The following is a 132,489-nucleotide window of genomic DNA, read 5'->3' on the forward strand; positions in this document are numbered from 1 at the left end:
ACAGATTTAATTCTACTTTACAAACACAAGCATTCCTGCAGAATGAACAAAGCTCTCCATGCGGTGGGAGCCAAACATCTTCGAAAGCGACTCACTTTCTACCACCCTACTCGCGCGTTGCGGTCGGAATCTTTACTCCTTGCGGCTGTTCCGCGTGTGAAGAGGGCGCGCCTAGGTGGCCGCTCCTTCAGTCTTCTGACCCCACAGATGTGGAATTCCTTACCGCTCCCTTTGCGGGGGGCGTCTAGTCTTCTTGAATTTAGGAAAGGCCTCAAAACCTGGCTGTTCTCTCAGTAGGCTTGCCTGTTGCCCGGTTTCTTTTGTGGACTTTTTAACTGTTTTTATCTGTGTTGTGTTATTTTGAAACCAGTTTCACCTTACCTAAAGCGCCGGGATTCTCTTTTTGAGTAACCGTTGCGCTATATTAAATAATTAATAACATAACATAACATAACATATCCTCTGCTGATTGAAAGAATGCATCTATATCGCTTTATATATATCATTTATACCAATGGGCCAGCCTTCCGTAGTTACACAATAGCAATATTCTGCGGCATGCGCAATCGTAAAGGGGCGCATGCATGACAGAAAGTTGCGTCCTGAAAAAACACACACTCAGTCCGTAGGGGACTGTACAGCGCAGATTTCAGAACTAAAAGCTCTGATTATGGCACTACAAACTACGGATCATGGACTCCCCACACTTATAGTGTGTGATTCATTCTACTGTGTCCAGTCCTATAAATAATACCTTCACTATTGGGGCCAGAATGGATATTGAGATTCCAAAGGTTGTACTATCAAGCTCAAGCTGCTTTGGGAACAGGTCGCAATGCTGAAAGACGTCCTGCCACGGGCTAATTGTATTCACACATTGAGTCATCAATGTGCTTGGCTTTCACATTGCAGGGAATTCCATGGCTGATGAAGCTGCTAAAGCAGCAGTTTGCACTACTGCCGTTGCTGAAATCACTGGTTCGAGTATGAGAATAGACAGAGACATCTTCGTGGCTGTCAATGCTGCTCGCAATGACACTTGCCGAAAGGCTTTCCACTCAAGTACTCCTACAAGTTAGATGCACCAAACATTCTGTATATTGAAATTCTAGGACTGGGGGATAGAGTAATACCAAACATTGCTCGTATATTGGGTTTAATACTAGCTGCTCACGAGGGTCTTTGGTCAGCACACACACGGGTCGCGGATACAGTTTGTTTACTGAAGTATCGCTATTGGTGGCCTAGTCTTACAAAATAGACCAAGGACTTCATCCTCAAAAGTGACATCTGCTAGCAGATGAAAGGATCAAACATAGCACGTCCACCACAAAAACCTCTATTGATATCAGACAAGCCTTTAGCGGTTGTTTATTTGGATCACTGTGGCCCCTTATACTAGGATGGGGTTTACAAGTACATCTTTGTGGCAGTAGATCCATGATTGAGATTCCTGTAGGTTTGGCCACTGCTCTTGGCTGATGATTGATAGTTTGATAGTCTCGGTGCATGAAGTAAGCGTCCTGAGGCGGAAGCCGGGATAAATAGAACCAAATACTGCGATCTATGCATTGTTTTAAAGACTGCTTTTAATTTATAAGCGCTACTCAGCAAAGCACACTGGCATCTGCGTGTGTTTTTTAATTTCACTAATTGTATACTTTGTGTCACTGGGGACTCGAACCCTTGCCTGGAGGCGATCCGCTCCGGAGGGTACCGCCATTTTGGGTTGGGAGCCGGCAGAGCAGTGCAGTGCTCCGCCCCTCCCGCCCTTTCTCCTTTAAATGGCCCCCCTCACAAGGAAGCGCAGCGGACGAGAGCAGCGGGCGCGCCGAAGGCTCGCCGAAGGCGAGCCCGTCTGCGCCCGTCCGCGCCGGACCCGCGCCCAGGGCCTCTCCCCCTGTCTCTCCCGCACCTCACCATCTACCCAGACTTATCTATAACAGAGACACGCTCCTAGCCTTAAATATGGCACACCCCTGTGAGGATTGCGATATATGGGAACCTGGGACCAAGTACCTTCCCACATCTTCCCACTGCGCCAAGTGCTCGTCACTACTGTTGAAACCCCTCTGGCTACCGATTGCTCAGTTTAGAGACCAGACCACTTGCTCTACTATCAACACTCCCCTGATAAAGTGTCTCCTCCTCAATACGAGGTCGCTAGTTAAACATAGCTCAGAAATTGCCGAACATATCCAGGATGCAGGCATACAAATCGCATTCATCACGGAAGCCTGGACTGATGCTGCATCAGGTCCAGACATAGTTAAAGCCATCCCCCAAGACTTCATCTGCTACACCCAAAACAGGGACAAGAGGAGAGGGGCGGTCTAGCCGTCATTTACCATAAAGATATCAGAGGCTCCTTTCAACCCGGTCCCTCTGAACTTGACGAATCCCTGCTGTTCAACTTCACCCTCTCTAACCACCAGTCCTTCAAGGGTTGCCTTATTTACAGGCCCCCAGGTGAGAAAACTAGATTTCTAGCAGTCTTAAGTAAACTACTAGAAGCAGCTGTCTGCTCCCAAAGATTCACTCTGTTGGGTGATTTTAATTTCCACCTTGAATGCAAGACATCCTCAGACACCCAGGAACTTACTGACCTACTGGCTGGGATCGATATGCAGCAACTAGTTACTGATCCCACCCACAGAGCAGGACATACCCTAGACGGGATTTTTTCCAATCTGCCCAATCTGAAAGTCTCCCTGGTCCTACCAGTTTTCTGGTCCGACCATTCAGCAATCCACTTTGCAATTTCCCTCACCACTCCTGAAAAACCAGGCAACAAGAGAATCATCCCGAAACTAGTTAGGAAATGGAAAAACATCACTGGGGACTCGCTAGACAACGCCTTAAATAATTCACTGACCCCTCTTCCCAACAACGTGGAGGAAGCAGCTAAGTCCTATACTACCTGGCTGGACCAGGCTTGCCTACTATTAGCCCCCCCCAAAACCACTCACTCTACTCGGGCCAGGCCTGCCGCCCCGTGGTTCACAGATCAAATAAGGGAACTCAAAATAAGGTGCAAAAAGCTTGAAAAAATCTGGCGTTCAAACTACAGGGAATCGGACAAGAAAACCCTCAACGCGGAACAAAGACATTACAAGGGAAAAATCCTGCAAGCGAAAAAAGCCTTTCATACAAGACAGATAGAAGACGCTGCCAACACCCCTAAAGAACTGTTCCTTACGGTCGCCTCCCTTGCCAACCCCAAACCCATTGAAATTCCAGCAAGCCTTACACTTTGCGAAAGTTTGGCAACCTTCTTCCGTGAGAAGGTGGAGAACATTTTCCTCCCCCTCACCGAGTGAGACCTCTGATCCCGCCAGATCTGAGACTACGCTTCAATACTTCCTGCCCATCACGGAAAAGGAAGTGAGGAGTCGCCTACTAAAAATTAAATCAGGCACCCCTCATGATCCCTGCCCCACAGCAATAACGAAACTGGCACCAGATGCAATTGCCAGGGGCCTCACTCCTCTCCTTAACCAGATGCTGGAGATAGGTGAATATCCCTCAAGGTGGAAGCAAGCCTCCATCCTACCCTTGCTAAAAAAAACCAATCTAGACATCACTGAGATGAACAATTATCGCCCAATTGCCAGACTCCCCCTCCCGGCCAAAATAATAGAAGGTCACCTGAACGCACAACTTAGTTCCTTCTTAAAATCAGCAGATGTACTTGATTCCTCCCAACACGGATTTCGGGAGGAGCACAGCACGGAATCCGCCCTGATTAAATCCATGGAAGACATCAGGCTGGTGATGGATGCAGGGGGCAGAGCAGCCCTGATCCTACTGGACCTCTCTGCGGCCTTCGACACGGTCCACCATAAACTACTGGTGGACCGGTTGAGGGCCTGTGGAATTCAGGGAAAGGCTCTAAAAATCCTACAAGCCTTCCTATCTGATAGATCCCAGACAGTGGCACTGGGCAGCTACGAATCACGCCCCTTTGTACTTCCCTGTGGTGTCCCCCAGGGGTCCTCTTTAAGCCCAACCCTTTTCAATGTGTATGTGTCTACCCTCGCCCCGGTAATTCGATCGTTCGGCTTTCAACTCACGGCATACGCCGATGACACACAGATTGTGGTGTCCCTTCTTCCCGGCAACACAGAAAACAACGTGGACAGATTTAGAAACTGCATGTCTGAAGTAGGCCGCTGGATGGCTCAAAGCTGCCTTAAGCTAAACTCCTCAAAGACCGAGGTCCTGCTCTTTGGTGCCAAAGAAAACTTCTGGTCCCCGAGATGGTGGCTAGACGAAATGGGACCGCTCCCAGAGCCGGTGGATAAAGTGAAGAATCTCGGGATTCTGGTGGATTCCACCCTGACTTTCAAATCCCAGGTGAACGCCCTCTCCTCCTCTCTCCACTTCACACTCAAAACCATCAGAAAAATTCTACCATATCTGGAGAAGAAACATAGGAAAACAATTGTCACAGGTCTAGTGCTTTCACGCCTAGACTATTGCAACAGTCTGATGCTAAACGCCCAGCAGAGCGTACTCAACAAACTCCAACTTCTGCAAAATGCAGCCGCCCGCCTAATCACTGACACACCCAAATTTTCCTCGGTATCCCAAGATCTGGTAAAATTACACTGGCTACCCATCCGTAAAAGAATCACTTTTAAGGCGGTATGCATGGTTTTCAAAGCCCTCCACGATACAGGCCCCAGGCACCTGAAATCTCTTTTCTGCTGGCATAAACCAGCAAGAACTCTGAGGTCAGGACAACTGGCCCTGGTCACAGTCCCCAGAACTAAAAAAGCTTGCTGGGGTGGCAGGAGCTTTTCTCTTGGAGCGGCAGAGGCCTGGAATAAACTCCCACTTGTGCTCAGACAAACTCAGGACCTGATGGTCTTCAGAAGAGGACTCAAAACATGGCTCTTCACTCTGTAAGCACGCTCCTTCACACCAGCCTATCCTTCTAGCGCCAGGACACCTCCGGGTAACAGAGCGCTCTACAAATGTGTAAAATAAATAAATAAATATTTGAGTCTTCATTGGGACATACACAATTGGCACACTAGATTCTGACCAGGGCCCAGTGTTTAGCTCACTGGCTTACAAAGAAGCCATGGGAAATATGGGTGTGGCCTTGCTGTACTCCTCCCCCTACCATCCTGAGGGAAATTCTGTAGTTGAGAGGAAAAACTGTGACTTAAAGCAGTCCTTAACAGCAAAGGTATTAGGCTCAGGTGGTAGATGGCTCCATTACGTATATGGGGTCCAGAGGGCACTCAATAACATGTCCATAAAATACCTAAGGGGTTGTACTTCTTACGAACTCCTGTTCGGTGTGAGAATGTGGGTACCAGACCTCGATAACATCAGCACCGTGGTGGTGGGAACACCATTTGACATCAATGAACGTTTGGCTGTTTTACAGGAACTCAATGAATTCCAGGGTGCACAAAGCAACATCAAGAAAAATGCACCGCCAATGGAGAAGTGAAGATTGTACCAGCAAGACCAGCCTGGATCCCAAAGACTAAAGACCTAATCAGAGAGAACATGTACCTGTCCTGGCTGTTGAAGGTACTAGAACTGTACTTCTTCGTCCACTTGCCATTGCAGGGACAAAAGGTTTGTCTCATTGATCTGACCAAACAACACTATGCGGCCGATTCTCAATAATAGGCTGCATGGGCTCCTGGGTAGCCAACACACTCCTCTCAATACCATTCAGGAAGTTCACATGGAAGCTTAAATAACTTATTCCCCTCTGCAAAGAGTAGCTGTACACAAAGATAACATAATACTTCTTCCAGTTGAAACAACTGAAAATGTACAGTCGACGAGTACTGAAATCTCAATTCCCAAAATTAACGACGTCTATGTGAATATGCCACAGATTGAGTCATCTCCCAATTCTACAAAACCTGCTGAGCTTCCAAAAATTGTCAGAGCGGCATATTGCTACTTCATGCATTATGGCGAATTCTCGTCGGATTCTAGTGAACCTGAACTGCTACCACTGCCTCTCCCTTTCAAGCTACGAGTATATACTCTCTATCTGTGGCTCAAAAAGACATACTTTGTTGTTCCATGGATACATCTCTGGATAACAATCAATTTACTGTTTCTGGTCCTCTGGATTGGTTTGGTGACTGTCTTTTTCCTGCTCCTGAGCGGACACCATCTCCCAGAAAGCTCTGCAGTACAACTTGTGAACTTGGGGCCATATTTAGGAAGGCTATTACCGGTCGGTAACGGCCGAAATTAACGAATTTTGGCTGTTACCGACCGGTAATAGGGTTTTGTGATGTAGGGGCCGAAATTAAGGATTCAGTAATTTACTGAATCGGTAATTTAGGAATCGGTAAATTACCGATTTCTTAAATACCGATTCAGTAAATTACCAAATTACCAATGTAGGGAGTACCTAAATGAGTGCTTATCCCATGTTAGGATTCGTTATTTACCACCAACTACAAGTTGGTGGTAAATAACAAAATAAAACAAAAAGCAATTTTATGCAAATTGCTTCAGTGTCATGTTGCAGACATACATGCCATTAGGGCATGTAGGTCTGCAACATGTGCAGACATACACAATTGAGGGGTGCAACAGGGTGTCAAAGTGACACCCTGCCACCCTTCAATGTTTTCCCCCTTTTACCAAATCAGTATTTACCGATTCGGTAATTGACATTCATTCCTATGGGCCTCCAGACCCATAGGAATGAATGGCAATTACCGAATCGAATCGATAAATACCGATTCGGTAAATACCGAATCTTACAGATTCAGTAATTTTTACCGAATATTTGTCTACATCCCATTTACCTATTCTTAAATACCAAATCGGTAAAATTCGGTATTTAAGAATAGGTAAATTGGAATTGCCTACACCTGGCCCATGGTTCTCAAACCACATACATCATCGCACCGTGAACTAATAGACCTGTCCCTGGTGATGATTACAGCAGTTCCAAGAGGAATAGTTTGGGACAGGGTATCATATGATGTATATGGTTCGAATGAGCTTTTTAAAATTCCATATTTGTTTAAAATTTCCTTAAATTAGATCATCACCTCTATTAATTTCTCTGATGACATTGACACTGTGCATAATTTGCAGATCTAGAGAAATAGCTGAATTTTCTAATGATGAATTGTATAATGGTACATCTAATTATGGAGACATGTTCTATTTACAACATTATGGTCACCATTTCTTACATAAAGCTAGAGTCCCATGCACTGTTTATAATTACACTCAATGGGAACATTGCCCAACACCGCCAAAGGGTAGTTCAAAAACGTTTGCACAAACGTTTGCTTATTTTTCTTGGTTTTTAAAAAAAAACATGTTTTATTGAGTTTGTGAAAGTCAATACAGGGTTTCCATAGGATGATAGACATATAAATCATATATAGAAGGGAAATCTTATGTATCGTATGATCACACACATAAAACAAAAACAACTGCTTCACACAGGTCCTAACTCTGCGCCTGTTGTAAATCAATCTAGGACCCAAGTGTAATTTTCCCGATTCATGCCCTTATATAGGTATATAATATTCGATCCTTATATAGACATAGAAATCATTACCATATTTAGACTGAGCCTATGCAGACCAAATACGGCATGGCTACTTCCACTAAGTTCCAAGAATCAACAACGATTTCTTAGAAAAACCTGCCTTCAGCAACTCGGGACTTCCCCTTGCCGGTATGCTAATTTCTATAGGAAATCAAGGAGTTTTCTAGGAATTGAGTCCTTATATGACGTTGTTAAGTCCAATCACACGTCAAACTCGGCACCTTCATAGTATAAACATGCCCTGATTTGTCCAGACAAACACACGGTGGTTTGGAGCAGATCGACTTACTACTTACCTGAAGCCCAGCAGTAGCGAGTGCCGAAGGAAGCCGACCCTCCAGCTGACGCACTGAGAGACTCTTCCTTTTCTCACGCCGAGAAATTCAGCTCCAGTGTTCCCGATTTACCCTTGCGGGTTGCTGAGAGATCGAGTTCCGAGAGAGAGATACAAGACCTCCTTCATTCTAAAACCAAGGTACGGAGCTGATTAAACCCGTAGAGAATTCTTGGATAGACTCTTGGCAGAGAATTACTGAACTTAAGCTACTCCTCACTTACTTCTTCCCTCGTACTAGACTTAGGTTAGGTACATCGGGGTAGGTGTATTTTAGAAGCACCAGTTGAGTACTTTTAGCCATCTTTTATCATTGTATGTATTTTATATATTTTAAGGCAACTTATGGCTTAGAAACCATATAATGCTTTTACAGTACTACTTTATAATACTGTTCGTATTATATGCATTGTACTTCTTAACAAGTATTACGATTGTAGCAGTTCATTTCGTATGCTCGAGAGATAAGACTGTTCAATAAATACTTTTATTGAAAACGCCCGTCTTTTCATTTCTCAGCATTTCTGGTAAAACAAAGCATGCACGAATGACTGAGTAAAATAGCTATCTATTGTTTCTGCGACTCTAGAGATACGTTTCATTCTGGGGAAACAAAGTTGTCCTGTTATATGGTTGTCAGAAACTAATCCCTTCTTGTTTATTCGAGAACATTTCTAGTGACCTCTGAGCTAGCTGGCACTCACTATTAGGTTTAATAGATTCGGTAGAGACCTGCTTGACTTCAGTCCTACGTCTAAATCTACAGGATTTATTATTCCAATGCGCAGAGCCTATTGGGAATATAGAAACTACACTAGTCTAGTCTCATGCATTCTGTACTTGGTTACTCGCCTTTCTGATACAGGTGTGTGGTATTGGGATACACCCTCCATCTTTGTTGGAATGCTATAACTTCATCATTAATTGGCGATCCTCTGTGTTGTGCGTCTCCAAGGGAATGTTTCTATATGTGGCCCACCGTTTCCATATGTTGGTGTGCTTCCTTGGGCATCCACGGGCTATGAATACAGGTGGTTCTAACTCCATAGCATAATACGCGCCTCCCTTCCTTGTCGATACATGAGGAGGGGTATTGCCTTTGGCAATATCCCATTTTGCAAGGGTCAGACCCAAAATTATAAATGTCTTTTGTAATGATTACCCCGAATTTCGTCTGTGCAATTGAGGAGCGTGAGTTTGGGAGACGGGAATGTCCCAAGCTAATACTGCAGATAGGCTTTGAATCACCCCTCACAAAATCGATCGAGAGTGGGGCACGTCCAAACTGTGTGTAGGAAGGTGGCAATCTTAGAGTGACAGTGGAGCACTGAGGAGAGGCGATCAGTCCAGCCCGCCATAATCTATGTTGGGTGTAGAACACCCTATGCAGGTATTTAAATTGAATATAGCTTGGGTGGGTGGAGATTGCAGCTCCACATGGTAATTGAAGTGGCTCGGTCCAGTCGTCGTCGTCTATAGGTCCTATATCCATGTCCTATGAGGCCCGTAGGATAACAAGGGTCGTGGGGCTGTTCGTCACTATTGTTGATAGATTTTGGAGATTTAATGGTCCCTAAGGTCCCCCATCAGGAGCTTGCCCTCTAGTGGACTGAACTCGGGTAAGACTGTCAGATCCTTAATGTAAGTTTGGAAGGCATGACATAACTGTAATGATTTGTAGAATTGAGAGTGGGGCATGGGGTACTCCCTTGGGGTCATGAAAGAACCTTAGGGTGTGGCCCCTCATGACATCCCTAAGAGTTGATACTCCAATGCAATCCCACCCACTGAACCCCTGTAGGTCGGCTACCTGAGGGAGTATTCAGTTTTGCCACAGCGGGATCTCCCGCGTAAGCCGACCCCACCAACCCATGCTGTGCAACGTCTGTTGACAGAACATGATTACCAACTGTGTTATGGGGTGAGGCCCTTAGGGGCTGGTCTGCTGTACAGGAGTGGGTATAGGGATGGTTTTCCCGTAATCCACCCTTCAATCTTATATGCAGGTTCATCCCTATGCCCATACCACCATTTGTTCAAGACCTTTAGTTGTGGTGCTGCGTAGTAGGAGTTTATATATCCAGTGGCGATGCTGCCGCAGTACGTAGATTGCATACATGTGCGCAAGGCAACTCCAGCCGTGCTACCCCCCACATAAATTGTTCTAATGCTGCATTCATTTGCCGAAATAAGGTCATAGGAATCGGATAAGGATGAGATTGTAATTGATATAGTAATTCCTGCAATGAGACCATCTTGAAGATGGCCGACCTTCCATAGAGTGAGAGGGGGAGTGAGGCCCATGTTTTAATCTCAGCTTTGACTTTGGTTGTAGTTACTCCAGATTTTCCCTCCAGGAAAGTGTTTGACTATCTGATTCAAATATTCCCAAGTAGGTAAAGCCTTGTGTTACAAGCTTTAGACCATCGGCCCATCTCCCACTCCCCAGAGACCCTCTGAGTGGCTATATTTGAGACTTAATAGAGTTCACGTGTAGTCCCGAAGTCTCACCTAAGATGCGCATCACCTGGAGTATTCGGGCCCTGTCCGGTGGGTATTGATCAAGGAGAATAGGATGTTGTCTACATATAAAGCTATAGGATCCGATATGTCCGAAGTCCACTCATACCCACAATAGAGTGCATCGCATCATACACAGGCTGCTAGTGGATCGATTAAAGGGCAAATAATAGAGGTGAAAGGGGGCACCCTCTGACGGATGCCACGGTTGATAGGAAAATGGACTGATGTAGTTTCGGCCAACCGCACAGATACCGAAAGGTCTGTATATAACAATCTAATCAATGCAAAAAGACGGGGACCCATGTTTAAATGCCTGAATAAGATGAACATATAAGTCCAACTCACCAAATCGAATGCCTTGTCCATGTATACCAAGAGAGGGCAGCTGGTCTGTTTAGATGATCAATAGTAGCAATGGCATTATGGAGTCTACCGATGTTGTGTCGGGTCGATCTTTGACGCATGAATCCGGCCTGCTATGGATGGATCTATTCCGTGATGTGCAGGATCAGTATGTTTGCCAGTACTTTGGCTAAAAGCTTTGCTTCAATATTTAGCAAAGATATTGGCCTATAGGATGAATAGAGGTCTATTTTTCTTGTTTTGACACAACAGAGCCAGCCTCATATTATTATAGGGTTGCATCCACACAAGCGAAGAAAAATATGCTAACAAACACCAAGCTGATATACTCTGCCTCTGTTATTTCCCAACTGTCTGTTCAGCGTTTCGACTTTTGGAAGGACACCATAGACACAGAATCTGTCTGGGGGACAAAAGATTGGCAGGTTCGGGGAACTGAGGCTTTATTCAGAGCATGCCTCATACCACATCAAATAATTTTCCTGAATAAAATAGTGCAACAAACTTCCTGTCTTGGGCTAGCCAAGATCAAGGATTCGAACAAACCTCGTATTCCTGTATTCTTACGTTTTGAGATGGCAGCACTTAACACACAACAGTGAGGATACACGAGACACCATAATACGTAATAGTTCTTTTAATTCATCAGGTCCCAATTGGAAAGGTCGATAGGTTTGGCCTGTGGACACAAACGGGTGTCAATCTAGAATCCTGGGTAACATCGAAGGATTTAGGATCAATTGGCCTGACCAGCGATATGTACAAACAGAACAACCTGTGGTGGTGACATCATATAGTGTTGGGAAGTTGTGCCTTGATTGGCTAAAAACCTCAACACTCTCTCAGGTGAAGCAACACGTGTCCTTTCTTTCTGATTACACAGATTTCAGGGATTCTTTATTAGGTCCCCAGACCCCACATGAAAAGCGCTTCTTGTAACATCACAGAAGATAAAAATTAGAAGAAGCTAAGCATTTCAGGAACAGTGAAAACAACAGGGAAAACTTGTAACATCTTATCACAATTTGTAGCCCAAACACCCTCACTGTGCTATCTCTAGGCGCTATGCTGGTTCTAGTAGAATCATTAAATAATCTATCTATTTCTCAAAGTTTTGTGGTGATGCCCGTACCTGGAACCAGTGGCAACTGGTGCATAGGGGCGAAAGGGGCGTTGCCCCACTAGACTCGGACGAGGATCGGGGAATGGAGACAAGAGAGAGACACCACCACTAGCAATGCAGCAGCCTCAAATGAAGTGTTCACACAAATCAGATTCTATTTTGTGTGACTATTTTCCCAGGAAGGGAGGAGGTCACAGCCAGGTCAGAGACACCTCCTGCGCATGTGCTGGCCTGGGCGAGCAATAGTTTTTGCTCGCCCTCACCTGCAAGAGGAGTGATGTCATCCTGAAGTGAGGGGCCAGAAAAAGCGGAAAATGGCTGTTTTCAAATGGGGCGCCTAAGCTGCGCCCCAGGCGACTTTAGCAGCGCGCCACAGTATTGAATGGCCCCGGGTTGGGCCGGCGCCCCTCAAGACTGCGGCTGCCCGAGGCCACCCTGTGGCCATCAGGAGGGCGGGCCCTTAGTCCCAGAGGACTGCCCCCCCCCCCCATACTTGGGTCAGCCACTCCTCCCCGGGCAGGTGGTGCCCGGTTGGAGCGTGGGCGGGCTAGTGACGCACGTCCGGGACGGCAGGCAGGCGAGGGGTTTATATTTTCCCCTCGCCATTTTATCAGCCTCTTTGCCACTCTGGACGTCGCGCGTCTGGTCATGGGACACTCTTTTCTATCGAGTGCTGCAGTGCGTGGGTTGCCCGCCGCTGTTGGATCGCCAAATTGTAAGGTGGGTGTGCCTCTCTCTCGCCTACCCCCGGCCCCGTACCTGGTATGGATCCAGGTGGTACAGGCAGGGCCGGTCCTAGGATTTATGGGGCCCCGGGCAGAATAGGAACATGCGAGGCCCCTATAATTTGCATAAGATTTAACCTGACAGGAAGTGACCTCATAGGGTCAGGAAATAGGCCCAGCACAAAAATAAAAGTGCCCCCCATTAGTGAATTAGTTAGCTAGAAAAGTGTCAAAATTAGGGTAGTTTTTAACTTGTAAAGACATGCTGTTTACGTTTTTGTAAGGTATGAGAGATTGCATAATTTGATTTTGCTGCAGGCAATGTTTGTTTTAATATCATGAAAATCAACATTAAAAACATGTTCATCTGACCATAAAGCAGGCAAACAAACAGCCCAAAAAACAGGTCAAATACTAACATGGCAGATTGGACCATTACACACTGTCTAATTGCACTAATGTCGAACCCGGCCACTGTGTTTTACAATTATTGTGCCGATACAGGATCATTGTTTTTGTAGGTAAAGTAAAGGACATGAATATAGGGTCCGGTAGGGGCCTGTTTCAATGTCGATTTTAATTTACCACCAGGTAAAGACTCGAGGGACCTAGCACACTGAAAGCCCTAGTCCAGCCAATTTTACATTCTGATTGTGCTACTCTTCCTGCCCCTCTTGTCTGGCTGCTATCACACCTATCTGCTCCCCCTCCCCCCCCCCGCCCCCTCTCACTTGATTCCGTATTTCGCACCCCTTTCATTTACTCTGTGCTCCCTTTCCCTAGTCCTGGATGAGCTGAGCTGTTTTCAGTGTGAGGCGCCGTCATTCTATCTTTCCTTTAGCGCCCTGCGGGTTATCCTGCTGCTTATTCAACCAGGGGCAGGGCGCACTTCACACGTAACGGCTCTTTAATTACCTATCTAATCGCTGCTATCCTCATGCAGATGCAGCGATTAGGCCAAGGCAGGCAGATATTGATTAAATCCCTTGGGCCTCCTGGGCCTCCAAACTCTGAAGCATTTGAAAGCGCGAGGCCCCCTGGCTGCGAGGCCCTGGGCCACTGCCCACGCTGCCCATGCCTAGCGCCGGCCCTGGGTACAGGGGCCCTGTGGTAGGAGACCACGGAGAGCAGTGGGTTGCAACAACCCAAAGCAGAGCACTCCCTTGCCTTTGCTTCACGCTATTCCCAGACCTCCTGATTAGACAATGGGAGGGAGCTGAGGGAGTGGGCTGTGGAAGAGCCCGCCGGCCGCTGCGCAGCTCTGAAACAGTACTGATCCCCATTGCAGTGCCCGAACAATCCTGGGGCTGAAGAACTAGAGGAACCCACGTCCTTCGTGAACGCTGTGGTCCAGTGTCTGAGGCTGAGCAATACCGACCTGCTGTCCGAGTACCTGGGGCTGGGGGAGACTACCAATCCCAGCTGGACACCGCCGGGGACGAGCAGGGAACAACCCCGCCAGGAAAAGGCAGGTGACCCAGCAGCTGGCCTCTGTCAGGGCCCTGTGGACTCTGGACTTTCAGTCAGTGCAGTTCAAGGCTGCATTCGAGGGCCATCAGCTGCTTGCAGAGCCTGCCCTGCGCACTCTGCCTCAGGCATTAAGAGCCTGTGGCACTTGTCTTTACTGCACTAATTCTGCGGGGTTAACGTGCTCGCGCCTGTCTGTGGACAGAGATGCAGGTGAAGAGTCGGAAATGGAATGTACTGGGAGCCCCACCCCCTCCCACACACAGGCACTCATCCCGGACCTCCACGCCCCACCATCTTCAAATGTCACCAGCCGCCCCTGCCTGGGACAACAAAGTTTGTTTGTCTGGAAATGCTTTCCAGGTGTTTCAAGGGCAATGACTTTGTGTTTATTCAGAGGCAACCATTGCCCGGGTGCCATTCAGTACAGCCTGAGTGTCGGAGGAGTCTCGTCTCTTGTTTTTTCGTTTAAGGTGAAATCTGGTGCCAGGCCATCTGGATCTGCGACCCGCATGAGCGTCTGCAGGGGGGGGGGGGCAAGTAGGGGCACTTGCCCCCCTCCTTGCCCCCCCTGCGGACACCCATGCTTTTACGGACCGATTTTGTCAGTAATTCTGGGCCCTGCAGGGAGCAGAACTGTTCCCTGCCAGAGACCTCAACTCCCTGATGGGGCGCCTTGCACGACTATCACATACAGAATGACAATGGCCAATTTGAGCTGCTAAAGCATACATCCCACCCTGAACGAAGGAGGCAGCTCAGCGGGTTGGGTATGCGCTGCCGAGACCAGCGGACACAGAGCAGTGTTGTGTGTGCCATGATCGAGTTTTTCTCCCTAAGGCCATGAAATGGAACAGGTTCTGCCTCGAGTGCCAATTGGTATCACCACTGCTAGAGGTGGTGCGGAAATACACCCGCCCCCTTCAAACTTGTGATCAATGGCATTCTGGTTCGTGCAATCCTTTCCTTAATAAGCCATAGGTGAAAGTGCAGGCTGCATACTAAGGGGAAGTGGCAAACTAGGTCTGGACACCAAGACCTCCTTTTAACACTGGGTAGCCTGAGAGCAAGGGGTCTTCTGAATGAGGTTCGGGGGCTGGGGAAGCTGGGGGGGTTGGGTGGGGTATCGATGCATTATCCTCCCAAGTCAAAAATTGAGGTTGCAGCATACTCCGGATTTCAGATCCAACTAAAACGTACACAGTCTTGTGTCAATAACATATCTATCTGCTTCTGTACCCTATCATGTCTCGCAGGACGTCCCGACCCTGTGTTACACTGCCTTATATCCCTCTGTACCCCACTCCCCGCGCTCACTGCCTTATATCCCTCTGTACCCCACTCCCCGCGCTCACTGCCTTATATTCCTCTGTACCCCACACCTTGCGCTCACTGCCTTATATCCCTCTGTACCCCACTCCCCGCGCTCACTGCCTAATATCCCTCTGTACCCCACTCCCCGCGCTCACTGCCTTATATCCCTCTGTACCCCACACCTCGCGCTCACTGCCACAACATATCCCCCTGTACCCCACACCTCACGCTCACTTCCACAACATATCCCTCTGTACCCCACACCTCCTGCTCACTGCCACAACATATCCCTCTGTACCCCACACCTCGTGCTCACTGCCAGAACATATCCCTCTGTACCCCACACCTCGTGCTCACTGCCACAACATATCCCTCTGTACCCCACACCTCGTGCTCACTGCCACAACATATCCCTCTGTACCCCACACCTCGTGCTCACTGCCACAACATATCCCTCTGTACCCCACACCTCACTGCCACAACATATCCCTCTGTACCCCACACCTCACGCTCACTGCCACAACATATCCCTCTGTACCCCATACCTCACGCTCACTGCCACAACATATCCCTCTGTACCCCACACCTCGCGCTCACTGCCACAACATATCCCTCTGTACCCCACACCTCCTGCTCACTGCCACAACATACCCCTCTGTACCCCACACCTCGTGCTCACTGCCACAACATATCCCTCTGTACCCCACACCTCGTGCTCACTGCCACAACATATCCCTCTGTACCCCACACCTCGTGCTCACTGCCACAACATATCCCTCTGTACCCCACACCTCACGCTCACTGCCACAACATATCCCTCTGTACCCCACACCTCACGCTCACTGCCACAACATATCCCTCTGTACCCCACACCTCACGCTCACTGCCACAACATATCCCTCTGTACCCCACACCTCGCGCTCACTGCCACAACATATCCCTCTGTACCCCACACCTCCTGCTCACTGCCACAACATACCCCTCTGTACCCCACACCTCGTGCTCACTGCACAACATATCCCTCTGTACCCCACACCTCGCGCTCACTGCCACAACATATCCCTCTGTACCCCACACCTCGCGCTCACTGCCACAACATATCCCTCTGTACCCCACACCTCGCGCTCACTGCCACAACATATCCCTCTGTACCCCACACCTCGTGCTCACTGCCAGAACATATCCCTCTGTACCCCACACCTCGTGCTCACTGCCACAACATATCCCTCTGTACCCCACACCTCGTGCTCACTGCCACAACATATCCCTCTGTACCCCACACCTCGTGCTCACTGCCACAACATATCCCTCTGTACCCCACACCTCACGCTCACTGCCACAACATATCCCTCTGTACCCCACACCTCACGCTCACTGCCACAACATATCCCTCTGTACCCCACACCTCACGCTCACTGCCACAACATATCCCTCTGTACCCCACACCTCGCGCTCACTGCCACAACATATCCCTCTGTACCCCACACCTCCTGCTCACTGCCACAACATACCCCTCTGTACCCCACACCTCGTGCTCACTGCCACAACATATCCCTCTGTACCCCACACCTCGTGCTCACTGCCACAACATATCCCTCTGTACCCCACACCTCGTGCTCACTGCCACAACATATCCCTCTGTACCCCACACCTCACGCTCACTGCCACAACATATCCCTCTGTACCCCACACCTCACGCTCACTGCCACAACATATCCCTCTGTACCCCACACCTCACGCTCACTGCCACAACATATCCCTCTGTACCCCACACCTCGCGCTCACTGCCACAACATATCCCTCTGTACCCCACACCTCCTGCTCACTGCCACAACATACCCCTCTGTACCCCACACCTCGTGCTCACTGCACAACATATCCCTCTGTACCCCACACCTCGCGCTCACTGCCACAACATATCCCTCTGTACCCCACACCTCGCGCTCACTGCCACAACATATCCCTCTGTACCCCACACCTCGCGCTTACTGCCACAACATATCCCTCTGTACCCCACACCTCGTGCTCACTGCACAACATATCCCTCTGTACCCCACACCTCGTGCTCACTGCCACAACATATCCCTCTGTACCTCACACCTCGTGCTCACTGCCACAACATATCCCTCTGTACCCCACACCTCCTGCTCACTGCCACAACATACCCCTCTGTACCCCACACCTCGTGCTCACTGCACAACATATCCCTCTGTACCCCACACCTCGCGCTCACTGCCACAACATATCCCTCTGTACCCCACACCTCGCGCTCACTGCCACAACATATCCCTCTGTACCCCACACCTCACGCTCACTGTGACATATCCCTCTGTACCCCACACCTCCTGCTCACTGCCACAACATACCCCTCTGTACCCCACACCTCGTGCTCACTGCACAACATATCCCTCTGTACCCCACACCTCGCGCTCACTGCCACAACACATCCCTCTGTACCCCACACCTCGCGCTCACTGCCACATATCCCTCTGTATCACACTCCTCACACTCACTGCCTGATCGCTCACTTTATCCTGCCATTCATCTTCTACGCGTTCTCTCCCCTTCCACTCATTCTACCTCTGTTCACCCCATTATTTCTTTTAGTACCTTACTCCTTTCTCAATACCTCTACTTCTTTTCCTCTTCAGTAACATCTCTCTGACACATCTCTGCACTTCCTTTGTATCAACGCACCCCTCTAATTCACCTGTCTGCCTCAGTCGTTATTATTCCTTCTTCCTCAGCTGTCTCTACTGTCTCTGACATACCTCTCCCTCTCTCTACCTGGCCCTCTCACATTCTACGACTGCGTTAATCTCCCCTCTCCATCTTCGATTTACCTCTCTCTGCTCCTGAATCTTTTTCTTCTACACCTCACTTCTTTGTCTACTCTTCACCACTCACTACCCTTCTGTTTGCCTCACTACGGTCTTCACCCGACCCACCTTTCAGTGCCTATTCCCATTTCGCCTCCCTCCCTCACAGCGCTCTCCTGGTATGCATCTGTTTCTCCCCTCACCACCATGCCTGCCTCTACCCTTCCTTACCTTTCTAACCAGCCTAACTTTCTACCTTCCTGTTATTCCTGGTAGTGAACCTTTGATTTCACGCCTCCGGTTGTATTACCTACGCATTCAAATTGAGTAGGTCAACCCAACATCGCGACCCAGTCCCCTAGCCTTTCAACATGCCCAGATATAACAACAAGCATTGGCACAGCCAATAGGTCTCGCCTTTGGGACCTGCTGCATAACTAAATACTTATGAGGTCCCAAAGGCGAGACCTATTGGCTATGCCAATGCTTGTTTGACAAGCTTCTGTCCCTCGTTCTGTGCTCAGGTCCTGCCTCGTTCTCTCATTTATTCCCCTCTTTTGACCCCACCCCATGCATCATGTGTCTCCAGCTCTGTGTGAATGTGACTGCACCACACTGGTTGTAAAGGTTGTAAAGATGATATACCTTTCTTACTGGACACCAATGAAGTGGCGTGATTCTCCCCTCGGCCGCCAGCCACGGAGCAACTGCCTCGAGTAGAATCCCGCGCCGACAATATTCCAACATGACATGGGATGATGACCTAATCAAGCCCACGAACTCCGAGCACTACACATCCCCCTCCCGTCAACGACAGACCCAAAAACAAACTAAAATGATTTCGGAAACTAAAGAAGAAAAAGATACACAGGAGAAAATAGAACAAGATCCTCAAATAGGCCAATACATTAGGCAAAGAAGAGAAAAGAGACAAAGGAAATTGCAACTGGGAATATGCATCCCATACAACACAAGCAATAAAGCCCCCACCCACCATGAACACCCAAAACCATGAACGCCATCAGACTGTTTCAGATACCGTGGGGGCCTGCGAGGCATGGAGGAGCGAAATTATCTGGTCCTTCATGAGAAACAGTGTCATCGTCATTGGGAGGATGAGCATCATCTCCCCTACATTCTCTGCAGTCACCCCTGGTGTAGTCTCTCCTGCTGGCCAGCTCATCATCACTCATTAACATGAACTTATTCAAGCCCCCATGCAGCCTGGAAGAGTCCACCCCCTTTCTGTCCACAGGTCTGCCTTTCTGGTATAAACATACAACGCCACTCTATGTTTTCCCACTGGTCACCTTTGGTCAAGACCACACAACTATCAAATACTTGTTTGTATTTAAACAGGTCACAAAACTTACACAACCTTTTGCAGAACCTGCCATGCATAATTTTGACCAAGTCCCCTACACACACACTCTAGCCACCGACAACGCTCTCCTCCCCATCAATCTTCTCATGACACAAACCTGTTAGCCACGCAGGGTTTTACTTTGTGCCTGGCTCCCTCCCACACATTTTCTTGAAAGTAGAAACAGTCACACCATGCTGTGTGGTGCAATGCGCCCAAACCATTTTATTCACCATTACTTTGACATCCTTCCCACTTTAAAGGCCATGGAAATGGTACCCTTGCCAAAACATTTGGCCCGCTCCACCATGCCATTGGCTTGGGGGTTGTTAAGTGCCGTGCAATGCTGGGTGATGCCACAATTATCCAGAAAATATTTAATTACATGTGAAATGAGTTGAGTTCCATTATCTGTGAAAAGGAAACTAGGCAACCCCTCCTCCAGAATCACCTCCTTCAACACCTCCACTGTACTTCTGGTAGTCACATCCTGCATACATTCGGCCACCAACCATTTTGAGCGCACATCCATCAAAACCATGGTATTCTCCATTCCCTCATCCAACATTTGCATTGGCCCTATAAAATCTTAGTCCAGGGTGCATGATGGACCTAGATATGTCTTGTGCTGTAAGGACCAGTCTTAAGTTTTTTACACTCTCTTACACACTTCACAATTCACAACCCATGCCGTGATTTGATCATCTATACAGGGCCACCAAAAATTCTCCCTCACCCTTTTTTGGCATAGCTTGCTCTAAGTGGCCCTCATGGGCTAACTTAATGATTATGCACCTCAAAATCTCAGGTGGTACAAACTTGTTGTTTCTCATAAGAACGTTTGTGTCACTTAGGGTTAATTCATCCAGAATCTTAACGAATGCTCTCACTGAAGGACCAACTGTGCTCGCCATATGTTTTGCATGCGCCACCATTTGTTCAACACTCTTCAATAGCGCAACACGATCCATGCGCAAACGCCATTCATCTGCCGAGAACGAGCCACTGCTATAGTCTTCTACATCGCACAATGAGGCAACAGCCCCTTCCCGATCCTAGGCAGACCAACTGTGACCATTTTCCCCAGGACACTCCAACGACATGTGCGTTTTCCCGTCCTGGTGTGTGGGCAACATTGTACAGATACCCCTGAAGTCTGAAAGCCAATCTAGCCAGCCTAGCTGAGCCCTTACCAGTACCACAAGAACTCAAAATGTTCACCAAGGGTGTGTGCGTATGCAAAAATTCAAACCCCATAAGAAGGTCTGAAAATGCTCAACAGACCAGGCAGCTGCTAGAGCCTTGCGTTCTATAACAGAATACTTACTTTCACATTCTGTCAACAAGCGCAAGGCAAAATCCTGCACCTGGCATTACACTGCCCCCAAACCATGCACACTGACATCCACCATTAGAAATGTTTTAAGTTGAGCGTCAAAAGGTGCAAGAATTTCCGCATCACAAATATCCCTCCTTACAAGATCAAAGGCCCTTTGCTGAGCATCACCCCACATGAAAGTATGCCTCTTCTGCAATAACAGTCTAAGTTCCTCTTGTTTGCAAAGTTGGGAACACACTTCGCATATTATTCAATCAAGCCCATAAATGACAGTAAATGGTCAATAATGGCTGCAAACTTGATAGCTTCCAACAAGTCAATTTTGGGTTGGACGGATTTTTTGCTGTCCAAAGCTGCTCTTGTTTTTTTTTACTCTGGCATTGGACGATAAGTTGGTCCCTGATCAACTCGTCGGTCATTTGACTGAATTTACATTTTATAGAAAGTTCACGTAAGCCTGATACAAAGTCATCCAGTGACTTGTCAGTTTTTAAGGTCTGGTATAAAACTTGTAACATGACATTACAATATTTGACTCCTTAGCAAACCTTTTTTCCTGATGCGGTTTGGCTTCCGCCATTTCGCCATCGTCCACAAAAACAACATCTGCATCACAACCAACTTCGACGACACCCCCACTGCCGCCGAGCACCTCCACTTCCAGATACACACCGACCCTAAGACCACCCTCAGAGGTACCCTCATCTACAGACCCCCTGGACCACGCACACAATTCAGCGAAGCCATCGCAGACTTCATCAGCCCGCTTGCCCTCACCTCCTCAGACTACATCCTCCTAAGGGACCTCAATTTCCACCTGGAAAACAACAATGACAACAACACCACCACCCTGCTGGACAACCTCGCCAACCTCGGACTCAAGCAACTGGTGAACACCCTTACCCACTACGCCGGCCACACGCTTGACACAGTCTTCTCCTCCAGCAACCACATCTCCTTCAGCCACTCCACAAACTACACTGGACAGATCACAGCTGCGTCCACTTCAACTTCAGGAAAACCACAACCCACCACCACCTGCAACAGACTCCCTGAAAATGCTGGAGTAAGATCACCGCCGACCAGCTCACCACCTCCCTAAGCCAGCACCCCCCAACCAACACGACGGACCCCAACGAAGCAGCCCGAAACCTCACACAGTGGCTCACCAACTGCTCCAATGCTCTTGCACCACTGAAGATTCCTCCCGGCAGATCTGGCAGCAAGAAAGTCTTGTGGTTCACCAACGACCTTAAAAGATTCCTAGAAATCCTGCCATACCCTCAAGAAAGCCTGGTGCCACGACCAGTCAACAGGAAACATGACAGCCCTCAAGAACGCCATCCGCAAACACCACCAGCTGATCCGCACCACCAAAAGGATAGCATTCAGAGAACGAATGGACAACAACACCCACAACAGCAAGGAACTCTTCAGCATCGTTAAAGAGCTCTCCAACCCCAGCGCCAGCAGCAACGACATCACACCCTCGCAAGACCTCTGCGACTCACTCGCCTCGTTCTTCCACCACAAGATCACTGACATACACAACAGCTTTGGCGCCCAGACCACGCACCCAACCACCGAACCAACGCCCCCCACCAGCACCCTCTGCACCTGGACCTCCGTCAACACTGAAGACACCTCCCACATGATGAATACCATCCACTACGGCTGCCCAGCCGACCCCTGCCCACACCACATCTTTAACAAAGCCGATTCCATCATCGCACCCCAACTCCGGAACATCATCAGCAGCTCCTTTGCATCTGCCACCTTTCTGGAGATCTGGAAACGCAGAGATCAGCGCCCTCCTGAAAAAACCCACTGCGGACCACACAGACCTCAAGAACTTCCACCCCATCTCGCTCCTCCCTTTCCCCGCCAAAGTCATCAAGAAGACCGTCAACAAACAGCTAACCGCCTTCCTCGAGGCTAACGGCTCCCTCGACCCATCGCAGTCCGGTTTCTGAGCAAACCACAGCACCGAGACCGCCCTCATCGCAGCCACCGACAACATCAGGTCCCTGCTCATCAAAGGGGAAACTGCTGCCCTCATCCTCCTCGACCTATCAGCCACATTCGACACAGTCTGCCACCGCACCCTAACATCCCGCCTCCACCACGCCGGGGTCCAAGGAAAAGCTCTAGAATGGATCACCTCCTTCCTCTCCGACAGAACTCAGAGAGTCCACCTCCCCCTTCCGCTCTGCGGCCACCAAGATTATCTGCGGCGTTCCTCAAGACTCCTCGCTCAGCCCCACCCTCTTCAACGTCTACATGAGCCCCCTCATAGCCATCGCACGCCAACACAACCTAAACATCATCTCCTACGCTGACGACACCCAGCTGATCCTCTCCCTCACCAACGACCCCGCCACCGCCAGAGCCAGCCTCCAGGAAGGAATTAAAGACGTCGCGGAATGGATGAAGCTCAGCCGTCTGAAACTGAACTCTGACAAGACGGACGTCCTCATCCTCGGAGCGCCCCCCCTCCGCCTGGGACGACTCGTGGTGGCCCCCCGCACTGGGCACCGCCCTTAAGCCCATGGACCACGCACGCAATCTGGGCTTCATCCTGGAATCCCCCCTCACGATGACCAAGCAAGTCAACGCCGTCTCGTCATCTTGTTGCAACACCCTACGCATGCTCCGGAAGATCTTCCGGTGGATCCCCACCGTAACCAGAAAGACGGTCACCCAGGCCCTTGTCACCAGCTGTCTGGACTAAGATAACACCCTCTACGCTGGGACCACAGCCAAACTTCAGAAAAGACTCCAGTGCATAGAGAACGCCTCTGCACGACTCATCCTGGATATCCACAGCCACACCTCTGCCCACCTGAGAGACCTGCACTGGCTCCCCATGAGCAAGAGGATCACGTTCAGGCTCCTCACCCACGCACACAAGACATGGACCCCAAATACCTCAACAACCGCCTCACGTTCTACACACCCGCCCGCCAGCTCCGCTCCGCCAGCCTCGCCCTCACCACCGTCCCACAGATCCACAGAACCACCACCGGAGGAAGATCCTTCTCCTACCTGGCGGCCAAGACATGGAACTCCCTCCCCACCCACCTCCGCCAGACCCAGGACCATCTCTCCTTCAGGAAGCAACTCAAGACCTGGCTCTTCGAGCAGGTGCAGCACCCCCCCCCCCCCCCTCCTCCCAGTGCCTTGAGACCCTTGCGGGTGAGTAGCGCGCTCTACAAATGTGCTTGATTGATTGATTGATTGATCAACAGGCTGATTGCCACCGCCCTGCATCTGAGGTAAATATTTAAAAATATGGTGAGCCTCCTTGCCAATAGTGCCTAACAACAACAATGCTTTCTTCCATCCAGGAGCGAATTCCAATCCATGCAGTGCAGTGATATAATTATCAAACAGGTCTATTTATTCCTCCCATTGAATGGAAGGATGACCTTGTTGTGCTGGAAAAGAGGGTGGAATCACGATTGAGGAATTTGGCATAATTAAAAGTCAGTGGAGCTCTGACTGGGTTAATATCTTGCTGGAATGTGCTCGCCGAGGTGCTCTCCTCTAATGAAACCACACAGTCTAATCAGAAGGAACACACTTTCAAAGGGCCTTTCCTCTAAATCATCACATGACAGTGATTTTACAGCCGAGCATCTTGACAAATGCAGGCTCCACGTGCTATGGGACCGGTTGTGGGATGAGCTGAGACCTCGGTACTCCGGGCAGACACCGAAAGTTAGTGTGCCTGTTACTCACTTCGGCCTGCCTTGGCCAATCTTGGCAGGAACTGCTGACACCCGACTCCTTTTACAGCGCAGCCTCCGCCAAGAATATCCTTCAGGTCCGTCTTGTACCCAGGACCATAGAAGGCTCCGCAGTCTGGTGTCGCAAACATAACATGGGGCTGGCGATCATCGCCAACATGTCAAAGTGGCTGCCCCCTGGTACTTCATGCAAGCCGCAGCGAGCATGCGCAGGTGGGAGAGGAACTCTTCGGCCCAGCATCGCTGAGGCAGATTCCCATTTCATTCACATTCTTTTGTGCTGTGCATTTGTTTTATCTTCTCTGTGACCTTTTGGGACTGTTTGATTTTACGGCGGTGCCGTGCACTGATTGACCTGTTTCCTTCAATCAGAGGCGTGCCTGGGAGGAGCCAGTTGTGCCCCCCAGGTAAATCATGCCCGCTGCAGCGCGGACGTGCCGCGGGTGCATCAAAGATAAGCCCGTCTGCGCCCATCCGTGCCTGGTCATCGCCAGGAGCCAGGCACTCTGCCCATTTGCCTGCCCCTATAGGTTACTTTATCTGCGTGAGACTCTGCCTGCTGTGCAAAGGAGCCCCCCGGTGTAGGATCCATAGCGGATCTTGAACTGCTGGTTCCCTACATTGCAGCCAGTGCAGGTTCAGGATCAACTACTGCTCACGCCTCCTCTCACGCACAAAGGAGTTCAAAAGCAGCAGTCTAAACTTCCGTACTTTAGCCAAGCACCATGTAGAAGTATTTTACCTACGAGACGAATAGTCTTTTGATATTTTATTCTTGAGCCTTGGCTCTCTCAAGCCTCTGCCACTATCCTTACCCGGGCTATTCCTTCAGGTTATACCATGAGAAATGTGAATAGAGGGACGGGGAGAGGCAGGGGCATTGCAGTGATTTATAACGCTATTTATACATGTAGTTTTACTCAGGAACCCCTTCCGGACTGAGAAAGCACTATTTTTAATTGTCTCTAACCAACAATTTCACGCTTTTAGGAGTACTTATTTACATCCTCCAGGTCCGTCCAAGTCCTTTACAGAGGCAGTAGTTAATGCTACCACCACACTGGCGGATTAAACAGCTAATTTCACCATCATCGGAGATTTGAATCTCCACCTGGAGCCCCAAACCCACCCTGACATCCACAACTTCCTAGGTGACATGACAACGTGCCAACTATTACAGTTGGTTCCAAGGCCCACACACGACGCGGTCCATCTCCTTCACCCTGTTTTTTTCAACATCCCATTTGTAGAGGATCCATCCCCATTACCCATGGCTTGGACCAACCGCACCCTCGTCCATTTCTCGATACACCTAGCAGATCATAATTGCCAGCCCTACTGCAACCCTCTCTACCAACGCCCATGGCACAAATTAGTTCACACTACCCTCCGAGACACTCTTGGCACGCTAAACCAACATTGCCCGCTAACATTGAGACAGCCAATGACTGCTTCAGGGGGTGGGTCAATCAGGCACTAGACAAATGAATCCCGGCCAAATTGGCTTACCCCAAGAAAGCACGGACCAATGTCTGATTTGACAATTCACTCATAGCAACCAGGAAGAACTGTAAAGTTTTGGAACGCGCCTGGAGAAGTTTAGATGATTCCACTACAAAATGTCAATATAGATCTGCTATTGTTGCCCAGGGCCGGCTTTAGCGCTGGTGGCGCCCTGTGAGACAGTGTCTGTTGCCCCCCCCCCCCCAAGACCACCTCTGCCACGGATTCCCTCACTAGCACCCTTTAACAGTGCCTCTCAAGTCTCCAAAACCACTGTCTCTCAGATTAATTTAGTTTCATAGCGTCACTCATACCAGTGTAAGGTGTCAGAGCACTTTACACCACACACACATTGCACACAGACAATCATATGTGTGTAAATCAGTGTATAGGAAATGTTACATCAGACTGGACTACAAGGTGTAATGTAGGAGTGACGTCATCGATACTGGTAGGCAATATAGTTTAAGTTCTTATTCAGGAAAAGCACAAATTCAGAATTTAAAGGTAACATCATTGTTAGGGGTTCTCTTTCATAATAAGAATTGTTTTCTACCCAAATTAACCCTTTTCACAAGATTGGGATAATGAAAGCCTGGGCACAAAAACATTTAGCGCTAACATATACCTTACAGTTTGCAAGCAGCACTAGGATTACAGTTAATAGCTCAATGTTCTATATAAGGATTTGGACTTATAAACTACAAGTAACAAAAGGAGCTCTCTTACAGAAGCAGTAACCCACTGACCTATTAACACTATATGCACCTCCTTATCTGCATTGTACACGTTCTTAGCAGCAGGCATTTTAACCCTCTGCGCTACCTTAGGATGAGTCAAAACTTCCACTAGACAAACCTCCGGTCCCTTTCCAGGAAGACGATTGATCACCAGACTTCTCTTGACATTTTAATTGATGTCTGAAAGTTGCTGGAGGCCAGGAATGAGGCAGCAGGTGCTTTTTAAGTGTTTTTTAAATGAAATGACACACCCACCCCAAGTCAACACCCAGTGCGGTCGCACCGATCGTACCGCCCTGGAGCCGGCCCCGTTAAAGCCTACCATGCACTAGTCCGGAAGCCAAGTGCGACCTATTTTGCCAATAAAATCAATACCAGCAATGTCCCCTCTAAAACAATTGTTTCTCTTTTAAAGGATATGGTGAAATCCCCTCTGCCCCTGAAAACACCATAATGTCCAATGCCCAATGTGAGGTACTGGCTACCTACTTCAGTACCGAGGTTGAAGGTATCTCCGGCAGCTTTGGCCCTAAGAGTACAGCTCTGGACCCCCTGGAAGGTTCCCTAACAGACTCTGAGACTCACTTCCTTCCAGCCTTCCACTTGACTACCATCGAAGGCCAGGCCTTGCTTACTATCTCCAGGCGACCCTCTTAAACCGGACCTCTTCATTAAGGTCCAAGACTGCCTCGCACCCGCTGCCTGGAACTCATTCATCGATCCTTAACCTCGGCAGCTCCCACCAATCCTGGAAACATGTAAAAGTCACCGCCCTATTGATAAAGCTGTCTCTTGATGCCTCTAGACCAGAGAATTACCACCGATCTCTCTGCTCCCTTTTCTAGCCAAAATTACAGATTCACATGTGATCACCATTCCGACCCAGTACCTGGAATCCTGCTCCATATCAGATCCCTCTCAAAACGGCTTTAGACCCCGTCATAGTACTGAGTCAGCTCTATTAGCGGTTACAGAGCCCCTCAGAGCCTCCCTGGATGAGGGCAAAACTTCGGCACTGATTCTACTAGATCTCAGGGCTGCCTTCAATACGAACTCCCATAACATCCTGCTTTTTCGGCTGCAGGAGATCGGTATCTCTGATAAAGCCCTCGCCCGCTTACCATTGTTTCTGACTAACAGGACCTTTCAAGTCATTGCTTCCCCTTTCCTCTCCCATACTCATTCCCTACGCTGCGGCGTCCCCCAGGGTTCAGCATTGAGTCCCTCCCTGTTCAATGTTTACATCTGGCTGCTGGCCCCAGAGCCCGTAATATCTCCCTGGTGTCATACGCGGATGTCAAGCAGCTGGTGCTTTCCTTTACCCATGACCCCAGTCAGGATGCCGCCAATTTCAGGAGGACCTGACCGCCATTTCTGCCTGGTGGAGGACAATTGTCTTCAACTGACCTCCACTGAATCTGAGACCCTCCTACTAGGTAGAGACTTCCATCTCGGGGGAAGCAATTGGTGGCCCCAGAAGCTCAGCGCAACCCCTCTGACCAAAACTGTTGTGAAAAATCTAGGCTTCGGGGTCAATAGCTCCCTCACCTTCAAAGATCATGCCACGTCGGTTACAGGAACCAGCTGATAGTTCAAGCCACTGCCTGGCATGGCTGGACTATTGCAATGGACTGCTCCTTTGCACCAACACGTCTGTGACCCTGAATGCTGCAGCCCGCCTGCTGTTTGCCCTTCCTAAGCACGGCTTGGTTTCTGGTCTTCTGCGCTGACTTCACTGGCTGCCTGTAGAAAAGAGAATTCAATTTAAAGCGCTTTGCCTCATAAGATTCTCTCAGGCTATGGTCTAGCGATTTAAAGCAATCTATGCCTTCCCTACATCATGACACGTGATCTACGCTCGGCCGACCTCCATCTGGCACGAGTTCCTTGGTTTCACAGAACCAGAGCCGGAGGTTGCTCATTCAAGGTGTTTGGGCCAGCCCTCTGGAATTCTTTGCCTCTTTCCATCAGAAGCATTCCCAACCTTCTGACCTTTAGAAAGTCGGTGAAGACCTGGCTCTCGCTGACCATTAGTTTCCTCTCCCGGCCTCCTTTCTCTGCTTCTAGCACTGGGACAGCCATGCGCTCTACAAATGATATAACATAAAATAACACTGTTTGTAAAGGTGAAATACCTTTATTAACAGACACAAATAAAGTGGCCTGATTCTCTCCTCGCCAGCCACGGTGCAACTGACTCGGGTAGAATTCCGCACCCTCAACATTCCAACATGACATAGGATGACGACCGAATGGCGCCCAAGGACTTTGAGTACTACCCTCTGCCAATCATCCTTTGTCCAGTCTCCATTCCTCGCTCTCTGTCATGCTTCTGCGTCTCATTGCCAGCCAGGGCCAGACAGGCCTGTAAGGCAATTGGGCCGTGCCAGATGGACCGGTCTAACATGTCTGTATGAATGCTGTTTTTTTAGCTGTTTTTGTGGTCTGCTGGGCCGATTTTACACTGTTGATTTAAACTAAATTTCGTGCAGCAATCTCCAATCCATGCAGTCTTCCATACCTTGCAAAACACTTCTACAGTGTGTCTTTACAAATTCAAGACTGCCCAAATTTGGGGGTGGGGCTGAACGGCAACTGAGATGGGGGCGCTCGAGCAGAGCTCTGCATCCCGTCGGCCTAAAAACCCCAAGTAATTCCGTTAAAATTTCCTGAACTACACCAGGATTGTTGTACCCTGTGCTCTCCGAAACCCTGAGACACCTGGAGCAGGAAGCGGTGATTCGGAGGCTACTTGGCGTGCAAAATTGGCACAGAAACAATGCCGGCAGGGAGAGGCCCAGGAAGCCAAGACCTTCGGAGAAAACGGACCAGGCATGACTGGGAGGCGCCTGCGGCATTCTCTGTGCAGCCGCCCCTCAATAGAGATGGGGGGCTCCCGGGGACCTCGGGGACAGAGAACACTGTGGCGTACAGATCAAGGAGGCCGCTGCTGGCATGGGGAGGCTGCTGAGGCAGCGCCATTACTCTTCGAGCGTGGCCTCTGTACTACGCTGCCTGATGCACCTCTCTTCCCCTCTATTCTCCTGAATTGCCTCCATGCGACCGTTGAGAGGGTGCTGGCACTGCCTCTGAGGAAATAGTTGAGAGGCCTTATTTATCGTCCTTCCCCAAGGGTTGGCACACTGAGGTGCATGTTTGCAGGCTGTATTGCTGGTGAAGTGCTGTGCTGGACGCATAGACTTGTGGCGTGATGCTGTGCCGGGGGATGACTGCCTGTGCCTGACTGGAGACCCATGACCAGGACCGGATGTGGAGATAGAGGGGGGCTTTTATTTGTGTTGTCTCCCACGTATCAGTCGTTTTTCACCCTGGTGATTTTTTACCGCCTTCTTTTGCCCTGCTGATGCCCCTCCTGGAGCTTGTCTACGGAGCGGGCCCACTCTACTGGTCCTATACCCCCTAGTATCACGGGGCCCATAGTGCTTTTTGAACGGCACATGTGGAAGAGGGGGAGCCATCCTCATAGGTGAAAAAGAGCTGCAACCTACATACTAGTTGCGGCCTGGCCGGAGGCAACCCACGATGATCTTGCGTGAAGCCAGTAAGAAAGACAGCGCTATGGCGGTGGCCAAGGGATCACGGCAGGCGCATCAAACTAAGCTTGATACGTTGACGCTATCCAAGGCGGAGTGCCTGGAGGACCAGAATGTGGAGCCAAGTCCGAAGAAGCAGGTGGATGGAGATACCCCTACCCTACAAGACATCATGGAAGCCATACAGCCATACATACACGGCCTTGAAATTTAAAATAGATTCTGTTACTTCGGAGGTGACCCTAATGCATGTAGATCTATGGTCGTTGGGAGAAAGGATGAAAACTGCCAAAAACTCAGTGACGGTCCTACAATCCTCCACAAAAGTTTTGGAGCAAGAAGTCAAGAAACTACAAGTCACAACGAGAGAGATGGAAGCCCGGCTGGAGGATCAGGAGGGGAGGGCACGCAGGAATAATGTCTGCATCCTGGTGGTGCTGGAATGGGTGGAGAGCCTGGCGGCGGACCTTTTTGTAGAAAATCTGATTCTGAACCACCTGCAGCCATGCTCGCTCTCCCGCTATTGTTTCTGTGGAAAGGGCCCATAGGGTGCCAGGTGGTCCACCTCAACCCGGTGCCCCACCGCACCCTCTCATAGCTAGAATTTTCAACTATAGGGACTGGGACGTAATCCTGCCAGCTGCACGCTCCTCCCCCCTACAAAGTTCGAAAATTCTACAATTACTTTCTTCCCGAACTTTACAATTAAGGTCCAGAAACTGAGGAGATTCTTTCTGGAGGTTAAGAGAGCGCCTTGTGAAAAGAATATTAAATACGCCATGCTCTTTCCGGCGAAAAATAGAGTGACAATGGGAGGGAAGGTCTGGTTGTTCTCGTCTCCGGAGGACAAGTGGGACTGGTTTGAACAGTGGCAGGCACGTGGTCCCTCGCAGCAGGACTCAAGGCGAAGGGAGTGAGGGCCCCCCATAGAACCACTGTTGTGCTCATATGCCTTTGTGAGAAGTTGGCCTGGTATATGATGTTCACTAGTCTAGTGAGCACCTAGCACCAGTCCAAACAACCCTTATGGTGATGGTTGTAAAGTCACCCTTATAGACCAGGTATCCTAGTGGTAGCATGGACAAAAGCAGTCTTAGGCTAAACTCAACAGGGCATGTGAAGCCAGCTGTTTTACCATATGCAATCCTTTTAATACCAAATGAAAGGACACCACACAGGTTATATATTCAAAATATATATGTATTTATTTCTACATCAATCCCCTGAACTCTTTTGGAGCACAGAAGCACAAGCGCATAACAAGTAACTTAATATAACATACAATAAGTTGCACAATGTGGATAGGCCCTGGTGGCCCACTAAACCATATACTAAAATAGTGATATAAGAACCACGTCACGAACAATGGTATGGGCTAGGGCCTTGGGAATCGCTGGGGCTACACTGGACTAACAGTTGTTAGGGAGCAGGAGGCCCACAGGATGCGGGTTCAGTGTCTAAATGCACACGCGTGCACACATAGAAGTCAATGGGTGCGTAAAGTTAGAAAGTTAAAGATTTAGGAGTCTTCCGACTGGACTAGAAGTTAACCACTTGAAACTAGGACACTAGGAGAGTTAATCTTCACAGGAGCACTGCAGTACTCGCGTTACTTCACCCACAGGAAGCGGGTGCATAGGTCCCAAAGTGTGACGGGTTTCGTCGTGGAGTTCTATAGCGCCTTGGAGAAAAGATGCTGCTGGCGACCAGGAGAGAAGAGTCCGGTTGGATCCAAGGGCGGATCGAGGATGAAGAGTACCTGAAAGCAGAGGGGACAGAGTCTGGGTCACTAACCAGTGACCAGGATGGAACCAGGACGGACCCAGGCGATGTTGGGGAGCAATCAGGTGATGTCGCAAAGATTGTCTCTGCTGCCACGTGGACCAGGAGGTGTCGACGACAACCAGGAGCTGGGCACGGACTGTCCCACAAAGGCTCCCGCTGTCGGCGGTGTCAGCTTCTGGATTGGAGTCAACAAGCCTTGGCAAAGGCAACCCACGCAGGGTTCAAAGAGGGCTTCTTACTCAGGCCAGCAAGGACTGAGGGACTTCTCCTTCGCAGGGAAGCAAGGGCCAGTCTGGAGCAACCAGACCAGGGGTGTAGATTTCGGGTTTCGTTGTCACAGAGGCCACTAGCCAACGGGCAAGTGACCGGACAGACGCATCGAGCAGGAAAATGCAAAAGGGCCCCACGCAGCACTCGGTGAGTGTGGAGAGGTGATCTTTGGTGCAGTGGATGCTCGGGTCTGGGGCTTCTCAATCCCCAATGCACAAATTTGAGGGTACCTCAGAAGCTGCACGGAAAGCGTCTCGCTGGCTTTCCAAGATGGCTGGTCCCATGTCTCTCGTCGCCTCCACGGGTCTCAGCTTTGCTGTGGCTGTGGATCGGGCTGTTGGATGTCTGGAAGTCCGGGTCTTGACAGGCTCTGTGTTCGGGCTCCAGCGGGAGCAACAACAAAGCAAACCGTTGACAGCTTGATGGTGCCTGCTTGCTCAGGGTGGTCACTCCTTGACCACAAGGGAGATTCTTCAGTCTTCTACGTCGAGTAGGATGTTGAAGGTCCAGAGTTTCGTATCAGAGTTTCAGTCAGGATAAAATCTAAAGTCTTGGGACTCAGCTCCTACCTATATACCAAATCTAGGGGCTGGATTACCTGCTAGGTCCCTCCTATAGGTGGGACCCAGGAAGGGGGTGGTTACACCCCTTTCCCTTTGTCCAGTTTGGTGCCAGAGCTGGGGCTGGAGTGCCCCAGCACCGGTTTGAACTGGACTATGCATGGGACACCTTGTGTGCCCCAGGCAGTGTCTCATTTCATTCAGCCCTCCCTGCCCCAATACACTATAGCCTGTTTGGGGTGGTGCTATCAACTCCCTGTGACAGGAAACCTATTGTCCAAGCCTCCCTCGCTGGAAGGACTCCCAGCAGCAGGAGGTCAGACTTGTGTCTGTGGCAGCAGCGTCCATTTTGTGATGCTGAGGCTCTGGTTAACGTTAACCGGGATTAATGGAAGTAACATGTCTCCTCCCTCTAGAAGGGTGGAATGCTACCCCCCATCGCCAGAATTGGTGAGGGGGTAGTATTCCAAAGCGTATGACACCTTACACGACATGTTTTGATAAAGCCAAACCAAAGTTAGCATCTGACCGCGAGGTTCATAATGCACTTAAGAGTATATGGTATGGCAATATCCTAGAACAGCTATAAGGACATGGTTCCGAAAGCTGCAGACAGGCTCAGCTCATGCTAGAGCACCATCTCACATAAAACCAAGCACTCTGCCTTCAGGATTGTTAAGGCCTGCCATAGGAGTGACTTATAGGTGTATGTGTGTCTAGATATAAGGTTAGACATAGGAATACTATATCTAAGCAAGGGGTGATTACACGACCTTGCCCCAGCCGAGTGATCAGCCAGTTGTGTCAGTTTCAATTTGGATGACCAGCCAGGGGTGGCAAAAGATATGCTGCAGCCCCTGGTGGGCCTTGGTTGCACCTATGCCCTGGGTACCTATAGTACACTGTACAGGGACTCATAAGAGTGACCCAAATCCCAATTGGTGATGTACCTAAAGTACATGGTGTGAATTTAGAGAGAGAATAGCAGGGCTGTGGGTCTGATTAGCAGGCCCACAGCCACATTAAGTCAAAAAACAGTGAAGCAAAAAGCAAAAAAATGGGGTGACCATAGGAAAGCAGACCCTACTCTCCTACAAGGCCTGTCCTGTGTTTGGCTGCAGGGGGAGGGAGGTGAGGTCAGTCCAGGGGGTGCAGATGCCATAAGTCCGGTCGAGGGGTGCAGAGGGGGTGAGGTCTGCCAGGGAGTGCAGATTAGGTGAGGCCTGTACAAGGGATGCAGAGCAGTTGAGGCCTGTCTTCTTCTTGGGGGGGGGGGGGGGGGGTGCTGAGGAGATGAGCACTGTTCATGGGGAAGCATAAGAGGTGAGGCCTGTGTCCAGGAATAAATCCAGTATTTGAAAAGCGCGAACAATTGCCCAAGGGCATCAAGGCGCTGGGGCCGTCAGGAAAATTAAGCAAGCTATTGCGCAGAGTCACTGGCCTGTACTCCACACCTCTTCCGAAGGGTGCAGGGGAGAAGACACCTGTAAAGGTGGTGCAGAAGAGGTGAGGCCTGTCCAGGGGTGCAGAAGAGGTGTGGCCTGTCGAGGGGAAGACAGATGAAGTGAATCCTGTCCAGGGGGTGAGGAGGAGATGAGGCCTGTCCAAGGGGTGCATCAGAGGGGGCAAGGCTTGTCCTTAGCGATGAAGAGGAGCTTGTCCAGAAGGAGCAGAGCAGCTGAGACCTATCCTGTGCTTTAGGGGGTGCACAAGAAGTTAGGCCTGTCCGGGGGGGGGGGGGGGGAGGGTGCAGAGGAGGTGAGGCCAGTCGAGGGGGGTGAGGAAAAGATGGGGCATGTCCTGTGCTTCAGGGTACAGAGATGAGGCCTGTCCAGTGGTGTGCAGAGAAGTCAAACCTGTTCTGTGCAGGGGGGTGCAGATGAGAAGAGTCCTGTCCAGGGGGTGCAGAGGAGATAAGGCCTCTCCAAAGGGGTGCCACGGTGGTGTCCACGGGGTGCAGAAGAGGTGAGGCCTGTCGTGTAGGTGCAGTGGAGGTGAGGCCTGTTTAAGAGGTGCAGAGGAGGTGAGGCCTGTCCTGTGTTTTTGGGATGCAGAGGGGATGAGGCATGTCCAGGAGGGATTCAGAGGGGAGGAGGGCTGTCCTGTCCAGGGGGTGCAGAGGAGGTGAGGCCGATCCAATGGGTGGGAAGAGCTGAAGCCTGTCCAGGGGGATGCAGTGGAGGTGAGGCCTTTCCAAGGGATGCAGAGGAGGTGAGGCCTGTCCAAGGGATGCAGAGGAGGTGAGGCCTGTCCTGTCCAGGGGGGTGCAGAGGAGGTGAGCCCTGTACAGGGGTGGTACAGAGAAGGTGAGGACTGTCCAGGGGTAGTTTAGATTAAGTCAGGCCTGTCTTGTGCTGAGGGTGCAGAGGTGAGGACTGTCCAGGGGGTGCAGAGGATGTGAGGCTTGTCAAGTAGGGTCAAGAGAAGGTAAGGCCTGTCCAGGGGGGTGCAGAGAAGGTGAGGCCTGTCCAGAGGGTGCAGAGGAAGTAAGGCCTGTCATGTGCTGGGGGTTTCAGAGGAGTTTAGGTCTGTCCACTGTTTTGCTGTGGGGTGGGGGGTGAGAGAAGGTGAGGCCTCTCCAGGGGTTTAGGCGGATTGGGTCCGAGGAGGCGAAGCCTATCCAGGGTTGTAGAGGAGGAGAGGTCTGTCCAGGGGTGCAGAGGAGGAGAGGCCTGTGCAGGGGTGCAGGGGAGGAGAGGCCTGTGCAGGGGTGCAGGGGAGGAGAGGCATGTGCAGGAGTGCAGAGGAGGTGAGGCCTGTCCAGAGGTGCAGAGGAGGTGAGGCCTGTCCAGGGGGGTGCAGAGAAGGTGAGGCCTGTCCAGAGGGTGCAGAGGAAGTACGGCCTGTCATGAGCTGGGGGTTTCAGAGGAGTTTAGGTCTGTCCACTGTTTTGCTGTGGGGTGGGGGGGTGAGAGAAGGTGAGGCCTCCGGGGGTTTAGGCGGATTGGGTCAGAGGAGGCGAGGCCTGTCCAGGGGTGTAGAGGAGGAGAGGTCTGTCCAGGGGTGCAGAGGAGGAGAGGCCTGTGCAGGGGTGCAGGGGAGGAGAGGCATGTGCAGGAGTGCAGAGGAGGTGAGGCCTGTCCAGAGGTGCAGAGGAGGTGAGGCCTGTCCAGGGTTGCAGGAAAGGTGTGGCCTGTGCAGGGGGGTGTAGATGAGGTGAAACATGTCCAGAGGGGTGCAGAGGAGGTGAGACCTGTCGTGTGCTTTGGAGTGCAGAGGAAGTGAGGCTTGTACAAGTGGTGCAGAGGAGGTGAGGCTTGTCATGTGCTGGGGTGCAAAGGAGGTGAGGCCTGTCCTGTGCTTGTGGGGTGCAGAGGGTGTGAGAACTGTCCAGGAGGGGTGCCTGTCCTGATAGGGGTGAACAGAAGGTGAGCCCTGTCTAAGAAAGGTGCAGAGTAAGTAAGGTCTGTCCATCAGTATAGAGAGGAGGAAAGACTTGTTCAGGTGGTGCAGCAGAGGCAGGGTTGTCCTTAACAAAGAAGAAGAGGTGAGGCCTGTCCAGAAGGGGCAGAGTAGCTGAGGCCTGTCCTGTGCTTGAGGGGTGCAGAAGAGGTTAGGCCTGTCAAGTTGGGGTGCAGAGGAGGTGAGGCATCTCCAGGGGGGTGCAGAGGAAGTAAGGCCGGTTCACGGGGTGCAGAAGAAGTAAGGCCGGTCCCCAGGGTGCGTAAAAAGTGAGGCATGTCCAGGGGTGCAGAGGAGGTGAGGCTTTTCCTAGGGATGCAGAGAAGGTGAGGCCTGTCCAGGGGGTGCAGAGGAGGTGAGGCCTGTCCAGGGGGTACAGATTAGGTGAGGCCTTTCCTAGGGATGCAGAGGAGTTGAGGCCTGTCCAGGGGGTGTTATCTGCAGAGAATCACAGGATGTCTGTGCTTCCATTTTTAGGTCGAGCTAGTGTAGCAGTGCGAAGCACTGCGTTCAGCGAAGCATCTATTGTTGTCGGGTTGCCGGGAATGTGAGACAGTGTGGGCACGCGCTTGGCTGACTGTGATTTCATCGTGTGTGCGCGCTTTTGGTGGTGGGCGGTCGCGCAGGGCCGTTTGAGATTTCAGCGTGTGTGCGCGCTTTTGTACTTCGCATCACGTGTACTGCTGGGCGCTGGTGTTCTGCTGTTGTGAGCGCACTTCACAAGCGGGCAAATATTGAATAGGTGGATTGCACGCGCACACACATACCCCCCTCTCCCCACCCAATAACGGGCTCACGCGCACACACACAGCCACGCTCGCACCCCCACACCACTCACGGGCTCACGCGCACACACACAGCCACGCTCGCACCCCCCCCACCACTCACGGGCTCACGCGCACACACACAGCCATGCTCGCACCCCCTCACCACTCACAGGCTCACGCGCACACACACAGCCACGCACGCACCCCCCCCACTCACGGCCTCACGTGCACACACACAGCCATGCACGCACACACCCCCACCCCACTCACGGGCTCACGTGCACACACACAACCCCCCCACCCACTCACTGGGTCTCTCAGGCTCCTCTCGTCCCGCGGTGGTGGCGGCTGCGCGGGCTTGGTAGGTGGCGGGGGCAGGCACCGGTAATGTGCCTCGAGCCCCCTCCGCTTCTCTCCCCATGCTCCTGCAGCAGACGGGGCTCTCCTTTAGCACGGGAGCCCCGCTGGTGTAACACGCTGGCTTCCTCCTAATCACAGGAGCACGGGGCAGGCTCCCGTACGCTTCCTGTCTGTGCTGGTGGCCCCACCCTCAAGCAGGAAGTCCCGGGCAGTCCTGCCTGGCTTCCTGTGTCTCGTCTCGAAAGGCAGAGTCCGCCTTGTTGATAAATGTCCCGGTTTTTGGTTTTTAAAATATGGTCACCCTAATTATAGATTTGTTTCATTGCATTCCTCGGGATTGTCGGCTATTAAGTACATATCAGACTTTCCTAACACGGTCCCCCTCGATCCTCCTCTGGAGTGAATATGTCACAGGCACGAGGCGCGTGACGTCAAGGTGCCATGACGTCATGTTCACAAGAGTGATGGTGACCTGGCGCTTCTATCACTGTCTCCAGGAGGCCTCGAGAGAGTGCACCTTCACGGGCCCTCGTGGACCACAGGACAGGAGTAAAACTGCTGAAGGGGCACCGGGGCCTCCACTCCACCCCAGGATGCCACTAGCCAGAAGCGGCGTGTGCTGCGTTTCTTTGCTCTAATTGCTGACGGGATTATTCAACTCTAAATATTTGTGAGCCGCGCAGCGTGGATTTGATTAAAGACAATTCTACGAAAAAATGCAGTTCTGGAAACTGCAGGAAAGCTCATATTTGGCTGTTTTCGTCTCCTGATGCGAGGGGCGCAGTAATTTGGCGCATTATTATTTTCCAAATGGTTTTTGGTTCCAATGTGGGTTCGTTTAATGTTTGAGCCACAGCCAGGGTTTGCAGACTGAGGACCACCGAGAGCACATGTTACCTCCGAGGCAGGATCAGTGCAAGGCACGGGCCTCAGACCTGAGGCGATGGCAAGGGAGGGCTGCACGTGTGCACTGCACGCACCATTGCACATCACGTGACACGCCCCAGACTCCTGGAGGTACTCAGTACACCCTCAAACACCCCTCTCCACAAGCAGCTGCGCACATCTGCAGGCCCCTTACAGAGCACTGAAAGTAAGCGTGCACTGGCTAAACTGTGTAAATGCATGTGTGCACTGCACGCACTATTGCACAGCACGTGACATGCCCCAGACTCCTGCACAGCACGTGACATGCCCCAGACTCCTGGGGGTACTCAGCAGTACACCCTCAAACACCCCTCGCCACAGGTAGGTGCACACATCTGCGGGCTGCTTACAAAGCACTGAAAGTAAGTGTGCACTGCCTAAACTGTGTAAATGCACGTGTGCACTGCACACACCATTGCACAGCACGTTACATGCCCCAGACTCCTGGAGGTACTCAGTACATCCTAAAACACCCCTCTCTTACAGGTAGGTGCGCACATCTGCAGGTTACTTACAGAGCACTGAGAGAAAGTGTGCACTGGCTAAACTGTGTAAATGAACGGACCACTGCACAGTCACCATGCACTGCTTAAGAGAAATTACCAGTAGAGGCCGACTGTGAGGAGAAAACCATGCTCCCAGCTGTATCTTCCAGAAACATCAACAGTTTATCCCCTTACACAATGGGATGTTTTCTTTCTTCAAGGACAGCTGTGCCACTCCTCCCCACCCAGTGGTCATCTCCACATGACACGGAATTAACCCTCTCATTGACCTCTCTGCTCACCAGGGCCATTTGCACAAAAAATAGCAATTGCGATTTTTACCGATTCACAATTAAGAAATTGCAATTCCTAGTGTAAGAAAACGTACAAACTACAGACAGCGTTTCCTAGTGGGGCCGCACTAATAGACCTATCTCATGAATATTAATGAGGTGGGTCGCAATTTGTGCCCCATTAGGGATTGCAGTCACCACAGGGATGGTGGTCTGCTGGGGTCAGGAGACCACCATGGTTTTGATTGCTTTTTAATAAAACAATCTGATCTTTCTTCTTTTTAGGCCGAGCCTAGACAGTGCTAGGTCCATACACACCACAACTTCGCCTTGCTTTATTGTATTTTTGCATGATTAATGTTCACATTTGTTTGCAATTTGCCATGTGAATTTTGTTTCTGTCTCACTCTCTCCTACCCCTTCACTGTCTTGGGCTCTCCACTCTTCCTCTATTTCTGTCTCACTCTCTCCTGCCCCTTCACTGTCTTGGCCTCTCCTCTATTCCTCTATTTCTATCTCACTCTCTCCTGCCCCTTCACTGTCTTGGCCTCTCCACTCTTCCTCTGTTTCCGTCTCACTCTCTCCTGCCCCTTCACTGTCTTGGCCTCTCCACTCTTCCTCTCTTTCCGTCTCACTCTCTCCTGCCCCTTCACTGTCTTGCCCTCTCCACTCTTCCTCTATTTCTGTCTCACTCTCTCCTGCCCCTTCCCTGTCTTGGCCTCTCCACTCTTCCTCTATTTCTGTCTCACTCTCTCCTGCCCCTTCACTGTCTTACAAAAAGGGGGTGGTGATGAACAGAGTGTCTGAGTTAAACAGACCACTCTTACCCAGTCCAAAGATCAGGGCTTGATCCATCACCGTTATTTATCTCACTGCCCCATCCCAGTTCAGAACCTGGCTATATGCAAATCAGTCTGTCCCTGGCCCAGTGCATCATGGGAACAGGGCAGACTAAACTACCAAGCCAATTCTTCACCAGAAAGGAGACAAGCTACCGGGGACCGGTTTCTGGCATTTCAGCCTTCTTCGGCCCGGCTTGCTTGAATCCTGATGGAGCAGTGAGAAAGGGACTCATGTCTGAGTATACCCTGCCACACCTATAGTGGCCAAAAACGATTTACAAAAAGGGGGTGGTGATGAACAGAGTGTCTGAGTTAAACAGACCACTCTTACCCAGTCCAAAGATCAGGGCTTGATCCATCACCGTTATTTATTTCACTGCCCCATCCCAGTTCAGAACCTGGCTATATGCAAATCAGTCTGTCCCTGGCCCAGTGCATCATGGGAACAGGGCAGACTAAACTACCAAGCCAATTCTTCACCAGAAAGGAGACAAGCTACCGAGGACCGGTTTCTGGCATTTCAGCCTTCTTCGGCCCGGCTTGCTTGAATCCTGATGGAGCAGTGAGAAAGGGACTCATGTCTGAGTATACCCTGCCACACCTATAGTGGCCAAAAACGATTTACAAAAAGGGGGTGGTGATGAACAGAGTGTCTGAGTTAAACAGACCACTCTTACCCAGTCCAAAGATCAGGGCTTGATCCATCACCGTTATTTATCTCACTGCCCCATCCCAGTTCAGAACCTGGCTATATGCAAATCAGTCTGTCCCTGGCCCAGTGCATCATGGGAACAGGGCAGACTAAACTACCAAGCCAATTCTTCACCAGAAAGGAGACAAGCTACCGGGGACCGGTTTCTGGCATTTCAGCCTTCTTCGGCCCGGCTTGCTTGAATCCTGATGGAGCAGTGAGAAAGGGACTCATGTCTGAGTATACCCTGCCACACCTATAGTGGCCAAAAACGATTTACAAAAAGGGGTTGGTGATGAACAGAGTGTCTGAGTTAAACAGACCACTCTTACCCAGTCCAAAGATCAGGGCTTGATCCATCACCGTTATTTATCTCACTGCCCCATCCCAGTTCAGAACCTGGCTATATGCAAATCAGTCTGTCCCTGGCCCAGTGCATCATGGGAACAGGGCAGACTAAACTACCAAGCCAATTCTTCACCAGAAAGGAGACAAGCTACCGGGGACCGGTTTCTGGCATTTCAGCCTTCTTCGGCCCGGCTTGCTTGAATCCTGATGGAGCAGTGAGAAAGGGACTCATGTCTGAGTATACCCTGCCACACCTATAGTGGCCAAAAACGATTTACAAAAAGGGGGTGGTGATGAACAGAGTGTCTGAGTTAAACAGACCACTCTTACCCAGTCCAAAGATCAGGGCTTGATCCATCACCGTTATTTATCTCACTGCCCCATCCCAGTTCAGAACCTGGCTATATGCAAATCAGTCTGTCCCTGGCCCAGTGCATCATGGGAACAGGGCAGACTAAACTACCAAGCCAATTCTTCACCAGAAAGGAGACAAGCTACCGGGGACCGGTTTCTGGCATTTCAGCCTTCTTCGGCCCGGCTTGCTTGAATCCTGATGGAGCAGTGAGAAAGGGACTCATGTCTGAGTATACCCTGCCACACCTATAGTGGCCAAAAACGATTTACAAAAAGGGGGTGGTGATGAACAGAGTGTCTGAGTTAAACAGACCACTCTTACCCAGTCCAAAGATCAGGGCTTGATCCATCACCGTTATTTATCTCACTGCCCCATCCCAGTTCAGAACCTGGCTATATGCAAATCAGTCTGTCCCTGGCCCAGTGCATCATGGGAACAGGGCAGACTAAACTACCAAGCCAATTCTTCACCAGAAAGGAGACAAGCTACCAGGGACCGGTTTCTGGCATTTCAGCCTTCTTCGGCCCAGCTTGCTTGAATCCTGATGGAGCAGTGAGAAAGGGACTCATGTCTGAGTATACCCTGCCACACCTATAGTGGCCAAAAACGATTTACAAAAAGGGGGTGGTGATGAACAGAGTGTCTGAGTTAAACAGACCACTCTTACCCAGTCCAAAGATCAGGGCTTGATCCATCACCGTTATTTATCTCACTGCCCCATCCCAGTTCAGAACCTGGCTATATGCAAATCAGTCTGTCCCTGGCCCAGTGCATCATGGGAACAGGGCAGACTAAACTACCAAGCCAATTCTTCACCAGAAAGGAGACAAGCTACCGGGGACCGGTTTCTGGCATTTCAGCCTTCTTCGGCCCGGCTTGCTTGAATCCTGATGGAGCAGTGAGAAAGGGACTCATGTCTGAGTATACCCTGCCACACCTATAGTGGCCAAAAACGATTTACAAAAAGGGGGTGGTGATGAACAGAGTGTCTGAGTTAAACAGACCACTCTTACCCAGTCCAAAGATCAGGGCTTGATCCATCACCGTTATTTATCTCACTGCCCCATCCCAGTTCAGAACCTGGCTATATGCAAATCAGTCTGTCCCTGGCCCAGTGCATCATGGGAACAGGGCAGACTAAACTACCAAGCCAATTCTTCACCAGAAAGGAGACAAGCTACCGGGGACCGGTTTCTGGCATTTCAGCCTTCTTCGGCCCGGCTTGCTTGAATCCTGATGGAGCAGTGAGAAAGGGACTCATGTCTGAGTATACCCTGCCACACCTATAGTGGCCAAAAACGATTTACAAAAAGGGGGTGGTGATGAACAGAGTGTCTGAGTTAAACAGACCACTCTTACCCAGTCCAAAGATCAGGGCTTGATCCATCACCGTTATTTATCTCACTGCCCCATCCCAGTTCAGAACCTGGCTATATGCAAATCAGTCTGTCCCTGGCCCAGTGCATCATGGGAACAGGGCAGACTAAACTACCAAGCCAATTCTTCACCAGAAAGGAGACAAGCTACCGGGGACCGGTTTCTGGCATTTCAGCCTTCTTCGGCCCGGCTTGCTTGAATCCTGATGGAGCAGTGAGAAAGGGACTCATGTCTGAGTATACCCTGCCACACCTATAGTGCCTATAGGCCTTTCCACTCTTCCTCCATCCCTCGCCCACCGTCTATCCCTCGCCCTCCCTCTATCTCTCGCCCTCCCTCTTGCTCTCGCCCTCCCTCTATCTCTCTCGCCCTCCCTCTATCTCTTGCCCTTCCTCTATCTCTTGCCCCCCTCTATCTATCTCTCGCCCTCCCTCTATCTATCTTTTGCCCTCCCTCTATCTATCTTTCGCCCTCCCTCTATCTATCTATCGCCCTCACTATCTATCGCATCACCACAGCATCACTCGGCACCACCACAGCATCACTCAGGGGCACCACAACATCACTATGCGCTACCACAGCATCACTGAACGCCACAGCATCACTTGTCGCCGCACAACATCATTCAGAGCCACCACAGCATCAATCTGTGCAACCATTCAACAATAACTGGTTCAAATATGTTCTCTCAATGTTTCAAGCTTTATTACAAATGTCACAAAAAGATGTAGATATTTCACTTCTGTTCCTGGATTTTGTCACAATAAAATACACTGAACATAATCTTCACAAAAGTTATTTACAAAAGTGTAAGCTATTAAGCTATTGCCATTATACATTACCATACCTTTTATTTACGTTTTAATTATTTAAAAAAATTAAAAGCCATTGTTATTTGTAATATCAATACATCTAAGTCACTTAAATACAACACATATTGCATTACAATGCTATAGGTGTCACATTTGCGAAAGTTAAAACTATTGGCATTGTAAATGACAAAGCTATTTCGCTATTTTCAAAACCAACAAATAAGTAAAAAATGTGTCATTTACAATACCAATAGCTCCGACTTTCCTAATGCGAGACCTATTGCATTGCAAATGCTTGCTTTTAGGTTTGGACTCCGTATTTGCAACCCCTGTCCGTGTGCTTTTCATCATGGGGTCGGTCCTCCGGCTTTTCCTGGGGTATGTCCTCTATCCACCATGATTTGAGACGTCTTCCGGGCGCACGGCTGTGTTTCACCTCACATGGGATCTGCAGTTTGCAAAGCTATTCTTCAGTCACTGCTGGGTCTGGCTGCTGGGGCGAGACATTTTCAACATTAGGAACCACCAGGATAACAGTGTTTGTCTTTCCAATCACCCCTCCTATCACTGGTGCCTTGATTCTTGAAATGCTGTGAATAGCGCTGTTTTACACTAACGTTCTATGAACACTACACATTGCGACAATGACTGCTCCTGACTCGTGCCCTGTGCCCTGGAGACATTGATTTTGAGTCTTGGCCATGGTAAGGGACACAGGGGTGTCAGTTATAATGTCCCAGCTGTTTGGATCTCCCCAACTCTGCAATCAACTATTTCAAATGCCAATATCTGCTATCATGTGCGCAGTAAAACATATATGTAGATGTCGGAGTAGTTGAAACACAGTGTCGGAATACTTTGGCCTCCTGCATGATTGTTTCGGATCCAAGCAGACCTCTGAGTTTCTCACATCCATGTATGTAACGTCAGGCGAGCCTGTGCTTTGTGGTCATATTAATCAGAATATAAAACTGGCCCTATAGGTACAGAATACAGTAGGAAACCGGACCAGGCAAAGAAAAAAGGTCTGACGTTGCCCGCCAGCCTTCTGACTTTGTCTCTGCTAGTTTTGTACCTTCATGTCTTTTGCAAAACTTTATTGTTAGCAGAAGCTTCGTCGTCCTTGTGAGCCTAAAACAAATAACTAAGAGCTAGGATTTGTTTTGTACTCAGATAGCACACTTGCTATCGCAGTCCCTGAAAGGAACTACGTAGTCTCACAATGTCTTCCTTATGAAAGTAAGAACGGGGTCACTTTGAAGTTAGTCATTGAGCTGACTGACCCTCTGACCATGCTCTAGGCTGCACTGGGTGGGACAAAAATGTAAATGACACAACAGGCCAGTGGAAGAAGAGGCCTGCAAGAACGTCCTTGCAATTTACGTCTATTGCATGAATACTTTTAGTGAAAACACCAACACCTGGGCTGAATAACCTAGAAAATAATTTTTTCTTGAAGCTCGTTCGGTCTCCTCTTTCTCCTCTCTCTACCCTTTATTCTCTTTTCCCCTTCTACTTTTGTCACTTTCCTCTCGATTTTGTTTCATCACAATTTCGTTATTCCTACCATGTTTCACACTCTTCCTTTCTTTATTGCTTTTAATCTTACATAACAGAGCTCCTTTTTAGGTTAAAGCCTGCCGAACAGCGCAGTTGTCTGGTTTGCAGAAAACATCTTGGGGAGATTCAGAAAACTGACCTAGGAATGCATTCACCCTTTGCTTACCATTGGCTTTGTGGTTTGTAAATCACTTTTTCTGGCTTTCTATGTGCTGGCTTGAATTTGCTTTCGCGCCTCCTGTTGTCCAAACCTTGTTTACTGTATTCTTACAAATTTGCTATCTGCTAACAGGCTTTTAAATCTTGTTCTTATCACATTTGCTGTGCATTCAGAGACAGAGGTCAAATGTCAGGCCTTCTCTTTCAAGGAGCTTGGTGTTAATTTTTCTTTGTCTGACTTCACAGAGAGAGCATTTATGTGACAGTCCTGCTAAGTACCCATGTAAGAGAAGAGTTTGTTGGAAGTTTTTCTTCCTAGCACACTACAAAATTGAACTACGCTGATGTAGTACAAATTTTCTTTTATGTTTTATTCTGAAGTGTGGTGGAAACAAATATTTGAATGTGACACATCAATACACTAGGTGATGACATTAGCACACATTATCGGTTTTATGCAGTAACACCATATTTCGGTGCACATGTAATGGTCCTTGTAGGAAGGTACATCCTGACTATGGTTGCCCCCAACTTTTTGCCCTGTGTTTTAGCTGGTTTTTGACATAGTCGACCTGGGGCCCTGCCAATCAGGACCCCAGGCCTACTGCTCTCTCTGTAAAATGGATTCCATGTACCCTAGGTGCATTTCCAATTGGTACTGGGCCACCCTATCAGACCCTGTAACTCAGGGCATGGGTGTACCCAGGGCTGCCAGGGGCTGCAGCATGTATTATGCCACCCCTGGCTGGCCTCCTAAATTTGACACAACTGGCTGCTTGACAGCTGGGGCAAAGTCGTGTAATCACCCTTTGCTGTAGATATAGTATACCTATATCTAACCCTAAAATGGACACACAGATTCCTATCAGTCACTCCTATGGCAGGCCTTGACAATCCTGAAGGCAGAGTGCTTGGAATCGTGTGAGATGGTGCTCTGGCATGAGCTGAGCCTGTCTGCAGCTTGCGGAACCAAGTCCTAATAGCTGTTCCATGATAACGCATACCATATACTCTTAAGTGCATTATAATCCTCGCGGTTAAATGCTATCTTTGGTATTGCTTTATCAAAACATGTCGAGTAAGGTGTCATACGAATTGGAATACTAACCCATCGCCAATTCTGGCGACGGGGTTAGCATTCCACCCTTCTAGAGGGACACGACATGTATGTAACTGTGAACCCCGGTTAAAGTTAACTAACGCCTCAGCTCCACAAAATGGATGCTGCCACCACAGACACGAGTCTGACCTCCTGCTGCTGGGAGTCCTTCCAGCGAGGGAGGCTTGGACAAAGGGTTTCCTGTCCGGGGCGGTGCTAGCACCATCCCAGACATGGTTTTGTGTATCCTGGGTAGGCAGGGCTTTTCAGGAAGGTGACTGCTGAGTGGCACCCCGGTGCTCACTACGCATAGGCCAGTCAGAACCAGTTCCAGGGGCACACCAGCCCCTGGCCTGGGGAAGTCCGGCAGGGGAGAGGGGTGTAACCACCCCCCTCCTGGTCCCACCCATAGGCAGGACCTAGTCACCGGGTCAGCCCCCTTTTTTAGTATAAAGATAGGAGCGGGCCCCCTGTTAAAATTAGATCATCTTTGGAATCAAGACACGACTTTCTGCGAAAGGACTTCAAGATTTCTCCATCAAGATTCTCCCTTGTGGCTAAGGAGTAGTCACCCTGCATCCGCAGGCACCATCCTAAAGAACACTGCGGTCTGCTGCAAGTCCTTCATCACGAATCCGACGACCCAGCTCGACGAGACCCGGCTTCCCTGGCACCTCTGACCTCTACTCACCTCTACAGCAAAGCTGAGAACCGTGAGTGCGACGAGACCTCGAGGGACCGACGATCGCCAAGACTGCACGACATCTTTACAACAAGCCCACCGTGTCCTCCACGGGTGAGTGCTTTGGGGTCCGAGAAGCCCCGACCCTGCGCAGCTCCAGCACCCAAGGTCAGCCTCCCTGCATCTCCACGATCTGCGTGGGGCCCTTCTGCTGTTTGCTGTGCACCGCGTTGTTTGGCTACTAGCCGGCTGGCTTGTGGCCTTCTTCACGACGCCCAACGACATCACTGCTGCTGGTCTGGTTGCTCCAGACTGGCCCTTGCTTCCTTCTTGAAGAGAGGCACCCCGGACCCTCCTGGTCCACTCCAGACGCCATTTTAGGTCCACCGCGTGGGCTTGAATTTGCCAAGGCTTTGTTGCCCAATCCTGGGTCCAGCGACGCCGACAGCTTCTATCTTCGTGGGACAGCTCGATCCTCCTTCCTGGTCGCCGACAACGCCTCCTGGTCCGTGAGATCTCCGAGCACAGCGTCACCCACTCGCCTAGTCGAGGTGGCTACCATCCGGTGCCCTCCTGGTGCCCACTGACTACTGGCTAGTAGTCTCGAACTTGGTCCCCTCTGCTTTCAGGTGTCATCTTCCATCGGTCCAGGCTTGGATCCACCGAACTTTCTTCACTGGTCGCCTGCCAGCAACTTCTTTCTTCCAGGCTCCTGGTCCGTCAACGAGGATTCCCGACGTCCTTTGAGTCCTATGCAGCTGCAGCCCCTGGGCTAGGTAACTTCGGCATTTCGGTGCCCCAGCATAGCCTCAGTATCCAAGGGTCAGAGTCCACTTTCGTTTTCTTCCTACCAGGTCGGGTTCGCCCGAGAACACTAACTTTGCAATTCCTAGCTACCATAGACTTTGTCCCGCATCTCGCGTGAGAGTGCACACACTGCACCCGAGTCCCCTGGGTCTCCTAGAAGTAATCTAACGATTCTATAGTCAAGTCCTAGCGATTCCAAAGCCTATTAGTACTGTACTTACCTGCTAGTAATTTCGCATTCCACTTTTCAAGTATATGGTTTTCCGTGCCCCTCGGGCATTTGTATATACTGTGCTAACTTAAGTATTTTTGTAAGAGTTTTGGTTTGTGCTTAGTACCCTGTCCTCATAAAGAGTACAGGGCTGTTGTGATTCTTAATAAATAACTGTTTATTTTCATAACACTTGTGTGGTGTCCTTTTACTTGGTGTTCAAGGGGTATATGTGTGGTATAACAGCTGGCTTAACACGCCCTCTCGAGTCTTTAGCCTTAGACTGCTCGTATCCACGCTACTAGGATAGCTGGTCTATAAGGTTGACTTACAACCAATCATCAATATGGGTTGCTGGACTGATACATAGTGTTCACTAGAATAGTGAGCATTGCATATCAGGCCACCTTCTCACAGTCCTTTCATTTGAAAATGTGTTGTCTGTAATGGCAGTGGGCTACCACACCATACATACTCCACACGATGCCACACCACTGTAAGACACTCTAATCTATCACACTCCACTCACCCCACTGCACCCCTCCCCACTCCACTGCACACCAACATACACAGTTTGCAACAATATACCCCACTCAGTCCACCCTGTCCCACACCACTCCAACCCAATCTGTCCCAATCTACTCACTTTGATCAAAATCTACCCTACTCCCCTCCAATCTACTCCACTCCAATCTAACCCAATCAACCCCACCCCACTGTACCACATCCCACTTCTGTCTACCACACTCCACAGAAGATTACCACACTCTGCTCCAGCCTACTCCAATCCAACCCACTGTAGTCCAATCTACACCTGTCCAGTTTTCCACACTTCATTCCAATATTCCACTCCAAACTCCACTGCAACCTATCCCACTCCATATCAATCCACTCCACTCCAATTGACCCCACTCCAGTCTAGCACGCTGTACTCCATTCTAGCACACTGTACCCCAGTCCACTCCACTCTACCCAAATCTACCCTATTCCAGTCTACCACACTCCACTCAAATCTACCCCAATCCAGTGCACCAGAATCTGCCCTATTCACTCCAATCCAGTCTTTCCCCCTGTAATGTACTCAACCTCCACTCCACCCTAATGTACCACTCTACACTCCACTCTACTGCACTCTACCTCACTCCACTCCAATCTCGATTCCATTCCAATTTATCCATCTCCACTCCCCCACTCTACCCCATCCACTGCCCTCACTCTTCCCCAATATAGCCCACTCTACCACACTCCAATCTACTACACCCCAGTCTACTCTAATCTACACCACTCCAATCTACCCCATTCTACCTCTTGCACTTTACCACACTTCACTCTACTCAAATCAACCCCACTCCACTTAACTCCAATCGACCACACGCTACTCAAATCTACCCAAACTACCTCACTCCAATCTCCTCAGTTCCACTCCAGAAAACTATGCCTCTGTCTCATTTTGGTGTAAACTGATTGGAATTACGGCCTACCACTGTTAAAACATATGCCTGCAGCGGTCAGAGTGAACTTCAGTACAGACTCCGGGCCTGATTCACAAAGGGAAACTGAGACAAAGGTCTAACTTTACGACTTTCAGTATTCACACAGGGGATTTACGAGTATTATAGATAGACTTTCGTCTCAATTTACATTTGTGACTTGGGCCCTATTGCAGGACTCCCCCAGGCTGTCAGTTCACAAGTGCGTGGGGTAGCGTGTCTGCCCATCGGAGCGCTTCACTGGTGATGTGGCAGTGGTGCTCGTGCTGAGACCCAGGCTCAGGGCTGCTGTAAGTCCACCTGAATGCGAGTCTGCTGCCTGCAGACATGAAGTCGTCCGAGTTGTCACTGATATCTGACGCTAGGATGCTGCAGACCGACTGCTCTCTTGACCTGACCATGGCAGAGTACATTCACTGCTGATGCCTGCTGCTAAGCTAGTGGGCCTTTGGGGAGGTGCTGGAATGTCTGCCTCCTTTGCTTACTTGGAAGAAAGGGGATCTTGTGAAAGCTTTTGCAGCTGGTTTTAACTTTTCCAGAGAAGTGGGAGGGAAGCCAATAGGGGCTCTTTTGAAGACATATGAAGACAAATATATCTCAAAGGTTTGTTATGGGAGTGAGATATGGGGCCACATTGGGGTAGGGGCAGTGTAAAGTCCTGAAAAATCTTTCCTGCGATTGCCCTTTCTGTCCCAGAAAGCACCCCGTTTTATGTCGTGCACGAAGAGTTGGGGATGCCTTTCCTCTCAGATGTACTGGCTTTCCGTCCCGTGGCTTTGTGGCTTAATATTTGGGCTAATGAAGAAAATACACTTAGCAAAGACGCCATATGGGAATGCCTTTCACTTGACCATTTCTCAAGCATCCGATGGCTCCAGTATATAAGAGTTGGCCTCTCCAGGATAGGTAGGAACTATTTGCTAACCCTGAGCGCATTTGGGAGAGGGACCTTTCTCTGGTCCAAGAGTCTTTTTTAAAGAATGACTTGCTGTGATAGAGAGGGAAATGAGCTGTGTAAGCCTAGTGTGCGTAAGTACATTGTGTTAAAAACTGCACCAACCAACAATAACTCCAGGAGTCACAGTCCACACAATGTACATGCTTTGTTCCCCTTACTTCCAACTTTACATGTACCCCTAATCACCTGCCCAAACCTCTCCCTGCTGATACCAATGTGGTCCTCCGTCATCCCACAGACCATATTTTTGGCCCCTTTGAAAGTGCCCATACAATAAAAATGTTGCAGTTGTAAATACATATCAACTACCATTTGTTGTGTTTGAAACATTTTATTGAATAATAAAACCTAATAAACATAAACTGATTATTAAAGCAAAACAAAACATCAGTTGCCATACACATAAGAGACAAAAGTTGTACATAAAAATCAACAAACTGTAACACAGCAAAGTTATGTAGAGCACAATTCTTAATTTCAGGCAATCTTTAAAGTTTAACAATAGAAACATTAATAAAGAACAGGAAAGGAGAGAAAGAAGGTGGGATACAGTCGTTTCATTAATGTAATGCTTCCTACGTATGGAATAACAAATACTAATTATTTTCCTTAAGCAATAAAGTCCTCACATTAAAATGCTAAGATAAATATATTGAACAATGAACATTTCATGTGTAATTAGAATTCAATTTGAATATTTTAACCTCCTCGGCATTATTTGACTCATGATTACAACCTGAATGCTTTCTGGAAAGGAACCGCCTCATGGGGTTCAAAATCACATCTTTTCCAACAATAGGATTCAAATGATAAACTTGAATTTCAATTCAATTTATTGATTTAGGCCTTTTTGGAGATCAACAATTTTAAATATATACAAAATCCATACACTTTTGTAAAATTGTCACCTAAACTTGAATTCAATCCACCTTTTGATTAAACACTTCCCATTCCAGCAAGCATCACAGGACCATTTGTTTTTATCTTCCCAATTAAAGATAATGTTTCAGATGGCAACAGCAATAGATATGTTTAGTATTTTACCACCGAAAGCAAAAACATGCCATTTCTGAATCATGGTACACATAAAAATGTAGGAACAGAAGGGCATATTTAGGTATAGCATTCATTGAGGTCTGACCAGGCTTGAAACTAGAATTCCTGAACTTTTGGACATTTAAATGTCACATTTTAAAAGAATTCAAACAGACCCAACATGAGCTCCATGACAAATTGAAGATGAGTGAATTGTACTTAGACAACATGTGCTGATTAGTAATCTATTGATGTAAAATACAGTGGTCAGGCACTGCTTGTGGATATAATCTATTCAGATTTTAACTCCATAATTTGTTCAATAAATTGACTAGGCATAATACTTGAAGGTCCATCTCTCAAATCAGTTCTATTATAGTTTTATTTGCGATAACACTGATAGAGATCAATGATCAATAGATTTTAAAAGCCATGGGTGGAATTGATCCTTGCTCTAAATCTAGATTATTGTCTGCAATAGAAACCAGTACAAACAGATCAAATCTAATAGCATTGAATATGTTTATTATAGTGGCTTAGAGTAAACATAGATGACACACATTGTTCCTGAAACTCAGAAATTGTATCTAAAGATTATGATTACATCCTACTTTATGTCCAGAGACCGGTTTAGATGCTTTCCTGTTTAAGTGACAACATTTGCAAATATATTTAACAAAACATTAAAGCTGGATGTCAGAAATTCTGTCTTTAAGCATTGTGTAAGAGTCATGTGTGATGGTTTTTATTTGATCTGAAGTAACACTAACACTAAATAGGTATGTGCACCGGTTATCAGTCAACTAACATTATTAGCAAACTTAATTTCGAGGGAATTGAGAAAAATTGACTCATGTACCAAGGGTTTTATTGTTCAAAAATCCACTGGTTCTGTAATTCACAGAGTTTGCAAATGCTAAACCCCTTTTTGAAATGTACTAAGCCCATTTAACAATTAAGAATTTGGAAGGGGAATGTTAATAGTGTCCCTTCTCAATACGTAATACATCCTTAAGGTATGTATTAAGCTTTGAAACCATACGTGGGCTGATAAACAGTAACAGGAGGTAGTAACCCAAGGGGACATTTGTGAATCTGAAAGTAAAATGGGGTGCATTAAAATGCCTTTATTTAAAAGCAATCAAAGACAGAGTAGTGTGCTGACTCCACCAGCAACCACTTTTACCAAATGGATTATTAATACATGCACCTCAGTATTTCCTATATATTGCTAAAATGTAATCTCTAATATTTTTGTCATGTGGTGTAAATATTTGTTTTTATTATTTTATTTCCCATTTCAATATTGTCTTGAAATGTACCTATTATTTTTGTCAAACATATTAAAATATCTTTATCACAATTTTTGGGCCATTCTAAAAAGTGTTTTCACTCTCCAACTTAAAGCTTCCTAAGAAAAATACTGACGCCAGTTGCTGCTTTCTCCTAGATCATTTAGCTTTCTCACTAAACCAAGCACAATATTGATTTGAGAGAGGTGGTTATTGTAGTCATACACACTGGGGTTAGTTTAGAAAAGACACATTTAGAACTTCCTTTATCTTTAGAAATAATACTTGCAAAAGTTTATGTCCAGTAATTTCAGATAATTTACTGATAAAGATACCAGATAAAGATCCGCTAATTTCTTATGCCTTGTGGTACCAAAAATCAAAAATGTATTTCTACCACAATCAAGAAACCCTTGAGTCTATGAGGATTACTGTTGCAAATGAAGACATAGCTAAGATGAAATATCCCTTTAAAGGGAAGATTTCCTCACCCACCATAGTTGGCATGCTTCCTCATTCCGAATCTCCTCCCACCGTTATAACTAGTCACAGTACAGGGTACAGCCCCCTCACTGAGACGGAGAAGTTCAGGCATGTTTTGTTATAGAGAAAGGTATACTAAATACCACAAAAATGAGCTCAGGGTAGTGGGGGCAGCCGAGTGAAAGTTAATAAGAGGTCAACATGTTTCAGCCTATTAACCCTCCAAAGAGATGTTTGCGGCTTTCTTCAGGACCTAATCAAAAGTGCTGCTGTTCATTGTACTCAATCAATAACAAGCAGTGGCATAGCCAATAGGTCTCGCCTTTGGGACTTAATAAGTGTTTAGCCATGCAGATCCAGTTACAATGTGAAAGAATTTCTCTTAAAAAAGAAGACTATAAACTAACTAAGCTAGACGTGACTTTATTACTGGTTAATCGAATGTTTCTGGAGGTTTAGTATATATAAAGAACTCCTTTTTTCTATGGCGTGTCATATAAAATTGATGCTTTAAATTTTGGTAAGAGTACGCAATATCAAAAAATTCAATACTGCTTTTATTTCAATTTACTTTTGAAAGCTTGCAGTGAAAGAGAATTCTAAATGTCATTTGCTTATGAGTAGGCGCTAATGACTATTTCCGGATGACAATGTAGTTAAAAAAAATTTGTAAAAGATGTGTTAGAAGTATGGGTAGGGAAAATGGCTATTTTGGCCAAAGGCTCACCTTTCTTTATGCATGCTAGTTTTAATTTGTACACAGAATCACCATTTTTTTATGTGGTACACTATAATGTTAGATGAATTTGTTTTACCCTTTTGATAAGCAAGAGATGACGATGAACGTTTTTTTCGTCCCTGGGTTTAAATGAATTCAGGTTGGAACAGACAAGGTGTTGACTGCCTCAGAAAATAGTTGTTTCCCGCATGCTGCTTTCATGCGACTTAAATCTCTTCAGTCGAAGAGGCGGCTGCATGCCTGCAGATATGGCCAGATCAGTACTTGGCTGGTTCAGTTCACCAGTGGGGCTAGAATAGAAGCTGTTAAGGGCAGGGGCTTAGCTTCCCATTGGTGCAGCAGGTGCAGTGGCACCAGGTCCCAGATGCCTTAAAGGCCCACTGAACCCTGATAACTGCTGTTTGTCACTGTTCAAACAAAGGCCTGAAGGGCCCACAGAACAATGATTATTGCTGTTTTCCACAGTCCAAACAGAGGGAAGGTGTCACATTTCCTTTCTTGCCTTAGGGCCCAGGGCACACTGGCTAGGCCACTGGTTAAAGATGCAGTGGGGAAGAAGTGGGGAGACAGGTGGATATTTAAGCAGCTCGACAATGACTTCATGCCTGGGTATTAAAGTATTCATTGCAATTAAGGACTCAATCAGGAATAGATCTCATATTATAGGGAGGCCTACTTACAAATGCAGCTCGATAAGCGGATGCCTTTTAACATCTCACTTATCACCTCTCCTAATTTACAGTTTTATTTTAGATGTAGACTTAAATCGTGACCTATGAATATGTTTTATCTATCTTTAGGTTCCAAATGGCCCATCTTTTCCATATGCAAGTATCAGACAGGTCGGGAACACCCTATGGCGTTGAACTTCATAAAGCCACATTAATCACTGGTCTTGAAATGCAAATGGCAGCATTAAGCATGCAGAGGTGTAATCTACGTAATCTCATTATGTTCACGGTACGGGAGGGTGTTTAGGGCGTAAAGACTTTGACAAAAACATTTCCGCCACCGTAGAAATTTAATCTTCCTTGTCCTACCTTAGTATACAAGTAGTACCACATACTTTGCATACCTGAATCAAATAGGCACACAAAATAGTACCGTATTTAAAGGCCCAGTTCAGAATTACAGGGAAGGTGCATTGTCCCAGACTACACAACGGTGCAGTCTTCAGGGGGTGCCGTCATGTCACACAGGAGGAGTACACCAGATTATGCTGGAAAAAGCATGTGGTGCACCAACGTAGGGGCAGTGGTAAACCACCAGTCTGCTTACAAAGTAAAGCGTCTGGCAGCTATTAAACGAGGTGGCACGATTCCCCTGCAGGTGGTTGGGGTCTGTCACCATCCTGTCAGGTGGGGATATACAATCAGTGCGCCTCCTAACTGCTTGTTTGCCCTTTTGCCCGTGTCAATAATACAGTGCAGTCGCAAGACAAAAGGTTTTCCCCCATTTGAATGTGACATGCCAAATACAAAGGAAAGCATGCCCGCTCAGAATCTCTCCTACGTGATCCACACTACATAAAGGGCTATGGAAGTGTCTGCAGCCTCTTCTGTAGAACAAAAGACAAAATGCCCATGGGACACAGAAAGAGGGTGCACCCCGATGCTTCCTTATGTACGAGGACCTTTGGCGTTCGTCTGTACTAAGCGAGTGACAGAGTTAGTGGAGTGTTTTTTGCCCTCTATGTCACTCTACTTCTAAGCACCTAATACAGCTTGTACAGTGGTTACTGTCATCTGTTCACCTACATTATGCTTAATATAAATAGTGCACAATTTCGGCGTTTGTGTCTGCTTACAACGTGGACCTGATACAAATAGCAGTACCTACAAGTTAGATGGTACAATTCAACAAGAGTCTAGGATACTCCAGCACAGATGACTTTGCATCAACATTACGGGGCATCAGTCTTGATGGCAAGCCAACTTTGTATACATTATTATCAGAGACTATACTTGCCTCTTGGATACAACTTTACAACAGCATTTTATGAATTTTCGTACAGTTGTATTTATATAATAAAACAACCTACCCACAATAATTGATCTATCTATTTATCTTTTTGGGTTCTGGAGTAGCATGCTACTCGCTGAAAAGCACTTCAACACTTCATCAGGGGTAGCAAGCGCTATATAAATGCCAAACCTTCCCTTTTCTATCCCTCCACTCTCTTTTTCAACCCAACTAACAGACCAACATGTCCAGCTCTCAAATACATTTTATATTTCCCTACACTAATTCACCACTAATCATTTTTGGATTCTGGAGTAGCGTGCTACTCGCCGAAAAAGCGCTTCAAATTGACCCAAACGCACTCCGCTGCTCCCAGAACTCCGCATTGAGCGGTTGAGTTTTTTTGACACTTTGCGGAGTTCTTCATTGCGGAACACCGCCTAGGCCTAATCTTATCATGAAAATCTAGATTTCAGTCTTATGTTAAGAAACAAGTGTGAGTAGAAACATTTTGGGTGGAGAAAATTTAAGACATTAATATTGTGAATTTTCTGTTAATTAGTTGATGTTTGCAAGTACGAATACTTCTCTGTGTCAAGTAAAGACCTTGAGAGTTTTGTAACTTTCAGATACTCAAATTGTGGATTTTGTTGCAATTAAAACATTTTCAAGGCCTGAAATTTATTTGGAGGTTGCATGCGGGCAGCCTAAGTTATCCTGCAAGAATTTCTTGATGAATCGTATTGCAACTACAATATGTGCTTTCTCATGTAAAGTCAGGTTGTTAGAAGCTTTTCTGCAACTCAAGATACACCTTACTTTTCACCTGGTGTGGATGCATTTCTCATGTTAAGTGAGATCTCATTTCTGAGTATAACATTTCTGGCTTTCCCCTCCTGTATAAGGCTTTAGTCCAGTGTGAATTCTCTCATGTGAAATGACATTGTATTCATGATTAAACCTTATCTTTTTTTTTAAAAAAAACATTTTTTATTGAAGTTCTTTGGTTCTTAAAATCTGAGCAATTGTATACGATGTCAAAATCAAAATCAAGGCATAGATAAAGTAGAATTGCATCCAGAATACAAACAAAACATAGGGCTACATTTTTTTACCATAACCAAGCAAAAACAGATCCATAATTACTCAAAAAACGAACCCCAAGTTTTTTCAAACTTCCTCATCCCTCCTATCCGTTTTGCATAGACTCACTTCCTCTAACATTTCTTATCTTTTGCAACCATGCTTGGAGCAACGGGACCTGAGTTGATCTCCAATTTTGCAATATTAACGACCTTGCTACAGCCAATACAATATATAACAATTTGACGATTTGATCATTAATTTCCAATTCGGGATCGTAACCATAAAGCATCAACTTTTCATTGTATAAAATCTGAATCTTACAGTTAGTTTGTAGAAACTTAAATATCTCAATCCAAAAGGGTACAATTTTAGAACAATTAACTATGGTATGAGACCAATTAGCAGGGGAGAATTGTTGGCATCTAAAACAATTGGCAGATGTATTAAGGTACATTTTTGAGATAGCGGCTGGTGTATAATATAACAGCCATGTATTAAAAACCTTATCTGACATTCAGAACACACATGAGGCTTTTTTCTCCCTTGTGAGTTTGCTCATGTCAAGTGAGAAGTAATTTGTGACCAAAACTTTGCTTGCATTTCGAGCACTCATAAGGTTTTTCCCCAGAGTGGGATCTCTCATGAAGCATAACTCTGTCTTTCAAATTCAAGCTTTTATGGCATAAGGATTTTCTCCAGTGTGGAGTTTCTCATGGTGAGATAGCGTTTTTCTCTGCAGCTTTTCTGGCATTCAGAGCACTCATAAGGTTTTCATCAGTATGGAGTCGCTTATGGTTAGTGAGGCTGTGCCTATCAAACAATAGGAATTTCTGGCATACACAGCATAGGTAATGTTTTTTCCCTGTGTGCGTCTGCTCATGTAGAGTGAGATTGCATTTAAAATTGATGCTTTTCTGGCACTTGGAGCACTGAAGTATTTTTGATGGTGTGTTTTCTTATGGTGCATGTAACCATCACTACCTCTGAATCTTTTCTGACATTTAGAGCACTGATAATGTTTTTCCCCCAGTGTGGATTCTCACATGTGCAGTGAGATCAGATTTACGGCTGAAACATTTTTGGCATTCAGAGCACTGATAAGGTTTTTCCCCAGTGTGGGTTCTTATATGGTGAGTGAGCTTGATTTTTTCACTGAAACATTTGTGGCATTCAATGCACTGATATGGTTTTTCCCCAGTGTGGGTTCTTGTATGCCGAGTGAGTATTCTTTTTTCACTGAAACATTTCTGACATTCAATGCACTGATAAGGTTTTTCCCCAGTGTGGGTTCTTGTATGTGTAGTGAGTATTCTTTTTTCACTGAAACATTTCTGGCATTCAATGCACTGATAAGGTTTTTCCCCAGTGTGGATTCTTATGTGCCGTGTGAGACTACTTTTTATACTGAAACATTTCTGGCATTCAGAGCACTGATAAGGATGTTCCACAGAATGGGTTACTGAATGTTGAGAAAGACTTTGTTTGTTACAAAACCTTTCCTGGCTTTCAGAGCACTGATAAGGTTTTTCCCCAGTGTGGGTCTGTATATGCTGAGTGAGACTGAGTTTGTTTTTGAAACATTTCTGGCATTCAGAGCACTGATAAGGTTTTTCCCCAGTGTGGAATCTCACATGTGCAGTTAGAAGTGATTTACGGATGAAATGTTTTGGGCATTCAGAGCACTCATAAGGGTTTTCCCTAGTGTGGATTCTGATGTGCTGTGTGAGTTTACTTTTTAAACTGAAACATTTTTGGCATTCAGAGCACTGATAAGGTTTTTCCCTAGTGTGGATTCTTATGTGCCGTGTGAGACTACTTTTTAAACTGAAACATTTCTGGCATTCAGAGCACGTATAAGGTTTTTCCCCAGTGTGGTTCATTGCATGTAGAGAAAGACTTTGTTTTTTACAAAACCTTTTCTGGCATTCAGAGCACTGATAAGGTTTTTCCCCAGTGTGGATTCTTGTATGTTCATTTAGACTTTTTTTTACCCTGAAACATTTCTGGCATTCAGAGCACTGAAAAGGTTTCTCCCCAGTGTGGGTTCTTATATGATGAGTGAGACTGTTTTTGTCACTGAAACATTTCTGGCATTCCGAGCACTGATAAGGTTTCTCTCCAGTGTGAGTTCTTCTATGCCGAGTGAGATGGGTTATGGCATTGAAACATTTCTGGCAATCTGTGCACTGATAAGATTTTACCCCAGTGTGGGTTAATACATGTTGAAAAAGACTTTGTTTCTGACTAAACCTTTTCTGGCATTCAGAGCACTGATAAGGTTTTTCCCCAGTGTGGGTTAATACATGTTGAGAAAGACTTTGTTTTGTACGAAACCTTTTCTGGCATTCAGAGCACTGATAAGGTTTTTCCCCAGTGTGGGTCCTTATATGTACATTAAGGTCTCTTTTTTTACTGAAATATTTCTGGCATTCAGAGCACTGGTAAGGTTTTTCCACAGAGTGGGTTAATACATGTCGAGAAAGACATTGTTTGTTACAAAACCATTTCAGGCATTCAGAGCACTGATAAGGTTTGTCCCCAGTGTGGATTCTCATATGTTTAGTGAGATAAGATGTAAAGCTGAAACTTTTTTGGCATTCAGAGCACTGAGAATGGTTTTCCCCAGTGTGCATTTTCTCAAATTCAGTGAGATGAGATTTATGGTCGAATCTTTTTTGGCACAGGTAACTTTTTTCCCCAACTTGGGTTACTTTGCTTTGATTGAGGCGAGTTTTAACACTGAATTTGTTCTCACAGCCCGTGTTTTTATAATGTGTATTCCTTGAGTTAATATCTCTACATTTAGTTTTCTCTTGCTTATATGCCACGGTAAGAGTGAACCCGATTTTAGAGTCGGGCTTGTTTAGATAATGTTCAGCATTTATCTTTAAACTAAATTGCGTGTAATCTTCTTAACACTTAAATTGAGAAAAATATGTCTGGATGCAGCCCTTTAAAACCTGTTGAAATGTTTCTAGCAAATAACAGTCTTTTGGTTATAGCCTCTCCGACAGCAACTTATTTTGTGACTGAAGTTTTTCTCAAATCTATTTGTATAGGTTCTTAGCAATGCAGTGATAAGGTGTTAGTCTGATATTTAATGATTAAACTGCTAAGTACCTTTTTGCACTGGCGTAATGGCAGTAACTGAGAACATTAGAACATGCACAGTAATATTGTGTCTCACCATTCGCAGAACATCAGTTCCTTTTACCCTTTCTATGTTTGGTGGAAGGTTAAGGATTGTAGTTCTGAAGACGAGGATTTATTTACATTAGCTATAGCGCAACGGTGCTCATTTAATCTATTTTTATATTTAACAGTTTTACATATCACTCCTTCACAACAGATAATGTTGAGGCAATTTACATAGAATTACAGAACAGTACACAATAAAAAGGAAACAATCTGAGATGGTCATGAACACAATAAAGGGCTGAATTTTTAAGGTTTTCGCCAGAGTGATCAGAGTGGGTCGCAGTGTTGTATCCCGAGGCACATAGTCTCAAACTTGCGTAACTGGTTAAAAACGGTTGTTGAACAAAGGTGATTTTCCAATCTTTTGGTTGGTAGCGTGTCAGCTTCGGAGTCTTTTTTCAGTGTCTTTTCTTTGATGGTCTGCAGAAGAAACCTTTTGTTATATCTTTCTTTTATGCAGTGCGTGCTTCCACTCTGGAATTACATGATGCTTTAGATCATGCGTGCTTTAGATGAACGTTATTCTGTCATGCTGAGGCAATTTGTCTTTCTGATAATATTTCAGATGAGGATGTTGTGATTGGTCTTTCTGGCATTATCTCTGATGCTGTGTGGACAGATAGGACTTTGCTCTCGGTTAATGAAATGAAAAATTAGAGACTTCACTTACATGTATAGTACCTTCCTCAGCTCCCACTTCCTCGCCACACCTAGATTTTGGAAATTGTTTAAACTTAGAACGCTGGATGTCAATCAGTTTTTCAAAATTAACCTTCTTATGGCGCTTACAGTCAGTTGGCAGGTGCTAAATCTTGCTTTCTTCGTCCGTAATTTCAATCACCTATAGTATTACAATTAAATAGTTAATACATGTAAATATCCCCAAAAATATTTACAAGCCATATCAATGCAGAATTGCAGAATTTTGAAAGTGTTGAGCTGTTCTTCAGACAGAGCAGAGTGTAGAATGGTAGCCTGAGAGTACTTGGATCTATGAGTGAGGATTTGTAGAATTTCCAACATTTTATTAAGCTCACAAAGGATACATGTACCCTATGGACTTCTAACATAGAATCCCAAAAGCAGACATTAAAGTCATATGGACTGGCACCAAAAAGATATTGAAAATAGAATACTATTAATTAATTTTTAATGTAGATTTCTAGGATGGGAATTTCCCCTCCACGGACAACAGGCGTTTCCCGCTGCCCTGAGTTACCACCTACTTGTATCTGGTATCCTGACTTTTGAGCTCTGGCCTCTGCTGCACGCAAATCTATTGTGTGTTGCGAGGACTATGACGACGAAGTGAGGGAGGTGGCAGACGAGCGAGGCTTCACCGACACCATGACAAACGTCGGCGGAGAGAACGCTGACAACATAATCAATGTAGGTTGAGGAGAAGAGAAGGTGGAAGTCGTCGTCGTAGCAGTGGCGACGGAAGTCATCGTCGACGAGGAACCCGTTTTTTAGGCAAATTTGTCTCAGGAAGAGACTTAGATGCCTGAGACTTAGATCTCGGAGGCGTAGAGGGCATAAGTACCCCTTAGAAGGAACAGGAGCCCTTTTGGAGGAATAAGTCTGGCCTTCATGGGTAGAGGTGTGGTCTTTCTTGAGCACCTTAGCCTTAGCAGATACCATCTCCGCCTCACAAGCCCTCTTCTTAGAGATGACAGTCCTGAGAGAGGAATTACTCTCAACATCTGATAAGTGATCATCCTTGGTCTTGAGTTTCTGTAACCACAGAAGTAGACGTCCCTCTCTGTCTCTTAAAGTCTTTTGAGGAAAAGTCCTGCAGATTTTACAATCTCTCACCTGATGTTCAGGGTGGAGGCAGTAGATACACTTTTTATGGGGGTCTTCGGAATGAAGCCAGAATTTCCCACAAGACTCATAGTGTCTGATGAGTGACCTCTTTGTGGTAGACAAAGCAGTGAAGATATTCTGAAGAGTTTCTGAAGTGAAAAGGTAGAGGTACTGAGCAGAGCTCAGGGAGACTCCCTTCACACGACGTGCAGTAGAAAATCTGAGAGCCTGAGCCTCTGAGGAGAAGGTTCCAGAGGGTGCTGTTGCCTGATTGGCTGGAGTTTGTACCATATCTAGTAACTTGGACAAGTTATTAAAGTGACAAGTTTTTTCCTATTAACGTACATGTTACAATACTTCCTATTGCTCCTTTAGCTATGCTATTGCTATATTGCTATTCTATGTACCGTGGGAATCCCACTTCAACGACGGGGAATGATTCAAGCATGTGAATCTATGAAAGATACCCCATTACTGGAGAACAGCAGATTTCCCACTACTGAAGCTCTTACCCAAGTAGCTTTAGCCTTAGTCATCTCTCACATTGACTACACTAACTCTTTACTTTGGCATTCCGGCATATCAATCTAAAAGACTGCAACTAGTGCCGATAATGAGGCCTGCACTTCTCAGAGCCTCCAGTTCTTTCCTAAGGTGGATCAGATGATCCTGCCAGGTGGAGCTAAAGACAGCAATATTGTGTAGATATGCTGCACTCAAAGATTCCAATAAAGCAAGGCTTAGTTCACCAACCTTTGAAAAGTGGCAGGTGCCAGTTTCAAACCAAAGGGAATTACAGTGAACTGATAATACCCATTTGGGGTTGAAAATGCAGATATATTTTTTGTTCCTGGAGTCAGACCTATCTGTCAGTACTCTGATGTGAGATCGAACATACTCAGATACTTGGTAGCTCCCAACCTGTCACTAAGTTCATCTGCCCATGGAATTTGGTAACCATTAAGAGAATGGGGTGACCCAAAAAGTCAAAAGACCTGGGTAATAAATGTTATTCAAAAACAATGGTCTCAGACTATTATTTTAACCCAAGACAAATAAATCAAGTGATTATTTAAACCTTCTCTTAGTTGTGGGACATGTCCAACAGATCAGCCCACAATCATGGAATTTGGTATGCATCGCTTTTGATCACAGCATTCACGCCCCAATAGTCCACACAAAACCTCATTTCTTTCTTACCATCCTGGTTATGAGGCTTGGAGATTAAGACAACTGGGCAGGTCCAATGGCTCTCAGAAGGCTTTAGAACTCCCAATTCCAGCATCATGCTTACTTCAGCTTTGATGCTCTCTTTCACATGTTCAGTCTGCCTGTATGTTTTATTCTCGAAAGGTAGGCTTTCATCAGCGTCCACATCATGGATACACCAGCTAGTCTGGCGAGAGGTCCAAAAGAAGCGCTCTGCAAACTGATTTAGGACTTGCCTGCAATCAATCTCCTGATGGGCAGGTAGAGTGTCTTACAAGACTGCACCTTCCACTGACCCATCTTTTGGATTGTCGGACAGGTCAGGGACAGGTTCACTCTTAGCTTCCTGGTCCTCATCTGGAACCATGAGCATGGTCACATCTCAAAGAAGAAATTGAATGCACAGTTCCCCTGAATTTAAACAACAAATATATAAGGGAGAGACAGTTGTAAAAACAAAGTGAGTGAAGGTACACAGAAGGGGAATCCTCCTTTCGGAACTAGAGACCTCACACACCCAGCAAGCTAGGTGTCATGCTTCATCATATGGGCTCGCCCCTCGTCGGGTCGGCGGTGCAATACATAAAGGGGCTCTTTGGCGGGGATCTTTTGTTCCTGCCGTATGGTGCTGTGGGTGTGAGGGCCCTAGCGGGAGATTTGGGGAAGGGAAGTGTGTGTAGATGTGCAAGGGTGATTTTAAAAAGTTAGGGTAGTCCACAACTTTCTTTTTTAATTCTGCAGCTTGTCTGTGTATCTTTTATCTGCACCTCACGGACTCCTCACATTCCTCTCGAGAGAAGATCCTGCCTGCCTCCTACTCATTAGGGTTGTTTCAGTAACTGTTTCTATCACGTGTTCATGTTTCATTGACATGTATTAAAAATACATTGTGTAGCCTTAGCTTTATATACTCCAACTTGCTTTAGAGTGGATGCTCTCGTCCATTGCAAAGACAATCAGGGTTGGATTGGGATTGAAAATCGTCTCGGCATGCAAAAAAAAAAAAATCGGCCCACATTTGAATAATGCCTTTCCACAAATGACTGCTTCAGCGTAATTTTATAATCTTGTAATACTATAAAAAAAAGAAAAGCAGCGCGGGGGGGGGGTGCGTGAGGAGGGTTGGGGGAATGGGGGTAAAACATTTTTTACACGTTAGTTTACACTGCTGAAATACACCTGGAAACAAGTGAGGCCACTTCTGCTCAGGCCCCCTGCCCCCACTCAGTATGCACAGGTTAATGGGCCTGCCAGCGAGACTAAGGGAGAGATACCTCTGCCTGTTGCTAAACAGGAGGTAACGAGCGTCCATCTGCCTATAGAAAGGCCGCCCAGACACCCACTGGGCCGCTGGCTGTTCGAACAATAGAGACAGCGCCCAAATCAGCCCCAGACTGCTAAAAAAAGCAGCCCACTGCAGGGACTCGGACACCGGCCCCTCGGGCATTGCCCGAATGCCCACGTTACCAATCCGACGCTGAAGACAATTATCACTTGTTAGTTTGCTTGGCCTTTTGCTATTTTTGCATTACATTTCTGATAGATTTGTTGCGTTTTATTTTACATATCACAAGAGATGACGAGGAAAACGAGAGTCCAGTATACCCATTCTTCATATAAATCAACTCACAGTATACTGTTCTGGAGGTTCAGTCCCACAGACATTACCTCTAACTGAACGCAGGCACCCTAGGAAGCATGTGCTTTTCAAACCAGTTGCCCTCTGATACGCTGTCCTCGCTATTGGATAAGTCAGTATGTCCTGAATGTTAGGAGGGTTACCGTATCTAGTGCACTCTGTTAGATAGTGCTCACCTCTGGTAATGAGATGTTAATAGGCACCTTATCACCTATGCACGGTGCAGGGCTTTGAGTTACAGAGCTCCTCACACTGTGGAGAAGATTAGGTCACATTTACCCGTTTTCACATATTTATTCCTGATGAAATGCCAACAGATTGCTCCATGACTACACAAGGCATGAAAAAGTTGACCTGAAGTACAGACCCCAGCTTACCAGCAGGTCCATAGGTGATCGACACTTTCACACAGTGATAGGGGCCATTAGTTCCTCAATTTCTCTGCCACTGTTTTTAATCTCAACATGGACCAGGAAGATCACATTAACTATATTGTGGCAACTGGTCAATAGTTGATCTTATATTCAGACTTCACCAATCTCACATCTCATGACACAACATCCTCTATCCTACTATGCTCATCCGGTGTACTTAATAAAAGATCTCCGACAAAGTGCCCTCTGGTGGTGCCCACCAGGCAGTGTAGCGCCTGTCTGGTGAGGAGTATGGCCCAATGATGAAGCATGTCACCTTCAGGTGAGTGAACGCAACTTGACTTAAAAGCACATGCTTCCTATGGTGTCTGCGTTCAGTTACAGATAATGTCGCTGGGACTGAACCTGCGGAACAGTATACTGTGATTTGACTGTTTTATTTTAACAAATGTACATAACAGATATTGGCCCTTCCTTGTTTCACAAAAATGATCGGATACCTGCCTCGGAGCGCACTTCTTACAGATGAGTACAGGGTTATCATGTTGCTGCTACAAGCTTCTTACCTGTGCGAGTTATCGGGATCGATGCAAGGGGCAGACCCAAACCAGCCACATGTGGAGATCAATGACAAATACTGAAGAATTAACAGAGCTTCCAAGCAGGTGACCATCACTTTATTGACCTTGAAAATAAAAGACATGTTTTTAGTATTCTGGTGACTCATGACCATAACAAACAAAGGTTATGAATTCAATATTGTGTCAAATGCTTAAAAAATGGAACTGAATGTGCTGAATCGGATGTTGTTCCAGGTCATGCATGACACCTTCCACCACTATTGCTTATGGGACTTGTAGTTTTGTTTTTCTCATTAAAAGGATGGGCTCTAAAGTCCCAGTGTTCTCAGCGATGTTGGTCAAAATCAGAGGCCTGACGGAGGATGAAGCAGGACATGGCTCTGCTTAGCAGTGAGATGAATGACAGTTCCCCAGCTCTTCCATTCTTTGAACTACAGAGGCTCGTTGGCCCTTCATATTTTTTTGCAACGACAAAGAAACTTTTATTGCAGCTTCTATCAACTGAAGAGATAAAACGCCTGGGCGTGTTTCATTAACTACTGACAAACATGAACAATCAAGAACATGAGTTTCTGGAAAATTATCAAGCACCCAATCAGAATCAGACGCCCTTCACACCCAGGAAATCCTACTCTATGGCAGGGTGCTGCCTGCCACTATATATTGCAGGTTACTTCCAACATAATCTGATTTGTACATACATACTCCAGGGTGCTGCCAGCTATCGGGTCTGCACACAGCAGTCTGGAGCCACTCAGGAAGGAGGTAAGCTCTTCATTTCATCTTAAGCCCTTAGGTTGCATTCACAGCCTGATTTGTCCGGAGAACTTTTTCCATGCTCTAACTAGCCCGTCATAGTCTGTGTTGTGTGCTGGGTGATGCCTGGCATCTTATTATAGTTGGCGGATGGATGAAGCTCTGATAGGAGCTACTACAAGAAGAGCAGAGAAACAGGACCACAGATCGCCACAGAGCGACAACTTCCCAGAAGCTGAAGAAAGAACTCTGGAACAGCAAACCTCCTACACCCTGGAGATTTTCCAGGATAAGCAAATGATGGTAATGAAATGCAAACTGCAGCATTAAGGTCATACACTACATCATTCCCTTTCAACCGAAGATAACAACCTACAAGAAAAAACTAACCAAAAAGCATCAAAACTAGAAGATGCATTTCCAAATGCTTCAAAAGAGAAACAGTTAATACAAATGAACAATATTAAACTTTGTTGGTACCTTAGTAATGTGCTTACTTCTGGGCTCCACTCCATCTGCAGCAATAACGCTCTGAAAGGAGAAATTACTGCTGTGAGTCTCAGAGTCTTCAGTATTACTGGTCTCAGTCACGAAGACTGTGGTGTTGGAAGATAACTTTCTCTTATTTGGCTTTATAGTTCCACCAGTCACGCCATCACTTTCAGCAGACACGCTACAGTCGGCAGCATCATAACTTCAGGCAGACCAGTAATGCGGATCTCACCACTCACACTAGTTGAATATTCAACAAGTACGGTCTCGGCTTACCAAGTAGAACAAAAGAATCGGGTCTCATAACCATACCCAGAGCCACAGTTAGCTCTGCATCCACTTGAGCACACATAAACACCTCAGCACTTAAGCACCAGTCCCAGGAGAGACCATCTGTGAAGTCCTTGTTAACTGGCACCACTCCTGGGTCAGCACAAGCAGCATCATGGACAGTGTCTAACACCGCTGCCACAAACATTCATGAACATCCAAATCCTTGTCACCCAAACTACCCAAAAAATGTCTTTCTAGATAAGCACAGCCCCTTGTTCCCAAAGGACCTAGCGTGGCTTCAACACAATTGTTGTGTCACACCTAGTCCTGTTATTCGACCTGGACCCTAATAACCATGTGAGAAACAATTTTAACTACTCGAGGTCAGCTAAACATCATCAACTAAAACAAAACAGATATAATTCCTGTGGCATTCAAAAAAAGGGATCTAACTGTATTTGAGTAAATTAAAAACAATGATTTATTAAAATTTCATCACATTACAGTACATCACAAGTTGCATCATTATACAAAAACATTACAATAAAAACCAAAGAGTCGACGCAGCGTTTCGGTGTCTTGACCAGTGTGTCACACCTTCTTCAGGACGGGTTTTTAAAATCACTAAAAAGAGAATGCCACAATTATACACAGTTTATAACAAGACCTCGAGCTATGCCCTATACATATTGTTCTCATTATTTAAAAAACATTGCACATTTATTGAAAAAACCAATCATAGCAGCAACAACTTTCCTGTACTCGTTTCATTCCAGATATTCATCAACGTAATACTAGAATTTCACATACAGGAAGTTTTTCTCTTAATAGATTAACTTTTTCCCATTTAAGATTTTCACATACAGGCAATATTCTCTTTACAATTATGCTATTCCGTTTTGGGTTTAAACTGGTGGACATGAATCATCTACTTTCATGTTTACATGGCTAATTTAAGTATATCTCTCATTTGCATTTGGATTGCTCTTATTTGAGAGATGTTTCCAATGTTTTCTCAACTTGTTATGATGAACAAATATATGCTTTGCATAAATCCTAGGGTTATTTGTGCATGCTCCAAAGTTATACATACCTTGGAAATCAAATGAGACAGATTCGCAATATACTGTCTATGTTTGCCCTCTATTTCTCAATCTCATAGGGGTATGTTCTCCATATCATAAAAGGATATATTACCTACAAGAATACAGATGGCATCATCTATCAGGTTACTCCCCTTTCTTTGGCCAAAAATACTTTTATTCCTGTGTATAAAATTGCTTGTTGTAATACCTTAATCCAGGAGTACATATGTTGAATAGGTTTGCTGCACCAGGAATGACCACCGTTCTGATAGGTTGTATAAAACTTCTACTGCAAATAGACAGAAATACACACAATTGCCAAATTGTAAGAAGGCTATGGTCTTCTGGTAATGGTTAAAAAACGACAATTAGTAGGTTTAGAAAGTTTTATTACCTTTCGTTATGTAGTTTGAGGTCCCCTCGTGGGGTCTGGAGGAGTTTAAATCACTTCCTTCTATTTCCGATTTTGATAATCGCTTTTGACCTTCTTTTTTTCTTTCTTTTAGGTTCAAGTTGTCTAGTTGGATAAAACAGAACCCGGGATATGGTTGTAATCAAACCTACTGTTAGGGTTTTTATTTTCATTTTACCTATTGATGCTATTAAAGAGACTCCATAAGTTTTTTAGTGAGTTCTAAGTTGTATTATGGCTTGCAGTCTCTTTCTTTATCTATTGCGCGTTGTTTTTATTTTTATCGTTTTACCCACTAGGTTCAAACTTGCTTTTATCGCCGTTTCCGAGGGGTATTATAATACGAGCCCTGGGTTTGTTGTCGTAGTTACACCCACTAGTGGCCCCGTTCTCATGCAGATGGCGCTAGGGGAATTGGCTGCATTACCCTCCAGAAATTATAAAACTACCGCTAGCCGTCGATGTCCTGCATTTTTGCACTAGCGGTTTTGGCGGGTAGCAAAGACTCACTCGGAGCCTCCCGGCTTACCTTTTTAAAAATCAGCGGCGTCCTTGTCATTTCGCTCCCGGTGCAGCATCAGTGGTAACAACCGGAGATGTCTGCGCTTTCTTTTTATCTCCCCTGTCCGGGTTAAAGGTGACGGAGGTCCCGGTCACGTGGTCCGCACTTTACGTGTCGGCCATTTTAAGATGGGCTAAGTATATGTGTCCCTCTGGATTTAGTGGAAATGTGTTCCTAAAGCCGATATATATATATTTTCCAAAAGGAAGCAAAGCGTTTATTTATTTTTGAATTTATCTTTGCTCAATTCGGTTGTACGCCAATCGAACTCGTTACTTGAATCAAGCAATCATATTACGATAACATATTCCTAAAGTCGGTATATCTACGTTTTCTTAAAGGAAACAAAGCCTATGTCTGTTTTTAAGATTAACTTTGCGCAATTCGATTAATACTAGTAGAAATTGTAGCCTGCTGGCGATATTCTATTATGCTATTAGTCACGTGATCTGCATAAAACGTGCCCGCCATTTTGGATTGGGCAAACTATGTGTATCTCTTTTGGTTTAGTAATACTGTCTTACCAGATGCAGATTTATATATGCTTTCCTAATGGAAAACACGAAGCATATGACTATGGTAGATTTTCTTCATTATTGTGGCGCTGTACGCTTATACTATTATAAACTAGCTCCATTATAGCATATTCATAGGGAAAACATGGTTTTTTTAGGAGTTATGTAATAAACTCATATTTCTGGTATAATGGAAAAGGACGAATTCGTCTAAAAGCCAAGTTATTTGCTGAGGGCCTTATGTTGTCATAGTGGGAGTTAGTAATTATTAGGTTTTTAGCTGTTATTACATGATCTAAATTTGCCTAAATAATTCTCTCCCAATCTTCCTTGCTATTTAAGCCATTTCGTACTGAATTAAACTTGGACATATAGAATTGCTCTCTTTTTTTACGTTTTGTGTCGATATCCCCTCCTCTCATGTTCATTTTCACGGTTTCTAAAACACACCAATTTAGATCTTGTTGGTTGTGTTTTGCCGTGGTCCAGTGCTCCACTAGTGGTGCTGTGACTTTCTGCGTTCTAATCGCTGATCTGTGCTCATTTAATCTTACCCTTATCTCTCTGGATGTTTCACCTATGTATATTAAGTTACAGGGGCATTTTATTAGGTAAATTAAATTTTTTGATCTGCAATTAAAGAATTCATGGGCTTTGTGTATCCTCTCGCCTATCTTAATTTCTGCACCTTTAAGTATGCCCTTGCAGTTACCACAACCACTACATGGAAAGGTACCCTTGGGCAATGGCTTCCTGTCTATTGTAGATTGGGTTTGATGATTGGTTTCTCTATAGGTTTTTACAAGACTGTTTCTTATTGTTCTATTACGTCTATATGAAAACATGGGCTTTGGAAGAATGGAGTCCGTTTGTTTTTCCACCAAGTGCCAGTTGCGGTTTATTATATTTTTAATTTTATTGTTAAGGCAACTATGGTTTGTGACAAACGTAAGCGGGATCGTCTGTTCTTCCCTGTCTTTCGTTTTAAAAAATTCATCTCGATTATAATATTTTGCCCTTTTGTAGGAATGTCTGATTAGTTTTTTGGGGTACCCCCTTTCTACAAATTTTTCAGTGAGAATTTTGGCGTGTTTGTCAAAGTCCGAGTTTTTAGTACAATTTCTCCTTAGCCTGAGGAACTGACCATACGGTATATTATTTTTCTGGCAAGGGGGATGGTAGCTATTGAAGTGCAGCATGGTATTTCTGTCCGTGGGTTTGGTGAAAAGTTCAACCACCAGTTTTCCTGTCTCACATTTTATTGTTACATCAAGGAATTCACATCTGGTGTTACTTATACAGTGAGTGAACCTTAGATTATTGTCCCCTAAATTGAGCCAAAGAATAAATTCCATAAGGGTTTCTCTGTGCCCCGTCCAAATGAAAAAAACGTCATCTATATAACGTGTCCAATTAGAGATATTCTCAAAAAATGGTGCAGAGGGATTAAAAATATGTTTTTCCTCGAATTTAGATACGTAAAGACAAGCCAGGCTGGGGGCACAAGTAGCCCCCATACTGGTGCCCTTGATTTGTTTGAATAGGGATTCCTCGAATAAAAATATGTTATTTTTTAGGATGATCGTGATGCACTCGATGATAAAGGTCGAGTGTGGACTAAGATCAGCCTCTTCTGTTTTTAGGAACTCCGACACTGTTCTGATTGTGTCGTCCTGCGGAATGTTAGAGTATAGAGCCTCAATGTCTAGTGAGACCAGGAATTGATTTTCAGGGTTAAAGTCTAGATTTTCTATCTTTTCAATCATTGAGGTTGTATCTTTTACATAGGCCGGTTGCCTCTTCACTATCGGTTGTAGGAAGATATCCGTGTACTTGCTAAGTGGTTCTGTTAAGGAATTGAGACTAGAGACGATAGGTCTCATAGGTGGATCTTTTATGTTTTTGTGCACCTTCGGTAATCCATATAGTGCTGGTATGGTAGGACTGGTGTTATTTAAAAAACCATACTCATCCTGGCAGATGATATCGTCTTCTTTTGCCCATTGTATTAAGTTCGTGATTTTTTTGGTCACTGAACTCAGTTCCTCTCTATTTGAGGGGCAGTAGTTTTCCCTGTTGTTTAGGAGTAAATACATGCGTGCATTGTAATCTGTTGTATCCATGATCACAATGCCGCCCCCTTTATCCGCTGGCTTTATTGTGATGGAAGTGTCTTCTTCTAAGGTTTTTAGAGACTGTTTCTCTGATTTGGTGAAATTGTTGTCTACCCAGATTTTTTTATCAAGGAGGTCTTCAATGCTTTTTTCTACGCATCTTTCGAACGTTTCTATGTCTTTTTTAACCATATTGGACTGCGGAGTCCATTTGGACCTAGCTTTAAGTCCTGATTTATTTTCACATGTTGTCCTTTCTTTACCTTCAAAGTAGGCATTTAGCCGTACTTTTCTAAAAAAGCTTTGAAGGTCCCTTTCCAAGCTATATCTATCAACGGGGCTAGCAATGGCATATCCTAAACCCTTTTCCAGGATCTTTTTGTCAGTGTCTGAGATATTTTTGGAGGATAAGTTTATAATAGGAGCCTTCTTGTTGTTTTCATCTAATCCCAATTCTTCTGGCTCCGCGTATTGTAGTGACGTGGTTGGTATTGGGGTTTGGTGTTGTATCCACCTCTCCCTCTGCTTTTCCCTCTCTGTGGACCAAAGGTTTTCGGGCGTTGGTCTAAAAAAGGTAGACTGTCCCTGATGTCACTAGTAGTTTCTTTTTCCTTATTGTTTGTCTCCTGGTGTGTATCATTTTCTGAGTCGGAGCTTGTGTATAAAGTGTCAAAGAAGCGTACCTTCTTTCTCTGAAAGTTACGACCTGGTTGTGACCATTGCCTTCTATTTTGATAATCTTCTTGTACTTTTTCAAAATAATCTTTTTGAAGGTATGGATAGACCCTTTCTAGGTTATATTGGGCTACGTCCTTTCCGAGTTTGTTGGATTTTTTATTAATCATAAAATCCCGATACCCTGATATATCAGCTTGTATAGCTTCTAATTTACGTTTTGCATCGTCAAGGGCATCACATTCTCTTAGCTTCCTTTCTAATTCCTCTATTTCTGCTCTTTCAATTATTAAGACCTCCTGTGCTGTTTCTATTATAAGAAGCATCCAATCTCGGCTGCATCTGTTCGCAATAAGGGTCCAATTGTCTATAAATTTTTTAACCTTAATGAAGACCCCTGGTTCGTTTGTTATTTGCAAGCCTTTGGGGATGATACCCTTTTTACAGTAGTCAATTAGAAATTCTGCATGTAGTTCTGTCCTTACAATTTTTTTCTTTAAATTCCACAGTTCTTTCCATTGGTCTTCCTTACTGTTGTCAATAATCACAGTTGGTGTGCTTCTATTTGAGCCATGTATCATTTTATTAAATTGCTCTTCCGTATATCCATGTGTCTTAATACCTTCCATGGTTCTACAAAAGCTCCCCAGCTAACAAGCTGTATTAGTAAACAAGAAAAAAGAGGGAGATCCCCTATGTGCCAATATGGGACAGGGTAGAGTAATATTAAAACACAAAAGAGTCCCTAGTTGTCAGGAAATACCCTCTGTCACAGCCCCTTGTTCCCAAAGGACCTAGCGTGGCTTCAACACAATTGTTGTGTCACACCTAGTCCTGTTATTCGACCTGGACCCTAATAACCATGTGAGAAACAATTTTAACTACTCGAGGTCAGCTAAACATCATCAACTAAAACAAAACAGATATAATTCCTGTGGCATTCAAAAAAAGGGATCTAACTGTATTTGAGTAAATTAAAAACAATGATTTATTAAAATTTCATCACATTACAGTACATCACAAGTTGCATCATTATACAAAAACATTACAATAAAAACCAAAGAGTCGACGCAGCGTTTCGGTGTCTTGACCAGTGTGTCACACCTTCTTCAGGACGGGTTTTTAAAATCACTAAAAAGAGAATGCCACAATTATACACAGTTTATAACAAGACCTCGAGCTATGCCCTATACATATTGTTCTCATTATTTAAAAAACATTGCACATTTATTGAAAAAACCAATCATAGCAGCAACAACTTTCCTGTACTCGTTTCATTCCAGATATTCATCAACGTAATACTAGAATGTATGTGAAAATCTTAAATGGGAAAAAGTTAATCTATTAAGAGAAAAACTTCCTGTATGTGAAATTCTAGTATTACGTTGATGAATATCTGGAATGAAACGAGTACAGGAAAGTTGTTGCTCCTATGATTGGTTTTTTCAATAAATGTGCAATGTTTTTTAAATAATGAGAACAATATGTATAGGGCATAGCTCGAGGTCTTGTTATAAACTGTGTATAATTGTGGCATTCTCTTTTTAGTGATTTTAAAAACCCGTCCTGAAGAAGGTGTGACACACTGGTCAAGACACCGAAACGCTGCGTCGACTCTTTGGTTTTTATTGTAATGTTTTTGTATAATGATGCAACTTGTGATGTACTGTAATGTGATGAAATTTTAATAAATCATTGTTTTTAATTTACTCAAATACAGTTAGATCCCTTTTTTTGAATGCCACAGGAATTATATCTGTTTTGTTTTAGTTGATGATGTTTAGCTGACCTCGAGTAGTTAAAATTGTTTCTCACATGGTTATTAGGGTCCAGGTCGAATAACAGGACTAGGTGTGACACAACAATTGTGTTGAAGCCACGCTAGGTCCTTTGGGAACAAGGGGCTGTGACAGAGGGTATTTCCTGACAACTAGGGACTCTTTTGTGTTTTAATATTACTCTACCCTGTCCCATATTGGCACATAGGGGATCTCCCTCTTTTTTCTTGTTTACTAATACAGCTTGTTAGCTGGGGAGCTTTTGTAGAACCATGGAAGGTATTAAGACACATGGATATACGGAAGAGCAATTTAATAAAATGATACATGGCTCAAATAGAAGCACACCAACTGTGATTATTGACAACAGTAAGGAAGACCAATGGAAAGAACTGTGGAATTTAAAGAAAATTTGTAAGGACAGAACTACATGCAGAATTTCTAATTGACTACTGTAAAAAGGGTATCATCCCCAAAGGCTTGCAAATAACAAACGAACCAGGGGTCTTCATTAAGGTTAAAAAATTTATAGACAATTGGACCCTTATTGCGAACAGATGCAGCCGAGATTGGATGCTTCTTATAATAGAAACAGCACAGGAGGTCTTAATAATTGAAAGAGCAGAAATAGAGGAATTAGAAAGGAAGCTAAGAGAATGTGATGCCCTTGACGATGCAAAACGTAAATTAGAAGCTATACAAGCTGATATATCAGGGTATCGGGATTTTATGATTAATAAAAAATCCAACAAACTCGGAAAGGACGTAGCCCAATATAACCTAGAAAGGGTCTATCCATACCTTCAAAAAGATTATTTTGAAAAAGTACAAGAAGATTATCAAAATAGAAGGCAATGGTCACAACCAGGTCGTAACTTTCAGAGAAAGAAGGTACGCTTCTTTGACACTTCATACACAAGCTCCGACTCAGAAAATGATACACACCAGGAGACAAACAATAAGGAAAAAGAAACTACTAGTGACATCAGGGACAGTCTACCTTTTTTAGACCAACGCCCGAAAACCTTTGGTCCACAGAGAGGGAAAAGCAGAGGGAGAGGTGGATACAACACCAAACCCCAATACCAACCACGTCACTACAATACGCGGAGCCAGAAGAATTGGGATTAGATGAAAACAAGAAGAAGGCTCCTATTATAAACTTATCCTCCAAAAATATCTCAGACACTGACAAAAAGATCCTGGAAAAGGGTTTAGGATATGCCATTGCTAGCCCCGTTGATAGATATAGCTTGGAAAGGGACCTTCAAAGCTTTTTTAGAAAAGTACGGCTAAATGCCTACTTTGAAGGTAAAGAAAGGACAACATGTGAAAATAAATCAGGACTTAAAGCTAGGTCCAAATGGACTCCGCAGTCCAATATGGTTAAAAAAGACATAGAAACGTTCGAAAGATGCGTAGAAAAAAGCATTGAAGACCTCCTTGATAAAAAAATCTGGGTAGACAACAATTTCACCAAATCAGAGAAACAGTCTCTAAAAACCTTAGAAGAAGACACTTCCATCACAATAAAGCCAGCGGATAAAGGGGGCGGCATTGTGATCATGGATACAACAGATTACAATGCACGCATGTATTTACTCCTAAACAACAGGGAAAACTACTGCCCCTCAAATAGAGAGGAACTGAGTTCAGTGACCAAAAAAATCACGAACTTAATACAATGGGCAAAAGAAGACGATATCATCTGCCAGGATGAGTATGGTTTTTTAAATAACACCAGTCCTACCATACCAGCACTATATGGATTACCGAAGGTGCACAAAAACATAAAAGATCCACCTATGAGACCTATCGTCTCTAGTCTCAATTCCTTAACAGAACCACTTAGCAAGTACACGGATATCTTCCTACAACCGAACCACTTAGCAAGTACACGGATATCTTCCTACAACCGATAGTGAAGAGGCAACCGGCCTATGTAAAAGATACAACCTCAATGATTGAAAAGATAGAAAATCTAGACTTTAACCCTGAAAATCAATTCCTGGTCTCACTAGACATTGAGGCTCTATACTCTAACATTCCGCAGGACGACACAATCAGAACAGTGTCGGAGTTCCTAAAAACAGAAGAGGCTGATCTTAGTCCACACTCGACCTTTATCATCGAGTGCATCACTATCATCCTAAAAAATAACATATTTTTATTCGAGGAATCCCTATTCAAACAAATCAAGGGCACCAGTATGGGGGCTACTTGTGCCCCCAGCCTGGCTTGTCTTTACGTATCTAAATTCGAGGAAAAACATATTTTTAATCCCTCTGCACCATTTTTTGAGAATATCTCTAATTGGACACGTTATATAGATGACGTTTTTTTCATTTGGACGGGGCACAGAGAAACCCTTATGGAATTTATTCTTTGGCTCAATTTAGGGGACAATAATCTAAGGTTCACTCACTGTATAAGTAACACCAGATGTGAATTCCTTGATGTAACAATAAAATGTGAGACAGGAAAACTGGTGGTTGAACTTTTCACCAAACCCACGGACAGAAATACCATGCTGCACTTCAATAGCTACCATCCCCCTTGCCAGAAAAATAATATACCGTATGGTCAGTTCCTCAGGCTAAGGAGAAATTGTACTAAAAACTCGGACTTTGACAAACACGCCAAAATTCTCACTGAAAAATTTGTAGAAAGGGGGTACCCCAAAAAACTAATCAGACATTCCTACAAAAGGGCAAAATATTATAATCGAGATGAATTTTTTAAAACGAAAGACAGGGAAGAACAGACGATCCCGCTTACGTTTGTCACAAACCATAGTTGCCTTAACAATAAAATTAAAAATATAATAAACCGCAACTGGCACTTGGTGGAAAAACAAACGGACTCCATTCTTCCAAAGCCCATGTTTTCATATAGACGTAATAGAACAATAAGAAACAGTCTTGTAAAAACCTATAGAGAAACCAATCATCAAACCCAATCTACAATAGACAGGAAGCCATTGCCCAAGGGTACCTTTCCATGTAGTGGTTGTGGTAACTGCAAGGGCATACTTAAAGGTGCAGAAATTAAGATAGGCGAGAGGATACACAAAGCCCATGAATTCTTTAATTGCAGATCAAAAAATTTAATTTACCTAATAAAATGCCCCTGTAACTTAATATACATAGGTGAAACATCCAGAGAGATAAGGGTAAGATTAAATGAGCACAGATCAGCGATTAGAACGCAGAAAGTCACAGCACCACTAGTGGAGCACTGGACCACGGCAAAACACAACCAACAAGATCTAAATTGGTGTGTTTTAGAAACCGTGAAAATGAACATGAGAGGAGGGGATATCGACACAAAACGTAAAAAAAGAGAGCAATTCTATATGTCCAAGTTTAATTCAGTACGAAATGGCTTAAATAGCAAGGAAGATTGGGAGAGAATTATTTAGGCAAATTTAGATCATGTAATAACAGCTAAAAACCTAATAATTACTAACTCCCACTATGACAACATAAGGCCCTCAGCAAATAACTTGGCTTTTAGACGAATTCGTCCTTTTCCATTATACCAGAAATATGAGTTTATTACATAACTCCTAAAAAAACCATGTTTTCCCTATGAATATGCTATAATGGAGCTAGTTTATAATAGTATAAGCGTACAGCGCCACAATAATGAAGAAAATCTACCATAGTCATATGCTTCGTGTTTTCCATTAGGAAAGCATATATAAATCTGCATCTGGTAAGACAGTATTACTAAACCAAAAGAGATACACATAGTTTGCCCAATCCAAAATGGCGGGCACGTTTTATGCAGATCACGTGACTAATAGCATAATAGAATATCGCCAGCAGGCTACAATTTCTACTAGTATTAATCGAATTGCGCAAAGTTAATCTTAAAAACAGACATAGGCTTTGTTTCCTTTAAGAAAACGTAGATATACCGACTTTAGGAATATGTTATCGTAATATGATTGCTTGATTCAAGTAACGAGTTCGATTGGCGTACAACCGAATTGAGCAAAGATAAATTCAAAAATAAATAAACGCTTTGCTTCCTTTTGGAAAATATATATATATCGGCTTTAGGAACACATTTCCACTAAATCCAGAGGGACACATATACTTAGCCCATCTTAAAATGGCCGACACGTAAAGTGCGGACCACGTGACCGGGACCTCCGTCACCTTTAACCCGGACAGGGGAGATAAAAAGAAAGCGCAGACATCTCCGGTTGTTACCACTGATGCTGCACCGGGAGCGAAATGACAAGGACGCCGCTGATTTTTAAAAAGGTAAGCCGGGAGGCTCCGAGTGAGTCTTTGCTACCCGCCAAAACCGCTAGTGCAAAAATGCAGGACATCGACGGCTAGCGGTAGTTTTATAATTTCTGGAGGGTAATGCAGCCAATTCCCCTAGCGCCATCTGCATGAGAACGGGGCCACTAGTGGGTGTAACTACGACAACAAACCCAGGGCTCGTATTATAATACCCCTCGGAAACGGCGATAAAAGCAATTTTGAACCTAGTGGGTAAAACGATAAAAATAAAAACAACGCGCAATAGATAAAGAAAGAGACTGCAAGCCATAATACAACTTAGAACTCACTAAAAAACTTATGGAGTCTCTTTAATAGCATCAATAGGTAAAATGAAAATAAAAACCCTAACAGTAGGTTTGATTACAACCATATCCCGGGTTCTGTTTTATCCAACTAGACAACTTGAACCTAAAAGAAAGAAAAAAAGAAGGTCAAAAGCGATTATCAAAATCGGAAATAGAAGGAAGTGATTTAAACTCCTCCAGACCCCACGAGGGGACCTCAAACTACATAACGAAAGGTAATAAAACTTTCTAAACCTACTAATTGTCGTTTTTTAACCATTACCAGAAGACCATAGCCTTCTTACAATTTGGCAATTGTGTGTATTTCTGTCTATTTGCAGTAGAAGTTTTATACAACCTATCAGAACGGTGGTCATTCCTGGTGCAGCAAACCTATTCAACATATGTACTCCTGGATTAAGGTATTACAACAAGCAATTTTATACACAGGAATAAAAGTATTTTTGGCCAAAGAAAGGGGAGTAACCTGATAGATGATGCCATCTGTATTCTTGTAGGTAATATATCCTTTTATGATATGGAGAACATACCCCTATGAGATTGAGAAATAGAGGGCAAACATAGACAGTATATTGCGAATCTGTCTCATTTGATTTCCAAGGTATGTATAACTTTGGAGCATGCACAAATAACCCTAGGATTTATGCAAAGCATATATTTGTTCATCATAACAAGTTGAGAAAACATTGGAAACATCTCTCAAATAAGAGCAATCCAAATGCAAATGAGAGATATACTTAAATTAGCCATGTAAACATGAAAGTAGATGATTCATGTCCACCAGTTTAAACCCAAAACGGAATAGCATAATTGTAAAGAGAATATTGCCTGTATGTGAAAATCTTAAATGGGAAAAAGTTAATCTATTAAGAGAAAAACTTCCTGTATGTGAAATTCTAGTATTACGTTGATGAATATCTGGAATGAAACGAGTACAGGAAAGTTGTTGCTGCTATGATTGGTTTTTTCAATAAATGTGCAATGTTTTTTAAATAATGAGAACAATATGTATAGGGCATAGCTCGAGGTCTTGTTATAAACTGTGTATAATTGTGGCATTCTCTTTTTAGTGATTTTAAAAACCCGTCCTGAAGAAGGTGTGACACACTGGTCAAGACACCGAAACGCTGCGTCGACTCTTTGGTTTTTATTGTAATGTTTTTGTATAATGATGCAACTTGTGATGTACTGTAATGTGATGAAATTTTAATAAATCATTGTTTTTAATTTACTCAAATACAGTTAGATCCCTTTTTTTGAATGCCACAGGAATTATATCTGTTTTGTTTTAGTTGATGATGTTTAGCTGACCTCGAGTAGTTAAAATTGTTTCTCACATGGTTATTAGGGTCCAGGTCGAATAACAGGACTAGGTGTGACACAACAATTGTGTTGAAGCCACGCTAGGTCCTTTGGGAACAAGGGGCTGTGACAGAGGGTATTTCCTGACAACTAGGGACTCTTTTGTGTTTTAATATTACTCTACCCTGTCCCATATTGGCACATAGGGGATCTCCCTCTCTTTTTTCTTGTTTACTAATACAGCTTGTTAGCTGGGGAGCTTTTGTAGAACCATGGAAGGTATTAAGACACATGGATATACGGAAGAGCAATTTAATAAAATGATACATGGCTCAAATAGAAGCACACCAACTGTGATTATTGACAACAGTAAGGAAGACCAATGGAAAGAACTGTGGAATTTAAAGAAAAAAATTGTAAGGACAGAACTACATGCAGAATTTCTAATTGACTACTGTAAAAAGGGTATCATCCCCAAAGGCTTGCAAATAACAAACGAACCAGGGGTCTTCATTAAGGTTAAAAAATTTATAGACAATTGGACCCTTATTGCGAACAGATGCAGCCGAGATTGGATGCTTCTTATAATAGAAACAGCACAGGAGGTCTTAATAATTGAAAGAGCAGAAATAGAGGAATTAGAAAGGAAGCTAAGAGAATGTGATGCCCTTGACGATGCAAAACGTAAATTAGAAGCTATACAAGCTGATATATCAGGGTATCGGGATTTTATGATTAATAAAAAATCCAACAAACTCGGAAAGGACGTAGCCCAATATAACCTAGAAAGGGTCTATCCATACCTTCAAAAAGATTATTTTGAAAAAGTACAAGAAGATTATCAAAATAGAAGGCAATGGTCACAACCAGGTCGTAACTTTCAGAGAAAGAAGGTACGCTTCTTTGACACTTCATACACAAGCTCCGACTCAGAAAATGATACACACCAGGAGACAAACAATAAGGAAAAAGAAACTACTAGTGACATCAGGGACAGTCTACCTTTTTTAGACCAACGCCCGAAAACCTTTGGTCCACAGAGAGGGAAAAGCAGAGGGAGAGGTGGATACAACACCAAACCCCAATACCAACCACGTCACTACAATACGCGGAGCCAGAAGAATTGGGATTAGATGAAAACAACAAGAAGGCTCCTATTATAAACTTATCCTCCAAAAATATCTCAGACACTGACAAAAAGATCCTGGAAAAGGGTTTAGGATATGCCATTGCTAGCCCCGTTGATAGATATAGCTTGGAAAGGGACCTTCAAAGCTTTTTTAGAAAAGTACGGCTAAATGCCTACTTTGAAGGTAAAGAAAGGACAACATGTGAAAATAAATCAGGACTTAAAGCTAGGTCCAAATGGACTCCGCAGTCCAATATGGTTAAAAAAGACATAGAAACGTTCGAAAGATGCGTAGAAAAAAGCATTGAAGACCTCCTTGATAAAAAAATCTGGGTAGACAACAATTTCACCAAATCAGAGAAACAGTCTCTAAAAACCTTAGAAGAAGACACTTCCATCACAATAAAGCCAGCGGATAAAGGGGGCGGCATTGTGATCATGGATACAACAGATTACAATGCACGCATGTATTTACTCCTAAACAACAGGGAAAACTACTGCCCCTCAAATAGAGAGGAACTGAGTTCAGTGACCAAAAAAATCACGAACTTAATACAATGGGCAAAAGAAGACGATATCATCTGCCAGGATGAGTATGGTTTTTTAAATAACACCAGTCCTACCATACCAGCACTATATGGATTACCGAAGGTGCACAAAAACATAAAAGATCCACCTATGAGACCTATCGTCTCTAGTCTCAATTCCTTAACAGAACCACTTAGCAAGTACACGGATATCTTCCTACAACCGATAGTGAAGAGGCAACCGGCCTATGTAAAAGATACAACCTCAATGATTGAAAAGATAGAAAATCTAGACTTTAACCCTGAAAATCAATTCCTGGTCTCACTAGACATTGAGGCTCTATACTCTAACATTCCGCAGGACGACACAATCAGAACAGTGTCGGAGTTCCTAAAAACAGAAGAGGCTGATCTTAGTCCACACTCGACCTTTATCATCGAGTGCATCACGATCATCCTAATAAATAACATATTTTTATTCGAGGAATCCCTATTCAAACAAATCAAGGGCACCAGTATGGGGGCTACTTGTGCCCCCAGCCTGGCTTGTCTTTACGTATCTAAATTCGAGGAAAAACATATTTTTAATCCCTCTGCACCATTTTTTGAGAATATCTCTAATTGGACACGTTATATAGATGACGTTTTTTTCATTTGGACGGGGCACAGAGAAACCCTTATGGAATTTATTCTTTGGCTCAATTTAGGGGACAATAATCTAAGGTTCACTCACTGTATAAGTAACACCAGATGTGAATTCCTTGATGTAACAATAAAATGTGAGACAGGAAAACTGGTGGTTGAACTTTTCACCAAACCCACGGACAGAAATACCATGCTGCACTTCAATAGCTACCATCCCCCTTGCCAGAAAAATAATATACCGTATGGTCAGTTCCTCAGGCTAAGGAGAAATTGTACTAAAAACTCGGACTTTGACAAACACGCCAAAATTCTCACTGAAAAATTTGTAGAAAGGGGGTACCCCAAAAAACTAATCAGACATTCCTACAAAAGGGCAAAATATTATAATCGAGATGAATTTTTTAAAACGAAAGACAGGGAAGAACAGACGATCCCGCTTACGTTTGTCACAAACCATAGTTGCCTTAACAATAAAATTAAAAATATAATAAACCGCAACTGGCACTTGGTGGAAAAACAAACGGACTCCATTCTTCCAAAGCCCATGTTTTCATATAGACGTAATAGAACAATAAGAAACAGTCTTGTAAAAACCTATAGAGAAACCAATCATCAAACCCAATCTACAATAGACAGGAAGCCATTGCCCAAGGGTACCTTTCCATGTAGTGGTTGTGGTAACTGCAAGGGCATACTTAAAGGTGCAGAAATTAAGATAGGCGAGAGGATACACAAAGCCCATGAATTCTTTAATTGCAGATCAAAAAATTTAATTTACCTAATAAAATGCCCCTGTAACTTAATATACATAGGTGAAACATCCAGAGAGATAAGGGTAAGATTAAATGAGCACAGATCAGCGATTAGAACGCAGAAAGTCACAGCACCACTAGTGGAGCACTGGACCACGGCAAAACACAACCAACAAGATCTAAATTGGTGTGTTTTAGAAACCGTGAAAATGAACATGAGAGGAGGGGATATCGACACAAAACGTAAAAAAAGAGAGCAATTCTATATGTCCAAGTTTAATTCAGTACGAAATGGCTTAAATAGCAAGGAAGATTGGGAGAGAATTATTTAGGCAAATTTAGATCATGTAATAACAGCTAAAAACCTAATAATTACTAACTCCCACTATGACAACATAAGGCCCTCAGCAAATAACTTGGCTTTTAGACGAATTTGTCCTTTTCCATTATACCAGAAATATGAGTTTATTACATAACTCCTAAAAAAACCATGTTTTCCCTATGAATATGCTATAATGGAGCTAGTTTATAATAGTATAAGCGTACAGCGCCACAATAATGAAGAAAATCTACCATAGTCATATGCTTCGTGTTTTCCATTAGGAAAGCATATATAAATCTGCATCTGGTAAGACAGTATTACTAAACCAAAAGAGATACACATAGTTTGCCCAATCCAAAATGGCGGGCACGTTTTATGCAGATCACGTGACTAATAGCATAATAGAATATCGCCAGCAGGCTACAATTTCTACTAGTATTAATCGAATTGCGCAAAGTTAATCTTAAAAACAGACATAGGCTTTGTTTCCTTTAAGAAAACGTAGATATACCGACTTTAGGAATATGTTATCGTAATATGATTGCTTGATTCAAGTAACGAGTTCGATTGGCGTACAACCGAATTGAGCAAAGATAAATTCAAAAATAAATAAACGCTTTGCTTCCTTTTGGAAAATATATATATATCGGCTTTAGGAACACATTTCCACTAAATCCAGAGGGACACATATACTTAGCCCATCTTAAAATGGCCGACACGTAAAGTGCGGACCACGTGACCGGGACCTCCGTCACCTTTAACCCGGACAGGGGAGATAAAAAGAAAGCGCAGACATCTCCGGTTGTTACCACTGATGCTGCACCGGGAGCGAAATGACAAGGACGCCGCTGATTTTTAAAAAGGTAAGCCGGGAGGCTCCGAGTGAGTCTTTGCTACCAGCCAAAACCGCTAGTGCAAAAATGCAGGACATCGACGGCTAGCGGTAGTTTTATAATTTCTGGAGGGTAATGCAGCCAATTCCCCTAGCGCCATCTGCATGAGAACGGGGCCACTAGTGGGTGTAACTACGACAACAAACCCAGGGCTCGTATTATAATACCCCTCGGAAACGGCGATAAAAGCAAGTTTGAACCTAGTGGGTAAAACGATAAAAATAAAAACAACGCGCAATAGATAAAGAAAGAGACTGCAAGCCATAATACAACTTAGAACTCACTAAAAAACTTATGGAGTCTCTTTAATAGCATCAATAGGTAAAATGAAAATAAAAACCCTAACAGTAGGTTTGATTACAACCATATCCCGGGTTCTGTTTTATCCAACTAGACAACTTGAACCTAAAAGAAAGAAAAAAAGAAGGTCGAAGGCGATTATCAAAATCGGAAATAGAAGGAAGTGATTTAAACTCCTCCAGACCCCACGAGGGGACCTCAAACTACATAACGAAAGGTAATAAAACTTTCTAAACCTACTAATTGTCGTTTTTTAACCATTACCAGAAGACCATAGCCTTCTTACAATTTGGCAATTGTGTGTATTTCTGTCTATTTGCAGTAGAAGTTTTATACAACCTATCAGAACGGTGGTCATTCCTGGTGCAGCAAACCTATTCAACATATGTACTCCTGGATTAAGGTATTACAACAAGCAATTTTATACACAGGAATAAAAGTATTTTTGGCCAAAGAAAGGGGAGTAACCTGATAGATGATGCCATCTGTATTCTTGTAGGTAATATATCCTTTTATGATATGGAGAACATACCCCTATGAGATTGAGAAATAGAGGGCAAACATAGACAGTATATTGCGAATCTGTCTCATTTGATTTCCAAGGTATGTATAACTTTGGAGCATGCACAAATAACCCTAGGATTTATGCAAAGCATATATTTGTTCATCATAACAAGTTGAGAAAACATTGGAAACATCTCTCAAATAAGAGCAATCCAAATGCAAATGAGAGATATACTTAAATTAGCCATGTAAACATGAAAGTAGATGATTCATGTCCACCAGTTTAAACCCAAAACGGAATAGCATAATTGTAAAGAGAATATTGCCTGTATGTGAAAATCTTAAATGGGAAAAAGTTAATCTATTAAGAGAAAAACTTCCTGTATGTGAAATTCTAGTATTACGTTGATGAATATCTGGAATGAAACGAGTACAGGAAAGTTGTTGCTGCTATGATTGGTTTTTTCAATAAATGTGCAATGTTTTTTAAATAATGAGAACAATATGTATAGGGCATAGCTCGAGGTCTTGTTATAAACTGTGTATAATTGTGGCATTCTCTTTTTAGTGATTTTAAAAACCCGTCCTGAAGAAGGTGTGACACACTGGTCAAGACACCGAAACGCTGCGTCGACTCTTTGGTTTTTATTGTAATGTTTTTGTATAATGATGCAACTTGTGATGTACTGTAATGTGATGAAATTTTAATAAATCATTGTTTTTAATTTACTCAAATACAGTTAGATCCCTTTTTTTGAATGCCACAGGAATTATATCTGTTTTGTTTTAGTTGATGATGTTTAGCTGACCTCGAGTAGTTAAAATTGTTTCTCACATGGTTATTAGGGTCCAGGTCGAATAACAGGACTAGGTGTGACACAACAATTGTGTTGAAGCCACGCTAGGTCCTTTGGGAACAAGGGGCTGTGACAGAGGGTATTTCCTGACAACTAGGGACTCTTTTGTGTTTTAATATTACTCTACCCTGTCCCATATTGGCACATAGGGGATCTCCCTCTTTTTTCTTGTTTTCTAGATAAGCAGCCATCCCAGTAGTGTCTGTCTCTGTGCACTAATTTGATGCCAAAGTTGTAATTTTAAAAACATCCTTAGCAACATTTCAGAGGCCTTTCTGACACCATTAGCATTAATGTTTCAAAGCAAAGGACTGTGTTCTGTGAACTTTAAAAGATGAATGCCCCAGACCTCTTCTGGACATTAACAAGCATTTATTTGCAATGCAATAGGTCTCGCGATTGCGAGATTTAGAGCTATTGGCACTGTAAATGACAAGGCCTTTTATTTACGTATTAAAAACCAAAACATAGATAAAAGCAATTGTCATTTACAATGCCAATAGCTCAACCTCGCGTAAATGCGAGACCCCTTGCATGCAAATGCTTGTTTGTTGTGAGCCCTGCTGGATGCTCCGCGTTTCATTCATGCAGGGGCAGGGCTCACTTCACACCTCACACCAGTTCAAGCATCTGCAATTATCGTGCAGATGCGGTGAATAGGATAAGGGAAAGAGTTGCCAGCAAAGGAAAGCTGATCACGGCCACAAACTCTGCCCTGCCCAGTCTGCTGCAACTGAAAGGGATACGGGGGTCATATTGCCCCTTCAGCCCATGGCCCCGACTCTGACTTGAGCTGCACCACGGTTGCACACCCCGAGGGAGAGCGTTTCCCACCTGTAAGTGGTACAATGGCACATTTTCAAAAGGATGATGGCCTCCTGGGGGGCCAGTCGTAGTTAGAAGGCTGCGGTGCCATGGGCAGCTGCCCACACTGGCCACGCCTAGCGCCGCCCCTGCCAGGGATCCTGGCCGGTGGATATCTTGCCCCTTCATCTCTTATCTTACCTCTCACGTGGACTCAACTGGTATTCAAAATACGCCTGGCCCTCATTCAAGTGAGGGGTCTCGCCTAAGTAGGAGACCACCTTTAGACAGCTGGTCTCCAGCCTCCTAGCCAGGACGCCCCCTAGAGCTGACCTGCCCCCTGCTGGCCACAGAGGCACATAATCCTCTGAACCTAGTGTCCTCTTGCAACTATGTCCTATTGAACTGTGTACCCGCTGTATTATAATTTGTAATTGCTAGCAGTCTTGCTGCATTGCTTGCCATCTTTTTGACCTCTTAGCCCTGATTTATGTTTTGCTTTGCCGCTCTTCCGTTCCTTGTATTCTTACTTTCTTATTGTACTTTGCACTTACCAAAATAAAAACATTCATTTAAAAAAAGAGAAAAGACTATCAACTCGGGACAAACATAAGGGTATATTATATTTTCAAAGAAGTAGAAATGTTGGGTAATGTCGTCTTACTGGAGAATGATCCAATGTGACGTTAACAAAGCATTGCTATAGTGGAAGTCGGAGTGTGGCAGGGTTGGAGGACACTGAAAGAAGAATAGAGAGTTTGAACAAGCTAACGCACAGAATCACAGCGCTCCTCAGCAGAGAATTTGGATATCCTCTGCAGCATCCCAACCCTTTCCTTTATTTAAAATACATTTTCCAGTTTTAAGAGAGCGCGAATGTCAGATGAGTACACTGAATGTCTTGTTACACCCTATTCTCCCATGAGATATTCGATCAGCCTCGCAGAGATTGGGAGTTAATTTAAACAAAGCGCTTTTCTTTTGGTACAACCTAATATCCGAGACCCTCTTGTGTAGCTTACAGCAAGTGAATGCGCTTGGCAGACTCTATGCACCGGCTCAGAGTTGTAAGCACCACCTGCAGTGTAGCATCCCGCCCCAAACCACGCCTACTATTGAAGCAAAGTATGCAAATCTACAATGAATGGCGAAACTGCGCTGCAATTTTATCTGTGGAGCACTACTAACAAGCATTTGCAATGGAATAGGTCTCGCCTTTGGGAACTTATAAGTGTTTAGCCAGAGATATTGACTTTACCTATGTCTTTAAGCTGTGCTGAACAGAAGTTCGGAGCATGCTAAAAAGTTATAATAAAGAAGCGTCAGAAGCATTTTTGTTACCTTAGATATGACCAAAAAAGCATTATGTACAACTAAACAACCATATTATAAAAGTATTAAAAATAACGTCTTGAGTTTTTTTTCATCCTTTCAATGCTGGTAACTTGTATCTGCCTGTCCCAATGGTTACTTGCTGTGTTTTTATTTGTTATGGGGGGCATAAATAACAGGAGGGTGAAGGTCAGTCAGTCAGTCAGTGAGAGTGAGAGAGTTAGTCAGTCAGTGAGAAAGTGAGAGAGACAGTCAGTAAGAGTGAGTCAGTAGGTGAGAGTGAATGAGAGTGAGTCAGTCAGTGAGTGAAAGATAGTGAGTCAGTAAGATAGTCAGTCAGTGAGAGTGAGTCCGTCTTTAAGCAAGAGTCAATCTTTGTGCGAGAGTCAGTCTTTTAGTGAGTCAGTCTTTTAGCGAGGGTCAGTCAGTCAGTGAGAGAGAGTGTCAGTGAGAAAGAGAGTCAGTCAGTGAGAGAGAGTGAGTCAGTGAGAGAGTTAGTCAGTGAGAGTCAGTCAGTGAGAGAGAGTGAGTCAGTGAGAGTGAGTCAGTGAGCGAGCCAATGAGAGCGTTTGTGAGAGAGTCTGCGAGAGTCAGTGAGAGAGAGTCAGTCAGTGAGAGTGAGTCACTCAGTGAGAGAGAGTGGGAGAGTGAGTCTGAGAGGGTGAGTCTGTGAGAGGGAGTATGTGAGAGGGAGTGAGAGAGTGTCTGTGAGAGTGTGGCTGTGAGAGTCTGGGAGAGAGTGTCTGTGAGAGTCTGTGAGAGAGAGTTTGTGAGAGAGTGTCTGTGAGAGTGTGTGAGAGAGTGTCTGTGAGAGTCTGTGAGAGAGTGTCTGTGAGCGAGTGTCTGTGAGCAAGTGTCTGTGAGAGAGTGTCTGTGAGAGTCTGTGAGAGAGTGTCTGTGAGAGTCAGAGAGTATCTGTGAGTCTGAGAGTGTCTGTGAGAGTGTGTGTGAGAGTCTGTGAGAGAGTGTCTTGTGAGAGTGTTTGTGAGAGTCTGTGAGGGACTGTGGAGAAGTGTGGCTCACTGGTTAGAGGAGGCAGTCCCTGATGCAGAGGTCAGACCCGGGACCAGGGTTCAATCCCCGACGCGGCAGGGCCTTGAGCTCAAAATGTCCACAGACTTGATAATTCTCACCTCGGTGCCTACTCGAATCGTGGGTTCACACTCTGCAACTCTGGGCAATAGCTTGCTTAATCTCCACTACGGCCCCACCGCGATGGGATGCCTGGTCTTCACCTTGGGGATGACCAGTAGGGGTAATCTCGCAGGGAAAGGCCAGGACGGGTTCCCAAAGCAAGCGCCTTGAGACCTTACGGTGAAAGGCGCTATATAAGAACGTATCATTTTTATTTTATTTTACTGTGAGCGTGTCTGTGAGTCTGTGAGAGTGTCTGTGAGAGAGTCTGTGAGAGAGTGTCTGTGAGAGAGTGTCTGTGAGAGAGTGTCTGTGAGAGAGTGTCTGTGAGAGAGTGTCTGTGTTCTTCTCTCATCCTCATCTTTGTCTCCTTTTATCTCACTCTTTATTTTTGCCTTATTTGCTCTTCTTCTCAACCACTGTCTGCATCACCCTCTTTCTTTCTTCTTTTTTTTACTCTGTTCTCTGATACCTTTGAGTTTCCTCTTGCTCTCCCTTCTCATCTTTCTCACTCTCCACCCTACTTGCAGAGTGTGCACCTTTAAGCACTCTGAATAAGGGTCAGTCGTGTCTCAAACTTAACGGTGACAAGACCGAGCTGATGCCTATGGGTCCATCAGCTCCCTCCACTTTGGAGCTGTTATGGCCCGTTAGTTTGGGCACGCCCCCCCACACCCAGAGACAATATAAAAAGTCTCGGGGTGTGGTTGGACAAAACCCTGACTTTTAACATCCAAGCAACTAAATTGTCTGCGACTTTCTTTGGTCTCATCAGGAGGGTGAAAAAAATCCTTCCACTCCTTCCTTTTGAGGCCAAGCAGGTAGTTATGCAGGGTCTCATCCAGTCTCGTCTGGATTTCAGTAACGCCCTTTATCTAGGGGTGCCTGACTACTGTCTGCAAAAACTCCAGCGGACCCAGAACTGCGCAGCACGCGCACTGCTTGGCCTGCCGCGTAGTACATCGGTGAAGCGTGGGCTGAGAACCCTACATTGGCTCCCGGTGAGGGAGAGAATTGAGTTCAAATCTATGTGCATCTCCCATCAAGCATATTGGAGATCTGGCCCAGTAATTAATCACACGCTGATCACCCCCTATCGACCCACAAAACAGCTCCGTTGTCTCCACGCCTTTTTGGCGGTAGTCCCTCGGATTCGGAGATCTAGAGCTGGAGGCCGGTCATTTTCTTACAATGCAGCCAAAATGTGGAACTCACTTCCCCTTCACCTAATATCCAATCCTAATTTGACGACCTTCCGCAAACAGCTTAAAACCTTCCTTTTTAATAAATCAGTTTAACTCCATGCTTACTCTTTTCTGGAGGGTATTGACTTAGTCTGTTAGCGCCTGGACGCCTCAGGGCAGCAGACGTGCTTAATAAAACCCTTTTTCATTTCATTTTCATTTCATTTCAGTTTCATACCTGCTAATTAAATTGCTTTCTGATAACAGAAACTAGCCAGTCCTCCACTGGAATACATAAAAATGTGCCTCTTTCAGTTAGCCCTCTATGAAAACAGTGACATGAGCCAAATGTCTTGTAATTTGAAATACTGGGGTTGTCCTGGTAAATCTGGGGCACCTGGTCACCCTAATCACACACACATTTCATAACCTTTGTTGTTAGCCCTTGCTGTTTTTCCACAACATTCACTCTTTTTTATATACCCATTGTCTCTCTTGCTTTGGTTTCTTCCATCTATTCTCTGCATAGCAGGTTTCAAAGAGGCCCTTCCGGCTCGCAGAGTTGAAAGGGTCTTATCTAATGTATGGTTCATATGAGGGGTGCAGTCCAGCAGATGGAGTCACATTAGGGCACATAAATATAAACAACCCAGTGCAACCAACTCCCAGGGCACCGAAGGTTAGGGGTCAAAGTGCAAAATGCTCCTAGGACAGAGCACATGGGCACATCTATTGTGAGTGCAGCAGGCACAGTGGCACCAGGGCTGACGAAGGGGTAAGAGCTCACTGAAGCCTACCCTATACCCACAAAAGAACAGCAATCATTAGTGAAGAAGGTGCAGGGACGCTCACCAAGGTGCTATTACCGTAATCAGATGTAGGATATATATATAGGCAATCACCGTTGCATGCAAGGCCGTTTCTCTCTCAGATCGGATAGACGGCCTTGCATACCCAAAGAGACTACACGCTAGAACTTATCAAAGGCAATAATCCTTTCAAGATTTTATCTGACTGGATGTGATGGTGATTACGTTATGTTATGTTATGTTAAAAATTTTCTTCTATAGCGCAACGGCTACTCCAAAGGAGTGTCCCGGCGCTTTGGCGAAGAGGTCAGCAGGGGGCAGCAACATAACAGAAAATAAGGAAAAACGGGGGCCCTAGTTTGTGAATAGCCAAGTTTTTAAGGCCTTTCTGAAGGACATAAGGTTAGGGATCTGTCTCAGAGAGAGGGGAAGCTCGTTCCAAGCGCGAGGAGCCAGGTGGCGAAAAGAGCGGCCACCCAGTCTAGCGCGTTTGATGGTCGGGACTACCATTTTGGACAAGGAGGCAGACCTTAGAGCTCTATTAGGTTTATAAAAAGCAAGGCGATTTCTGATGTAGCTGGGGCCAATGTCATGTAGGGCTTTACAGGTCAGGGTCAGACTTTTGAAAAGGACTCTCTTAGCTATGGGAAGCCAGTGCAATTCTCTTAACAGATCAGAGGCACCAGTACGTCTAGGGAGCCCGTAGATGGCACGGACAGCTGAGTTTTGAACTACTAGAAGACGCATCAAGAGGTATTTTGGGAGTCCTAAATAAGGAGCATTTGCATAGTCTAATCTGGACCCAATGAGTGATTGAACAATGACCCTTCTATGATGGATTGATATCAAGGGGAGAAATTTTCTGAGCATCCGAAGGATGCCGAAGCATTTCCCGGAAAGGCAAGATATTTGGGGTCCAAAAGCTAGGTCATTATCAACAATGATTCCCAAATTTTTAGCTTTGATGGACGCATTTACAGGCGGAAACAGGTCTTGCGGCCACCAGCATTTCCAATTCGGTTCAGTGGCGCAGCCAAAGAAAAGCAGCTCCGACTTATCGGAGTTGCATTTTAGTCCGTGCCCTCTAAACCAACTAAAAACTGCCTCTAGGCAGCTTCTGATAAGAGTCCCGTCAAACACCTCATTCTTGCCACATGTAAACAAGAGTTGGGTGTCGTCGGCGTAGGACACGATCTGAGCGCCGAAGGACTCCGCCACCTCTGCCAGGGGGGCCAAAAAGATGTTAAAAAGCAGGGGGCTAAGAATAGACCCCTGAGGGACCCCTACCTCCAGAGGTGCCATGTCGGCGGAGTGCGGGGGCGCCCAGATCGTTTGTCGGCGGTCGGCTAGAAAGGATTTGAGCCAATTCCACACCGTCCCCCGAAGACCACACTCCCAGAGTCGTAATAGAAGGATGTCATGGGGAACGGTGTCGAACGCCGCCGACAGGTCCAACATGACCAACATGGCCTTTCCTCCAACATCCAGCACCTCTCTGATGGCGTCTGTGACTTCCAGTAACGCGGTCTCCGTGCTGTAATTAGCACGAAAACCAGATTGAGTGCTGTGCAACAGATGGTTCTCCTCGATAAAATTAGATATTGATCTGTGCACGTGTCTTTCTGCCACTTTCGCCAGAGCGGGGAGGAGAGAGATTGGCCTGTAGTTGGCATGGACGGTAGGATCTAGGGCTGGTTTTTTTTAGAAGTGGAAGAATGAGAGCACACTTCCAAGCCCGAGGGACTACACCAGAAGACAGCGAGGAGTTGAGAATAGGATTGATGAGACCATTTAGGGCCGGAGCTATTTTGTTGAGACATGAGGCTGGACATGGATCAAGAGGTGAGCCCGACTTCAGCCCAGACAAGAGGTCTAAAGAAGAATCAAGACTCAAAGGGGGAAATTCCCAGAGAGTGGGAGCTAGAGTAAGTTTTGAGGAGGTGTGGGTGGCTGGTAGGTCTACATCAGTTTGTTGGGAATAGACCCAGCGTATTGATATTGCATCTCTTAATAGGAATAGGCGATTTGTTGTTCTTCAATAATATGGATTGAAGGCATTAAATCAATCATGAATGTACCAAACGGATTGCCTATATATCTATACTACATCTGATTACAGAAATAGCACCTTGGTGAGCTTCTATAAAAGACTATTCCAACCCTGATGAAGTCCATGTTGGACGAAACTAGTTGGCTGGGCTGATGCATTTGAGTACAAATAAAGAATACATTGAAAAAAAGAAATTTCAAGGCCCTGCGCTGTATTTTCTGATTTGGTGGATCTTATAACATTTTGTATAGTTTGCAAAGGAGATGAGGTTTAATTACATGCTCGAGTATAATTGATGAAAGAATCTAGTTATAACTGTATGCTCCTTTTCAGAATTTGACAATCCTAGTCAGGATAAGGCACAAGCAAACCCCAAATTAAACTGTGGTTAACCTCCTGGTAGCTTGGCACAGAGCAGTCAGGCTTAATTTACAGGCAATGTGTGAATATTTGTGCAACACTTCAAACAGTAAAACAGCGTAAACAGCACACAAAATCAACACCAGGTTAGAAAAATAGAGCTTAGTTTAATTAGCAAATCGAAACCCAAACGACAAAAATCCAATAAGTAGAACCGGAGATATGAATACTTAAAGATTAAACTTCTATATAGCACCTAAAAACATAAAGCGCCAACCGAGGCAATCTGATCATGCAGAACCAGGTTAAAGTCAAAAGTTCAAGCTGATCACGATGGAGCGTGAATTAGATAGAGCCCCAGATTCGTTCAGCTGAAGGTTTACCCTCCCAAGTTTTGAGCCAAAAGCCCTGTTCGCATTGGAGAGGGTCGCAGGGAGTAAGAAGAGTGTTGATGGCGGTGGTGGACATGGCACGAAGAGCAGGCCGAGTGTCGCAGACGGTCAGGCTGGAGCTTCGCGTTGATGGTCTTCCAGATCGATTGATGCTTTCCCTGCAAGGAGATAGGCGGCAGGGGCCCACGCTGAAGTTCCGTGCGAACAGTGGGATTCCAGTGCAAATGGGCTTATTTGCAGTCATGAAGAGTTCAAAAGCTTGATTTAGGAGCCCACTGAACCACATCAAGGTACTAGGGCCTGGTAAGCACCATTTGAGAGCAAAGAACACACTGAAGACTAATCCAGGAGTTGCTTGGGAGCTTGTTTTGTGCCGGAGGCTCAGATCAGGAGGCCAACGGACTAGCCCTCTGAGTCTCTCGGGATCCAGGGTTCAAGATAGAGTTGCAGGCCTAGATATTCTTCCCCAGACAAGAGTGCAGCAGACCAGTAAAGCAGGGTGCAGTTCCTTATAGAGAAGCTGTAGGAGAGTAGGGTCTGCTTTCCTATGGTCACCCCAATTTTTGATTTTTTGCTTCACTGGTTTTCGACTTAATGTGGCTGTGAGCCTGCTAATCAGACCCACAGCCTGCTGTTCTCTCTCTAAATTCATATCCATGTACTTTAGGTACATCACCAATTTGGTACTGGACACCTTATCAGCCCCTGTACAGTGCACTATAGGTGCCCAGGGCATAGGTGCATCCAAGGCCTACCAGGGGCTGCAGCATATCTTTTGCCACCCCTGGCTGGCCATTTAAATCAACACAACTGGCTTATCACTCAGCTGGGGCAAGGTGGTGTAATCACCCCTTGCTTAGATATAGTATACCTATATCTAAACCTATCTGGACACATATATACCTATACGTCACTCCTATGGCAGGCCTTAACAATCCTGGAGGCAGAGTGCTTGGTTTTATGTGAGATGGTGCTCTAGCATGAGCTGAGCCTGTCTGCAGCTTTCGGAACCATTTCCTTATAGCTGTTCCAGGATATTGCCATACCATATACTCTTAATTGCATTATAATCCTCGCGGTTATTGCTAACTTTGGTTTGGCTTTATCAAAACATGTCGTGTAAGGTGTCATACACTTTGGAATACTACCCCGTTGCCAGTTCTGGCGACGGGGGTAGCATTCCACCTTTCTAGAGGGAGAAGACATGTTACTTTACTTTAAAACGCGGTTAATCCTAACCAGAGTCTCAGCATCACAAAATGGATGCTGCTGCCCCGACACAAGTCTGGCCTCCTGCTGCTGACCGAAACTTGGCAGGGGAGGCCTGGACAAAAGGTTTCCTGTCACAGGGAGGTGCTACACCACCCCAGACAGGAGATAGTGGATTGGAACAGGGAGGGTTGAATGAAACTAGACACTGCCTGGGGCACACAAGGTGTCCCAGGCAAATTCCAGTCAAACTGGTTCTGGGGCACTCCAGCCCCAGCTCTGGCGCGAAACTGGACAAAGGGAAAGGAGTGTAACCACCCCCTTCCTGGTTCCCACCCATAGGAGGGACCTAGCAGGTAATCCAGCCCCTTGATTTGGAATAAAGGTAGGAGCTGTGCTGATGCACATCATATTATCCTGACTGAAACTTCGATACAGAACTCTGGACCCTTCGACATCCCACTCGACGTGGAAGACTGAAGAATCTCCCTTGTGGTCATGGAGTGACCACCCTCTGCAAACAGGTACCATCCAGCAACTCACTGTTTGCATTGTTGCAGTTCCCGCTGGAACTCGAGCGACAGAGATCGACGAGACCCAGCTTCCCTGACTTCTAACAGCCCGATCCACAGTCCCAGCGAATCTGAGACCCGTGGAGGCGACGTGAAGCGTGGAGCCGGCCATCTTGGAAAAACTATGAAGCGCTGACCGTGCAGTTCCTGAGGCCCCCTCGAAGCTGTGCATTGGGGTTTGAGAAGCCCCAGCGCCGAGCAGCTTTTGCACCGAAGCTCTCCCCTCCACACTCATCGAGTGCTGCGTGGGGCCCTTTTGCATTTTCCTGCTCGACGCGTTGGTCCGGTCACTTGCCCGTTGGCTAGTGGCCCCAGTACCGACGAACCAAAGAATTTACACTGCTAGTCTGGTTGCTTCAGACTGGCCCTCGCTCCCCTGAAAAGGAGCACCCGCTCTGACCTTGCTGTTCCGAGTAAGAAGCGATCTTCAAATCCTGCGTGGGTTGCATTTGCCAAGGCCTTTTAACTTCGATTCGGAAGCCGACACCGCCGACAGCGAGAGCCTTCGTGGGACAGCTCGTGATTCACTCCTGGACCTCCTTGGTGCCCCAGAGTCCACATGGCAGCGGAGACAAGCTTCTCGACAACCACCTGATTGCGCCCGACATTGCCTGGTTCCTTCCTTGTTCCTTCCTGGTCACTGGCTAGTGACCCAGACTCTGTCCCCTCTGCTTTCAGGTACTCTACATCTTCGATCCACCCTTGGATCCAACCGGACTCTTCTCTCCTGGCCGCCTGCAGCATCTTCATCTCCAGGCTCCATAGAACTGCACGACGAAACCCGACATACTTTGGCACCTATGCACCCGCTTCCTGTGGGTGAGGTAACGATCTAACACCGGTGCTCCTGTAGTGGTTTACACCTCTAGTGTCCAAGTTTAAAGTGTGGTAATTCTATTCCAGTTGGAAGACTCCTAAAACTGTAATTCGATAACTTTTACGCACCAATGACTTTGCATTGGTTCAATTCCCCGCCTCAGCGGGTCTTGGGCTCAAAATTCCACGGACCTGATAATTCTCGCCTCGGTGCCTATACTAATCATTGAGTCCCACTCTGCAACTCTGGGCAATAGCTTGCTTAATCTCCACAACGGCCCCCACAACGCTAAGGAGGCCTGGCCTTCACCCTGGGGGTGCCCAGGAGTGGACGCCTCACAGGGAAAGCCAAGACGGGTTCCACAGCGGTATTCATACAAGCGCCTTGAGACCCTTGCGGGTGAGTAGTGCGCTATACAAGTATCAATTTACATTTTTTACATTTTACATTTACATGCGTGTGCTTTTAGCGCTGCACCCGAATCCCGCTGGATACTCCCGTCCTAACTGCTGTTAGTCCAGTGTAGTCCCAGCGATTCCCAAGGCCCCAGGCCTTACCACTGTTTGTAAAGTGATACTTATACCACTTTTTTGATATATGGTTTGAGTGGCCACCAGCCTCATCCATAATTGTGCAAGTTTCATATGTTTAACTGTGCTTTTGTTTAAACGCTTGTGCTTCTATACTCATAAAGAGTACAGGTAATAAATACATATATTTTTATAATATATAACTTGTGTGGTGTCCTTTCATTTGGTATTACAGGATTGCATATGGTAAAACAGCTGGCTTCACATGCCATCTTGAGTATAGCCTGAAGGCTGCTTAGTCCATGCTACCATTAGGATAGCTTGTCTTTTAAGGTTGACTTACAACCACCACCATAAGGGATTGTTTGGACTGATACAAGGTGCCCCCAGAATTGGGACATCATACATCAGGCCAACTTCTCACATTGGTGTGCAGCGGTTGGGATTTGAGCTTGCTGTTGTTTTACCATTGTAATCTTTTCATCAAATTGAAAGATCACATTAAGTACCATAGGTGCATATAAACAAAGCTTACATATTTAAGTTCTACTGAACTTAGTAGTTGTAGATAAAAGGGCTTAGCACACCCTGCCTACAACTCACTAGCAAGGTACAGTAGGAAAACACTTGGTGTAGGTAAGTGCATCACGTACACCTCACTAGAGTCATGTCTGGCACAGGTGAGCAACCCATTGCTCTGCCTGTGATAGGTGACCTTGCTCAGGCACCTTCCAGCTATGACAAACTCAGCCACAGGGACTTGAGAGCCTTCTGCACCGCAAGGAGGCTGAAAAAGGGTCACAACCCTACCATTCCTATCCTGATAGCCATCCTAGAGAAGGATGATCTTGAGGAAATTCAGGTGAAGGAGTGAACCCCCCAGATACTGAGAACACCACCCCAGAGGTAGAAGATGAGGAGGTGGACCCAGAATCAGAAGGTGATGAGTCAGATCATGATCAAGGGGATATCCAGGTACAAGTGGGGAGGCTTAACCAAACCAACTTGGACCTACATGGAAATGGGGAGGGCCAGCACCTCCCCAGAGTCCATAACAGAATACTCCCAGGCAATAGAAGAGAGAGATCTCCTTCCAGGAAATCTCACCTTTCTAGTGCCTCAAGTGAATCTCAAAGGGGAATGACTTCCCCCCAGAGAAAAGAGCATAAGGTCAGGATGAGAGCTGTCAAACTCCAGATAGAGAGGGAGGAGGTAGCCCTGGCCAAAGCTAAACTTGCTTTAGCAAGGGAACAAAAACTGTGTGGGGAGATACCCACTGGTGGCAGCATTATTCCTAAAGAGAAAGACAGGTCCTATGATAATAGAAGCCTGACAAAGATTGTGCCCCCCCTACAAGGAAGGGGATGACATCCACAAATGGATGACTGCTCTGGAGAGAGCCTGCATGGTACAGCAGGTTTCTCAAGAACAGTGGGCAGCAATCTTATGGTACTCCTTTTCGGAGAAAGGGAGAGACAAGCTCCTCACTGTTAGACCTGAGGATGCTAAAAACGACACTGTCCTGAAGAGTGCTCTTATTGATGGGTTTGGCCTAACCACTGAGCAATACAGGTTGTTGTTCAGAGATACCCAAAAAGCTCAGACTCAGGACTGGACTGATTTTGTTGATTGTGCCACTAAGGCTCTGGAGGGTTGGTTGCAGGGAAATAAAGTTTCAGACTATACAGGATTGTACAATCTTATAATGAGAGAACAGATCCTTAATAACTGTCAGAAACAGCTATTGCATCAACACCTTATTGACTCAGATCTGACCTCTCCCCAAGAATTGGGAAAGAAGGAAGACAAATGGGTCAGAACAAGGGTTAAGCAGAAACCCCAGAACCATGGAGGTGATCAAATGAAGGCAGAAAAGAAGGGTGGAGATAAGAAAGAAAAAGAAAAAGACCAGAAGTCTTCTTCAGGCCCCCAAAATAATTCTAATAAGGAGGGTGGTTCCCAGAATGGAAACAAGAAGAAGAAGAATGATGGCCCAAAGAAACCTTGGTGCAATTACTGTAAATCCACCTCTCACTGGGGTAGTAAATGCACTAAGAAAAATCCAGTCCCTACTACTGCAGCCCCTAAGGCACCTGCACCCCCTAGTACAGTCAGAAGTGGAGGTACACAACACAAGGCTATATTGGGATTAACCCTGGATACTGAGATGGAGTCTGGCCTAGTCAGAATCCCTACTCAGGCAGTTCTGCTATATGATGTGGACATGTCTGTGTCCACTCCTATGAGTCCCAATACTTTGGGCAAATATAGGCAGACGCCTTTAATCAATGAGAAACTGGCTCAGGACTACAGGGACACATGTGCCAGTGTCACTATGGTGACACCTAACTTTGTGGACCCTGGACAAATCATACTAGGTGAAAACTACCTAGTGAGCAATGCCACTACTGCCCATACTGTGGCTGTTGTTAAATTCTCCTGGGGAGGGGTAACTGGCCACAAGAAAGTTGTTGTAAGTGCAGACCTCCCAGTTGACTGTCTTTTGGGCAATGATCTTGAGGAATCCTTATGGTCTGAAGTGGAGTATAGGACTCATGCAGAAATGCTAGGGATTTCAGCACATGTCCTTGCTGTAACCAGGTCCCAGGCCAAGAAGTGCCTACCTGAACCTGTGGTGGGTCTTGAAACAATAGACCATCCACAACCCAAGAGTAAGAGCAAGAGGGTTAAGGCAGTGCCTTCCCACTTGCCCCAGGTTGAGGACCAGCCCTCTCAGGAGGATGATTCTGTGATCCAAGAGGAGACTGTCCTGGAAAAGCTTGAACCTGATCAGGTTGAGTTTCTGGGGACAGGGGGACCCTCAAGGGCAGACCTGGGGCAGGCTCAGTTGACTTGACCTTCTCTTGAACCCCTCAGACAGCAAGCTGCTGCTGAGGCTGTTGGGAATGCTCAAGGTACCCATAGAGTGTATTGGGATGATGGGCTCCTTTATTCAGAGGCTAGAGACCCCAAGCCTGGTGCTGCCAGGAGGTTGGTTATACCTCTGCAATTTAGGGGCTTCCTTCTCACCTTGGCCCATGATATTCCCCTTGCAGGACACTTAGGCCAGAACAAGACTTGGGAAAGACTTGTCCCACACGTTCACTGGCCTCACATGTCAAAGAATACCAAGGAGTTTTGTCGCTCCTGTGAAACCTGCCAAGCCAGTGGCAAAGGAGGTGGAACCACAAAGACCCCCCTTATACCACTACCTGTGGTGGGGGTGCCCTTTGAAAGAGTTGCGATAGACATTGTGGGACCAATGGATCCCCCAACAGCATCTGGGCACAGGTTTATCCTGGTGGTAGTGGATCATGCCACCAGGTACCCAGAGGCAATACCCCTAAGGACCACAACAGCTCCTGTTGTGGCAAGGGCCCTACTTGGAGTTTTCTCCAGAGTGGGCTTTCCAAAGGAGGTCCTTTAAGATAGAGGTACCAACGTCATGTCTGGATACTTAAAAGAAATGTGGAAAGAGTGTGGAGTAAACTATAAGTTTACCACACCCTACCATCCACAGTGCAATGGGCTTTTTGAAAGGTTCAACAAGACCCTAAAGGGAATGATAAAAGGGTTACCTGAAAAGCTTAGGCGAAGATGTGACATCCTTTTACCCTGCTTGCTCTTTGCTTACAGAGAGGTCCCACAGAAGGGGGTTGGCTACAGCCCTTTTGAACTTTTGTTTGGCCACCCTGTGAGGGGTCCATTGTGTCTTGTGAAGGAAGGATGGGAGTTACTTCTCAAAAAGCCTAAACTTGATATTGTGGACTGTGTACTTGGTCTCCGCTCCGGGATGGCTGAGTACATGGAGAGGGCACCCAAAAACCTGGAGGCCAGCCAAGAATTACAGAAAGCTTGGCATGACCAAAAGGCTGTTCTGACTGAGTACCAGCCAGGGCAGAAGGTGTGGGTGTTGGAGCCAGTGGCCCCAGCAGCTCTCCAAGACAAATGGTCTGGACCCCACATCATACTTGACAAAAAGGGAGAGGTCACCTACTTGGTGGACCTTGGCACCCCTAGGAGCCCCCACAGGGTGCTCCATGTAAACAGATTGAACCATATGTGGACAGGGCAGACATGGGTTTACTCATGGCTACAGATGGGGAACAGGAGGAAGAGAGTGACCCTCTCTCAGACCTGCTTTCCCAAAACCCTGATGATGGTTCAGTGGATGGAGTAGCCTTGGCAGGCAGCCTCTCTGACCAGCAGCAATGGGACTGCAGACAAGTGTTGCAGGCTCATAGACATATGTTTTCACTCACACCCAGTCAAACTAACTGGTGCACCCATGAGGTGGACACTGGTGACAGTCCGCCTGTGAAGAATAAAATCTACAGGGAACCTGACCATGTCAGGGATTGTATAAAGGCTGAGGTGCAGAAAATGCTTGAACTTGGAGTGATTGAGCCATCAGAGAGCCCCTGGGCCAGCCCGGTAGTCCTTGTGCCAAAACCTCATACCAAAGATGGAAAGAGAGAAATGAGATTTTGTGTGGACTATGGAGGTCTCAAAGCTGTCACTAGGACAGATGCTCATCCCATTCCAAAGGCAGATGAGCTCATAGATAAATTGGCTTCTGCCAAATTTCTGAGCACATTTGATCTGACAGCTGGCTATTGGCAAATCAGGTTAGCTGAGGAGTCTAAAGCCAAAACAGCATTCTCTACCCCCAGTGGACATTATCAGTTTGTGGTGATACCCTTTGGTTTGAAGAATGCACCTGCCACCTTCCAAAGGTTGGTGAATCAAGTCCTTGCTGGGTTGGATGACTTTTGTGCAGCATATCTAGATGATATTGCTGTCTTCAGCTCCACCTGGGAGGATCACCTGATCCACCTGAAGAAGGTTCTGGAGGCCCTGCAAAAGGCAGGCCTGACTATCAAGGCTACCAAGTGCCAGATAGGGCAGAGCAAGGTTGTGTACCTGGGCCACCTAGTAGGTGGGGGTCAGGTTCAACCATTGGAGAGCAAGATCCAGGCCATACAGGACTGGGCTCCTCCAACTACCCAGACACAAGCCAGAGCCTTCTTGGGCCTGACTGGGTATTACAGGAAATTTGTGAAGAATTATGGATCCATTGTGACTCCATTAAATGATTTGACATCCAAAAAGATGCCCAAAAAGGTTCAGTGGACAGTTAGCTGTCAAAAGGCATTTGATGACCTGAAGAAGGCCATGTGCTTTGCACCTATCCTGAAGAGTTATGACTACTCCAAATAGTTCATTGTCCAAACAGATGCTTCTGAGTTGGGGTGGGAGCTGTGCTTTCACAACTTAATGTAGACGATCAAGACCAGGCCATTGCTTTCATTAGCAGAAGGCTGGCCCCTAGAGAGAAACATTGGTCAGCCATTGAGAGGGAGGTCTTTGCTGTGGTTTGGGCCCTGAAGAAGTTGAGACCATACTTGTTTGGCACTCACTTCCTAATTCAGACAGACCATAAGCCCCTCTTGTGGTTTAATCAGATGAAGGGTGAAAATCCCAAACTGCTCAGGTGGTCCATTTCCCTACAGGGGATGGACTTTACAGTGAAGCACAGACCAGGGACTGACCATGGCAATGCAGATGGTCTCTCCAGGTATTTCCACTTAGAACATGAAGACTTATCTGGTCAAGGTTAAGTTTAATGTCCCTGCGTTTGGCGGGGTTGTGTAGGAGAGTAGGGTCTGCTTTCCTATGGTCACCCCAATTTTTGCTTTTTTGCTTCACTGGTTTTCGACTTAATGTGGCTGTGGGCCTGCTAATCAGACCCACAGCCTGCTGTTCTCTCTCTAAATTCATATCCATGTACTTTAGGTACATCACCAATTTGGTACTGGACACCTTATCAGCCCCTGTACAGTGCACTATAGGTGCCCAGGGCATAGGTGCATCCAAGGCCTACCGGGGGCTGCAGCATATCTTTTGCCACCCCTGGCTGGCCATTTAAATCGACACAACTGGCTGATCACTAAGCTGGGGCAAGGTGGTGTAATCACCCCTTGCTTAGATATAGTATACCTATATCTAAACCTATCTGGACACATATATACCTATAAGTCACTCCTATGGTAGGCCTTAACAATCCTGGAGGCAGAGTGCTTTGTTTTATGTGAGATGGTGCTCTAGCATGAGCTGAGCCTGTCTGCAGCTTTTGGAACCATTTCCTTATAGCTGTTCCAGGATATTGCCATACCATATACTCTTAAGTGCATTATAATCCTCGCGGTTATTGCTAACTTTGGTTTGGCTTTATCAAAACATGTCGTGTAAGGTGTCATACACTTTGGAATACTACCCCCTCGCCAGTTCTGGGGACGGGGGTAGCATTCCACCCTTCTAGAGGGTGAAGACATGTTACTTTACTTAAAACGCGGTTAATCCGAACCAGAGCCTCAGCATCACAAAATGGATGCTGCTGCACCGACACAAGTCTGGCCTCCTGCTGCAGACCGAAACTTTGTTTCAAGGAACATTGGTCCCCAACAAATAGTTGATAACTTGGAATGAATATAGAACAACAAATGAAGTCTATATAAACTGTCCAGCCGGACAGAGTTTAATAACACAATAGTAGAATTTTGCCAATCAATTAAATACAATATCAAAAAGTGGGACACAACCAGTGTCTTACTACTGTATCAGAGACAGTTGTGACACAAATGAACATGAATGAGGCAAGAGCAAGCAGTCTGCATACATTCCAAAATTTGGCAGACATATATTTGCACAGGTACACTGTTGTGATTTAAGTAGTAATCAAATCAAATCATCCTGTGTCAAGTGTCGACGACGTTTCGATCCCCTTAGGGCATTACGGGATCATCATCAGGACAATCAAAATTCATGCCTTATCATACTAAAAACCAGACTCATGCCCAATCATTAAGTTAAAACATAAACAATAATTAAACAAATAGGGAAAATAACCACATGAAAAAACGGGGAGGGTGGGGGGGGGAAAAAGGATACAAGGGTTAGACACAATCTTATTTAAAAACCACACAACATAAAGGGTCTTTACAACATAAAGGGTCTGAACAACATAAAAGGTCTTGTCTGATAGTCCACCCCATTGCCGGAGTACACATTCTAATTAAGTCTATACATGCAACATTTTGTTACCGCAAGATCGGCCTGTAAGAGGCATCCAACAAGTACATGCTTGTATTCAAATGCTACAGCAAGGTCGAGCCCCACGGAACAAGTGAGCAGCTTATTCGTGAAACCCGTGAAAGGAAGCGGCCATTAGTGGACACGTAGGCGGGATTTAATACAACCAGTCGATTAAAAACGTGGTCCTTAATGTGGAATTCGAACCAACGCCAACTAGAGGACCCGTGCGCTTACAGTGAAAAAGGTCTTCCTGTGTGGATGCACTTAGTGACCTTACCGTAGCGATATTTGCACTAGGCGTGTCGCCAAGGTTAAATGATTAACGCGGGACCTGTAATGAATAATCCCAACATGAAGGGGGTAATGGCTTGAAGATTTAATGCAATGGTTGCGGAACAACGGAATTAGCTTACCGCAACAGCAAGTCTGCTAAGCAAGGGGAACACGATGGTCCCTATAGAAGAGAACCAAGGTATCAGTCAGTTAGCGGGTACAAAACCGAAACTTGGCAGGGGAGGCTTGGACAAAAGGTTTCCTGTCACAGGGAGGTGCTACACCACCCCAGACAGGAGATAGTGGATTGGAGCAGGGAGGGTTGAATGAAACTAGACACAAGGTGTCCCAGGCAAATTCCAGTCAAACCGGTTCTGGGGCACTCCAGCCCCAGCTCTGGCGCGAAACTGGACAAAGGGAAAGGGGTGTAACCACCCCCTTCCTGGGTCCCACTAATAGGAGGGACCTAGCAGGTAATCCAGCCCCTTGATTTGGAATAAAGGTAGGAGCTGTGCTGATGCACATCAGATTATCCTGACTGAAACTTCGATACAGAACTCTGGACCCTTCGACATCCCACTCGACGTGGAAGACTGAAGAATCTCCCTTGTGGTCAAGGAGTGACCACCCTGTGCAAACAGGTACCATCCAGCACCTCACCGTTTGCTTTGTTGCAGTTCCCGCCGGAACTCGAGCGACAGAGATCGACGAGACCCAGCTTCCCTGACTTCTAACAGCCCGATCCACAGTCCCAGTGAATCTGAGACCCGTGGAGGCGACGTGAAGCGTGGAGCAGGCCATCTTGGAAAAACTACGAAGCGCTGACCGTGCAGCTCCCGAGGCCCCCTCGAAGCTGTGCATTGGGGTTTGAGAAGCCCCAGCCCCCGAGCAGCTTTTGCACCGAAGCTCTCCCCTGCACACTCATCGAGTGCTGCGTGGGGCCCTTTTGCATTTTCCTGCTCGACGCGTTGGTCCGGTCGCTTACCTGTTGGCTAGTTGCCCCAGTACCGACGAACCAAAGAATTTACACTGCTAGTCTGGTTGCTCCAGACTGGCACTCGCTCCCCTGAAAAGGAGCACCCGCTCTGACCTTGCTGGTCCGAGTAAGAAGCGATCTTCAAATCCTGCGTGGGTTGCATTTGCCAAGGCCTGTTAACTCTGATTCGGAAGCCCACACCGCCGACAGCGAGAGCCTTCGTGGGACAGCTCGTGATTCACTCCTGGACATCCTCGGTGCCCCAGAGTCCACGTGGCAGCAGAGACAAGCTTCTCGACAACCACCTGATTGTGCCCGACATTGCCTGGTTCCTTCCTGGTTCCTTCCTGGTCACTGGCTTGTGACCCAGACTCTGTCCCCTCTTCTTTCAGGTACCCTACATCCTCGATCCACCCTTGGATCCAACCGGACTCTTCTCTCCTGGCCGCCTGCAGCATCTTCATCTCCAGGCTCCATAGAACTGCACGACGAAACCCGACACACTTTGGCATCTAAGCACCCGCTTCCTGTGGGTGAGGTAACAATCTAACACCGGTGCTCCTGCAGTGGTTTACACCTCTAGTGTCCAAGTTTAAAGTGTGGTAATTCTATTCCAGTCGGAAGACTCCTAAAACTGTAACTCAATAACTTTTACGCACCATTAACTTTGCATTGGTGCATGCGTGTGCTTTTAGCGCTGCACCCGAATCCCGCGGGCTACTCCCGTCCTAACTGCTGTTAGTCCAGGTTAGTAACAGCGATTCCCAAGGCCCCAGGCCTTACCACTGTTCGTAAAGTGATACTTATACCACTTTTTTGATATAGGGTTTGAGTGGCCACCGGCCTCATCCATAATTGTGCAACTTTCATATGTTTAACTGTGCTTTTGTTTAAACGCTTGTGCTTCTATACTCATAAAGAGTACAGGGGATTAATTATTCTAGTAATAAATACATATATTTTTATAATATATAACTTGTGTGGTGTCCTTTCATTTGATATTACAGGATTTCACATGGTAAAACAGCTGGCTTCACATGCCCTCTTGAGTTTAGCCTGAAGGCTGCTTAGTCCATGCTACTATTAGGATAGCTTGTCTTTTAAGGTTGACTTACAACCACCACCATAAGGAATTGTTTGGACTGATACAAGGTGCCCCCAGAATTGGAGACATTATACATTAGGCCAACTTCTCACAGAAGCAGTCCACCGCAGTGGCACTTCTTGTAGCGGCACAGTAGTCCTTCTTCCTGGCAGTGTCCCCAAGTCCAAAAGTGTACTGAAGTGGTGGCGTCCAATGACCTTCTTTCATACACAGTTGTGCCTTTGAAGTGGAATAAACTTCTAGAGGCATACCTTTGAAGTGTACAGATGCCCTACCTTCCCTGCCCTTGTTCCAGACTAAAACAGGGGGTGAGCAGTTCTTTGTGTTGACTGTATGGAAGAGTCTGTGGCCCGCACTCCTTGTTTCTATTCTCTTTAATGCAATGGTAGTCTTTAGGGGGAGCAATCCTGGCTTACGCTGCATCCTGCAGCGCCAAGTAAACAATGTAACAACCGCTGATATGGATGATATCAGTCCCAGGATGCATCACGCCTTGTAGGATGAAAAAATCATCGTAAACCAAATTTAATGAATGTCCCATAATTTTAGTGTTTGAAAAATGAGGTTGTAGAACGAGGTAATTCCAATTTTCAAATGTGTGCATAATGCCCAATTGCCTTTAATACAGCATGTCGAAATTCCCAGTTCCTTTAACAATGATGAAAAGCTTGACCCAATGCATTTCGGGCCATACTGGCCCTTCGTCAGGGGTTCTGTTCTAAAAAATGTTAATCAAAAGAATTGTCATTAGTATGCTATAAACTCATTACCACGAGCAACGTTAAACACCTTATATGTCAGCCATGTAAATTGTCCCACAACAACGCTTTCCCTCTAAAAGCGTGAAGTAACGCTGTATTAAAGGATATTGGGTATTACCCTACAAGTCGTGATGCATCCTAGGACTGATATCATCCATATCAGTGGTTGTTAGGTTCTTTGTGTTGAGACACTACAGAGCCTATTCAGGCCCTCCCTCGTATCCTGCCAGTGACGTCTTGTGCAGTGGCAGGCTTGAGGCATGTTTAAAGGGCTACTTAATTGGGTGGCACACGCAGTGCTGCAGCCCACTAGTGGCATTTAGTTTACAGGCCATGGGCACAAGTAGGGCTACCTAACTAGGGCCTTACAAGTAGATTAAATATGCTAAATCGGCAGAAGTATATGTGATCATGGTTTAAGAAGAGAACACACACACTTTAGCACGGATTAGCAATGGTAAAGTGCACAGAGTCCCAAGGCCAACAAAACAAATGTATCAAAAAGTAGTAGGAGGAAGGTATAAAGTGTGGGGATGACCATGCAAAAAGGACCAGGTCTAACACAACCCCCTCTAGTCTAACGACAGGGGAGTTTAATCAATACCTTGATAGACTTTCCTGCTTAGGTGATAGAACATGGACAGTGGCCCTCTACTTCAGAGGCACTCATCAGTTCTATGCCCCTTTGAACTCTGTTGGATACCTCTACCTACACTCTCCTGAGCCACTGAGCTGACAAACGGGGAACTCTTCTCCTCATCTGTGCAGCACCTAACATTAACTTGTTCACAGATACACCCCAGTTTGCAGACAGTACCACCATGTGATCTGGCTCGTTACACCCCTTGGATCAGACATTTGTCCACAACCCAAGGAAAACTCTGTGAATTAAGACAGCAACCAACAGAGGCCCCTGACAGCGGTCAGCAGACAAAAACATCAAAGACAAACAGGTACGTGCCAATACACAGACGAATAGACCAAAGGTTTCCATATAGACCAAGCTAGCACTACCTCCCATAAAAGGACACCACCGATGTGGAAATTGCATTTCATGCTTGAGTACCATCGAAGGAGATAAATTTGAATACAGAGGCATAAGTATAATACATGAAGAATTCATAAATTGCAATAGTACCTAAGTAATATATTGTGTAATATGCCCATGCCAGCTTGCATACGTAGGTAAAACAACTCAGGCAGGAAAAAAGAGGATCCCTCAACACAGATCAAGAATCAAATGCAAAGTCCAGAATGCACCCATGGTACAACATTGCGAAGAAAAAAGACATGGGGCATAAGACATAAAATGGACAGTCCTAAAACACGTAAAAGGAAGTTGCACTAATTCCATACTATCGCGCTTCGAAGCAAAAACTATCCTACGTCTGGGCACAACCGACAATGGACTCAATGAGAACAGCGAAATAATGCATTGCATACGAGGAGCCAACTACATACAGACCCTCCAGGATTTCGTGGCAAACCGCGAAATCAGCACTTTTGTAAAAATGCTGCGATTTTTACAAAAGTGCCCAGGAATGCAGGGACTTCAACGGTTAAAACAGTGGCAAAGGGAGACCGTGGGAATTAAGAATAATCTGCACAAGTGTGATAAAAGAGCTAGGAAGTGTTGATAGGTAGAAGAAAACAGCATGGAGTGAAATCAAGAGTAGCCAGCTTGGTATCTGGCAATATAAATATATATTACGTTATGTAACCTCCCCCTGTTTGTACAAATTAAAATTAGGCCATATCCTAGGTTGCTCAAGGTTTACATGTTTCATTCTATGTCGCGGAAACAGTGCCCCTTTAATTAAAATGCTACAGTTAATTTATCTCTACAGACATATTGAAGATATGAGAATTAAAATTCGGAATTATGAAAAAGTCAAAGTGAAAAATAAAATAATGAATTGTTAAACTAAGTACCTGGTTGGAAAATTTTAATTTGAAGCTAATGTCTGAAATTGCGACCTTTTCTGAAATGAAATATTGTAAAGGTGTTCTGATATCTGAATTGATTGATTCCCTAATTAGGAATACAATTAAATCATCAGCTTCAGATTGATTCACTCAACTCTGACTGATAGTTTTAAGGCCATACCTGAAGATTATAAGGCTCTAAGACCTCCTTTTCTAATCAGGTTCCAGACCTCTGTCTTGGCGTAAGTTCAACATACTCTTAATAGACAGGTGAAAAATGACCATGACCATATTTCAGAATGTTGGATATTGCCTAATATGAAAGAAAAATGTATTTTGGTCATTAGAATTACAGAAGATTCAGGCGGTGCTGTTCTAAGTAATATTATGGTCTGTTGCATTCTGTAGTTTGTTGTGTAATGTGATTTTTTTTTTACTTACCACGGATTTACCTTTTAAAAAACTTTCAAAATTCACCTTTGTATTAATGTCCCTCTCTTAGGGCATTATATACACTTAGAACATATCAAAGTCCTACTTTTTGGGCCTGGGTAGGGATTTTAAGACTTTTATGGAGGCATACCCTGGCTCTACTGGGAAAGAATGGTCATGGAAATGGTGAGGTTTAGGGTTTTGGGATAATTTAGGGAAATGCGGAATAGTTGAAGGAAGTGGAGGTATTGGGTCACCAGAAGACATTGGGTGAACTTGGGACAGTGTGAGTGCTTTGAGTGGGGTCAGGTGGCGGAATGAGGTCATAGGTTGGAATGGATGTACATGGAGGAATAGGGGCAGGTGTGCTGGAAGCACTTGTGTCAGAGGAGGTATTAGACCTCCCTGTGTGGCAGACAGGGCAGGGAGGATATCTTCCAGGATGTTAACCAATTTAGACAGTTGCTGAGTTAGATTTGCTTTAATACACTAGGAAATTGTGGCTCGTCATCCTGTGATTCTGGGCACGTCACTTAATCTCCCTATGTCTATAAACAATGCATGTGTTTGTGTTGTAATTGTGTAGTGTGACTGGTGCACATGTGAAGAGCTTCAATACCTTCGGGTCAAGTTGGAGCTATAATTTAAAACACTACAGAAGAATGCACTAGGAGGTTAAAACTAAAAACAACGTCTTAACATAAGGAAAGACAAATTGATACCCACTTACTTGCTATTTTGTACAGAGTGAAACCAGAAAATGTGGATAAAATTGTGGCTTCCCTGCTGAAATTGTGTGATTTTAGGCAATTATTTAATTTCACTAAGGTAGGTTCTGGAATGCCATTTCCTATGGGATGCTCTGCTACCAGGCCATCTTTGATGGGCTTCTCAGAACCTATACTAAATCAAATGGAGGATTGCATTCCAAGGAATAACACCCTTCACCTGTGGGCTGCTTCCTCTGTTCCACATCCCAGGTTGCCTATTTCAAAGCGGAATACTCTGCTAAAACAGTTTCCATTGATATAAGGCTGAAAATTATAGATTATGAGTAAAATAAAGTGCCGCAAAAATGGTGCTAAATTGCCATATTTTTGCAGCTAAATTTCCATATCTGTGCGGCTAAATTTACTAACCCATGCCGCTATATCCTGGGGGGTCTGTAAATAACAGAACACATAAAAGAGCAGACCAGGTCTGGGGATGGTGTGTGACTATGCTAATCACTGCAAGACAATTGGATGGATGTGTGCAAAAAACGATTGAGAAACATATGCTAGAACCAGACCCATCAGCCCAACCTTTATGTCGGAGTTTACGTCATGTGGGGGTTTACTGGTCATTCATCACCACATCCAGCCATATAGTGCCGGTGCGGGAAGGAATGTCAATACTCTAGCGATATGACTCATCGTGGAGTGATGTAAATAGAGTGCAGTGCTCAAGTGGTTGTGATGAATAAAATTGACTACACAGATTCAACAGAAACTTCGAATAGAAGTCTGAGTGTCAGGAATTAAAAACACGCCAAGTAGTAAGACTACCCTTCGGCGCTTTGCAGGACGGTCGACATGTTTCAGCCTAATGGGGGAATTCCCCGGCTTTCTTCAGGACCCTTAGTCATGGAATAGCTACTGCAACAACAAAATATGTGAAGTGAAAAATATCAAAAATATACATATCTACCAGGAACTTAAAGGATTGTATGTCCACTGGAGGGAGAGACATAAGTCTTCTTCCTATCAAAAAACAAGAGATTATTATCAGGTACTGAGGGTTGCACACATACAGCCGCATGAATACACAGAGACCACACAGAAAAACACCTGCATGAACAATTTACATTCTGCATTTCAAAAGAAGCATATTAGCTTGATCACACAGAGGCATTTCTTCAAAGTGATACTCACCCAGCTTTTTGTGGGTGAAGACCTCACCTCACCCGGCAACCGCTCGGGAGTTCTTTTGAAATGCAGAATGTAAATTGTTCATGCAGGTGTTTTTCTGTGTGGTCTCTGTGTATTCATGCGGCTGTATGTGTGCAACCCTCAGTACCTGATAATAATCTCTTGTTTTTTGATAGGAAGAAGACTTATGTCTCTCCCTCCAGTGGACATACAATCCTTTAAGTTCCTGGTAGATATGTATATTTTTGATATTTTTCACTTCACATATTTTGTTGTTGCAGTAGCTATTCCATGACTAAGGGTCCTGAAGAAAGCCGGGGAATTCCCCCATTAGGCTGAAACATGTCGACCGTCCTGCAAAGCGCAGAAGGGTAGTCTTACTACTTGGCGTGTTTTTAATTCCTGACACTCAGACTTCTATTCGAAGTTTCTGTTGAATCTGTGTAGTCAATTTTATTCATCACAACCACTTGAGCACTGCACTCTATTTACATCACTCCACGAGGAGTCATATCGCTAGAGTATTGACATTCCTTCCCGCACCGGCACTATATGGCTGGATGTGGTGATGAATGACCAGTAAACCCCCACATGACGTAAATTCCGACATAAAGGTTGGGCTGATGGGTCTGGTTCTAGCATATGTTTCTCAATCGTTTTTTGCACACATCCATCCAATTGTCTTGCGGTGATTAGCATAGTCACACACCATCCCCAGACCTGGTCTGCTCTTTTATGTGTTCTGATATTTGGCCTTAGGGGAGTGAGCAGACAGGTCGTAAAACATTCCCCTGGACCCTCCACACACGTGTTTGTTTTTGAGTATTATGAGCAACTTTCTAGTTGCGGGTCTTTTGTTATAGATACAAACGCTTCTTTTGTTTGTACCCTAAGAGCTCACCCAACCTAAATGTGCATGCATGACCCACTCATACATTAAAACTTCCCCCTTTCTGACATTTGATGTATATAACATCATACTCTATTTCTTCTGATATGAGAAGACATCCCATGTTAATAACTGTGATAATTACGCAGCCAGTCCGTTTCGAAAATGGGACCACAAAATATATTGCATGTATTTCATGGAATATATTGTAAAAAACAACTCATCTGCTGGTACCACTCTGTATCTGTTAGCTCAAGCGACGCACTATTTTTAGACTTGAAACCCGGTCTAAGTGCTCTTTCGTGCGCATGCCCAGGGAACAGTGTTTCCCGACAGGTCATGCGTACAACTCCTCATTGGATGTTAGATCTAGAGCACGCAGTATTCGATACGCGTGCTTCTTTATACAGCTGGACTCCCTTAGTAGTAATCTCCTTAATAGCGGGCCTTCTCGATATTTTCCAGCAACGTGGCATGCTTGTGTAAACCTTCACGAGCGAACGCGATATGTTGACAATTATGAAGCCGCTATCTGTCGGCTTTCAGTTGCATTACGCATGCGCGTGGGACTAGTGGCCTACATCGCGCGCGCTTGCCCCTCCTATGACTCATGTTTCTATCGGCGGCAGATATTTAAATGCTGAAAGGCTACACAACCAGTTCCTCCCCTTCCGCTCGGCTGAATATCAGGGACACCGCCGGATAGGTGAGCGTTTTGTCAGCTTCTTCTGCTTTTCTCCCTAAGGTCTTCTCTAGGGGGCATGTCTAGTAACAACCTAGAGTGTTCTTGTCAAGTTTCGATGGGGTAGAAATATTAGTAGTCTAGAGTGCTCATGTCATGTATCTAGGAACCTGATGATTCATGTTCATTGCATCCAAGGTACTATTTGAATATTGTATGAGATATGTTCTCTAAGTGTCTTATGTGGACTTAGCTGTAGGAGAGTCAGTAATTGCGGCGGATGGGTCTCTAGCACACGTGGGTTGGGTTATATGTGTAGAGCAATTTGTTTGGGCACACTAGATCTATGTGTTGACTGTGTCCCTTTTCTACACTATAGAGCGGGGCCTCATACTCCCGAGCGGTTGCCGGGTGAGGTAAGGTCTTCACCCACAAAAAGCTGGGTGAGTATCACTGTGAGGAAATGCCTCTGTGTGATCAAGCTAATATGCTTCTTTTGAAATGCAGAGTGTAAATTGTTCATGCAGGTGTTTTTCTGTGTGGTCTCTGTGTATTCATGCGGCTGTATGTGTGCAACCCTCAGTACCTGATAATAATCTCTTGTTTTTTGATAGGAAGAAGACTTATGTCTCTCCCTCCAGTGGACATGCAATCCTTTAAGTTCCTGGTAGATATGTATATTTTTGATATTTTTCACTTACTATATTTTGTTGTTGCAGTAGCTATTCCATGACTAAGGGTCCTGAAGAAAGCCAGGGAATTCCCCCATTAGGCTGAAACATGTCGACCGTCCTGCAAAGCGCCGAAGGGTAGTCTTACTACTTGGCGTGTTTTTAATTCCTGACACTCAGACTTCTATTCGAACTTTCTGTTGAATCTGTGTAGTCAATTTTATTCATCACAACCACTTGAGCACTGCACTCTATTTACATCACTCCACGATGAGTCATATCGCTAGAGTATTGACATTCCTTCCCGCACCGGTACTATATGGCTGGATGTGGTGATGAATGACCAGTAAACCCCCACATGACGTAAACTCCGATATAAAGGTTGGGCTGATGGGTCTGGTTCAAGCATATGTTTCTCAATCGTTTTTTGCACACATCCATCCAATTGTCTTGCGGTGATTAGCATAGTCACACACCATCCCCAGACCTGGTCTGCTCTTTTATGTGTTCTGATATTTGGCCTTAGGGGAGTGAGCAGACAGGTCGTAAAACATTCCCCTGGACCCTCCACACATGTGTTTGTTTTTGAGTATTATGAGCAACTTTCTAGTTGCGGGTCTTTTGTTATAGATACAAACGCTTCTTTTGTTTGTACCCTAAGAGCTCACCCAACCTAAATGTGCATGCATGACCCACTCATACATTAAAACTTCCCCCTTTCTGACATTTGATGTATATAACATCATACTCTATTTCTTCTGATATGAGAAGACATCCCATGTTAATAACTGTGATAATTACGCAGCCAGTCCGTTTCGAAAATGGGACCACAAAATGTATTGCATGTATTTCATGGAATATATTGTAAAAAACAACTCATCTGCTGGTACCACTCTGTATCTGTTAGCTCAAGCGACGCACTATTTTTAGACTTGAAACCCGGTCTAAGTGCTCTTTCGTGCGCATGCCCAGGGAACAGTGTTTCCCGACAGGTCATGCGTACAACTCCTCATTGGATGTTAGATCTAGAGCACGCAGTATTCGATACGCGTGCTTCTTTATACAGCTGGACTCCCTTAGTAGTAATCTCCTTAATAGCGGGCCTTCTAGATATTTTCCAGCAACGTGGCATGCTTGTGTAAACCTTCACGAGCGAACGCGATATGTTCACTATTATGAAGCCGCTATCTGTCGGCTTTCAGTTGCATTACGCATGCGCGTGGGACTAGTGGCCTACATCGCGCGCGCTTGCCCCTCCTATGACTCATGTTTCTACCGGCGGCAGATATTTAAATGATGAAAGGCTACACAACCAGTTCCTCCCCTCCCGCTCGGCTGAATATCGGGGACACCGACGGATAGGTGAGCGTTTTGTCAGCTTCTTCTGCTTTTCTCCCTAAGGTCTTCTCTAGGGGGCATGTCTAGTAACAACCTAGAGTGTTCTTGTCAAGTTTCGATGGGGTAGAAACATTAGTAGTCTAGAGTGCTCATGTCATGTATCTAGGAACCTGATGATTCATGTTCATTGCATCCAAGGTACTATTTGAATATTGTATGAGATATGTTCTCTAAGTGACTTATGTGGACTTAGCTGTAGGAGAGTCAGTAATTGCGGCGGATGGGTCTCTAGCACACGTGGGTTGGGTTATATGTGTAGAGCAATTTGTTTGGGCACACTAGATCTATGTGTTGACTGTGTCCCTTTTCTACACTATAGAGCGGGGCCTCATACTCCCGAGCGGTTGCCGGGTGAGGTGAGGTCTTCACCCACAAAAAGCTGGGTGAGTATCACTGTGAGGAAATGCCTCTGTGTGATCAAGCTAATATGCTTCTTTTGAAATGCAGAATGTAAATTGTTCATGCAGGTGCTTTTCTGTGTGGTCTCTGTGTATTCATGCGGATGTATGTGTGCAACCCTCAGTACCCGATAATAATCTCTTGTTTTTTTATAGGAAGAAGACTTATGTCTCTCCCTCCAGTGGACATACAATCCTTTAAGTTCCTGGTAGATATGTATATTTTTGATATTTTTCACTTCACATATTTTGTTGTTGCAGTAGCTATTCCATGACTAAGGGTCCTGAAGAAAGCCGGGGAATTCCCCCATTAGGCTGAAACATGTCGACCGTCCTGCAAAGCGCCGAAGGGTAGTCTTACTACTTGGCGTGTTTTTAATTCCTGACACTCAGACTTCTATTCGAACTTTCTGTTGAATCTGTGTAGTCAATTTTATTCATCACAACCACTTGAGCACTGCACTCTATTTACATCACTACACGATGAGTCATATCGCTAGAGTATTGACATTCCTTCCCGCACCGGCACTATATTGCTGGATATGGTGATGAATGACCAGTAAACCCCCACATGACGTAAACTCCGACAAAGGTTGGGCTGATGGGCCTGGTTCTAGCATATGTTTCTCAATCGTTTTTTGCACACATCCATCCAATTGTCTTGCGGTGATTAGCATAGTCACACACCATCCCCAGACCTGGTCTGCTCTTTTATGTGTTCTGATATTTGGCCTTAGGGGGAGCAGACAGGTCGTAAAACATTCCCCTGGACCCTCCACACACGTGTTTGTTTTTGAGGGTCTGTACATAACACACAGCACAATATGCATGTAACATTCGAACTGATAGTTTTTCACTAGGTCCTGATGAATCGCCATGATCCTCAAGACTATGAGGCATCAAACATGTCGACCCCTTAAAAGTAGAGCGCAGTTATCCCAAACCATTACTTCAGATAGTCGCCACTCTTCCTTTTAACCAGGGGAGGAGCCAACCTGAATAATAGTAATTATTTGGACTACCCAACCTGTTTTAATCACTTTCCATTACACCACATCTACACTTTTTAGGTCCCTTACCTCCACTGCACCAAACGGCAAGGAACAAAAGATATCTGCCAAAGAGCCCCTCTTCAGCATCTTCAGGCCAAAACCTCAGGGGGGATACAACGTGGTTGGGAATTAAAAGATAATTCCAATTTCAAATCTGTGTACCCTTGACTAAAGTACAAGCTACGGTTTATTCTTGAAAAAAGGTTTCAAGTCTTATCCTGCGGAAATTAAAATACTTGCCCAGGATCACATCATTTGAAATCAATTTAGGAGTCAAGAGCATTATAATTAGGTTGAGTAGATTATTTGAGTCACTTGCCCTACAAGTCTTCTAACATTTTTAAGATTTTTCGAGGCCTGTGTGGGACCCGACTGTACCAACCAGGATGTGAGAGGCCCCAACACGGATAATCTCAGCTGCCTGCTAATAAATTATCATAAATTCTTAAAGTAACTACAGTCCGCCAACTTGGAGCGCTGCCTAGCCCGCCACAGTACTGGGCAAACCGCAGGAGATTGAGAAGCTGAGGCAAACAGGATGTAATTTTTTCAAAAGGCTTCAGCTTAGCTGCTAGCTCCCTGAAATAATTTAAATCAATTTTATTGTAGGCAATATGCCAGATCTGTTTATTAAGAAAAGCTATGCAAAAACATACGGTCAGATGTATTTATTGTGAAAAGCATATGTTAAAAGTGCCTAGAGATATAATATAGGGGAATTGCTATTACATGGCACGTCCCAGATCAGCCAAATTAAAAGATGCTCATGTGGACACATTTGTGTCAAATACATAATTTATGGATGTGGTCAGTTAATGGGTAAAGTCCGTGGTTGCAGTGGCCCAGGAGAAAGGTAAGAATGTGCAATTTGAGATTTGGCGACTACGGCGGCATTCATTATCATGCCTGAAGCCTCCAAAAGCAGCCTGCTGGAGCCTGAGGAATCGACAGTTCTGAGTTGCAAGCAGCAGACAGTCTTTAGTCTACAGACCTGAGGACGTGTGACTGGGAGCCCCAAGGCCACGAAGAGTCTCCAACAGCCTGGTCGCAGCGCATTGGATTTATTTAGGCATTTTTCGATAGCGCATGCTTTACCCAGAGGTGTCAGATCGCTTTACACTAGAGCGAAGTATATAAGATTAGATATTATGGTAACATATTTACAGAGTATAAATCCGCTAAAAATTACACAATGCAAACTAAAGTTGGCGCGATTATGTTCCCAAAAAAACACATTCCACAATATAAGCGTAAGGACAAACTAGTTCTCCAGTGAGGAACACGAAACAGTAAGAGTTATTGGTAGCCGTGTCTTTGAAAGAGAAGAGTTTTAAAATCCTTTCGGAAGATGCGGAAAGAGGTGGCAGTGCGGAGGTACGGAAGAAGCGAGTTCCAAATTCTGGTCGCATAGGGCCTCCAGTCTGAGCAGGTTTATTGTTTTGACCCTGCTCTCATTAACAGACCCCGCCCCCAAACCCAGACCCGCCCCCACCCCCAGACCACACCCCCAGACCCGCCCCTATGCAGTTCCCAACCTAAGTTCTGTGGTGGGTGGTAAGAATGTCGCTGCCGTGCCGCCGCCAGCGAGAGCGCAGCTCGGCCCGGCCGGACCTGCCCCCGGCAGAGGAGGAGCATTCACACCACAGGCCCCGCTCCAACATTCACTGACCATGCCCCACAGACCCCAACCCACACCCACAGGCCCCGCCCCCGGCAGAGGAGGCGCATTCCCACTCACAGGCCCCGCCCCCACAGGCCCCGCCCCTTGCAGTTTCCAACCTAACCTCTAGTGGGTGGTAGGAATGCCGCCGCGGTGCTGCCGCCCGGACCCGCCCCTGGCAGAGGAGGTGCATTCATACGCACTCTGGAAATAACCATTCAATGCCCCCTGGCTGGGCAGGTTTATTGTTTTGACCCCGCCCTAATATCCACGAACCCCACCCACTGACTCAGACTCCGCCCCCACATACACAGACCGCGCCCCTACCCACAGGCCCCGCCTCTGACAGGCCCCGACAGCACATCCACAGGCCCGCCTCCTTTCAGTTCTCATACTTTAATGCTCTTGACCGCTGCCTCGAGCCATGTCATACCTTAACTCTTTTGTGTGTTTGGCCTGTGAGAGGCGGCGAGGGAGGAGCTGCCCTTAGGGGGGGGGGGGGGGGGGGGGGCAGTGGAGCCTGGCGGAGGGGAGGGGACACACCGAGGGACTCTGGCTCTGGAGGCGCCGCCAGGACAACAACTCTGATGAGCTGTAGCTGCGCATGCGCAGGACACACAGTATGTTACAAGTGGCTATGACTACGCATGCGCTGAGAATAGCGAAGCACATGAAACTGTAAGATTGTGCCATTGTGTATTGAGCAGCATAGCTGCCAAGGTTGCAGATTGCGATGTGTGACATTTTTATAATTTTAGTGTAATAATGAGTGACATTTCAAAGACTATGAGTGACACTTTCTCGCGAGCAAACTCAAGCAATGAAGATGAAGGAAACAAATAAATATTATAAATTACTATCCACTGAGCAACGAAAAGCTCTAATTGTATCTTAAAATTGCTTAAAATCACCAGAAATGTAAGGACACTAACGAGACATAATCTCACCCCCACAATGCAGATTATGCAAAATTGGTATTGACTACACCAGGTTGACAGGTGATGGCAGTTGGTCGGAGCAGGATGTTATTTAACTGCGTGAGGGAGAGCCCTGTGATTAGTCTGCTGTGTGTCTCTCCCTGCACAGAGAAACTGGATCTAAGCAGCCAATGAACTCGTTTTCTGTAGTTTCAGTAAGTTGTTTAAGTTAGGGGTGGGTGCTCTGGTTTCTGGATGGTTTGGGCAGAGTGGACAGGTTTTCAGTTTGCCCATGTGTGACATTTATAGGCTTTCAGGGTATTTATGAGTAAAATGTCAGTGGTTTATGTTTGACACTTTCTAAATCATTAAAGAAAGCTTAATTGTATTTTTCTTGCATTTTCCGTTTTCATAACTTCTTCTTGTAACCGGCCCTGGTCATACCCCATTGCCCTCCAGTGCAAAGTAAGGACGCTTTTGACAGAAGCTTTCACCAATATTCATTTCCTTTACGGACCCAAAATGTGTTCACATTCTGGATGACTGCAGAAGTAGTTACTATTTTAAAGCAGGGCCACTTATGAAGACAGAAGATAACTCAATTCTGGTGATAATGTCATTCGACAAAGAACGAAGAATATACCTCCAACAGATGCCCACCGCTGCTCTCTGGACAGGATCATTTTTAACCTCCTGGTCCCAGGATGGCAGCTGTCCCCGCCGGGGCTACTGCAGGGCTCTGTTTGGGCCTCTCAGCTCCTCGGCCTCAGAGACGCCGCCATGGCCATGATGTTGTTTGGGGGGCGGGGGAGGTCAGGAGCACGAGAGCGGTAGGAAGTAGTGTCTTCGCTCCACACATGCGCTCTGATGACGCGTGGCCTTGCGCATGCGCTGTCACGAGACGCGTTCACGATGTTGTTTGGGGGGCGGGGGAGGTCAGGAGCACAAGAGCGATAGGAAGTAGTGTCTTCGCTCTGCACATGCGCAGAAATTAATGCGCGGCCTTGCGCATGCGCTGTCATGAGACGCGTTCATGATGTTGTTTGGGGGGCGGTCAGGAGCACGGGAGCCATGATAAAGAGATGCCCTCGCCTGACTCAAGGAAAACAATGTCACCGTATGAGCTTTGATACACGGGCTGCGAGGCACTACAGCACCAATGTGTGCGAGCAGGTACGAGTAGTGTCTTGTGCGCAGTGATGACGCACCGTCTTGCGCACGCGCAGTTATGAGATGGTACCCTGTTCTTGGAGTCGGTGGTTCTTTTATACAATGGCGCACATTCCTTTCTGAAGCACCGGTGTTGAAATGAAAGTCAGGGTCAAGGTGAAGTATGAAGTAGAAGTTTATTAAATCAGCCCCACACCTTAAGGCGGTGCGTAGGTCAGTTAGTCAGAATAATAATGGCAGTGGGTGGCAGGGGAACGGAACCTGGATAGGATGGAATGTTGGGGAACCAATGGGAAGGGTAGGGGACAATGGATGCTCTCGCGCAGGAGAGCTGGCACACACCACTTGTCGTAGGGTCCAGGGGGGGAAACCAGAACTAGGTTACAACACATCTTCCTCTCTTGAGGGTTTTGACAGGTAAGCCCAACGTGTGGCAGGAAGAACTTTAGGGATAAGTGAACTGGTAAACATTGGTCACAAAACAGTTTATAAAACATTTGGAATCAGGAAGACTCTCCCTGATGTTCCATTTGCCACGGGAGCATGAGGAACGCACTGTGTGTAAGTCTGGATTCGTGTAGGTTCAGCCAACCCAACGCTGAAGCAGTGACCGCCAAGCTGGCTTCAGAGACAGAGTGGGAGTTGCCGTGCAGCTCCGTTTGGTGAACGGAGTGCGTGGGATGGCCCCCAGGGACTGGTCTGAGTGATTGACGGTCAGCTGAGTCAGTGGCAGGTGGGAGATGGTGCGAACTGTGTTTATGGGAGTGGGACAGAGTCCAGCTTGGTTATATCCTCAACTCACATATAATGTCATGGAACCTTCGGGGTGGACACATTGTAGGTGTTTGGGTGTGACCCATTCCACATCATCAGACTTTGCATAGTTCATCGTGGCAGGGCCTCACACAGTACAGTTACATTCCTAACGTGGATGGTGAGCTTCCGTAAGGGCTCGCTGGGTCTTGTGGTCCACAGGTGTTATGCTGGCCCGCAGGACCTGTATGCATCTAGTCCGTACCTATGTTTACCACAAGGTGTGGGCATGGTACTGGTCTGAGTGCCCTCTTGTTCCCTTTCTCTAATTCCACATCGTTCTGTCCATCATGGCACTCCCTTATAGTATAGTGCTCCTGTATGCTGTTACTAGAATTGACTTCTCCACCCTGGTGAGTGACCACGGCTTTGGAATCCTTTTTCTTGGGATATTTCCAGGACCATAATGTACCGCGTCTGCGCCTACACTTACTCGTACCACAGGTATCCCTCACGTTGTCACTCTCAGGGATGGATCTGACATCACATCTCTTGTAGTGCTCTGTACCAGTGTCACTTGTACTTTCATTTCCAACAACACTCATGCCTTCAATACTTGCATCCGCAAGGTCCTGTTCTTCATCTAATTTCATCACGTGAGTTCCACTAGAGGATGTGGTTGTGTCATTTGTGTCTCTTAACTTACATTCACTCCAGCGCTCCACAAGCCTCTTGTTAATCCTTATCTGTACTTTGGGGTGAGGATCTAGCACGTGTTTGTGTGCGTTTTTACTCTCATTCTCTGGCTCCACATTATATAACCAGTCATAGTACTCTCCCTGCATGTCACATTTCGACTCTACCAGACACTGACCATCATTTTCCTCTATGTGACCGTCGTCAGCGTCATTCCTTCTTGTGACGGGTGTTGACTTGATCCTTGCAGTAGGGTGCCACACTTCCACATCTTGGTGGCAGGTAGATTTACAATAGTACCCCACTGGCACCATGGACGGGGATACCATACACCTTCCTCCATGGGTCGGTTCGCTTTTATCTTCCAGGACTTCTTCACTTATATTGTCCTTTACCTTATAACTAGTGAATGCATTTTGTTTAGTTTTGAGTTTGTCAGTGACTGCTTCATTTTCCCTTTCCTTACTCCATGCAGCCTTTGTCCATCCACTTTTGGTCGTGGAAGATGGCTTCTCCTCATTTAACGTCTTGGAGCTTGTACTGAGTTTGTTGTTGATTTGTGCCAGTCTATTCAAAGGTTCAATACGGTTGGAACCTATCATTGTGTTACATTTCTTCTGTTCTTCCCAACCCAGTACCGAGGGTCCTTCTTCAGATATGTAAACCGTACTCCATGTGCTCCTCTTCCTATAGCTCAATTTAGTTACACTACCCCCTGTTATGTTGATGTTTTCTCCTGTGTATGTTATCGGGGACATTCCGGTTTCCAACAATTCATTCTCTTGTGTCACAGCCAATTTACTTTTCCAAATACTCATGTTTATCAATGTGCAGTTCGAACCTGAATCTGCGATGACGTCAATCCCCACTCCATTTATGTCTATGGTACTCTCAGGTTTGGTTTCACTCATGCTACATTCATTTTTGCAAACACCATTTTCCCGGTGAATTGTGACATTTTGTGTGTTGGCCAAAAGTTTTTGTTTGAAATGTTCACTTAGGTCATACTTCACCTCCTCACATACATTACTGTTCGCTTCCATCTTGGTTTCTTTTCCTGGTGGGGGTAAGATGCACATTAGGTTTTTATCCATGTTGCTATTGCACCAATTAGACTTGTATAATTTCCCTTTGTGTGTTTTATCGCGGAAAGTTTCACAAAACAGAGCGTGTGCCAACGCGGGATCAGAACTTCCGACACCTATTCTAAACTAAGCACTGATCTCCCAGTATGGCGCCTACGCTGCGTTCCAGTGACGTGGCACGCCTTGGCGCATGCGCAGACGGGTTTGCAGGAGAGGCGTTTATGGCGCGAAGATCCCCTGACAGGATTTTCCTCAGTCAGACTCGTACAGGGAGGCCAGAAAGGGCTGACGCACACTGGTGCCGACAGGTCTCTTCACAATGTGCTGCCGAACTGCCAAACAGTCATGGGTTTACGCCGTTGCACTTCACATCACTCAAGGCACGGCTAGTCAGACATGAGTGGCACTAATCTTTGACGCTGTGGAGAACTCTGTGCATTGAGATCCCTTGTGTGCTAATGTGCTCGTCTGGCCATCAAGACGATCGTGTGCATAAGCAGTTATGGCCCTGACAATCAGGCGGCGCCGCCGCGCGAAGTGCGCAGCTCTCACCCTCGCGCCAACACACTGAGGAGGACAGACGCCACCACCTCCCTCAAGCTCCCAAACGTGCAGTTCCAAGGTAAGCTAATCACTACTTAGAATATACTGATGACACTCGCCGATGCTGACTAACATTTAACATTTAAAATGAGCCTCTTCGCCTCGCGCTGAGGAGGGTCTTTCGAATTGTTGGACACTCAAGGGTTTGTGCCGCTCACATGCACCACACTTGCACTTAGGACACGGCTTGTCATGCGCTGCACTTAACTTAACCAATGTGAAAGACTTGACGCGCCACACTTTTTCAATGTCTATGTTCTTTTTAGTAGGTGATTCCTCTCCTCCTCAAAGCGTCAACTCGTGCAGCCCTGGGTTACGCTGAATGCGGGGAGGTTAATAATTGTCTCGCTTGAACATCACTAAATGCAGCTGAAGACGTTATTTTAGTGTGGGTTCTTGCTCTGCTCACTTGAACTCCACCCAGCTACCCAGGCTCACCTCATGGACACACTTAGAATCCAGTGGTCCTGCGTTTTTCTTTTCTGTCACCGTCACTGTACTCGCCGAGATTCACGGAGGTTGCTCAGGTCCCTCACTGTACTTCACGGCTTATCATGTTGATTTGTGAAGAAACTTGTTGCTCTTACTCAGGTTTGTTTCGTCAGTTTCACAATGTTCATTTCGCATTCGACCCACTCATAAGTCGATGTCTCCTTCCACGCTCGACTTGCTCAAAAGCCGGCTTGCCGAAATCACAGAGCTGTTACTTGCTCCTTTCACGCTCGACTTGCTCAAAAGTCGATTTGCTTTAATCCTGGAGTTGTTGTTAATCTTTGACCCTTCACATTCGACTTACTCACAAGTCGAAGGCTATTTCACACTCGACCCTCTCAAAAGTCGACAAGCCGGAATCACGGAGCTTTCCTTAGCTCTTGACCTGTTGCACCGTGCCTTCAGAAGAGGTTGCCTCCGTATTCAAATTGGAAGGCAGTGGGTTCGTGGTGAGGGGCTGAGGTCCTCGTCGCCACTGTTGAAATGAAAGTCAGGGTCAAGGTGAAGTATGAAGTAGAAGTTTATTAAATCAGCCCCACACCTTAAGGCGGTGCGTAGGTCAGTTAGTCAGAATAATAATGGCAGTGGGTGGCAGGGGAACGGAACCTGGATAGGATGGAATGTTGGGGAACCAATGGGAAGGGTAGGGGACAATGGATGCTCTCGCGCAGGAGAGCTGGCACACACCACTTGTCGTAGGGTCCAGGGGGGGAAACCAGAACTAGGTTACAACAACCGGGCAGTGTCATTAGTCTGCGATAAGAAGTACGTCTTTGCTCCACACATGCGCAGTGATAACGCACGATGCTGCGCATGCGCAGTGATGACGGTCGGGCTTGCGCATGCGCAGTGATGAGACGCGACCGTGTTCTCGGAGTCGGTGGTTCTCGCACATTCCTCTCTGAGGCACCTGCAGTGTTCAGCCTCTTCGTTTCTGATGCCTGCAGTCTGAACCAGAACATTTCAATGGTTTCAATGTACTTGTGAAGAGGAGTCCCAATCAGCTGACAAATGTGTGACACTTAGGGTGGCACTTTCTGCATTTAGAAAATCATCGAATGAAGTGTATTGGAAGAAATAAATATCAGAAATCTCCATATTTTGAACAATGAAAAGCTCTAAACATATTTTGAAAATAGTGGGAAACGACTGAAATGAAAGGTCACTAATGTAATGATGTGGTTCCCACCTGGAAGAAGGCTGCTGGACACGTGCTTGTGGGCGAAATGCTTTTATTCAATTATCAGAGTAATTGCAGGAAGAGCGCCAGGCGACTGGTTCTGCGCGCTCCGAGCCGCTCTGTATGGCGCGAACCGCCGTTCGCGCATGCGCACTATCAACGCGTCTAGTTCCGTGCGTGCTGCGTCACTCGCACACAACGGAACTTGAACGCTAACACTACATATCTCCCCTTTTTATACAACAATACAAATGCTGGAGAGTTCAATAGTCTTTTTATTCAAAGTCTCTGAGATAGGCAGGTCTGACAACTACCCTTCCAGCACGAGTGCATTTTACCGGTGTGGAGGTTTCTTGGACACCTGGCGAAGGGCTCATAGTTTCTTCTCTCCGCATACCCGGTTCACTTCTCTTGGGCGTCACCTCCTTTCCAGCTGTAGTTTCCTCCACACTCGGTCTTTCCCGGTCTCTCTCTACGTGCACTCCTTCTCCTCCTAGATCTTCACTCTCTACTGTCCTTTCTGTTGCATCACTCCTCTGCCTTTGATCTTGCGGTTCACCTCCTTCGCCCGCTGGCCATCGCACAATTCTATTGCTCTTTGCCATGCGATCTTGTGACCACCCTTTTCCGTCACTGAGCAACGCGGCTCTGTCATAAACTTCTTCCACTCGCAGGGGTGGGCTGTACTTGCTTTCTCCTTTCTTTCTCAGTACTGCCTGTAGAAATTGTGCACTGATGGCTGGTGGTGTGTGTGCCTGGTGGACGTGTGCACTGCCGGCTGGTGGTGTGTGTCTGATGAATGCTTGCACTGATGGATGGTGGTGTGTGTGTGTGCTTGGTGAAAGTGTGCACTGGCGGTGTGGTTCTGTTTGTGGTTGTGTGTGTGTGGTTGTGTGTGGTTGTATGTGTGGTTGCATTTGTGGTTGTATGTGTCGTATGTGTGGTTGTGTGTGTGGTTATATGTGTAGTTGTGTTTGTGTGTGTGGTTGTGTGTGTATGTGTGGTTCTGCTGATACTTTTATGTATGTGTGTTGCACACACTCATGTCAGCGTCTGCTCCAACACTAACGTAGCTTCCTGCGGCTGCTGCGTCGTCTGTTCATACTTTCGTTTTAGTGTTTTCTGGCACATACCCTAAGGAGCCTGCAGCTGATAGTCATTTCACTTTCTGCTACATCATTTCCGTGTCTGCAGTGCTGATACTTTCCACTCTGTATTTATCCAACTTCAATGAAATTGATTATAATTAATTTCAATTCTGTGTATGTGGATAGCCTCCTTTCAGCATTTAATAAACTTTTATTTCATTGTTTATTCCTGTTTTTATTTCAGTGTCTGCTGACACGGGTTATTCCACCTAATACCGCGGCGTTCACTTCAGTGTGCCGTGACACCTTGCCGCCAGTGTCTGCAATCACTAAATATATATTTGTTTTATATTTGGATTGCTCAGTGGGCAATTTCTTAAAATAGCTTCTTAAAACTCTGCGCAAACCCCGAGAAAAGGACTCTGGCTGAGGGTGTCCTATGTTAGCATTTAGGGGAAAGCAGTCGATTCTGTTAAGGGGCTAAGCTTAATTTGTATTTCTGTGAACAGTTATTGTATGTTTTTATTCTGATTGTTATATTTCTATTCTGATTCTCCGTATGTGACTTGAGTTTGTGAAAAAAACTATTTGTATGTCACACTGCCTGTCGTATAATGGATAGGCCCTATTCTGTTGCATTCATTAAAAGTTGTTTTGCGTGCAGTACGGAGCAAAACGTGAATGATAAATATTTGCTTCTGCGCGTGAGAGCACGCCTTGAAGAAGCAGCTGTTGTGTTTCGAGGCGCCCACGGCGGCCCCGAAGGGGTGGGCCGCAGGCTCCTCACAGGATGTCGTTTGGATGGACTATCCTTGGCCCTAGTGAGTGTGTGATCATAGTGTGGTCTGTGGGGCATGAGTGAGGCAGGGGCCCTTCACGAGAGGGTGAGTGTGTGATCATAGTGTGGTCTGTAGGGCATGAGTGAGGCAGGGGCCCTTCACGAGAGGGTGAGTGTGTGATCATAGTGTGGTCTGTAGGGCATGAGTGAGGCGGGGCCCTTCACGAGAGGGTGAGTGTGTGATCATAGTGCGGTCTGTAGGGCATGAGTGAGGCAGGGGCCCTCCACGAGAGGGTGAGTGTGTGCTCATAGTGTGGTCTGTGGGGCATGAGTGAGGCGGGGGCCCTTCACGAGAGGGTGAGTGTGTGATCATAGTGTGGTCTGTAGGGCATGAGTGAGGCGGGGGCCCTCCACGAGAGGGTGAGTGTGTGATCATAGTGTGGTCTGTGGGGCATGAGTGAGGCGGGGGCACTTCACGAGAGGGTGAGTGTGTGATCATAGTGTGGTCTGTAGGGCATGAGTGAGGCGGGGTCCTTCACGAGAGGGTGAGTGGGCGAGCACCTCGGGTTCATGACTGTTGCACATTGCGGTGACTCTGACTAGACATTTGTGAGGGCACGTGAATGAGCAAGGACCAGATTTACTTTTCCATGAACTGGCACCTCAGTCTTACGGTACCTGTTCCCTCCCGCAATTGGTCAGCGGTTCCATCACGGAGTACAGTTGAATATTGACTGATCCCACAGCAGGAGAGAGCGAGACACAGGACATGTATGACACCTTAAAACCTCAATGAGCTTCATTTTCTAAAGCCCCTCACTTTTTTCACTACGTTTATTTTTTTCATTTTGTACGTTTTATTACAGTGAGGTGTATGCCTTTTCGGTGTAATGTAATTTGTAAAGATCGTGACTCCAGGGCCCAGCGGATGAGTTTCCTTGAACTTTGAGGTGCCATCACACCCCACGAGAATTTCGGCAACCCCCACAGTCCCCCACAAGATCCCTGCTACCACCAATTCCCCCGCCTCATCCCCACAAGAATATTGGCTTTCTTCTCCTAACCATCCCCCCAAGAATTCTGATAACCCCTTCCCTCCCCGCCAAATTCCTCAGGGCTCTGTTGAACTATTTGTAAATGTACCGTGTGGGAGTAAAGGGAAGTCAAGCGCTTGTAACTGGTGTAGCGCTTAGTGAGGTGTGTGTCAACAGCGGCGCTGTGTGTGTTTGGGAATGCAGCGTGTGCTCCAGTGAAGTGAATCCAAGCACAGGGTGCGCCTGTGATTAGCGACTGTGGCACAAGCTCACACCCTCTCGTGTGAGGATTATCCCAGCTCATTAGTTACCCTGGAGTGGGAGAGGCTGAGGGGTAGGTGAGATGTCTGTATCCGCTTACAGGACACTGGAGCTCTGTGAAAGACCTGCGCCCTTATCTACATTTTTAGCCCAGGGTTGTGCATAAAATCCCCTTCGAGGTTCCTTTGTATCAGCCGTATACAGGAAACCTTTTTTTTTCAGTGTATGCTTTGTGGTACAAATGAAAAATGTCACGAAACGTGCAAGATCTAGAGATGACCCACTTATTGTCACGTGCGTTTGCAAAGCCAATAAAAACATTCGAACAGTCATGTTACTGTATGTACCTAGTGACGCCTCCAAAAGAGAACCATACGCCACTGTCAAATGTCTTTCCTGCCTCAAACCAATGGAAAGGGAAATGATCCCCAGAGTGATGAGAGGTGAACTGGACCTGGCACAAGAGTGAAACAAATGTAGCAATGAATCCTGCTATTTAAAAGGAATTGCGCAGTAACTTGATATTGCTGCACGGCCTTGGCATTGTCGTTCTCTGCACCTCTCCGCATGCGCAACAAGGTCCCAGAGGTGTCTGGAGCACCCCACCACTGCCACCTGTTCATTCGAAGGCGGAAGCCAGTATTGCCCTGTGGTGGTTCCACTGACTGACTCCCTGTGCCTCGGTTATCCAGAAACATCTCTTCCTCAGTCTGTGGACCCGTTCTCAACGGCCGGGACGTCAGCCTGCCTCATAAACGAAGCAACTTCGGATGCCTCATCCCCCAACGAAGTCCGAGCTCACTAACGGTCACATCTGAATTATAATCCCCCATGGTGTGCCACCTGAGCCAGTAGCAGCAACCACTCACTGCTTAGAGCAGTCGGTAATTGCAAGAGCAGTGTGTCAAAGCCGCGCGGCACGGCCACAATTAATCATGTAGCCTGGAGCCAGGTGCGACAGGGCGGGCAGATTCATTGATACAATGTAACACTCTCAGCCACTCCAGAGCTGAGAGCAGACCATTTTTAACTATTTAGGAACTACTGAGTCCAGCAAGCAGCTGCTGGCACCATGTCTCGGAGCAGCAGAGCAGGCGCAAAGGTTCACACGCACACGCTGAAATGCGCTAGGTTCATACCTGATGCGTGATACTTGACAGGCATGGATGGTGACAGGTGCACTGCACCATGCAGAGGGTGACAGGTGCCCTGCACCGCGCAGTGTGGCTTGTGCAGAGTGTGACTGATGCACTGCACCGTGCAAAGTGTGACTGGGGCACTGCACCGTGCAGAGGGTGACAGGTGCGCTGCACAGTGCAGTGTGGCTGGTGCACCATGAAGAGTGTGACGGGTGCACTGCACCGTGCAGAGGATGACAGGTGCCCTGCACCGTGCAGTGTGACTGGTGCACTGCACCATGCAGAGTGTGACTGGTGCACTGCACCATGCAGAGTGTGACTGGTGCACTGCACCGTGCAGAGTGTGACTGGTGCACTGTACCATGCAGATGGTGACAGGTGCACTGCACCGTGCAGAGTGTGACTGGTGCACTGCAACTTGCAGAGGGTGACAGGTGCACTGCACCGTGCAGAGTGTGACAGGTGCACTGCACCGTGCAGAGTGTGACTGGTGCACTGCACCGTGCAGAGGGTGACTGGTGCACTGCACCGTGCAGAGGGTGACAGGTGCACTGCACCACGCAGTGTGGCTGGTGCAGAGTGTGACTGGTGCACTGCACCGTGCAGACTGGTGCACTGCACCGTGCAGAGGGTGACAGGTGCACTGCACCGTGCAGAGTGTGATTGGTGCACTGCACCATGCACAGGGTGACAGGTGCACTGCACCGTGCAGGGTGGCTGGTGCACCGTGCAGAGTGTGACTGGGGCACTGAACCGTGCATTTGGTGATAGGTGCACTGCAACGTGCATAGTGTGACTTGTGCATTGCACCGTGCATAATGTGACAGGTGCACTGCACCGTGCAGAGGGTGACAGGTGCACTGCACTGTGCAGAGTGTGACTGGTGCACTGCACTGTGCAGAGTGTGACTGGTGCACTGCACTGTGCAGAGTGTGACTGGTGCACTGCGCAGAGTGTGACTGGTGCACTGCACCATGCAGAGTGTGACAGGTGCACTACGCAGAGTGTGATTCACTGCACCGTGCAGATGGTGACAGATGCACTGCACCATGCAGAGTGTGACTGGTGCACTGCACCGTCCAGAGGGTGACGGGTGCACTGCACCGTGCAGTGTGGCTGGTGCACCGTGCAGTGTGACCGGTGCACTGCACTGTGCAGAGTGTGACTCTGAAGTGTGCTCGGCCTAGCTATCACACAGCTGCAGCTCTGAGACCTTCATTTTATTTCAGATGAATCTTTTTTATTGCGCGAAACAACGAAACACAATATAAAAAGAATACAAAAACATAAAAAGAGAGCAGTTGTCAAGATGGTTGAATTACGTGAAATAAACACAAGGTACCTATAATCAATATAATAGAAAGAAGCGTCACTGATAATATTTCGGTCACATACTGGTATTAAACCTTAAAGTGTCTTGTTATGAACATTAAATGGGGAACCGTCGCCAAAGGGAGTGCACAGAAGACCTCTACCAGGGGCCCCATATTTTTGTCCATTTACCTGGGCATCCCTTGCTCTCATATACCACTCTTCCAGCCTGTATGCACCAGTCCATATTGGCCGCCCAGTCCCTGTATTGGGGCACCTTTCCTCCCTTCCATGTTCTGGTTATGTTGCGTTTTGCTATTATACAGCCCAGCGAAGCCCATGTTTGTTCAGCTCGAGAGAGGTCAGTGGCGTCCCAAATGTTTAGGAGACAAAGTCGAGGAGAGGTTGCTATAGGTTTATGGCATATTTGGGACATGGTGGACAAAATCGTACTCCAGTACTGTTGAAGAACAGGACAGTCCCACCACTGGTGTAAGAAGGTGCCCGTGGAACCACAGCCTTGGGGAGAGAGTGTGGAATCAGAGAGATCCATTTTAACAAGTGCTGCGCTGGTACAATAGGCCCTGTGAACTATTTTAAGCTGTATGAGCGGGAACGGACAGTTACTTCCCGGGGAGAAGCCAGAGCCTCCCTCCAATCTTCATCAGATAAGTCTCCCACGTCATCGCACCATTTTGTGCGTAGTTTGTCAAGAGTCTCTAGGGAATTATTAAGTATTTTATGGTAGGTCAGGGAGATGGCCTTATCCGGGAGATAATCGTCTAGAAGCCTATCTTCCAGAGGCAAGGAGATGGGTAGATCGGAGCCCCTGGGAGTTGCCTTACACGATGCACTAAGTGCCTGAAGATAACTAAATGTTTCCCCCACATGCAGTTGGTATTTTACTTGTAGTTCACCGAATGGAACCACCGCACCTTTCG

The 132,489-nt window shown here is 45.9% G+C and overlaps 1 protein-coding gene across 1 annotated transcript; it reads right to left on the reverse strand.

Annotated features, from left to right (window-relative positions):
* Positions 1-51,046: 51,046 nt before the first annotated feature.
* LOC147737063 (uncharacterized) lies at positions 51,047-120,761 on the reverse strand. Its single transcript, XM_086961535.1, has 3 exons — positions 120,602-120,761; positions 66,107-66,225; positions 51,047-61,353 (listed from the first exon to the last, which is right to left on the reverse strand). Exon 3 carries the CDS (start codon positions 59,945-59,947, stop codon positions 58,316-58,318), a length of 1,632 nt encoding a protein of 543 aa, XP_086817661.1. The 5' UTR covers positions 59,948-61,353; positions 66,107-66,225; positions 120,602-120,761; the 3' UTR covers positions 51,047-58,315.
* Between the last annotated feature and the right edge of the window lie 11,728 nt (positions 120,762-132,489).

This window comes from Lissotriton vulgaris, chromosome 1_1, assembly GCF_964263255.1.
Source record: "Lissotriton vulgaris chromosome 1_1, aLisVul1.2, whole genome shotgun sequence".
Lineage (NCBI taxonomy): Eukaryota > Metazoa > Chordata > Amphibia > Caudata > Salamandridae > Lissotriton > Lissotriton vulgaris.

What these genes read in the sequence shown, in the direction of transcription:
- LOC147737063 (XM_086961535.1), bottom strand. Translation starts at nt 59,947, where the DNA reads ATGCACACTGGGGAAAACCATTCTCAGTGCTCTGAATGCCAAAAAAGT.